Source organism: Nerophis lumbriciformis, linkage group LG17 (genome assembly GCF_033978685.3).
Source record: "Nerophis lumbriciformis linkage group LG17, RoL_Nlum_v2.1, whole genome shotgun sequence".
Taxonomy (NCBI): Eukaryota; Metazoa; Chordata; class Actinopteri; order Syngnathiformes; family Syngnathidae; genus Nerophis; species Nerophis lumbriciformis.
This window is the reverse complement of record NC_084564.2, coordinates 21,131,608-21,265,000: the sequence shown is the minus strand read 5'-3', so window position 1 is coordinate 21,265,000 and position 133,393 is coordinate 21,131,608. Positions and strand designations below refer to the sequence as shown.

The window sequence follows — 133,393 nt, the reverse complement described above, 5'->3', positions numbered from 1 at the left end:
ATGCCCTCCTCCACAGCTATGGTGTTAACATTGGTCATTATGGTGGTACTTGAAAGCCAAGTGTTTTCTGAGGTGGTACTTGGTGAAAAAAGTTAGAGAAGCACTGCACTATATAGCATACACACTTACTCATAGGATCCAAAAGGGGTCCGCTCATAAAAGTGTCTTTAGTTGACAATCAATTGATGTTTTGTGAAAAATATTAGGATGAATCAATTGATGTACAGTTTTTATTAGTTTTATTGGTATGTTTATTTCTGTTTCATGGCCTTTTTGTCAAAAATAACTTCTTTTTTTAACAGCAAAATGCTAAAAAAAATGTATTTTGAAAAACAAGTTGCAGAGTGGAATATTTAAGGTTGGGTAATTACAGCCTTGAATAAATCAATAATTCATGACAACATTGATTTTGATTCAATATACAAGTACCGTATTTTTCGGACTATAAGTCGCAGTTTCTTTCATAGTTTGGCCGGGGGTGCGACTTATACTCAGGAGCGACTTATGTGTGAAATTATTAACACATTGCCGTAAAATATCAAATAATATTATTTAGCTCATTCACGTAACAGACTGAACGTATAAGATTTCATGGGATTTAGCGATTAGGAGTGACAGATTGTTTGGTAAACGTATAGCATGTTCTATATGTTATAGTTATTTGAATGACTCTTACCATAATATGTTACGTTAACATACCAGGCACGTTCTCAGTTGGTTATTTATGCATCATATAACGTACACTTATTCAGCCTGTTGTTCACTATTTATTTATTTTAAATTGCCTTTCAAATGTTTATTCTTGGTGTTGAGTTTTATCAAATAAATTTCCCCCCAAAATGCGACTTATATATGTTTTTTTCCTTCTTTATTATGCATTTTCGGCCGGTGCGACTTATACTCCAGAGCGATTTATAGTCCGAAAAATACGGTAGACAATTTTATATACGTGCTGTCAAACGTACGGCCCGAGGGCCAGATCAGGCCCGCGAACAGGTTTCATCCGGCCCGCGGGATGAGTTTGCTCAGTATAAAAATTAACCCTGAAATTTTTGAATGAAAAAAACAGCTGTTCTAAATGTGTCCACTGGATGTCGCAAAAGCAATTATTTGTATCTTTGTAGATGATGCTACATATGTACAACAGTACATCAGTCGAGGAAAATTATCAAACTACATAAACAACCCCCCCGCGACCCCGAAGGGAATAAGCGGTAGGAAATGGATGGATGGATACATAAATAACATCCCGTAATTTCATTTTGATATAATTTTTTTTATCTTGATAGACACCAATGAGTTGACTGATGAACATTATCACATAATTTATTCAGAAAATATAAATAACTATAATATAAATGATTAACCGCAACATGTAAGTGTAAAAAAAAAAAAAATAACATTATTATTTGTACATTTGTGCTTGTTCTATTTTTAAACAAAGAAAACATTCTGAAGTTGTCTTTATTTTTAAGTTATCGTGCCGTGATCTACTCCCACTTGGGAGTAGATTTTTCTTCATGTGGCCCCCGATTTAGAATGAGTTTGATTGACACCTCAATATAGAATGAGAGAGACAGCAGGCAGGACTTGGTTATTTACGCAAGTCTTTTTTATGCATCTGGCATGTTATGTATATCTGCCCAAGATTATTTTATCTGCATTTTTGCGATTCAATGGCAGTTTAGCTCATCAAAGCTCTGAGGATAATGCTAATTTTCTTCTGGCGCCGTCTGGTGGTAACAAGGCGCAATTACACCAAAGCAATATTTTCTTGTTTTTTATTCGGCAATAATGAGATTTGTTTGGTTTTCATGAAAAAAGCATAGTAATATAGCAGGGTTACAGTCCGTTTAAAAATAGCACTTATAATGGGAGTCAATGGGGCCAAAAGAGTTCTGAAGAGAAAGAGTGTATACTTTATGTTTGTATCCTATTCTAACAATGTTATATTTACCAAAATAATGCCAAAATTTGAAAAAAATAAAAGAACAATCCTATCACAAAAAGAATACTGTATCCCTTTTGGGCCCGAGGGGTGCACAAGGGTTAAGGATTTATATTCTAATCATCCACCCATTTATCCCCTCGACAGGACTCTTTTCGGATACAAAGAACAAAAGCCCCTTGATAGTCACTTTTTGTGTCAAGCCAAAATAAATACTGAGGCCGTCATGTTTGCAGTTTCACATCAAGAGAAGGGAATTTGGTTTGAGTATTGATGTCATTGTTTATTATATAGGCTGGATGATGGCCTCCATTTCGAAAGAGAATGATTTGCTGACATCTTGACCTCTGGCTTAGGCTACTATTAAATCTGAAAATAGCCATCAAATCTAATCCTCTCATGCAATGTGTCATCATCATCCCGCTGCTTTTGCAACGATAGGAGCACGAAAAAAAACAGGTCAGGGCACAGACAGCTCGCTCCGCGCTCTGCTGTCAGACCACCAACAGTCAGATAAAAAGCTCTCAGCTGTTCCGTCACTACACGGTGGTCTGGCCTGACCGAAGAACATTTGGTTCCGTGGCGAAGACGTTCCGCCGTGCGGCTGCAAAGCATCAGCTGTGGTAATTAAAGGAGATACGAACATCCTGTCCGCTTGTTTTTTGTTTTTTTTTATCAGGAATCACAAATATAGACCATGCACTCAAAGGAGAGGTCTGTGATTAAAACTGGGCAAAACTACGTTTTTTTCCGTTCTATTTTCTTTTGCGGAAGCAGACACACTATTTGATGCATTTGTGCAACGTCGGATTAAATTAACATTTATTCCACATGCTGTCTTTAAATTTATGTCTGAGCAAAACAGCTATCAGTCATATAAGTTATACAATTCTTATCAACGTTCTAATATATATATATATATATATATATATATATATATATATATATATATATATATATATATATATATATATATATATATATATATATATATATATATATCCATCCATCCTTCTACCAATTGTCCCTCTTAAATATATACAGTATATATAAATATTTATGTATTAATATGTATATATGTATATATATATATATATGTGTGTATATATATATATATATATATATATATATATATGTGTATGTATATATGTGTATATATGTATATATATATATATATATATATATAAATGTTTATAATATATCCATCCATCCATGTTCTGCCACTTGTCCCTCTTAAATAAATATATATATATATATATATATATATATATATATATATATATATTTATATATATATTTATATATATATTTATATACATATATTTATACATATATATATATATATATATATGTATGTATATATATATATATATGTATATATATATATATATATATATATATATGTGTATGTATATATATATATATATATATATGTATATATATACATATTTGTATATATGTATATATATGAATATATATACATATATGTATATATGTATATGTATATATGTATATATATATATATATATATATATATATATATGTATATATATATATATATATATATATATATATAATCAAACCAAAACTAAGTAATCCTTCCCATAAGAAATAATGTGAACACAATTACTCTGTCCCAAACACTATGAAATATGAACAGAAAACACATTTGATGGATCATTGTTGTAGTTTTACATGCATAAAACAATGCAAATACATTGTCATCCCTCGTATAGCGCTGTTTATTGGTTCAGGATATGACTGCACTAAATGAATTTCCGTGAGATAGGAATTGTTATAGCTGACATATTTTTATAGGTAGAGCATAAAAATGTGTTTGCAACCTTCTAAATACGTTTTTAGATAAGGATTTTATGCTCCAATTCCAAAACCGATCTTCAATGAGTGAAATCGACTGATACCAATGGCAATACCAATCACATGTATTAACTACATGTTTACATATATTTATTGTGAGTGCTAATAACAGTGTAGAAAATGTAACTTAATATTTAAAATGATTCCTCATTGTTTTTACAATTGTTTGATCAAAGAAAAGTAAATTGTACACAAGAACTAAACAAAAGTGTATGCTCTTTACCACATCAAAAACTGTAAGATCATCACTGTGTGAGAACATTTTAACAAGAAATGGGCAAAACTGAAACTTTTACTGGGATTTTATTATAGAAACAAGTCTTGCTTTTCTTTTACTGTGAAACAGAAATTGGTGGAAACAACCTTTTTACCTGTTATTGACTATGGAGATGTGTTGTACATGAATGCTACTGCTGGTTGTCACTACAAGCTGGATAGTGTGTACCACGGGGCACTGAGATTCATCACCAACTGCGCTCCCCTTACTCACCATTGTTTGTTATACTCAATGGTTAACTGGACATCTTTATGTGCTCGACGCCTCAATTATTGGTGTGTTTTCATCTACAAAACCATTCTGGGTATCACTCCATCTTATCTGTCTTGTCTTTTAACAAAGAAACAAGGAAGTCACAATCTTCGTTCAATGAATGTTCTGCAATTTGTTGTCCCCAAAGTAAGAACTGAACTGGGCAAGAAAGCATTTAGGTTTTCAGCACCGAAGGCTTGGAATAACCTACAATCGAACATTAAACTTCAAACCCTAGTTACGCTGAATGAGTTTAAAGCTTATGTGAAAGGACTGCAGTCTACCTTGTCTGTATGCACATGTGTCATGTGAGCAAGTTTTAATGTTGTAAATGTGATGTTTTATGTATTTGTTTACTGTTTTTAATGTAACCTTGCTGCTGCCCTCTTGGCCAGGTCTCCTTTGGAAAATAGATCTTTGATCTCAATGGGATTTTACCTGGTTAAATAAAGGCTAATAATAAATAATAATAAAAGCAAAAACTTTTATCTCCTACTGTACTCCGTTAAATCCTTCGAGTTTTGCCCTCAAAATCCTTCTGCCTGCAGGAAATTATTCCCTAAACTTATAAACATGAAAATACTAATCTCCACTTCTTGAAGCCCTTCCTGTGTTGTTTTGAGTAAGCTTAGTGATTAGCATGTTTCTTACTGTATGTAGCGTGTTTAGCCTCATCCTCCAGTGATCAAATTAAATCAAACTTTATTTATAAAGCGTTTTTCATACATAAAAGAAATGCAACATAAATTGCTGTGCAGACTTGAAAACAATGCCCCGATGACCCACCTCCAAACCATCATCACACACACACACACACACACACACACACACACACACACACACACACACACACACACACACACACACACACAGATACAAGCATGGCTGAGTACAGAGGAGCCAAGTGAAGAAACACTATCACAGCGGCGGCGTGGCCCGGTTGGTACAGCGGTTGTGCCAGCAACTTGAGGGTTGCAGGTTCGATCCCCGCTTCCGCCATCCTAGTCTCTGCCGTTGTGCCCTTGGGCAAGACACTTTACCCGCCTGCTCCCAGTGCCCACCCACACTGGTTTAAATGTAACTTAGATAATGGGTTTCACTATGTAAAGCACTTTGAGTCACTAGAGAAAAGCGCTATATAAATATAATTCACTTCAAAGTGATAATGATACTAAGAAATGTCGTTTATTTGCCACAATGGAGGCGATTATATTAACTAGGCTGGGAAGTGACCAAAAATAAATAAAGTATCAGTCAGAGGTGATCGGCTGTTAAAGGTCTTCAACCCTATACTAACACTAAACTAAAAGTTTCAATCAATCAAAGGCATTAATCAATCACATACTTTTACACAGAAAATCTTTCAATCCAATATAGTACTGCTGCCTCAGGTTAAGCCAATCAGTGACCACGATACTGAACAGTGCACTCTGATTGGTTTGGTCTCCTCTAGTGGCCAATTATATTGCAGTGTTGATATGCTCTGTATATTTAGCCTTTTTTTTTTCTTTTTTTTTGCCATTTTATTTTTATTGACATCCAGCATCAGACCTTCTTATCCATTACATCATATTCACATACATCATATATCTGTTGTCTACCCTAAATGTCAAAATATTTTTTGTTTATATCCCAACCATACCACCCCCCACCCCCCCCCCAAAAAAAACAGCAAAAAAAACAAAGTAATATCTACAAATACATCAATTAAATTAAAAAAAAGAAATAATAATACATTAATAATAATAATAATCAGAAAAAAAAAAATATATATAAACAGATACATATTATATACACACACATACATATATACACATATATATGCATACATACCTCTACACGTATAGGGAGTAATCCTTTTTTTTTTAAGCAGTACAATCACTAATTCGAAAAATTAAAGTCAGGCTTATGGGGCGTGACATAGTTGACCCAGTTTTCCCAGTATGAAGTAATGAACATGTAACATCCCTAACTTCTTGTGGTTGGCGAAGACAGCGATAAGCGAGGAAGAAGGAAGTTAGAAAAGAGCCACACGTGCGTCACCATCGTACTTTGCTACAAGTTATTTCTAGAATTCTATTGTGTTTCTTTCTCACCTTCTTTATCAAAGTGCTGTGAGTTGCGACTTTCTTTTTGCCTCATACCAGCTGTACTCCGTAATAATTAAGAATGTTTTAACAGCCCGCCACTCATAAATACTTTTACCAAAAACACATAAAAAGTGGAATGAATGAGCAAAAAGGTGTTCAGGAGAAAAAAGTTGAAATGTTGGCGCTAAAAACTCTGGATTTTTTTCAAGCTGCAACCAATACGGATAACTTTGTGCTTCTCAAGACCGATTTAAACACTTCCTTGTGGGCTACACAACATGTCATGGTGGTTCTTTGCTCAAAATTTCGCACAGATTATGTTTTACAGACCATCTTCAAGCCAATTTCTGACCGTCTCCTCAGGATGCGTCGTTTTGTGGGCGGTCTTATTTACGTGCCTCCACTTCGACTGTGTCAGCCGTGTTGTAGATTTTAAACTTCTAACAGATATAAGTTGGAACTATACGAAATTTGTATTACAAATGGCAACAGCGGAGAAAAGCCATCACTATTGGTGAAAATTCCAAACGACTCGTTTGGAGGAAGTATGAAGGAAGGCAAGATTGTTTTATAAATATTATGGTTTGGTTTAAAATTTTCGGGACTTATGCAGATCCCAAATACACAAAAACAGGTTGGCTTTGCATATTAGGTCCCCTTTGACCTGCGAATTGACTTAATTCAAAACTACGTTAAGCCTCCAAGGCGACGAAAAATGGACACGCTCAAAAAAGTGTTTTAAGTCACATATTATTATTATTTTTAAACTGTCATCAGTTTAAATTTGTCAGCAGCTTCAGATCTATCATAAATATAAAGTGTTTGTATATTTGTCATGTTTTGTGTGTGTTTTATGCTCTTTTTGTAAAAAAAAAACCAACCAACATTTTTATGACGGGAAAACACAAAATATGCATAATTTCCAAAAATGAGTTGCAACGTGGAATACTTTAAATGAGATAAGTATGGCCTTTAATATGTCAATAATTCATAAACAACACTGATTTTAATGCCTCATTATTACTTTTTAACAATGACAGTCTTTTCTAAAAACTCACACTATCCCTCCTCAACACACTCGAAAAAGTGTTAGAAGTAAATCATATATGATTTTTTTGTTTTAACTTTACACACTTTAAATATTTCAGCAGCTTAAGACCTATCCATTGTACGGAGCCCCTAAAGGGACATGGGGGAAATTATTTTTTAAATAATTTTATTTATTTATTTATTTATTTTAGACATAGTTTCGCGTGCGCATGAGATACATGTCTAAAAAAAATATATATATATATATTGTTTTTATAAAGTTTCTCGTGCGCACGAGATAGTTTCTCGTGCGCACGAGGTACATGTCTAAAAAAAATAAAATAAAAAATAAAATAAAAAATAAAAATGTTCCCCCATGTCCCTTTAGGGGCTCCGTACTATTGACATCAAATTTGTATTATTATTATTATTTTTTTTATGTCTTTTTTGTTTTATTCTTTAGTTCTAAAAAAAACAACCTAAAACAACAAAAAAAACAGTTTTTATTATGGAAATAAACTAAATTATGGAACATTTTCCCCAAAAACGTTTCAAAGTGGAATATTTCAGTTTAAGTTTATTGCATTTAGGTCGTTTGTTGACAGATTTTTCCATTTGAATGACCAACTATTCCAGGGGTGTCAAAGTCCGGCCCGCGAATGAATGATCTATGGCCCCCGGGATTGATGATATTTGATTAGTATTAGAACCAACCCGCAGGCCACAGCCGCCTGCTGCTGATTTGCACGCACCAATATTCCATCAGTGTTGGCGCTCGGAATATTCAAAATGGGGTCCCACAGTAAGTTTTTGGGGTCCCACCTTTTTGTAAGCGTTTTGAAAACAAATGATAAATGTATGCATTATCCTGTTGTATCTAACATTCTGTATTGTGTTTTGGAAAAAGCTTGTCGTAAACATTACTTAATTCATTTTAAAAAATAACACAAAAGAAAACAAATGTTTATGCATATGTACATTTATTCAGTTATAAACATTCATTCGCTTTCTTCTTTCCTTCATGGATCTTCATGGTATTTTTTTCTATATTTTTATTGTAATATTTTTAGAATGTGTTTGTTTTATTTTTAACCAAAGTAAGACAAAGAAAACAATCTGAAGTTGTCTTAATTTTTCTGTTTTAATGCCATGATTTTAATAGTCCGGCCTGCGTTTGCACAGATTTCCCTCCATGCGGCCCCTGAGCTAAAATGAGTTAAAATGTTTGTCTGATCTTGAATTGGATTGTGCTGAAAATTTTAATTTCCCATCGGGGATTAATAAAGTATTTCTGATTCTGATTCTGACACCTAGTGGTTAGAGTGTCCGCCCTGAGATCGGTAGGTTGTGAGTACAAACCCCGGCCGAGTCATACCAAAGACTATAAAAATGGGACCCATTACCTCCCTGCTTGACACTCAGCATCATGGGTTGGAATTGGGGGTTAAATCACCAAAAATGATTCCCGAGCGCGGCACCGCTGCTGCCCACTGCTCCCCTCACCTCCCAAGGGGTGAACAAGGGAATGGGTCAAATGCAGAGGACAAATTTCACCACACCTAGTGTGTGTGTGACAATCATTGGTACTTTAACTTTAACCCCTGAACTATGCTATACTAGTGGTTGAGAAGTGTAATTACACCTTTATTTATTTTATTCCGAAGGGAGATGCTTAGATCCATTCGGTATTTGTGGTGAAAGCATTGTAACATGTCAGCTATTCAGTATCTCGAAAAATATGGGCAATAGAACAAGTCTATCGTAAATGATTATCTTCTATTTGGAATAACTTTACGAAAAGTGCCATTATGCCATTTTAAAGATAAACTCCTTCAAAACTATGTGGCCAAATTGCAGCCCTCTAACATTTAAATGTAACTGATTTGTGACTGAAGATACAAAAAAAACCAAACAAAACAAAACAAAAAAACGCAAACATTTTTTTTGACAAGAGTGACTCAAGGGTTAAATCTAGTTTTTGCACATTTTTCTTTACGGCTGTCTTTGGGGCAGCTTTGTAGGATTTCAAAATACCACCATAGTAAGGTTTGATGTGTTGATGCGTGATGCGTGATGTCTTTTTGTATCCCCTACTTGTGGAATGTTTGCTGAACATTTGGTGCAAATAGCACATGGATAGTATTTCTCTGAAACAGTGTAGAAGTCCCAAAACGATGGATGTTTGTTAACAGCGAGCTCAGGGGAAGATTGACACAAGTAGGAGAAAAAGAGCACTTGATTTGCTCGACATGCAGGAAGTTTTTGCTATTTAAAAAAAAAAAAAATCTGTATATTGTATTGTCGTTGAAAATGAAATTCATCAAGTTGGTATCTGCAGCCTTTGATTTTTCAGTGCTTGGCCCCCGGTGGAAGAAGTTTGGACACTCCTGCTCTAAGCTCAGTAGCCACTTCCTTCCTTCTTCCTGTTTGAAGCTTACTGTTGCTCGCTTGTTATTTGTCATCTCATCTCATGATGATGAAATGTGAGAAGCGTTAAGAAGGGAGTGAAACATGCAGAGATCTTATTGGTCGAATCATGGATCACAGATCTGTTGCTGTTCACCTCCCTGTTATAGAAGTAATGAAACTAGTGATGTGCAGATTGATACTGACATATCAATACCGCTGATACTAAATCTTTATGCACTAATATCGATTTTCAAATGAAAACATTGGTACTTTCGATACTTAGGTTATTTCAGATAATGTATATCATTAACAGGAACACAGTGTAAATTAACTAAATAGATCTTGTCTAAATGAATATATATATATATATATATATATATATATATATATATATATATATATATAGGGGCGGTATAGCTCGGTTGGTAGAGTGGCCGTGCCAGCAACTTGAGGGTTCCAGGTTCGATCCCCGCTTCCGCCATCCTAGTCACTACCGTTGTGTCCTTAGGCTAGACACTTTACCCACCTGCTCCAAGTGCCACCCACACTGGTTTAAATGTATCTTAGATATTGGGTTTCACTATGTAAAGCGCTTTGAGTCACTAGAGAAAAGCGCTATATAAATATAATTCACTTCACTTCACTATATATATATATATATATATATATATATATATATATATATATATATATATATATATATATACATTTTCATTTACATATATAATATGTATATATATATATATATATATATATATATATATATGTATATGCATATATATATATATATATATATATATATATATATATATATATATATATATATATTTTATTTTATTTATTTTTTATTATTAAAAACCCCTGATGAGCTATATATATATAGTCAATGTTTATGTGGTTTATCCGTTATACAGTGCTCAATACCGGGGTGGAGCAGAATATACATTAGGTCAGGAAAAAACACAGAAGCTATTTCATCCCTCCAAGCCTGTTTGTGAAACAGGCTTGTAGGGATGAAATAGCCTCTGTGTTTTTTCCTGACCTAACGCGTGTATCTATCTATCTATCTATCTATCTATCTATCTATATATATATATATATATATATATATATATATATATATATATATATATACATATATACATATACACACAAATACAGTATATGACACCACATTAATCCCACATAGGAAAAACAGCCAAGGTTTATTCAGGTAAGGTTTCCTAAATAATTCATAATCATTTATTTATCATTCAATTTTACATAGCCATTGCAATAAAACGGCCATTGCAAACTTTATTTGTTTATCTAAAAAAAAAGACTGCCAATTAAAATGAGTCACCCGGTATTCTAAAAGAGCAAGTCTATGCATTGTTTTATTGTAAGCTACCTGGAGACACTACAGAGTTGAATACAAATAAGATGACACATTCAGTGCAGTATATCAAGGGTTAAATAAACGATGACGTAATTTATTTAACCATGGATTTCATTTTTTTGTGTGAAGATGATTCCCCAAAAGCAGCAACATTTAGTACGCCAAAAGTACGCCACTTTTTTTTTTTTTTTTTTACATTTTACCAGACTCATTAATAGGTATATTTGTGTGGTTGTCGGATCGGCTCAGTATCGGATTGGAAAGGAAATGAATGGTATCGCACCTCACTAATTGAAACATTAGACAATTAGACACACTTTTTGCCAGTGCAGTAGTATTTCAACCACATTTTTTGTTAAGCTGTCTTTTTTTTTTGTTTTTTTTTGTCATTAGAGTCAAAAAATATGTGTTTGTTTATTTTGTTCCAAACCTGCAGTCTATTAAACCGGATGCATGTTTCGCCAATCAGGGCGCGTTCAGGAGCAGACGGACCCTCTGATTGGTGGTCGTCGCGCATGCGCCTTCCGTGGCTGATGGGACCGCCCCGTGAGCGAGGAGAAGGAGGAGGAGGAGGGCGAGGAGGAGGCTGACGGAGCTTACCCGCTATGTGGCTGCGGCAGGCGGACTCGGCGGCAGTCAGCCCAGCGGTTAGCCAGCCGGTGGCGGCTCCTCTTTTTGGGAATGATTTGAGCCACCGAGTCCCGGAAACGCGACCCGGACAAGAGTCCCTCTCGTCGGATTAATACTATTTTCTTGGTCGGGTGAGTACAGGCTAAAATGTTTCATTTAGCTAGTTATCCAATGTTTCCCCCATTAAAAGTCATTTCTGTCATTAGACATGTTGTACATACAGATGCTATCTGTAAGGGGGAGCCTAATATGTTCCCTGGACGTGTCTTAATTGCAAACAGATGTGTTGACTTGCAGTGATAGTGTTCTGGCTTAAAAGGCAAACCACGTTTTATTTGGTGAACTGTTATTTTTTGTCACTAACCAAAAAGCAAAGGTGAGTTGTCCATGTGCATTGTTTTGATTGTCACATGTTTTAATGTGACATGTGAGAGGATATCTGTCATCAACTGACATGTCCGTCACCGTATTTAAGTAAATAATGACTCCTATACACTCATATTGTGGCCACTTTATAATTTTATATTTATCACAATTTTTAATTTTTTTTAAAAAAATTTTTTAAATCACGTTACCCTGGATTTCCACTGAATGCGGAATGGCAGCTGAACGGCACCGCCACGGAACGGTGACGCCATCCGCACTCCGGCAATCCCCAGCACCGTTCTGTCGTGCATCAAAATAGCGCCAACTTCTTTGAGATCTCGCCAACCGCGTGTAATCATTTAATAAGGGGAGTTGTCATAAAGCGAACCACACACACACACACACACACACACACACACACACACACACACACACACACACACACACACACACACACACACACACACACACACACAACTCCCCTGCTTTCCTGTCTTCCGTATCAGCATTTGACACAGGCTCCCATATCAGAATCAGAATCATAAATACTTTATTAATCTCTGAGGGGAAATTAAGATTTTCAGCACAATCCCATTCAAGATCGGACAAACATCGCTGACGGGTCTGCCAACTTCCGGCGCCCCTTACAAAAAAAGGTGAGAAACAGGTAAACGCTGACTCATCTGACATCACATGGACAAAGATAAGACCTTCTGGAGGAAAGTTCTGTGGTCAGATGAAACAAAAATTGAGCTGTTTGGCCACAATACCCAGCAATATGTTTGGAGGACAAAAGGTGAGGCCTTTAATCACAAGAACACCAACCCTACCGTCAAGCATGGTGGTGGTAGTATTATGATCTGGGCCTGTTTTGCTGACAATGGAACTGGTGCTTTACAGAGTAAATGAGACAATGGAAAAAAAAAAGGATTACCTCCAAATTCTTCAGGACAACCTAAAATCATCAGCCCGGAGGTTGGGTCTTGGGCGCAGTTGGTTGTTCCAACAGGACAATGACCCCAAACACATGTCAAAAGTGGTAAAGGAATGGCTAAATCAGGCTAAAATGAAGGTTTTAGAATGGCCTTCCCAAAGTCCTGACTTAAACGTGTGGACAATGCTGAAGAAACAAGTCAATGTCAAAAAACCAACAAATTTAGCTGAACTGCACCAATTTTGTCAGGAGGAGTGGTCAAAAACTCAACCAGAAGCTTCCCAGAAGCTTGTGGATGGCTACCAAAAGTGCTTTATTGCAGTGAAACTTGCCAAGGGACATGTAACCAAATATTAACATTGCTGTATGTATACTTTTGACCCAGCAGATTTGGTCACATTTTCAGTAGACTCATAATAAATCCATAAAAGAACCAAGCTCACATGAATGTTTTTTGTGACCAACAAGTATGTGCTCCAATCACTCTATCACAAAAAAATAAGAGTTGTAGAAATTATTGGAAACTCAAGACAGCCATGACATTATGTTCTTCACAAGTGTATGTAAACTTTTGACCACAACTCTGTGTGTGTGTGTGTGTGTGTGTGTGTGTGTGTGTGTGTGTGTGTGTGTGTGTATATATATATATATATATATATATACACATATATATATATATATATATATATATATATATATATATATATGATTGGCAACACTAAATTGGCCCTAGTGTGTGAATGTGAGTGTGAATGTTGTCTGTCTATCTGTGTTGGCCCTGCGATGAGGTGGCGACTTGTCCAGGGTGTACCCCGCCTTCCGCCCGATTGTAGCTGAGATAGGCTCCAGCGCCCCCTGCGACCCCAAAGGGAATAAGCGGTAGAAAATGGATGGATGGATATATATATATATATATATATATATATATATATATATTAGGGCTGCAACTAACGATTAATTTGATAATCGATTAATCTGTCGATTATTACTTCGATTAATAATCGGATAAAAGAGACAAACTACATTTCTATCCTTTCCAGTATTTTATTGAAAAAAAACCAGGATACTGGCACCATGTTCTGGACATTGGGGGTGCAGCATACACCAATAATAACACAGAAATGTAACTCATCAGATCAGAACTGAATCAGATATTGTACACGTTTCTGTTGTGAATAATAAAGGCTTAATTTTAGGCTGCCTCTGAATAATAGCATGAAATATTCCAGCATCTTCATAACATATAGTTATACTAAAGCGTCACTCAAATCTAAATATATTGATATAGCTTTATCGGGCCCGGTACTTTGATTCATTATGAAACGAACCTGAGATATTTCTGTCCGTTACGTTTATTTTGAAATTGGTAACTGTGCGTTTTCTCTCTCAAAACGGAGTCAAATGTGCCGGAGACACATTATCAGCCCCGCATTGCAACAAAGGCATAACGTTAACGTCACTCACAAAAAAGCTGAACTCATGAATGCCTGTTGCCACTATGGACTTAAAAAGTTACGTACCGTGAGTTCCCTTCATCCATAGCTCCAACATGTTTCCTTTTCAGGTGCTCCTGAAGCAATGTTGTACTTCCGTGCTATTTTGCAGGAAACAGTCTTCTTTGAACTCTTTAAAGTAAAGTGTTCCCACACTTTTGACGACTTAGGTCGTACACTTTTCTCCATTGAAGCAATAACCTCAAGATGTTTTTGCGCTGAACTATCCGTACTGTTTTCCTGCGCCATTTTTTGAATGTTTCCAGCAAAGCAAACGGCGTCGTCACGTGAGCTGCACATGACACATCATTGGCTAGCTTACGTCACCTCATGAGACTTAGCCTCAGCGCCGCCCTGCGGCTGTTTTGTACTGTTTTTGTACTTATTTTGATTATTGTTTCTTTTTTATCGATTATCGCTTTCCGTCTGTGTTTTGTTTTGTTTATATTTGCCGGGTCAAATTATTAATGATTAATTATTGGTCGACTTCAAAGTAATGCACTTTCTGGTACAAATACTTAAAATTTGATTCGCCTAAAGTTTTATCTATCACAAATACTGCATTTCCGGTATGGCGAGCAATAAACCCAAGAAGCGAAGCTTCAATGAAAAGTGGCTTCAGGAGCCACTTTTCAGCAAATGGCTCACTTATGAAGATGGAAATATGTTTTGCACGCCATGTAAACCGGCTAAGAAAAAGAACACCTTTACGACCGGTTGCACTGATTTTCAAAGATCCAGCCTCACCAGGCACCATTACACCTTTCCTGCTTGTTTGCTCCAAGACCGTGGTCGAGGAGACGTTCCCTCCAGGGCCGATATATTGTCGTGGGTAACACCCTCCATTTTACCCGGCAGTGGGTCCCTACAGTCCCGCTCTTTGGTCGGAATGATGAGGCCGTCGATTTGTTACAACTAAAATGATAAATGATAAATGGGTTGTACTTGTATAGCGCTTTTCTACCTTCAAGGTACTCAAAGCGCTTTGACACTACTTCCACATTTACCCATTCACACACACATTCACACACTGATGGAGGGAGCTACCATGCAAGGCGCTAACCAGCAGCCATCAGGAGCAAGGGTGAAGTGTCTTGCTCAGGACACAACGGACATGACGAGGTTGGTACTGGGTGGGGATTGAACCAGGGACCCTTGGGTTGCGCACGGCCACTCTTCCACTGCGCCACGCCGTCCCAATTCTTCATTTATGTTTTCCACAAAGTCAAGCGGACATCCACCTTGCTATTAACACTCCTGAACATGCTAGCACTCCCTCTCCTAACTTGCCCATTCACTTTACACATGTCACTCACCCCACATACCGCCATTCTTAAAGGGGAACACACAGCTTATGGTCATCACAAAGCCAGAGATGAAATGCTAGAGGCATTGAGTGCCACTGTATTAAGTGACATTGAAACTAACCTGCCAAATTCTAAGTTTGTTGGCATTATTTGCCATGAAAGTGTAGATGTGGCGGTTTTTAAACGACTGATGATCTAGGTGAGAATAATCAATTAAATTTGTCACATGCTTGACCAAAGCAAAAAACATTTTACACTTTTATACAGAAATAAATACACCTACAACTTCCATCCATCCATCTATTTTGTACCGCTTGTCCCTTACAGGGTCACGGGGGTTACTGGAGCCTATCTCAGCTGCATTTGGGCGGCAGGCGGGGTCACCAACAACTAGAGATGACCGATAATATCGGCCTGCCGTTATTATCGGCCGATAAATGCGTTAAAATGTAATATCGTAAATGATCGGTATCGGTTTTTTTTATCGGTATCGGTTTTTTTTTATTTTATTTTTTTTATTAAATCAGCATAAAAAACACAAGATACACTTACAATTAGTGCACCAACCCAAAAAACCTCCCTCATTCACACTCATTCACACAAAAGGGTTGTTTCTTTCTGTTATTAATATTTTGGTTCCTACATTATATATCAATATAGATCAATACAGTCTGCAAGGGATACAGTCCGTAAGCACACATTATTGTGCGTGCTGCTGGTCCACTAGTAGTACTAACATTTTACAGTTAATTTTACTAATTTTCATTAATTACTAGTTTCTATGTAACTGTTTTTATATTGTTTTACTTTCTTTTTTATTCAAGAAAATGTTTTTAATTTATTTATCTTATTTTATTTTATTAATTAAAAAAAAGTACCTTATCTTCACCATACCTGGTTGTCCAAATCAGGCATAATAATGTGTTAATTCCACGACTGTATATATCGGTTGATATCGGTATCGGTAATTAAAGAGTTGGACAATATTGGATATCGGCAAAAAGCCATTATTGGACATCCCTACCAACAACTTATTAAATGAAAATATACTGGCAGCGGTAAAGTTTAGATCCATGAAGGATAGAAGAAAGTGAATGAATGTTTATAACTGAATAAATGCACATATGCATAACATTTGTTTTTCTTTTGTATTCTTTTTTAAATGAATTAAGGTTTATGACAACTTTTTTCCAAAACACAATGTAGAATGTGAGATATAACAGGATAATGCATACATTTATCATTTGTTTTCAAAACGGTTACAAAAAAGTGTGACCCCAAACATTTACTGTGGGACCCCATTTTTATGACTTGATGGGGTCCCTAGGACCTCATTTTGAAAATTTCTTACGCCAACACTGTATATATACTGTATATATGTGCATACATGAAACAGGAAACATTAATGTTTATTTTAATCGCCAATGCATGTTATAAGGGCCAAGGACAAACTTTATCTCCTTTTTCTTCAGCGGCAAGGCAGTGCTGTAATGTCCATCCACGAGTCTAACTGATTGTGAGGCCATATCAAGGAATTGATGGTTGTCCACAGACATGTCCTGTCTGTCATCACGCTTGCACTCTGGGAAGTCGCTCCGAAATTGCTGATTCCAGAGTTCAACTGATATATGATTTACTGGGACTTGTATCCGTCCGTGTGTTGTACTGTGACTGATACCCTCTCTGAGAGGTCCATTGATTGTCCAGCCAAGCTGTGGACTGTCTTTTACACTGGCGATGACCTGCCAGGGTTCAGCAGCCTTGGCTGCAACTACCAACTATAGTCAACTTGTCATAGACTATTCTAACGATTAGTTGCCTAGTCGGATTATAAAGCAAACACATATTCAGTGGCTCTAATTTAGCCATCAACTTTTAAGGAAAATCAGAAGTGTGAGCACTAGAACTGGATGTAGTGTGCACAAATGGGGCCAATTATTTTTAATGTATTTTTAGTTTTGTACTTGCCTTAATCCTTTTGTGTGTGTTTTACACTTTTCTCAACTTAAAAAAAAACAAACCCAAACTAGGGACAAAGGTTGCAACTTAGCCTGTGGCTAGAAGTCTTATGTACTTTGACATCGGTTACCTGTGGGTAGCAATGTTTAATTGTACTGTCTCTGTCAAATAAATACATAACTAAATGAATTAAAAAAAATCAGATTGAGATATTTTTAGGCATGTGCTTACACACAACACTATGTTTAATGTGTTTATAAATATGTATTCTGTAACCAAGCTGCTCAAAATTTAAATAACTATTAAATGTGTGTCCATTTAAAAAAAAAAAAAGACAGGAAAATTAAAAGATAAAACAAGTACATGTTTTAATGTAAAAAAAGAACAGTTAAAATAGCAGCAATAACGAGAAACAATAAAAACAACAAAACTAACTTGCTAAAAAAAAACAAGCATTGATGTGTTTAAAAATCTGCACTCTGGTATATTATTGATCATTGATTAACTCTTGGCATTTTTAGCACTCTAATAGACTCTGAATATAATTGTATCGTTGATTAACATTTTATCAATGTAATATATTTTATGTTTAATCTTATTAGGCATTGGTGCCTAATGTTTATTGTGTGTGTGTGTGTGTGTGTGTGTGAGTGTGTGTGTGCGATTGACGTTTGTTATTATACGTAGCTGATGGACTTTGGCTAAACTGATAGTGAAATCAATTGTTCACACAACTTCTAACAATCTTACCGAGTTGAGACCACGTCCTCCAGGTGTCCGACATTCCATCCATTCATCCATCCATTTTCTACCGCTTAGAACTGGATGTAGTGTGCACAAATGGGGCCAATTATTTTTAATGTATTTTTAGTTTTGTACTTGCCTTAATCCTTTTGTGTGTGTTTTACACTTTTCTCAACTTAAAAAAAAACAAACCCAAACTAGGGACAAAGGTTGCAACTTAGCCTGTGGCTAGAAGTCTTATGTACTTTGACATCGGTTACCTGTGGGTAGCAATGTTTAATTGTACTGTCTCTGTCAAATAAATACATAACTAAATGAATTAAAAAAAATCAGATTGAGATATTTTTAGGCATGTGCTTACACACAACACTATGTTTAATGTGTTTATAAATATGTATTCTGTAACCAAGCTGCTCAAAATTTAAATAACTATTAAATGTGTGTCCATTTAAAAAAAAAAAAAGACAGGAAAATTAAAAGATAAAACAAGTACATGTTTTAATGTAAAAAAAGAACAGTTAAAATAGCAGCAATAACGAGAAACAATAAAAACAACAAAACTAACTTGCTAAAAAAAAACAAGCATTGATGTGTTTAAAAATCTGCACTCTGGTATATTATTGATCATTGATTAACTCTTGGCATTTTTAGCACTCTAATAGACTCTGAATATAATTGTATCGTTGATTAACATTTTATCAATGTAATATATTTTATGTTTAATCTTATTAGGCATTGGTGCCTAATGTTTATTGTGTGTGTGTGTGTGTGTGTGTGTGTGTGTGTGTGTGTGTGTGTGTGTGTGCGATTGACGTTTGTTATTGTACGTAGCTGATGGACTTTGGCTAAACTGATAGTGAAATCAATTGTTCACACAACTTCTAACAATCTTACCGAGTTGAGACCACGTCCTCCAGGTGTCCGACATTCCATCCATTCATCCATCCATTTTCTACCGCTTAGAACTGGATGTAGTGTGCACAAATGGGGCCAATTATTTTTAATGTATTTTTAGTTTTGTACTTGCCTTAATCCTTTTGTGTGTGTTTTACACTTTTCTCAACTTAAAAAAAAACAAACCCAAACTAGGGACAAAGGTTGCAACTTAGCCTGTGGCTAGAAGTCTTATGTACTTTGACATCGGTTACCTGTGGGTAGCAATGTTTAATTGTACTGTCTCTGTCAAATAAATACATAACTAAATGAATTAAAAAAAATCAGATTGAGATATTTTTAGGCATGTGCTTACACACAACACTATGTTTAATGTGTTTATAAATATGTATTCTGTAACCAAGCTGCTCAAAATTTAAATAACTATTAAATGTGTGTCCATTTAAAAAAAAAAAAAGACAGGAAAATTAAAAGATAAAACAAGTACATGTTTTAATGTAAAAAAAGAACAGTTAAAATAGCAGCAATAACGAGAAACAATAAAAACAACAAAACTAACTTGCTAAAAAAAAACAAGCATTGATGTGTTTAAAAATCTGCACTCTGGTATATTATTGATCATTGATTAACTCTTGGCATTTTTAGCACTCTAATAGACTCTGAATATAATTGTATCGTTGATTAACATTTTATCAATGTAATATATTTTATGTTTAATCTTATTAGGCATTGGTGACTAATGTTTATTGTGTGTGTGTGTGTGTGTGTGTGTGTGTGTGTGTGTGTGTGTGTGTGTGTGCGATTGACGTTTGTTATTGTACGTAGCTGATGGACTTTGGCTAAACTGATAGTGAAATCAATTGTTCACACAACTTCTAACAATCTTACCGAGTTGAGACCACGTCCTCCAGGTGTCCGACATTCCATCCATTCATCCATCCATTTTCTACCGCTTATTCCCTTCGGGGGGGGCGCTGGAGCCTATCTCAGCTACAATCGGGCGGAAGGCGGGATACACAGATAGACAGACAACATTCACACTCACATTCACACACTAGGGCCAATTTAGTGTTGCCAATCAACCTATCCCCAGGTGCATGTCTTTGGAGGTGGGAGGAAGCCGGAGTACCCAAAGGGAACCCACGCAGTCACGGGGAGAACATGCAAACTCCACACAGAAAGATCCCGAGGCCGGGATTGAACCCACGACTGCTCAGGACCTTCGTATTGTGAGGCAGACGCACTAACCCCTCTGCCAACGTGCTGCCCTGTGTCCGACATTCCTCCGCTTTAAATGCTACCGTATCACAGATATAGTGTCATAAAAACAAGATCTGCTTTGCAAAATGAGCAAGGTATTCATATTTTTCACAAGAATAGGAAGGAATATTCCCAAACTGTACACGTTTTCACCCGCGATGTTGATGCGAGTGGCGGTGCTGACTCAAGTCCTCCAGAAAAAGACTAGCGATGACGTCACAACTATGTCGACAAATTAATTTGTCGGCGGCAAATGTTGTTGACAATGTTGACGACTCGTTGCACCTCTATTCCCAATGAGCAGCCTGATCTCTGCATGTATACCTTCTGTAGATTCACCTCCTTAAGGTGTGACCACTTGTGAACATCCACCTGTAAAGGAATGTTACTCTTTGTTGCAGGGATAGTCTTTTGGGAGAATGTACCTGGAAGCCAGAGAAAATTGTTGCAATCCATGCTGCTCACTTCTAAGCCAGGCACGATGTGACTGTTAATGCTAACAATCATTTTCCCCCCCATCGTCGTCAATCAAATGTTTGTCTTCCATCCGATGAGGTTGACCTCTTTCATCAGTTCCTCAGTACAGAAGCAGGCTGTACGCCCAGGGTCAAGAAAAGCACAAGTTGCTGTTACCCTTTGGTTCTTGTTGCTTTTTACTTGTACTGGAACTATAGTTTAAATGTGTTCATTGTTCTCAGTCAAGGTCGTAGTACGTGTGCCGACAAACCCATGAACACTCGGTCTTCTTGTCTCTTTTCATGATCATCTGACTCCCCTTTTTTCTGTTCTTGCTTATTTGTTTAATTATGTTTGACCTTCAAGCGGAACAGTTTAGGACAGGGTTCGGCAACCCAAAATGTTGAAAGAGCCATATTGGACCAAAAATACTAAAAACAAATCTGTCTGGAGCCGCAAAAAAATTAAAGCCTTCTATAAGTGATATAATGAGGTCAACACATGATATACGTGTCTTTATTAGCTATATTAGCCTACTATCGAAGTCAAGGAAATTAAATTAGCTCAAATATACCTACAAACGAGGCATAATGATGCAATATGTACATGCAGCTAGCCTAAATAGCATGTTAGCATCGATTAGCTTGCCAAATATGCCTGATTAGCACTCCAAACAAGTCAATAACATCAACAAAGTTCACCTTTGTGCATTCGCACACAGCATGAAAAGTTTGGTGGACAAAATGAGACAAAGAATGAGTGGCATAAAATATGTGGGATTTCTAACAATTAGGGAGGTTTGTGTCATGTTGTCCTCCTACAGAAACCATATTAAAGCAAAAAAATATTTTCCCCCATCTTTTTTTATTTTCATACATTTTTGAAAAAGCTCCAGGGAGCCACTAGGGCGGCGCTAAAGAGCCGCAAGTGGCTCTAGAGCCGCCGGGTTGCAGACCCCTGGTTTAGGACGTGACTGAGCGCTCACTTGGCACGACACTTTCTCCTTACACGATTTACTCAAGTCACCTGGTTTGAACCAAAGGCTAATAATTTCAAGATATTTGCAGTGAAAACCAATTCTTGAACCAATAGAGTTCCGCTATGAATTGTTGAAGCTAATAAATGCATTAAAGAAGTGCAGCCATCGGATAGCATAGCCAATGCAGCATCTCTAAAATTAAAGCGACATTCCAAAGCATCCTCCATGTTTTCTTCACGTTTATCATCTTCTGCTTCATCTACCACCGGAGCAGGAGGGGATAGAAAGAAGACAGAGGGGAGAATTGTGGGGACAGGACAGAGAGAGACAACAACAACAACTAAAAAATACACCAGTAGATACAATATATACAAATATATATCTAATACTTATAAAAAAACAAAATAATAAAGTAGATATTAACACAATGTTGACAAAAAACATTACACTACAATTGAAACAGTAATAACATTGATAATGAATAATAATATTTACCTCTATTATCACATTCTACCATTTCAAATGTAACAATATATACATTTAATTAATAATTGGATTATAAGAGAAAGGAGATAAAAGGAATAAAGACAATGAAATAAAAAAAAGGGACAGAATCTATTATCTTATACATTATGACAAAATGAGCTCAAGCTTAGTGTGCTGTGTTTTTGGGGATATGTATTTGGATGAGTGTAATTAAGTTATCCTGTATGTATAAAAATGTGTGTTTGTAAATGTGTGTACGTTCACAAGGTATGGATGTTTATTTGTCAGCCAGTATGTGTGGAAGCTAAAGTGCGGCTTCCAGCCACCCAGAAAGCCTCACCATCCAACATTCGTGTTCATGGATCCTGCAGTTATTACTGTATCTTGGAATGACGCATATCAGTTGAATCTCTGTGAAATAAGCTTTCCATTGACGTATAACACAAACAAGTAGGGGTGGCATAAAACCCCAGTTTCAACATGAAAATATTTAGTGTGCTTAGGTTTAGGGTTCACATTTTTAAAGTGTTTGCGTTTTTTTTGTTTTTGCCATTTTTGACAAGTTATTGCAAAATCGATTTTGTCTGAGTTATCTTTCCACAAAACAAATACCAGATATTGAATCTGCTGAAGTTGACCTTTGTTTCTACATACAAATAACAAATGACCTCGTATGTCACATTTTTTTTTTTTTTTAATTCAAAGTTTTTCATTGTCATTCTCCATATGATACATACAGTGCATGAAAGTATGTTTCCCATACTCCACACATTTAGTGTAACATTGAGAGTGCAAGTGACAAGTGCAATGACAAAGCAATTGTGATATAATATACATAAGTAATGACAAATGAAATGTATATGAATTATTATATTAATAAACAACATTGGAATAGTTTTTAAATGTTTTAAAAATTAGATTTACGTTTTTCCCCCTACTTTGAATACAAATGAACGACATAATTAAAAACACGTTTTCTTTTTATCGGATCAAAAACTAGTAGTTTTAAATGACACTGCACACATTGCATCTTACTCCTAGAATAATTCTAATTTGAATAATGTTTTTTTTTTTTAGACTAGATGTAAATTGTACTTTTTTTGGAATAATATTCAAATATTCAAATTTAAGAACTTCTCTTGGGAAGCCTGAATAGAAAATACTTCTGTTAACAAAAATGTAGCATTGCACATTGCATGCAAATAAACAATCTCCAACATTGAGATTAATAAAGTGCAAACTTCTGTCTTGAATAACATACTTCTGTAAAGAAAAATGTGGTATTTGACATTGTGTCCAAATAAATATTGAAGTAAAACATTGAGAGGACTATAGTTTGTTTCAGTAAGTAGATAAAGTAAACACAGCCTTTTTCATTCAATCCAATCCAATCCACTTTATTTGTATAGGACATTTAAACAACAGAAATGTTTCCAAAGTGCTGCACAACAATATTAAAAACTAGAGATGTCCGATAATATCAGCCTGCCGATATTATCGACCGATAAATGTGTTAAAATGTAATATCGGAAATTATCGGTATCTGTTTTTTCTTATCAGTATCGTTGTTTTTAAAAAAAATAAAAAATAAATAAAATTAAATCAACATAAACACAAGATACACTTACAATTAGTGCACCAACCCAAAAAACCTTCCTCCCCCATTTACACTCATTCACACTCATTCACACAAAAGGATTGTTTCTTTCTGTTATTGATATTCTGGTTCCTACATTATATGTCAATATACATCAATACAGTCTGCAAGGGATACAATCCGTAACGTAAGCACACATGATAGTTCGTGCTGCTGGTCCACTAATAGTACTAACCTTTAACAGTTAATTTTACTCATTTTCATTAATTACTAGTTTCAATGTAACTGTTTTTATATTGTTTTACTTTCTTTTTTTATTCAAGAAAATGTTTTTAATTTATTTATCTTATTTTATTTTATTAATTTAAAAAAAAAAAACCTTATCTTCACCATACCTGGTTGTCCAAATTAGGCATAATAATGTGTTAATTCCATGACTGTATATATCGGTTGATATCGGTATCTGTAATTAAAGTGTTGGACAATATCGGAATATCGGATATCGGCAAAAAGCCATTATCGGACATCCCTATTAAAAACAATATTCAAATATTATCCTTAGCTCCGCCAATGGCTGAATAAAAACAAAGAATAAATAAATATAAAACCAATATAAAAATAAATATGATTAAAAACGATTTTAAAGGGTAAAACCAATTAAAACAAAAAATATAAATCAACATTTTAAAAACACAGAGGACCACACAACTCACGTAGTGTTAAAAGCCAAAGAATAAAAGTGAGTCATTCACACATCTTGGTGGTGTGCAGAGCAACTGCTGTAGCGATCGCTCTACGCATTGTGCTTCTTTCTCATCATACATGGCATCATCATACATATCTTGTCTAATTGATTCCAACATATTGAGGCAATTTTTAACCCGTAGTTAGTTTTTTTTGTTGCGTCTTGTTTGCTTCATAAAGAGTTGCATTTCCCTCACTTGGCTGGATGCTTCGGTTTCAGATTCTGGAACAAGTTTGTTGTGCGGATGCCTTTTTTGAAACAAACTTTGCACCGTGCAGTCACTTGTTACACGTCTGTTGCCACAAAACTAAAGTACTGACAACACTTTTCTTTTCTGTCTCACTTTTGTTAGCATTAGCCATGTTTTGCTATGTGAGTCGCTATGGAAGTAAGGGGACGGCGCAAGCTACGGAAGCCCCTGAGGGGCAAAAAGTATGCCGAGCAAAAGGAGATAAAAGTATTTTTTTCAATTTTAAAATCGTCTGCAACAAAAAACTAAAATATATCGATGACATTGATATATCGCCCAGGCCTAGAACAAACGAATCAATAGAATGCCGATTACTAAAATGATCGATAGCTGCAGCCCTACACTGAATGAAAGAAACTATCGTACAGTGAGACAAAGTTTGTACAACAAAGCACATTTTTATTCGGTCTGTGGTTTGTAAATCGAAAAGTTGGTCCAATTAAGCGTTCTTTGTAAATCGAGGTCCATTCTCCACTGTATCATTATTTGTTTAACCATGACGTCAGATTTTAATATTTCCAAGATGTTACCGTCTAATGGAGAGTAATAATGCGGCCCACAGAAGAATTGCTGTAGTAATCAACAGTGCCTTTTGACATTCATCACCAATCAGTCCCATGTAATTTATACACCATTTTTCAGTGCATATTTTAGTCCTTACATTGCCCCTACATAATAGACCGATTCAGTATATATAGTTAGAAAAACAAATATGGCGTCTGCTTCGAAACAACGTAGCTCGTGCTACATGTTAAAACTCACTCTTCTAAGTCTTGCAAGGAGAGAGACATTTGAATAGGTTCTTATAGTTCAACGCTAGTTGCACAATGGGTATGCATGGAATCATGGTGTCATCATGGATAACATTGATTTGAAACGTTTTTGAGACAAAATCACTGATGAAGAAGTCAATTGTTGTGTAAGTGATCCCTTTTTGTCGCCATGTTGTGCATATGGTGCAAAGTAGTACACGGCAGAAGATGAAACGGTGCATGTTTGTTGTAAAACTACTCTGCAGGGACTCACCTCGTCGACATGGTTACAACTCCCGTGAGATGATGCGTTTAGGAAGCTGATTAAAGGCACCAGCGAGAGCTTATCCTCACAAAAGAGGTCAAATTGTTACATATTATGTCCCAATTTTGATCTGACTGGATTAAAAAAGAAAGAAAGACAACATGATGTGATTTCAAGGTTATTTGTGGTTGTGAACGCTCAGTTGACCTGATACAGTTCTGTTGAGAGTGTAATATGTTTGTTCTTGTTTCCTTTTTGTTACTAATCAGTTTGAAGCGGGTATGATCATACCATGCGCATTCTGAGGCAAAGGAGAAGCTGGAGAGTTGTGGAGGCTAGGGCCGGCCCCTGGCATAAACACGATGTGGGTGTTTTGAACCACTTCCGCCAGCCTAGACATGGCCATCGTTGTGTCCTTAAGCAAGAGACTTCACCCTTGCTCCTGATGGGTCGTGGTTAGCGCCTTGCATCGCTGCTTTCGCCATCAGTGTGTAATTGTGTGTGTGGATGGGTGAATGTGATGTATAATGCAAAGCGCTTTGGGTATCATTGTAGGTATAGTGCAGCGATATATAAATACATACCATTTACCATTTCTTTTCCCCTTGAACCGATCAACCTATTTTGTTTACGTTTTCATATAAACTTTGGAAATTATCTGGAATAAAAACACATAACTATTGAACATATTGGATTTAATTGAATTGTTGTTGTCATTGTAGTCTTTCTGTCAGTCATAGACAATTTAGAGTGAAAAGCAAAACATTTTTTCACTCGCATACAAAACATTCTAACTTGGATTGTTTTCCTGGCTTTAAGACTCTCCCGAAGGACAGTGCGGCGGAGACACAACAAACCCCCTTCTTGTCTCTCATGGACACACACCTGTTGTTGTTGTTGACTTTGGACTGACTAGCGACTGCACGACAACAAGGCCGTGGAACAGAGACACGCGGCAGGCTTACACACACACACACATGCATCCACAAAAAATATACGGCACAAACACACCCCACCCCCTATCCAACGCCCTTGACGCGAATCCTTTAGGGGTGATGGACGGGTGGGCAGCACCTGAAGAGCTGCAGCCTGCCACCGTGGCCCCTACTCCCTACCCTCTGTTGCAAGTCTCGAGATGTTGAAATATGTATATGTGCTTTGCTATGGAGGTTTTTTCCCACTCCAGACTGGGCCCCCTTAGGAGCCCAGTCTAGATTGTATTTTTTTACTCATCCTACCCCAGCGTTGACCTTTTTCCCATCTTTTACGGGGAGCCTATCAGCGTTTCTGTTCTGTAACCCTGTACACTGTTTGCTTGTCTAATCTTGAACGGGTTTGTGCTGAAAACAAAGTTTTGTTGTACTTGTGCAATGACAGCAAAGACCTATCTACCTACCTGTTGGCATGCGTGTTGCAGACATGGCCAGTGGAAAAAAGATTTTGGAAAGTCTTTGGAAAGACTCGTGATGAAGGTGCCACGTGGTCGGGTTCTGGCTGGGGCCCAGGACCTTGCTGTCTCCGAGGCTTTGCACTGAGTGCTTGTTATGCCCTCTCTTCCCACAGGGGAGGGACAGGGCCCCCCTCACCCCCGGCACGGCTGTCGGTAACATGCCAGGTCGTTCGCGGAGACATCACTTCAGTATGTCAAATGAAAGTTGAAGAAGGAAAGAGTCTGGTTGGAAATTTCTTACAACTTTCAGACATCCTCCCAGTAGTAACTTGGACAAGGCAAATTTTCTCACGACTACTGAAGACTCTTGTTGACAAAGATGGCGATGAGTGGAGAGGGAGAAGGGTGGATGTACATCCTACCTATGTTGTAGTGGAGGGTGCAGGATTTCAGCACATGGTAAAAACACAATTTAATATCCACATGTTTACATTGTTTTTGTTTTGATTTGAACAAAGCAAACTCTAGTGTTAATAAAGATGGTTCACTTTGTTTGTGGTTTATATGTGTATCAATATAGTACAGTTACATTTTTAGTCTACACTAATTTAAGGGTCAGAATTTTAGGGGCAATTTTAAAGTTTTATTATATAATATTTTTGTTAGAACCACAACTGAATAGTAGCGGTGGGTTATCGCGATAAATGGTATTCTGGGTAGGGATGTGGACTAAGCTATTTTGATAGTTGACTGGTCTTATATAGGCATTGGCTTTTAAATTCAGCTTGATGTTTTTCGGCATGTGTTCACCAACAATGAATACAGTAAAGATAACCTCCATCCATTTTCTACCGCTTGTCCCTTTTTGGGGTCGTGGGGGGTGCTGGAGCCTATTTCAGCTGCATTCGGGCGGAAGGCGGGGTACGCCCTGGACAAGTCGCCACCTCATCGCAGGGCCAACACAGATAGACAGACAACATTCACACTCACATTCACACACTAGGGCCAATTTAGTGTTGCCAATCAACCTATCCCCAGGTGCATGTGTTTGGAAAAAATAAAGATAACCTAATTCAGAAATATGAATTAATCTACTGTGCTGCTCATTAAGCTGCCACACAATATGATAAAAGATAATATATATACCGTATTTTTCGGACTATAAGTCACAGTTTTTTTCATAGTTTGGCCGCTGGTGCGACTTATACTCAGGAGCGACTTATGTGTGAAATTATTAACACATTACTGTAAAATATCAAATAATATTATTTTGCTCTTTCACGTAAGAGACTAGACGTATAAGATTTCATCGGATTTAGCGATTAGGAGTAACAGATTGTTTGGTAAACGTATAGCATGTTCTATATGTTATAGTTATTTGAATGACTCTTACCATAATATGTTACGTTAACATTTTTGCGTTGAAAAAATTCGGAGGCACACCGCCAGCAGAAATCATAAAAAAATTAAAATCAGTTGACAGTAAAAAATCGTCGCAATTGTTGGATATAACTTTAAACCATAACCAACCATGCATCACTATAGCTCTTGTCTCAAAGTAGGTGTACAGTCACCACCTGTCACATCACGCCGTGACTTATTTTGAGGTTTTTGCTGTTTTCCCGTGCGTAGTGTTTTAGTTATTGTCTTGCACTCCTATTTTGGTGGCTTTTTCTCTTTTTTTGGTATTTTCCTGTAGCAGTTTCATGTCTTCCTTTGAACGATATTTCCCGCATCTACTTTGTTTTAGCAATCAAGAATATTTCACTTGTTTTTATATGTCTTTGTGGGGACATTGTTGATTGTCATGTCATGTTCGGATGTACATTGTAGACGCCGTCTTTGCTCCACAGTAAGTCTTTGCTGTCGTCCAGCATTCTGTTTTTGTTTACTTTGTAGCCAGTTCAGTTTTAGTTTCGTTCTGCATAGCCTTCCCTAAGCTTCAATGCCTTTTCTTAGGGGCACTCACCTTTTGTTTATTTTTGGTTTAAGTATTAGATACCTTTTTACCTGCACACTGCCTCCAGCTGTTTCCGACATCTACAAAGCAATTAGCTACCGGCTGCCACCTACTGATATGGAAGAGTATTACACGGTTACTCTGCCGAGATCTAGACAGCACCGACACTCCACAACAACACATCATTTGCAGACTGTAATTACTGGTTTGCAAAAAATATTTTTAACCCATATAGGTGAAATTAGACAATCTCCCACGGCACACCAGACTGTATCTCACGGCACAATAGTGTGCCGCGGCACAGTGGTTGAAAAACACTGCTCTAGGCATCTGTGTAGAAGTTGCAAAAAAGCCCCTTCAGTATAAAATAAAATCGATAACGGGATAAAAAATTGTCATTGTTTGACAGCATTTGAAAATATGTAAAGGTTTGCTATGTGCAACAGTAACAGAACAGTTTGAATACATTATTTAATTAGTATTCCCAATTCCCTGAAGTACAGCAGTCATAGTTCCAGTTTGTAGTCCGGTTTTGTTGTGCCAAACAGACTTTAACGACGAAGAGGGTCTTTGAGCCGGGAGATTTCTCAGACCGCCACATGAGCCCTTAAGAACAAAGTTGAACTTTCAAACAAAATGAGTAAATTCCTATGGAATCCATTTACCAGAGTCACTTCCTGGGTAGCTTCCTGAATCATCCTTAATCATTACAGTGTGTGACTACCGTTTGGTGGGAAGGGCAAATCTGATGGCACTTCCCTAATGCTAATTCACCCTCTTGTCTAATAATGGCTGTGTGTCATGTTTAAAGACGTGCTTTTTATTCAGAGCTGCCATTTGAGTGCTTCAAGCCGGGTCGGTTTGCATGTGTCTGACTCTTTTCTTGCTTTCTTTCTTGCCCTGAAGCCCTGACACATCAGTTGTGAACTCCCCAAGAGAGACCGAGACACTGGAAATGACCGAGAGAAAAGGTAAAAACACTCACTCCTGATAGGTTCACTTGATGTATTTGTGCTTGTTTGAAGGGAATAAGCGGTAGAAAATGGATGGATGGATGGATGCATTTAAAAGCTGTAAAACTACAAACTGGCGCTCGCAAACTACCAATAGCTCTCCTATTACAGTGATACCTCAACTTAAGAGTGCCCCAACTGAAGTGTTTTAAGTTAAAGTTTAAGTACCAATGATTGTCACACACACTGGGTGTGGTAAAATTTGTCCTCTGCATTTGACACATCCCCTTGCTCACCGCCTGGGAGGTGAGGGGAGCAGTGAGCAGCAGCGGTGGCCACGCCCGGGAATCATTTTGGCGATTTAACCCCCAATTCCAACCCTTGATGCTGAGTGCCACGCAGGGACGTAATGGGTCCCATTTTTATAGTCTTTGGTATGACTTGGCCGGGGTTTGAACTCACAACCTACCGATCTCAGGGCGGACACTCAATCAATCAATCAATCAATGTTTATTTATATAGCCCTAAATCACAAGTGTCTCAAAGGGCTGCACAAGCCACAAGGACATCCTCGGTACAGAGCCCACATAAGGGCAAGGAAAAACTCACCCCAGTGGGACGTCGATGTGACACTCTAACCACTAGGCCACTGAGGCATATACTTTAAAAGGGAATAGCATTTTTTTTTTTGCCCATCGTTCACAATCCCTAGGTAAGACAAGAACACAAGTTTTTCTTTTTTTTTATGTGTTCTAATTCGTAAAATCGTACGAGGTGGCCAACAATTCAGCTAATGGGAGGACACTATTCGTCCCATAAAGCCCTTTAAAAAAAACCATTGAAAAACCGCCAACAATACTCAATTTACATGTCATGACCTGAATATTAACCAAGTTATGCAGCTATAGTGGTCCTCAGAGGCGTGATGCGCAGGCCCACTTTGTGGACATGCCCTGGCATCACCCTACCAATGCCCCGCTGCCTTGTGGGTTAGTCTGGGAAGACAAAAGGCTAGGGGAGCACACCCTGAGAGAAAAGCAAGTGCTGGTAGGCGCACCATAGGCCGTCCTCCGACAGACCGGAGCTCCGGCAGCCTCCTGCAGCTGTGAGGAGGTACCGGTCGTCCTGGGTTTCCCTTGCCACCGTATACAGCTCCCCACAGTGAAGAAGTGACGTTGGAGTCTGCACGTCTCCCTCGTGGAAAAAGACCTCAACGGCGGAGTGGGCGGATGATGGTTGCATAGAAGCTCCACAACGGTCACAAAGGTGGTCTCCATGCCATTGGACCCTGGCCTTCTCTTTGCCAAGGACAGTGTGGTGGCTGTCTGTGCACCAGTGGCCCCACTTTAAAAGATTCCACGCACAGGCGTTCTCCTGAAGGCAATCCCACCAACAGGAGGACAATCATACTCGTTTCGAGTGATCGCCGACGATTAACCAAGTATTAGCGATATTGTTGTTGTAATCGCTAACGCAAAGGAAACATTTATCAGCGCCGCAGTGATCACAGCTAACTAGCTTATGCCGCTATATTAACATATTGAGCCGGTGAGATGCTGTATCGCCTCTGAGTTGGTAAAAGTTAATTCCAGATTATAAATCATGTCTCTCACCTGGATAGTAGAAGTTTGTGGCCATAAATCGAGAAATTGGTCAACATTGACATCCAATTTATGGCTTGTTTGCGGCACCTTTTTTAAATTAATCCTTCGTGAGGATTATGAATATTTTACTTCATCTTACCGGGAAAGTATAAACATCCTACTAACCGGCAGCCTAGTGAGAGCAGACATTGTACCGTAAGTGATTGTTTTATTATGTTCAGGCTCAAAAATATAAGGCTGTGGATTATCATTTTTCCCAAAGTACCGTATTTTTTCGGACTATAAATCGCTCCGGAGTATAAGTCGCACCCGCCGAAAATGAATAATAAAGAAGGAAAAAAACATGTGTACAGCTCTGGTAATGGGTACATTCGCACCCACCTGCACAAATGTACTTCAAAATGTAACAATCAAAATAAATATGACTTTTTTTTTGTTTACTAGGGCATGCATATATAATATGCATTAGTTTGACCATTTAAAATCAACGATAATAAAAAGGAGATGCCCCAAAAACTTGGAAAAACGCGATTCATAGCGTTACTTTTTGGTGTAACCATCATGAGCGTTCTGTTCAGGTATATTTCTTTTATATTTTAAAAAATCATCATATTTATGTATTACTACATTTAAATAGGTATTGATCTTTAAGCTGTGTGTATTTTATTTCAGTTTGCTTTTGACATCTTATTTAGAATTGTAGTTGAAACTTTTACAACCTTGTGTTGCGCTCATGATGGCGTAACCAAACTAGATTTAATTTAATTATCTTATTTTGAATATTTATTCCCTTTTTTACATTTAGTATATTTAAATATTCATTTATAAACATTGAATACATTTCAAATATCAATCAAATGCAATTGCCTTCATCTTATCGGGTAATGTTTAGTTACACCAAGTCATGAGCGTAACACTAAGCTTCATCACTTTGACTTGTAATATCTCTAATTCTGGTGGTGTTTTATGCTTTTTTCTTTTTGGAACGTGTACTATACATATAATACAATAAAGTCCCATATAAAATTATGTTTCTAGCAATACTTGAATTTTGCCTTTGATAGTAACACTCCAATGTCCATTAGTGGAGCTGTACACATATATAAGTCGCACTGGAGTATAAATCACATTTTTTGGGGAAATTTATTTGATAAAACCCAACACCAAGAATAGACATTTGAAAGGCAATTTAAAATAAATAAAGAATTGTGAACAACAGGCTGAATAAGTGTACTTTATACGACTCATAAATAACCAACTGAGACTGTGCCTGGTATGGTAACGTAACATATTATGGTAAGAGTCATTCAAATAACTATAACATATAGAACATGCTATACGTTTACCAAACAATCTGTCACTCCTAATCGCTAAATCCCATGAAATCTTATACGTCTAGTCTCTTACGTGAATGAGCTAAATAACATTATTTGATATTTTACGGTAATGTGTTAATAATTTCACACATAAGTCGCTCCTGAGTATAAGTCGCACCCCCGGCCAAACTATGAAAAAAAACTGCGACTTATAGTCCGAAAAATACGGTAGTCTTTTTTTGTCTCTCATTTAGTTTGTCATGAGTCGCAGTGTTGTTGTTGTTTTAAGGGAAAAGAGAACGTTGTCATGCGCTTCTGAAATTAATCGGCCGCCGTTTGCTTAAGATGACCAAAATATGCAAATATTACAGGGTTTTATGAATGTGCCTGTTACTACATTACACATATACTTACAGTATTTATATAAAACAATGATGGAGGCTTTTGGATGTTTTAGAACACTTTATAGGCGGAATAAAGCGACTCCCATTGGCTCCATTGTTCGCTGACTTTTGCTAATATTTCTTTAAAGCAGTGGTTCTTAACCTGGGTTCGATCGAAGCATAGGGGTTCGGTGAGTCGTGCTCAGGGGTTCGGCGGAGGTCAAGACACACCCGACTTTATCGTGTAAATAAAAACTTTTCACTATCGGCGTATTACGGATACGGCAACAGCAGAAGTCACACTGATTTGCAGGCGTGTCATTTGTTGTGAGTTTATGCACTGTGTTGGTTTTGTTGTTTGAACAAGGTGATGTTCATGCACGGTTCATTTTGTGCACCAGTAAAAAAACATGGTAACACTTTAGTTTGGGGAACATATTCACCATTAATTAGTTGCTTATTAACATGCAAATTATTAACATATTGGCTCTTAACTAGTCATTATTAAGTACTTATGAATGCCTTATTCGGCATGGCCTTATTATAACCCTAACCCTCTAACCCTGGCCCTAACCCTCTAACCCTAACCTTAACCAAATAACTCTAAATTAAGTCTTTGTTACTTAGAATATGTTCCCCATACTAAAATGTTACCAAAAACATATAACTTTGTCTTGAATTTGAAAAAAAAACATTTTATTTTTCACTAAAGAAGGGTTCGGTGAATGCGCATATGAAACTGGTGAGGTTCGGTACCTCCAACAAGGTTAAGAACCACTGCTTTAAAGGCTAGAATGTCTCACATAAGGATTGTGAATGATAGGCTCAATTCCAAAAAAGTGCAGTTCCTCTTTGTTACAAGCGAAAATTTGAGTTACAAGCCCCTCCATTAGTAAGATCTGCCCAAACCATCCGGTCTTAGTTACTAGCATTAGCTTATAGCTAGAGATCGACATAAACTTGTTTTTCCAACCATGGTAAGTTAAGAAAGTGAGTGTGAAGAACAGTGCTGAGAAGAAGAAGTTGGTGTTGTTCATTGAATTAAATAAATACATCATCAAAAATATGAGTAGCCAACTACGAGCGTATCACTACTAGTCTGCACCATTCGGAAGCCAAATGAGTCTAACTCTAGCCAAGAATGTTAAAATATTATTCAAACAAAGAAAATTTATCAATGGAAGTATTAAGAAGCTGCTGATGGTGTGTTTGACGGAGAAGCAGCTCAAAGGAAATCCTGTAGAATTCCACTTTCCAAGGTAAATTATTTTAATGTAATTATTATTACATTCATTAAACAACTGTAATTGTTTGTAGTCCATTCTATTGTATTGTTTGTAACACAATATTTATTATCTAAACTTGTGGGTTTTTTTTTTTATTTAAAGGCATGTTGTGTGGGGTAGCGCCAATTAAATTGATTTCAATTAATCTTATTGGGCGGCATTGATTTGAGACACAAATATTTGGAGTTCAAAGCTCCGTCACAGAACAAATTAAGCTATTAAGTTGAGGTACTAATTTAGCTTCCAAGTAGTTTGTTTGGGTCGGAACAAGCTATAAAAAAATAAATGTTATAAAAATGAGTAGCTCTCAGGCCATTTTTATTTTGTAAACGTAGCTCTCAGAAGAGCCCTGCCTTAGAGACTACATAGAGTGGTTTTCTTTATTTAAAAACTAATTTCAGGAGTTTTCTGCTTGTCACAGACTTGTTACTGTAGGAACTATCCATCCATCCATTTTCTACCGCTTATTCCCTTCGGGGTCGCGGGCGGCGCTGGAGCCTATCTCAGCTACAATCGGGCTGAGTCGCCACCTAATCGCAGGGCCAACACAGATAGACAGACAACATTCATCTATTAATTTGGCTTTCGACTTAACTGAATATTAGTAGGTTTTACCGTTTTAGAGTATCGGTTTACATCTCGTTCAGGTGTGTTTGCATTAAAATTACACTTTATTGGCAGACGCTAAAACGTGAACAAATCTCCTCTGGAAAAGACTTTGTGTCAGATTTTGGGAGTGCATCTGTTCGAATATTTGTGAGGTGAGACGTCACTGATGGTGGGCCTGAAAAAGGTTCATCCCAAAGGTGTTTGATGGGCTCGAGGTCAGGGTTCATGTGCAAGTTATACCACGCCAAACTCTGTTGCAGCATTCCTGCCTGGGCCTTATTTTGCCCACTGGGCTAGTCATGCTGGGTTTTCCGGAAGCATATTGTTGTCGAGACTTGTCTCTAATTTGGATTTATTTCCAAATCTCTTGTTTTTCTATGACAAACCATCAACGCCTTCATTTTATTCTGGTCAGAAACTGAAACTAGAAACAGTGATGGAGGGGACACATTCTTCCAACCTAACTAAAGTGTTCAGAAGTAGAAAAGACTGAATGCTTTCTGGATTGATGACATGACTCTTTACGAACCAGATGGGATAGGCACTAATGGACGTACGGCGCCAGCAAGGTTGCAGATTGGATTTACTATGACTGAGCCAGTAGCACGTTTTCAGATTGAAGACGGACTTAAAATAAACTCTTAAACTTGCTGTCAGGCACACTGTTTGACAAATACTAACTCCAGCCAAAAGTCAAGAGGGTCTTCCACCAGAATGTTTAGTGCTATAAATCCATCATGTGCTTTCACCCTCATGCTTTTCAGAAGTATACAGTTTCAGTGTTGAACTGATCTTTGACTCTTACCATTATTTTTGTTCACCTCCTGTGTAAAGAATTTGAACAATTTCCCTTGTGGATCAATAAAGTTTGTCCAAGTCTAAAGAAGATCATGAAAGTATGGAAAAATATATTTAAACATATGGGAGTTAAATAGTTCCCAAAGTCCCAGATTTAGCCCAATGAGTACCAAAAGAACAATAGTATGTACTAGAGATGTCCGATAATGGCTTTTTTGCCGATATCCGATATTCCGATTATTGTCCAACTCTTATTTACCGAGGTAGGGGGTAGCGGGGCGTGTATATTGTAGCGTCCCGGAAGACTTAGTGCTGCAAGGGGTTCTGGGTATTTGTTCTGTTGTGTTTATGTTGTGTTACGGTGCGGATGTTCTCCCGAAATGTGTTTGTCATTCTTGTTTGGTGTGGGTTCACAGTGTGGCGCATATTTGTAACAGTGTTAAAGTTGTTTATACGGCCACCCTCAGTGTGACCTATATGGCTGTTGACCAAGTATGAATTGCATTCACTTGTGAGTGTGAAAAGCCGTAGATATTATGTGATTGGGCCGGCACGCAAAGGCAGTGCCTTTAAGGTTTATTGGCGCTCTGTACTTCTCCCTACGTCCGTGTACTACTCCGTACAGCAGTGTTTCAAAAACTCATAAATTTTACTTTTTGTAACCGTTACCGATAATTTCCATTTCCATTTTAAAACATTTATCGGCCGATAATATCGGCAGTCCGATATTATCGGACATCTCTAGTATGTACGGTACATAATAATGTAAGTAGTATAGGATATAAATACAGTATGTTATACATAGCATAGGGTAATAGGAATAGAATATAAACATTAATTGTGATCCTCTTATGCAAATAGAATGTAAAAACAATTACACCAAACCAAATAAAGCCCACTTCAGCAGAGTTGTGCAAGTGAAGTGTTCCCCCTGCGGGGATGGGGAGGCGGTGATGAGGGTGGGGATGTTAGGGGGTGATTGGTATCTATTTCTCTGCATCTTCTGTTAGACTTTGTGTTAGACTACTTTGCTTCCTGGCACATGCCCACACCCATTTCCTCCACCGGCTTCAACTGAGTCAGACATAGACACACTGCGGTGCCATTTGATTCAATTAACCGCCAGGGATCTCCTTTTCTTTGGTTTCTTCTTCTTTGTCACGCCGCTCCGAACACGATATCCTCATGCCCAAACATACCTGAAGCTGTCCCAGATGGAGGATAAATGTAAGATCCCCACACACTTTTTCTGTACTGCAACTTAATAGATGATTATTTGTGTGGGGATAATAGTAACACTAATGGAGTGGCGAGACAGTATTTCTCAACTTTGATTAATTGATTGAAACTTGTATTAGTAGATTGCACAGTACAGTACATATTCCGTATAATTGACCACTAAATGGTAACACCCGAATAAGTTTTTCAACTTGTTTAAGTCGGGGTCCACGTTAATCAATTCATGGTACAAATATAAACTATCAGCATAATACAGTCATCACACAAGTTAATCATCAGAGTATATACATTGAATTATTTACATTATTTACAATCCGGGCGGTGGGATGTGGAGGGGGAAGGGGCGGTGGGGTTAGGTTGGGTTGCTATCAGCATAAACTGTTCATAACTGTGGACAGTTTTATGCAAGCTCTTTAAAGTCATGCTTGCCTTGGGAATGATTAAAACATCTAGTGACCTCTGACCTCACAAATGATCTTCTAAAGAGTTTTTGTCCTAGATGCCACTCTTACTGATCCTTCTTGTCACTTCCGTTTGCTCGTCACCTCGTGGTTGCGAGGCAGGACGCCTTCATGAAGAGTGCCGCTTCCTGCAGTTCGGCAGCGTTGGCGTGTTCATGCCTCAGTAGTTTTTTTTTTTTTCTTCGGGTATAGAGCCACAAGGGTAAAGGCTAAAGCTAACCTGATGAGTTGGGATGATTGCTGTCCTGTTTTATTTCCTCTGATGGTCACAGTCAGCTGTTTGGCCGAGAAAAAAATTGAGGCCAACACATTAAAAGACCTATCTATCTATGCAAAGCAATGAGAGATAGCGGGGCTTCACGATATAGACGATATACTATATAAATTATATAAATTTGGCCAAGGATAGCTTTAATATTATTGTTATATCATGATAATGCATGTTGATGACACATTCTGGCTGTATCCTGAAAATTTGACTTATGATTTCAAAGCAAGTTATTTTCCATCAATTTGTGTGTACAAAATTCAAATAACCAAATGCATATGCAATTGTGTAGTAATATAATGAGATGATTACATTATATTCATACATTCACTGTTACAAGCGATCCTTTGAAGGCAGCCATAACTGCGATGTGGCCCTCGATAAAAACAAGTTTGGCACCCATGGTGAACAGCCAACCGCTAAGCAAGATCCCTTGATCGTAAACATGTTTCAATACAAATATCGACAGTTATGATACTAAGTACTGTACTGTATCAGTATATGATCGATACCACAATGATTAGATTATTTTATTATGTTTGGGTGACTTTGGTATCCATGTTCATTACCCGAGTAAAAACTTTGTATTCATTGATTATGATAAACGGTGTTTGAAGCAGTCTGTTCCCTTATGTACTGTTTATAGACAGTTACCTAAAGCAGTGGTTCTCAAATGGGGGTACGCATACCCCTGGGGGTACTTGAAGGTATGCCAAGGGGTACGTGAGATTTTTTTTTAATATTCTAAAAATAGCAACAATTCAAAAATCCTTTATAAATATATTTATTGAATAATACTTCAACAAAATATGAATTTAAGTTCATAAACTGAACATCAAATCAAGTAGGCTATTCCATTCATTACAATGCAACAATTCAATATTCAGTGTTGACAGCCCGATTTTTTGTGGACATGTTCCATAAATATTGATGTTAAAGATTTCTTTTTTTGTGAAGAAATGTTTAGAATTAAGTTCATGAATCCAGGTGGATCTCTATTACAATCCCCAAAGAGGGCACTTTAAGTTGATGATTACTTCTATGTGTAGAAATCTTTATTTATAATTGAATCACTTGTTTATTTTTCAACAAGTTTTTTAGTTATTTGTATATCTTTTTTCCAAATAGTTCAAGAAAGACCACTACAAATTAGCAATATTTTGCACTGTTATATAATTTAATAAATCAGAAACTGATGACATAGTGCTGTATTTTACTTCTTTATCTCTTTTATTCAACCAAAAATGCTTTGCTCTGATAAGGGGGTACTTGAATTTAAAACATGTTCAAAGGGGGTAGGTACATCACTGAAAAAAAGTTGAGAACCACTGACCTAAAGTACATGTTGTTGTTCACCCTCTTCATGACTTACTTAGCATACTGTTGTCACATGCTTGCAGGTTCATTGAAATGAAAGTGAACGATGGTTTACGGATGTGAACACAATGCTATGAATGAAAGGCAACCTGTCATGTCACTCGTGTGGTCAATTGGATGGTGTTCCAATTTGGATGGAAAGAGGGTTTGTAATCATATGGTAACAGGTTGACTTTCTTTCATAGAGTCATGTTATTTGACCTGCTTGCCTTATCAGCTGGGACCAGAACGGGTTGACCATACTGTACTTACTGTATGTCTCCAGATAATAATAAACACTCCTACTCATGTTGGTACTTTAGGCCATAGTTTTTCTTTTTTCAGCATCAAAAGTTATAAACATTTTTTTTTCTCTCTCCCTTGACTCCAGCATGGTGCCTTAGGCTTTTACCAGTTATCTTCTTCTTCATCTCCTTTGTCGCCTACTACTGTTCCTATGCCATAATTCAGAGGTAAACACACACACTTGTACACACTGTTATTGATGTCACTTAACACCAAAAAACTCTCGAGGTCTATAAAATGCTGATCAATTCCTAAAGGTAATGAAATCCAACACAACGTTCATGAATTAGACAGATTTAACGTTTTTGCACTTTTATTCAAGGCTTTTGTTGACATTTTTTTTTTAAACACAATTTAGCAGCACCAATTGTCACTCTTTTGGTGATTGTGTCTGTTCCAGCTACACAGGCACCAGCAAGTCTGTCTTCAGCAGCAAGTCTCTGTGTGGTGGCTGGTTGACGCAGAAGAAGTGGGAGAGCCTGAACTTCAAGTGCGTCACCTCTTTGTTTTTAACTGGGGAGGAGGGTGTGTATGGTTTATTGGGGCTGGCGGGCATTTTGAATTTGAACAAAAACGTGCTTGTTTTTTTTAAGTAGTTTATTTTAGAACATAGCACATGCTTCCATTTGCGCATGATAAAACTGCATTCTTAGGTTATCACAGCCCAGTTATTTTCTGCTAAATCCACTCCTTTATTTCTTAGTTTACTCAGCTGTACAGTTACAAGCCACTACATTAGGTACTGCATGGTTAAAAACGGCGTTGCCATTGGCAAGTTTTAAGCTGTCACATGAGGGATCAAACATAGGGCGTTCTTGACTTGTAAACACCAGTGCTTCTCAAATATTTGCTGTTACGCACCCCCTAAGAAATATATATATTTTTTGCGCTCCAGCTCTCTGACCGCAACTATATATAGTATGATTTTTTTATAAAAATGTTATAAGTACACCTCTGCATAACACTGTATCCTCATTGACAGTAAGCAAAACAAAAAATAAAGATATTTTCCGAACTGTAGAGCGCACCCGGATGTTAGCCGCACCCACTAAAGTTTGGAGGAAAATAATATTTTTCCATATATTAGCCGCACCGGACTATAAGCCGCAGATCTGTACCTTTTTAAAATGAGTTATTTACACAGAAATATTTTGTAAATGTTTATTTACATACCGTATTTTTTGGACTATAAGTCGCAGTTTTTTTCATAGTTTGGCCGGGGGTGCGACATATACTCTGGAGCGACTTGTGTGAAATTATTAACACATTACCGTAAAATATCAAATAATAATATTTAGCTCATTCACGTAAGAGACTAGACGTATAAGATTTCATGGGATTTAGCGATTAGGAGTGACAGATTGTTTGTTTGGTAAACGTATAGCATGTTCTATATGTTATAGTTATTTTAATGACTCTTACCATAATATGTTACGTTAACATACCAGGCACGTTCTCAGTTGGTTATTTATGCGTCATATAACGTACACTTATTCAGCCTGTTGTTCACTATTCTGTATTTATTTTAAATTGCCTTTCAAATGTCTATTCTTGGTGTTGGGTTTTATCAAATACATTTCCCCCAAAAATGCGACTTATACTCCAGTGCGACTTATATATGTTTTTTTCCTTCTTTATTATGCATTTTCGGCCGGTGCGACTTATACTCCGGAGCGACTTATACTCCGAAAAATACGGTACTTCAATTTTTTCCAAACACTGTCTGTCACACGGCAGTAATATGGATGATCAAACAAAACAGAAGTCATCGTCATGGACCCAAGAGCTGCAGAAGCTAGCTCTCCAATCAGCTAAACAGACTCAATAAGTCAATAGTGATGTTTTGGTGAATTTTTCAAAACTGAAACAATAGAAAAAGAATGCCGTTGAAAGTTAATAATACCAACAAAGACACTCGTAAATGGGTTAGCATATTAGCTGATGCTAATGAGGCTAGCCTCGTTACATTACGATAATACATACACATATGCATGCTCACACATGGGACGGTTTAGTAAGTAAGAATTGTTTTAGTTACACTGTAAAACTTACAAATGTTACTAGGAGTGATGAATGAAAAATTAATACGAGTAGAAACGCTTTGGACGGCTGGAAGACGGATCAGGACTTCTACTTCCTGTTGAAACCTCAGTCTGAACAGAAGAGCAATGCAGCACGTGAGCACCTGCAGTGAGCGAACTTGTCCAAAAGATGGCGCCATAGTACAAACAATAACACACCTATTCAGTGTATTTTCTTTGTTGTTTTTTAAACTAATTGCATTATAACTGTCAGCGAAGAAAAATACATAAATTAGCTGGACCGTTTTATAAGCCGCAGGGCTCAAAGCCTAGGAAAAAAGTAGCGGCTTATCGTCCGGCTTTTACGGTAGATCAACTTACAACAAAGAATAACATTATTAACATAGTTTTTTAAGTCTGTAACAGAACAGCTTTAAAGTGCATCAGATTGCTTCCTCATTTAAACTATATAATTTTTTTGACCGATTTGAACCATTTGATACTGAAAAATACAAATAAAGAAAATGAATAAATAATAATACATTCAAATTAATCTGCAACATTAATTTAGGAGCACAATATATAAAATGCGTGAGCCTACAAACAATAAAACAATATGTGCTAATTATTTTTAAATCAAAATAAAGTCAGAATTAATGGCAACAAAGAGCACGTTTTGTCGTGCACAGCTTTTCGAAGCGGGGCTTGAATCACGATACTGCATGATACTGATACGGCATGTTCCCCGGGGTCACATGCACAGGTCACAATGGGGCTGCTCCGCTGGTGGGCAAGGTGCCATGCCAGGGGAGCCTCCCCACTGTTTGAGAAGCACTGGTATACGCGCATCTCCCGCATATTTTTTTGTGTAATACTGCCAAATATCGAAATCACCAGTCAATGTCAGTTTGATTAGAACAAGTTGAAAATAAATGCGGTCTCACTTGTCATGTTCAGTTAACTCTTCAACTCTTTAACAGTTAATGTTCAGTTTATTCTGCTGTACGGTGAACATGATCTTTTGTGTACTGCTTGAGAGATAAGTCTCAGTTCAATTACATTTGAACTCTAGTTCATTTGAGCTCAAACGTGAACACGGTCCAAGTGCTAAACAACAAATACAAACTGTAGAATGTACAATGTCTGCTTTCAGTGGCTCCTCTCTGAGCTGCCACCTTACCGTGGTAGAGGAGTTTGCGTGTCCCAATGATCCTAGGAGCTATGTTGTCCGGGGGCTTTATGCCCCCTGGTAGGGTCTCCCAAGACAAACTGGTCCTAGGTGAGGGATCAGACAAAGAGCAGCTCGAAGACCTCCATGACGAATAAAAACAAAGGACCCAGATTTCCCTCGCCCGGACGCGGGTCACCGGGGCCCCCCTCTGGAGCCAGGCCCGGAGGTGGGGCACGATGGCGAGCGCCTGGTGGCCGGGCCTGTCCCCATGGGGCCCGGCCGGGCACAGCCCGAAGAGGCAACGTGGGCCCCCCCTCCAATGGGCTCACCACCCATAGCAGGGGCCATAGAGGTCGGGTGCATTGTGAGCTGGGCGGCAGCCGACGGCAGGGCACTTGGCGGTCCGATCCTCGGCTACAGAAGCTAGCTCTTGGGACGTGGAACATCACCTCGCTGGGGGGGAAGGAGCCTGAGCTAGTGCGCGAGGTTGAGAAGTTCCGGCTAGATATAGTCGGACTCACTTCGACGCACAGCAAGGGCTCTGGAACCAGTTCTCTCGAGAGGGGCTGGACTCTCTTCCACTCTGGCGTTGCCGGCAATGAGAGGCGACGGGCTGGGGTGGCAATTCTTGTTGCCCCCCGGCTCAGAGCCTGCACGTTGGAGTTCAACCCGGTGGACGAGAGGGTAGTTTCCCTCCGCCTTCGGGTGGGGGGACGGGTCCTGACTGTGGTTTGCGCTTACGCGCCAAACCGCAGCTCAGAGTACCCACCCTTTTTGGATTCGCTCGAGGGAGTACTTGAGAGTGCGCCCCCGGGTGATTCCCTCGTTCTACTGGGGGACTTCAATGCTCATGTTGGCAGCGACAGTGAAACCTGGAGAGGCGTGATTGGGAAGAATGGCCGCCCGGATCTGAATCCGAGTGGTGTTCTGTTATTGGACTTTTGTGCCCGTCACAGATTGTCCATAATGAACACCATGTTCGAACATAAGGGTGTCCATATGTGCACTTGGCACCAGGACGCCCTAGGCCGCAGTTCCATGATCGACTTTGTAGTTGTGTCATCGGATTTGCGGCCTCATGTTTTGGACACTCGGGTGAAGAGAGGGGCGGAGCTTTCAACCGATCACCACCTGGTGGTGAGTTGGCTGCGATGGTGGGGGAGGATGCCGGACAGACCTGGCAGGCCCAAACGCATTGTGAGGGTTTGCTGGGAACGTCTGTCAGAGTCTCCTGTCAGAGAGAGTTTCAATTCCCACCTCCGGAAGAACTTTGAACATGTCACGAGGGAGGCGCTGGACATTGAGTCCGAGTGGACCATGTTCCGCGCCTCTATTGTCGAGGCAGCTGATTGGAGCTGTGGCCGCAAGGTAGTTGGTGCCTGTCGTGGCGGTAATCCTAGAACCCGTTGGTGGACACCGGCGGTGAGGGATGCCGTCAAGCTGAAGGAGTCCTATCGGGTTCTTTTGGCTCATAGGACTCCTGAGGCAGCGGACAGGTACCGACAGGCCAAGCGGTGTGCGGCTTCATGTCCAAAAACTCGGACATGGGAGGAGTTCGGGGAAGCCATGGAAAACGACTTCCGGACGGCTTCGAAGCGATTCTGGACCACCATCCGCCGCCTCAGGAAGGGGAAGCAGTGCACTATCAACACCGTGTATGGTGAGGATGGTGTTCTGCTGACCTCGACTGCGGATGTTGTGGATCGGTGGAGGGAATACTTCGAAGACCTCCTCAATCCCACCAACACGTCTTCCTATGAGGAAGCAGTGCCTGGGGAATCTGTGGTGGGCTCTTCTATTTCTGGGGCTGAGGTTGCTGAGGTAATTAAAAAGCTCCTCGGTGGCAAGGCCCCGGGGGTGGATGAGATCCGCCCGGAGTTCCTTAAGGCTCTGGATGCTGTGGGGCTGTCTTGGTTGACAAGACTCTGCAGCATCGCGTGGACATCGGGGGCGGTACCTCAGGATTGGCAGACCGGGGTGGTGGTTCCTCTCTTTAAGAAGGGGAACCGGAGGGTATGTTCTAACTATTGTGGGATCACACTCCTCAGCCTTCCCGGTAAGGTCTATTCAGGTGTACTGGAGAGGAGGCTACGCCGGATAGTCGAACCTCGGATTCAGGAGGAACAGTGTGGTTTTCGTCCTGGTCGTGGAACTGTGGACCAGCTCTATACTCTCGGCAGGGTCCTTGAGGGTGCATGGGAGTTTGCCCAACCAGTCTACATGTGTTTTGTGGACTTGGAGAAGGCATTCGACCGTGTCCCTCGTGAAGTCCTGTGGGGAGTGCTCAGAGAGTATGGGGTATCGGACTGTCTGATTTTGGCGGTCCGCTCCCTGTATGATCAGTGTCAGAGCTTGGTCCGCATTGCCGGCAGTAAGTCGGACACGTTTCCAGTGAGGGTTGGACTCCACCAAGGCTGCCCTTTGTCACCGATTCTGTTCATAACTTTTATGGACAAAATTTCTAGGCGCAGTCAAGGCGTTGAGGGGATCTGGTTTGGTGGCTGCAGGATTGGGTCTCTGCTTTTTGCAGATGATGTGGTCCTGATGGCTTCATCTGGCCAGGATCTTCAGCTCTCGCTGGATCGGTTCGCAGCCGAGTGTGAAGCGACTGGGATGAGAATCAGCACCTCCAAGTCCGAGTCCATGGTTCTCGCCGGGAAAAGGGTGGAATGCCATCTTCGGGTTGGGGAGGAGACCCTGACCTAAGTGGAGGAGTTCAAGTACCTCGGAGTCTTGTTCACGAGTGAGGGAAGAGTGGATCGTGAGATCGACAGGCGGATCGGTGCGGCATCTTCAGTAATGCGGACGCTGTATCGATCCGTTGTGGTGAAGAAGGAGCTGAGCCGGAAGGCAAAGCTCTCAATTTACCGGTCGATCTACGTTCCCATCCTCACCTATGGTCATGAACTTTGGGTTATGACCGAAAGGACAAGATCACGGGTACAAGCGGCCGAAATGAGTTTCCTCCGCCGGGTGGCAGGGCTCTCCCTTAGAGATAGGGTGAGAAGCTCTGTCATCCGGGGGGAGCTCAAAGTAAAGCCGCTGCTCCTCCACATCGAGAGGAGCCAGATGAGGTGGTTCGGGCATCTGGTCAGGATGCCACCCGATCGCCTCCCTCGGGAGGTGTTTAGGGCTCGTCCGACCGGTAGGAGGCCACGGGGAAGACCCAGGACACGCTGGGAAGACTATGTCTCCCGGCTGGCCTGGGAACGCCTCGGGATCCCCCGGGAAGAGCTGGACGAAGTGGCTGGGGAGAGGGAAGTCTGGGCTTCCCTGCTTAGGCTGCTGCCCCCGCGACCCGACCTCGGATAAGCGGAAGAAGATGGATGGATGGATGGATGCTTTCAGTGGGATGTCGGCTGATGGGATTTTTATATCTTTCAGCACAAGACTTGATTAATTAATCATATTCATCTCTCCTCAGGTAAAAAAAAAAAAGAAAAGGCGAGAGCAAATTAACGTCTTGTTACGTCTGTGTCAGCTGTGAGGCATGATTTATTATCTAGCACAAACTTTCACCAACTCCGAGGCGATGCAGCAGCTCAGTATGCCATAGCTGCATAAGCTAGTTACTGCTCTGGGACTAAGTCACGGCTGAAAATAGTTCCTTGTGTTAGCACTTGTAATAACAATGTTGCGAATATTTAGTTAATATGCAGGTCACGTCATGTAAATTGAGTATTGTTGGAGGGTTTGGCATGTTTTTTAGAGGACTTTATGGGCAGAATAAATCAGTCCCATTGGCTACATTTCTAGCCGTCTAGCACAAGCTGTATATTATAATTTTAAAAGGCAAAAAAACATTGTCTCACAAAGAGGTTGTGAATGAAAGGCAAAATAAAAAGTGTAGTGTGTTCTCTCCACTTTGCTCTTTACCTCTGTGTGTGACAGCAATGCTCTTTAAAAGAACATTTTAGAAGCTTTTTGTGAAATCTGGGCAGGTGAACATAACAGGATATAACTGCAAAAGCACTCAGAGTGCATATCTACCAATCGTAAAGAATCAATTAAACAAAATATTGACCCTCCATCAGGGGTGTCAAACTCATTTTAACTCAGGGGCCGCAGGGAGGAAAATCTATTCCAACGTGGGTGGACTGGTATAACCATGGCATAATAACTTAAAAATAAAGACAACTTCATATTGTTTTCTTTGTTTTACTTTGGTCAAAAATAGAACAAGCACATTCTTGAAATGTACATATTACAAATAATCCTCTTGGCAAAACACCAAGTAAGTTACATTCGGAGGAAAAAATTGGTGCAGTTTCAAAAACACCATGAAGAACACAATGAACTCAAACTTTGTCTCAGTATATTTACAAAGCCATTAAACCAAAGCAATTCCTGTTTAGCATTGTAATGTTGGCAGTTCACCATTAAAAAACCCGTTTGAAATAGCAATTTAGTGTTTCCTCAAACCGCCGCACCATGTTGTGGCAGTTGTGGATGTCAACACATCCACAACTGCCACAACACATTCATTTATCAACATTCAAATATGCCAAATATAATATAAACAAACCAATTATCAAAAATGACACCATAGCCGAAATCAAGGTAACATAACTACGAACTTAACCAATTTGAACATGGTAGATTTAAGCATAAAATAAAATAGAACAATTAACAAATATGGAAACACATTTTTACAATGGATTTCAGGGTGCGCATCGTGCCGTCAACCAATTGCGAGCGCTGCACGGAACTCTAACTACAAAGATGTTGGTCAGGTTAATTTAAGTCTTTGCATCTTACCGGCTTGTCATTTTATCCGTAGAGTGGATAATTTACAATGTAAAAATGTATTGTGCGTTGTTTGTGCGTCTTCTGCCAGCCATGTCAGGAGCATCTGATTGCTTGCACCTGCGCTGATTGGAGTAGCGGCAGCCAATCCAGAGGGCGCTTAAAGTCAGCTGACAGTGTCATGTGTGACGTGGGTAACACTTGAATTGTTATTGCGACATCTATTGGACACATTTAGAACATCAGTTTTTTTTAATGAAAAAATTGCAGCTCATGTTATACTTATCTTGCGGGCCGTGGGCCGGATTAAACCTGTTCGTACGTTTGACACCCCTGGTCCCCAAAATGTTATCACTTGATTCTTAACCCATTTGTGCCATTTTTCTGAAAGTCTACTTAAAATCTACCAATGACTTTTTGAGCTATGTTGCTAAACAACAGACATTGGAGGTAATTAATCGAAAGACAAATTAAATTGCCATATTCATGCTTGTTACAGTATGTTCGTCTGTCGCTTTGAAACGGAGTGAACCCTCTTGTCACCCCTGACTTCCACAAGACTCGTCACGGCTGCCGTGCGTAATCACCACGGCGGCAGTCTCTTTCTGTTTTTATTTAAGTCAATGTGTCCGTTTCCACTGCATGCGGTACGACACTGACATGGCATTGCCGTTCTGCATCCATGTGCTAAATGTACGCAGTTTACCTTCAAAATACAATAGTCCATCTTCTAGGCGGATAGTATTTTACACTGTGAAACGGCGTTTCAGACCTAATTTCACCATGTTGACCTAAATGCGGATTCTGGAGGTCCAAAATTAATGAATCATATTGGGTTCTGTGTCAAATGCTAGCTGATACGGGGCCCGGGGAAGCAGTGGCGTGGTTCTTGGGAGTTGTGTGTGTCTAAAACGCTCGCGAGTTGGAACTTGGAGGGGCAGAGTGTTCCAGAGCTTAGGGCCGACCACAGAGAGAGGCCCTGTCTACCCTGGTTTTAAGTCTGGTCTTGGGCACCACGAGCTGGAGCTGTCTCTCGGACCTCAGAGCGCGCAGGAGTGTAAATTTGGATGAGGTCCGAGATATAATGAGGTGCCAGTCCATGTAAAGCTTTAAAAGCAAACGGCAAGGTTTTAAAATCAATTCTAAAATGAACAGGGAGCCAGTGCAAACTCTCAAGAATTGGGGTCATGGAATATATGTCAAAAGTACCAGTGTGGCTGCTATGCAAACTTCTATCTTTTAAATTGTTTTAATCCGGCCCTGAATGCACTATTAAAAAAAAAAGAAGTATTATTAATATCAAGATATTTCATCTTACTTAGAGTTTTTGCTGCGTATGAGGACATATTGACCACGTAGTTTGTTGCTAATACATTTTTGGCTTCACTACAAAGGTGAGTGTTGCTCGCCACGCAAAAAAATAAATAAAACAAAGCAGAAAAATTTATTTATTTTTTTATGCTTTACATGCATAATTTTCCATCTGTGGTTTGTCAGAATGTATTAAGGCCACTCTTGTTTTTTTTGTTTTTTTAATTATTCTTCACATATGTCCTTTGAATGTTTAAAACTGCCGGATTCCAAGTTTAAGTTAGAGGATTTTTTTGTTGTTGCATGAAATCCACTAGTTGTTGTTGCCCTTAACAGTCACTGGGATGACCCTCGAGGCAATCAACAGTGGCATTTTGCCTAATTAAACCCCTCCCCTAGAGATCTATATCTACGTACCATGCAGTGCTGGTCACCACGTGAGGATCGTAAATGTCAAAAGACAGTTAGGTCGTAAACAGCTGGAGTCCACCGCCAGTCAGAAAACAACTGTTTCACACCAAAAATACAACATGCCACCTTGGTCTCGCTCTGTGGGCCTCAGTGAACGTTGTTTCATTTTCCCTCTCCTCATGCCAAAAGGAGGATTTTCAATGCACTTAAATGACATCATGTAAATGGCCTCGGTTGGCTTGTAACAGGCCCGTGTTACCTGGCTAATAGATACCAGAAACGCCTTGGTGGGTTAAAGCGTCACCCAAGCACATCGAGATGTTTTCCACATGCGTTGAGCGTTCGCTGGCAGTGTAGTTTGTATTGTCTATTGTGTGCTTTCTGTCCTCATTCTTGTTGACGTGTAATATAATTAGTGCCGTGTGTAATATGATATCTGTTGTTATTTCTCTTGCAGCATTAGCAGACAAACACAGCTTTTTCTCAAACTGGAAGATTTCTTCTGGCGGGAACACGTGTCAAAGTTGGCGCTACCTTACGGCATAAAGGGCAGTGGTACGTTGTTATTCCCTCCCCTCATGCTGTATTTATTCCTGTATAATAATCAAAACAGATCAACTTCTTTTGGTTGCATTTACACTCTTTTTTTCCTTCCAGAGATGCAACTACTGAAGGTTCTTGCAGTAACTAATTATCAGGTCCCAGCCATCATAGACAAGTAAGTGAAAAAAGTGACTCAAAGGGGACATTCCAAAGCTGTCTACTTCTATTTCTAAAACGCTGCTCAGATTTTTCTGACAAATACGCCACATGGTGGTGCGGTTGATAAACCCCAAAGTTATATTTATGTATTTCTATTTATTTAAAAAAAACATTGTACCGTCGTTTTCGGAGTATAAGTCGCTCCGGAGTATAAGTCGCACCAGCCGAAAATGCATAATAAAGAAGAAAAAAAAACATACATAAGTCGCACTGGAGTATAAGTCGTATTTTTTGGAGAAATTCATTTGATAAAACCCAACACCAAGAATAGACATTTGAAAGGCAATTTTAAATAAATAAAGAATAGTGAACAACAGGCTGAATAAGTGTACGTTATATGACGCATAAATAACCAACTGAGAACGTGCCTGGTATGTTAACGTAAAATATTATGGCAAGAGTCATTCAAATAACTATAACTTATAGAACATGCTATACGTTTACCAAACAATCTGTCACTCCTAATCGCTAAATCCGATGAAATCTTATACGTCTAGTCTCTTACGTGAATGAGCTAAATAATATTATTTGATATTTTACGGTAATGTGTTAAAAATTTCACACTTAAGTCACACCCCCGGCCAAACTATGAAAAAAACTGCAACTTATAGTCCGAAAAATACGGTATTCATATTTTTTATTAAATAGCTAGAAAATGAAAACAATTAAATAAATAAGTTGTGTTTGAAATTTCTCACACAGCTCAGTGCCCAAGACAGTGGCTGTACACAAAATTTGTTAACAAAAAACCTGGCCGCCATCGAACAAAACATCATTGCAGAGGCATTGTCAGGACAACTAATTGTAAATAAGTTGTTGACCACTTTTCGAAAGTCTATAAAACAAGGGGGAAATTTTATGTTTTCCTTTTTTTTTTAATTGTGAGAGCGGAATAGAAAAAAAGTGTCTGTTTCTTATTGCCTGTATTATTTTTTTCCCTATTAAATGAAGAAATAAAGATATAGAAAAATGTTATAAAACTGTGATATTTATGTATGCTAGCATGTCTTACAGACCACAACCCATAGGTTGCACAACAAATATGACTGTTTTTTGTTTTTTTAGGTCTCGTAAGTCAGTCCCATTTTACAGTATGTTCGTGTTCTGTCCTTTTTTTTCAGCCTCGAATGCAGAACCTGTGTTGTCATAGGCAATGGCTTCGCCATTAAAAACACTTCCTTAGGAGGCATCATTAACAAATATGATGTGGTCATTCGGTAAGCATCGTTTCTCCTAATAATTCCTGCAATCCACTTGGTAATGCCATCTAGTTATTTGTTCCCTTTTAAATCATGTAGAAAAAAACTGAGTATTGTTTACCAGTGATCTCAATACAATCGTCAAAAATTTGACTTGAAATTTGACGCTTTTAACTTGTCTCTGCAGTTAACAATATTTCACTAAAATATGTATTTTTTCTGAATAGAAAAAGTGAGAGAAAACATTTTTGTGTTGTTGGGCATGAATGTGCAAGTTCGAATCTGCCTTAACGGCCTTTGGAATGGACACATTGAGTTGTTCTAAGCCGCTTTCAAACAGCCAGCCTGTTGGCGTGGCGACAATGCATTTTTGTCCCCCCATCAACGAAACTCGGCCCCTTCCCTCTCTTCTACTCTGTCCTCTGTGAAAAGAAGCATTTCCGGGGCCAAGTAGGCTATTGATGGTCAGGATTTATTGCATGCCTTAGAATTTGGCATCATCTGACTTGTTGTGCCACAAACACAACTTACAACTTTTAAGGCTTCCGTGCAATTAAACATGGTCAAGGGGTTATTAGTTAATTGGTATAAATCATCCTATTATAATAATGAAAATTTTGATTTGTCTCTTAGTAAAGAGAAGGGGGAAAAAATAATACAACAAAATGATCCTGATTTATGTGATGAAAACAGCAGGGGTTTGAAACTGTTTGTTTTAGGGTGTTTTTTGTCCTGTCCAGCTACTCAGGCAAATCATAGTGTTGATGTAGATGCCCATATCGGCTGTACAGATTTACTTTACAAAAGAGAAGTGTGGGATACTTCTATTGCTGCCTTATTTGTATTAAACTTCATTAAATGGATGTGTATTATTTGGCGCAGCCGGGCTGGAGCAGGAGGGGATAGAAAGAGGAAAAAAAGGAAGACAGAGGGGGAAATTGCGGGGACAAGAGAGAGATAAGACAGAGAGAGAACAACAAACACAACAATAATAACCACAAAAACAACAGAACAGCATTAGCAAATACGATATGTACAAATATAACGGTAAAAGTGATAGCAAAGAAGCAGTTAGTGAAGTAAATATTAAAAACACAGAAGTGACAATGAGCATTATTACACTACAAATGGAGCGATACAAATACTAATAGAAATAGCACTATTGATAATGAGTAATAACAATAATTTACCTCTATTATCAACAATACAATTGTTTCAAATGCAACAATGCATATATGTAATGATAACTTGAAATACAAAAGAAAGCAGATAAATGGAGGGGAAGAAAGAGAAGTGAACTGTATTAACCTTGTCGATTGTTATAGTAACAATAGGTTAAGCTTTGTCAGTGTGACGTGTGTTACCCAGTTTCCCCTTGGGGGAACAACGTTAATATATTAGTGGTTTAAAGGGGCCCTATTATGCAAAACCTGATGGCAACTGCTTATGTGTATTTGGGATTGGCAAAAGACCCGAAAATGTCAAATCAATCCGTGGAGGCATTGCACAGATATTTATAATACAATCTTGCCTTCTTTCCGACTCCCTCCAAACGGTCTGTTTGGAATTTTGAGTGTCACGTCAGCAGAGTATCCATACATGGTAGACATTTACCAAAACATCCTTCCGTTAGTCAGCCAATTTAAATGTATGCAAAACCGGCTGTACAACATTATGTCGACGATGAAACCCAATGAATGAAAATTCTCTGTTTGCTTCAACCAGCGCAAGCCACTACACAAACTTCTAGTCTCATCTGAAGTAAAAAGTGCCTTACTTTTAACTTTTCTGATTCGTGGCAATGTGTCGCGCTTGGTGATACTCTCTCAAAGAGGCTAGCGGATTCAAGGATGCAAAAAACATAGGCAGGAGTAAGAACAAAAAATGACTTTATTGCTCAAGACAGGGATAAAGAGCCACACTTAACTAGATAACAAAAAACTACGGTGCATAAAATAAAGGAACAAAAGATTGCTCCGCGAAAAATACTGCAACAGGTAAAATATGATAATCAAGAACAGAGTGGCTACCTGAGCCGGGAGGAAGACTATACTGGGCAGGAAGGCGAAAGGTCGTACAGGGACTGGAATTGAAAAGAGGAATCCAGAGCATGAATCTGAGGTCCTGTGTCACGAAGAATCAGCTGGTGCCTTCCTGCCCGTACAGGTGTGATTAAATAGGCCTGTTTATTACGCACACCTGCAGCACCCCCTGGCAATTATACCCGGCTTAGTGAGTGGTTATGTCTGTAACAGAAAACAAAGGGGAGGTAACAAAGAAAAACACAAGACACAAAGGAAAAAACAATTACCTGATCCAAACACTGAACACCTACATGGTCTTACCGCCCAAACAAAATGTGACAAACAAGTGCATGTAATTGGTGTCACAATAGCGTGTGACACAATGTGCCTTAATCTGTAAAGAAGTCGCTTCGATTGTGTGTAATTAATAGTTCTCCTTCAACCACAAACTTTCACAAAAAGATGGATTTTCTGAAAAACTACATTTAATGGTGCAGTCGGTGGCTATTTATGGCAATAGAGGAGACAATGAAAAGGGAAGTAATAACAGTACGTAAAAAATGTGTGAATGAACGTTAGCATTGTTATCTTGAGGTGTTGTGTAGCTAGCTTAGCCTTCTAATGTAAGACCATACACACCACACCGTCCTGCGACAAAATAAATAAATATAATAATAAATAATAGTTTCCTTAAAAACGACTTTTAAATGGATCAGTGCCTATTGTGTTTGGCAAGGGACCAGTTAGTAATATAATCCATTGTTACATTTGCGATCTTGCTTGTCGCGTGGCTTACTTTGCTGCAGCTGGCTTGAGCCTCCATTGTTTACAAGTGTTCAAAGTAGCAGCAGAGAAAGTTTTTATTGTCAATATACACATGGATATGTCCTGTGGCGTCTGCTTCCTTTCTCTTGTCCGCCCGCATATACTCTCCTTATCACGCCTACAACAAAACACGGTGAGTACGCTGATCTTGTTATTTCATCTGTAATGTTGTGCTGGCGTGAAAGTCACTCAAAACAGATGGCTGGTGGCGGTCATCGATGTCCAAAGTGTACAACAAAAGCTAGAAAGCTAAAAAAAAACACAAAACATTTCTGCCGGGCGGGGGCGAATGCTTACTGAGCTTGAGGGGGCGTGGTGAGGAGGGGTTGATTTGAATCTAACAACTCCGTCTCTCAAAACGAGATGTTTTGAAAGGGAGCAAAAATATGTCTTACAATTTTTTTACTGAAGAACCATCATTACATGTTACGTAGACCAAAATTAAGTGTTTTAAAAATAGAAACAAATTATATGACCCCTTTAAGTTTGTGAGTTTGTTTTGCTGACGGTAAACAGTAGCGTGACTGTCTTAAAATTGTTTAAATCCTTCTCTGCGATGTGCTTCGTTCTTGCTTGAGTGTTGAGGCTGCATAATCCTGTCTCGGCGCAGTTCTACGCGTCAATGAACCGCTTCAGAAACGACAACCTTTTGATGTAGACAGGCGAAAGAAAAAAAGAGCCCAGCAAAATCGAACATCCCGTGCGACGGAAACTTAAAGTAAACAAACGTTTGTCCATCTGCTTTACCTCACTGTGAGGGTTGATGACAGTGACGATGACGTTTTGGTGAATAGTGCCCCCAAGTGACGTGAAGGGTGGATTGTGCTCCCACGTCACAGAATGGGGCAGGCACTATCCACCAGTACTGATAATTAATTATTTGGTGAAAAACAACGCAATTGACTCTTGAGGGAAAAAAAACGGGTGAAAATTGGAGGTCCATGGCAAGACCGCGTTATATAGAACATTGTGTTACATAGAGCATTGCGTTATATCAGACCGTGTTACATCAAACTTTAGGTGTACTGTATGTATTGTTGTACTATTGTATACAATGTGCTACCTGTACATTTTAATATTGGTAAATACAATACCTTGTAAATTATGTTTTTGTCAAAGGAATCTATTAATTTGGGCATGTGATTATCCAATTTGCAAAATTGGTCGTAATGCATTTGCAAAAAGTGAGTAAAAAACATGAAAAGCAAAACATTATGTTCAGAACAACAAATGAGCTTTCTTCTGTTGCTCCTTTTCTTTTTCTTTATTTTTTATTAATAAAACAATCTTGCCTTACTTCATACTTCCTCCAAACGAGCCGTTTGGAATTTGCACAACTTGTAAGGATTTTATAACATGTGACGTCAGGGAATTTGCACGAGCCCGTCATTGTAGTTTGACTGTGGTAAATAAGCTACTTCTTTTTCTCCATTGTGTGGCAGACTTGCTCGTACATGCATATTAATCCTGCGCTGTTGCCATTTCTAATACAAAGTAGTGTATAGTTCAAACTTATATTGTCAGTAGACTACATTTGGAAGCGCTAAAAACTACAACATGGCTGACGGGGAGAAGACGCTGTCAAAGTACAGCCACATAAATAACACTGCCCACAAAACGGCGCATCCTGAAAAGAGGGTCAGAAAGCGGCTTGAAGATTGTCTGTAAAACATAATACATGCAACATTTTGACCAAAGAACCACCATTACATGTGATGGGGACCACATGGTAGTGTTTTAAATGTAGAAAAAAGATATATAAATATGATCCCTTTAAGTAAGCAAACTAATCATTTAGCGTGATAGTCTTTATGAATATGAAGAATATATGCCAATCATCTGAAAGCCCACAATACTGGGAGGAGAAAATGCAAATACAATTATTTAGCACATGCAGTGTGATCTATCAAGACTGAAACTGTTCTGCAGCCGCTGTTTTGTGTCTTTAATTAGTACGTCTAGAAAGGACGTGCAAGTTCTCAACATATTCGGAGTGTCAGAAATACAAATATTAGACATATAGTCTATTCAGTAATATTATTTTATATTTTTTTTAGCTGATGGATGACTTAAGGTGATTAAAACAAATTCCATTGATGCATTTTGGTGTCTGCTGGCGTTTTTTTTAATGATGTTTGTTATTCCATGTAGAAGAGATTTTATCAACATATCTTCTATATGAAAAAACTGTATTGCAATTTCTTGCGCCTTTAACATTTCAGTGGGCGCTCGTAGTAAGTGCCAGCATCTTCCATGAGCGCACCTTCAGTGCGCAAAAAAGATTGTGTGGTACAGTAGATGCACTGCAGGACTGCCTCTAAAATCCCCAGAAAAAAGTGTTGAATAACGGTCTATTAATTGCATGTTTTAAAACATAGCAAAACGCCACAGGTAGGAGCATGGCGACCTGAATGTGCAATAAATGATTGTCCTCATGGTAACTGCCTTATTTAAATAAGGCAGTCTGCAGCAGTTATTAATTGCACACAAAATCTTAGTAGATCACACGCAACGCACCCACCAATAGTACACGCAATTTTAAACACTGCAAAAAATCAGTGTTCAAAAACAAGAAAAAAAAAGAAAAAAATTAGGGGTGTTTTATTTTAACTAAGCAAAATTATCTGTCAATGCAACAAGAAATGTTGGCTTGTCAAGACTTTCCAAAACAAGTAAAATTAGCTAACCTCAATTAACCCAAAAATACCTTAAAATAAGTATATTCTCACTAATAACAATTTTACTACTATAGGAGTACATATTTTCTATTGTTTCATTAAAAATAAAACAGCAAAGTCCATTTGGCTGTCATCTGTTTTAATATGAGACACAATTGTGTCAAAGTCATGATTTTTTTTTTTCATGCTTGAAATAAGAAATGATTACTTTAAAAAAGTAGTTTTATACTTGTGAGTGTTGATGACACAGCTTTGCAACAGTTGATATTCTAGTTTCAAGCATGTTTTACTCAATATAGGTCATAAAATCTCAGCAACAAGCTGTAACATCTTACTGAGATAATTTAGGACCAAAACACTTAAAACAAGTAAAACACTCTAACATAAAATCTGCTTAGTGAGAAGAATTATCTTATCGGACAGAAAATAAGCAAACATCACCCTTATTTGAGATATTCACGTAGTATTTGGACCTTAGTAGAATGTAACCATGTGATTTTACCTCTAAAATCCCTAACCCAGGTTGAACGACTCTCCCGTAAGGGGCTACGAGGAAGACGTAGGCAACAAGACCACCATGAGGTTCTTCTACCCCGAGTCTGCCTCCTACAACCCAGGCTTGAACAACGAGGCCGGCACCCTCATGGTCTTGGTGCCGTTCAAGCAACAGGATCTACGGTGGCTCAAGGAGATCCTCTACAATGAGAAGAGGGTACAGTAATAATCGTTTACTGCTTCCCCTCCTAACCCTTGTTGGCCAAGCATATCAGGACAAGCACTTAAGGGCTCAGTAATGCAAGTGTGTACGTGCATTTTCCATCATGGACCCAGGTCCTGCTAGTAGCTCCCTGCTAGAGCCGCTAAGAGTTGCAGGATCATTACTTGCTTATTATGCGCGTGGAGGCGCCTCCAGCCATAAGGGAGTTACCAGCTTGCTTGCATCTCCGTGCTCCTTCCTATCTTTCCGTCTGTTTACATCCCTAGGTCAGGAAAGGCTTCTGGAAGCCTCCTCCCCAAATCTGGCTTGGTGACGTCAGTCAAATCCGAGTGCTCGACCCGCACTTTTTGCACCAGACGGCGGAGAAGCTGCTCCGGATCCCCCTGAACCCCAAGAAAAACCAGGTGAGGGAGCTCATCTGCTTCTTTTTCGTCGACAGGCTGCAGGCGGGCGAAGTGAAACCATGGTTGCAATTAACTGTAACCGGCCGGAATTTATAAGCACCGTTTCTCCTGCTGGGAATCATTTGTGTTGTTTGTTCCCGTTCTCTCCCCCTTCTGCCCCCTTTCGCCGCCTCCCACTCGAATGCTAACAAGGCTGGCTGGATATCCACCGAGCAGCCATGACTCCTTGACTGATAAACACTCCACTTGGTTAATAGTCTTTTGTGGGAGGGGTTCGGGGTGGGGGACAATTACTGCTGATTATGAGGCAAATACAGCTCTGCTTGTCACCTCATTACAAGATGAAGACTCATGTTTTTAAGGCTACATATCTCTTAGAAAATAATTAGTTTTTGGACGGAAAGCCAATAATTTCAACCATAAGCTCATTTTGTTTTGAAAGAAGGGACAGCTTATTAGTCTTGCACAAGACTGGTTGTTCTTTCAGGAAACAAAAAAATCACTTAGGAAACTCTAAAGCATTGTGACAAGGAGAAAACATGACGCAGTACATTTTTGCAGCGAGCCATTGATCTGTTTTCACTTGAAAACTTGGACCGCTGCTCGCCCTCTCTGGCTTAGAAACACTTTTTTCTCTCGCCTCTTGATGACCTCCAGAATGTCATTGGTGCTTGTGTGCTTGGCAGAGGTGGGTAGAATTGCCACAAATTGTACTCAAGGGTATCGTTACTTTAGAGTAATGTGACTCAAGTAAAAAGTAGTCCTCCAAATAATTGAATATGAGTACCGTATTTTTCGGAGTATAAGTCGCTCCGGAGTATAAGTCGCACCGGCCGAAAATGCATAATAAAGAAGGAAAAAAACATATATACGTCACACTGGAGTATAAGTCGCATTTTTGTGGGAAATTTATTTGATAAAATCCAACACCAAGAATAGACATTTGAAAGGCAATTTAAAATAAATAAAGAATAGTGAACAACAGGCTGAATAAGTGTACGTTATATGACGCATAAATAACCAACTGAGAACGTGCCTGGTATGTTAACGTAACATATTATGGTAAGAGTCATTCAAATAACTATAACATATAGAATATGCTATACGTTTACCAAACAATCTGTCACTCCTAATCGCTAAATCCCATGAAATCTTATACATCTAGTCTCTTACGTCAGTGTTTCTCAAATGGGGATACGCGTACCCCTGGAGGTACTTGAAGGTATGCCAAGGGGTACGTGAGATTTTTTTTTAAATATTCTAAAAATAGCAACAATTCAAAAATCCTATTATAAATATATTTATTGAATAAGACTTCAACAAAATATGAATGTAAGTTCATAAACTGAACATCAAATCAAGTAGGCTATTCTATTCATTACAATGCAATATTCAGTGTTGACAGCTAGATTTTTTGTGGACATGTTCCATAAATATTGATGTTAAAGATTTCTTTTTTTTTGAAGAAATGTTTAGAGTTAAGTTCATCAGATGGATCTCTGTTACAATCCCCAAAGAGGGCACTTTAAGTTGATGATTACTTCTATGTGTAGAAATATTTATTTATAATTGAATCACTTGTTTATTTTTCAACAAGTTTTTAGTTATTTTTATCTTTTTTTTCAAATAGTTCAAGAAAGACCTCTACAAATGAGCAATATTTTGCACTGTTATACAATTTAATAAATCAGAAACTGATGACATAGTGCTGTATTTTACTTCTTTATCTTTTTTTTTCAACCAAAAATGCTTTGCTCTGATTAGGGGGTACTTGAATTAAAAAAATGTTCACAGGGGGTACATCACTGAAAAAAGGTTGAGAACCACTGTCTTACGTGAATGAGCTAAATAATATTATTTGATATTTTACGGTAATGTGTTAATAATTTCACACATAAGTCGCTCCTGAGTACAAGTCGCACCCCCGGCCAAACTATGAAAAAAACTGAGACTTATAGTCCGAAAAATATTAAGTATTCAGTGAAAAAAAACTACTGAAGTACTGAGTAATGCGAAATATCCGAAAATGCGGAAATCCGCGTTTTTCAACATTCTTTTTTGCGTCAAAATATAATTTCCGTGTTGTTTTTTTTAAATGAAATACCAAAAAAATAGAATCGAAACAACATTTGTTGAACGCTTGCCTCTGCCCCAGGTAATCGGTGCTCCTCTTGCTTAAATGCTGTACTGAGTTGCAGGACAGGGAGACGATAAAGTGGGGGCGCTGAAACAAGCTCGCTAGTTAGCATCATCCCGCTAGCTTACATGCCTGCGTTCGTCTCTTCGAGCCACAACGTTGACGACTTTCTACTTTGCTGCTAATCATATTTGAATGATTACAATCCAAATACTGTTAATTCCGCACCAGTTGTAGTTCTCAAGTATTCTCAAGGTATATTTTTGACGTGACGGGTGTAAACAGAGGTCACAACAGAGGAAGCATCTTACCCGAGGGGGCGTGGCCAAAGGATTGAGTTGCCAGATGGGAAACGTTTTTCTGAGTTCTTTACCTGCATGTTATAGAATGTGACATTAAATTTTCAATGATAAAAATTATCTACTAAAAAGAACAAAAAATGATGTGGTAGATTACATGCGACATGTAAGTGTCAAAAAGACAACCAAAAGAGATTAGTCGATGAGAATAAATCTAAAGGTAAAATATATTGTACAAATGCACCCAATTGCAGGAAATGTAATCTTGATCTTCAAAATGTTCTTTCAGGGCTTGCATGGCAGCACTTTGGGCCATACTTGCCAACCTTGAGACCTCCGATTTCGGGAGGTGGGGGGAGGGGGTGGGCGTGGTCTGGGTGGGACGGGGGCGTGGTTGGGGGTTTGGCTAAAAGGGGAGGAGTATATTTACAGCTAGAATTCACCAAGTCAAGTATTTCATATATATATATATATATATATATATATATATATATATATATATATATATATATTTATTTATTTATTTATTTTATTATATATATATATATATATATATATATATATATATATATATATATATATATATATATATATATAGGTAACACATGAGCCAATCACCACGCCCCTACACCAGCCTGTACCCACCCACTCTGTGCCCTATATAATCCATGGTATGTGAATGCTCCCATTAAAATCTCCTGATGATTGAGGGAACCCCCCCTCATGAAACAGGCCTGTAGAGATGAAATAGTCTTGTGATTTTCTTCCCACACATACATATATATATATATATATATTTATTTATTTATTTATTTATTTATTTATTTATTTTATTATATATATATATATATATATATATAAATAAATACTTGAATTTCAGTGTTCATTTATTTACACATATACACACACATAACACTCATCTACTCATTGTTGAGTTAAGGGTTGAATTGTCCATCCTTGTTCTATTCTCTGTCACTATTTTTCGAACCATGCTGAACACCTTCTCTGATGATGCATTGATGTGTGGCACTCACAAAAGTGCTTTCCTCAAATGCACTAGATGGCAGTATTGTCCTGTTTAAGAGTGTCAGAACATTGCTGTTTACGGCAGACGAACTGCTTTACGGTATACAAAAACGTGACTGCTGTTGATGTGTGTTGTTGCCGCGCTGGGAGGACGTTAATGAAACTGCCTAACAATAAACCCACATAAGAAACCAAGAACTCGCCCTCCATCATTCTACAGTTATAACGTGATTGGGCAGGTATGCTGTTTATATTGTGGGTTAGCAGACTTAGGTCCTCATGGACCTGAGTCCGCCTGAATTTCGGGAGATTTTCGGGAGAAAATTTGTCCCGGGAGGTTTTCAGGAGAGGCGCTGAAATTCGGGAGTCTCCCTGAAAATCCGGGAGGGTTGGCAAGTATGCTTTGGGCTGATAGAAATGTCCTTTTTTCTTTCGTCAGTTTTCCTTTTTTTTCATAGGGTGTCCAGTGACTCCTGAATTTATTTTCACTTTTCACAGTCACTTATGATGTGATACCAGAGGTAATGTGAGCATTTACACAACTTACAGCAACTTGTTTCCTCTAGTTGGAAGTGGAATTATTGTAGGCTAAAATGTGAACATTTCTCCTGACACAAATGACAGCGCATGATATAATTGCTATTTTTATTAGTTTGTAAGGTAAACTTTGAAGAGTTGTGCTGTCTCGTCCGACGTTATGTCACTTTTTGCAGTGTGTAGTTCGAGTGCGGTCATGTTTGATTGATTTGATTGGCGGAAAGGAGTCAAACATAGGGCTGGCTGAAAACTGTATCACTATTTGTGTTTTTTATCAGTCAATATCAATAACTATTGACATTTTTAATAACCTATGGAAAATTAGTACAAGGAGAAAAATATATTAAATGTTCCATCCATCCATTTTCTACCATTTGTCCCTTTCGGGTCGCTGGGGGTGCTTGAGCCTATCTCAGCTGCATTCGGGCGGAAGGCGGGGTACATCCTGGACAAGTCGCCACCTCATCGCAGGGCCAACACAGATACACAACATTCATACACTAGGACTAATTTAGTGTTGCCAATCAACCTATCCCCAGGTGCATGTTTTTGGAGGTGGGAGGAAGCCGGAGTACCCATAGGGAACCCACACAGTCACGGGGAAAACATGCAAACTCCACACAGAAAAATCTCGAACCCGGCATTGAACTCAGGACCTTGGTTTTGTGAGGCACACGTACTAACCCCTGTGCCAACGAACATTTGTATTTAAACTTCTTCTGATTAGAATCCCCTCAGCTACCAAGGTGGAAAGGAAATGTCAACACAACCATGGAAAACGCTCTTAACAATATAAACAAATTCTAAAATCACATTGATCACTTAAGAATAACCTCTTAAAATGATGGTGAGAAAATGAAAAATGTTTAATAAAGTGTAACAAAACAGTGAAAATGTAAACATTGAGACACCTGAGAACTATTTCTGCAGGTTTAGTGCCAGCTGTGCTCAATGGTGAACGGGGTTAAGGTGGTGTGGTATTATTGAATACAAACTTCTTGGTCCTCATTTAACAAAATCCAAAAAGCTATCATACTGTCAAGGTGACTTTCCCAGTTTAATCCACAATTTATTTGCTGTCTGCAAGAGTCATTTTTAGTTTCCCTTCTCACTCCATGCAGAGAATCAACCGCAAGACAACAAGATGGGGCAACAAATCAAGACAGTTGATACTGATACCTAATTGGCTGTTAGTGTGTCCCTCACACTTCCTGCTTATTCGGTTCGCCAGTGCCTTTATTCTTGCAACCAACCTTGCTTTGCCATTTCCAGTTTCTTCTGTCAAAGAAAAAAAATAGTTTATAGAACATTTTATTGAACGCATTTTTTTACTGATATCGATTACGTGTCTATTGCAATATGTATCTATATCGTTTTATCGCCCAGCCTTAGTCAAACGTTACTCGTGCTTATATTGGATTGTGACAGCGCCTGCTGGAAGAATTGTCTCTAACACGACCAATGAATAGGTCTTTGCATGAAGTCATCAATAGATTGTACGTTTGTAATACATATAATGATGATATAAATAAATGTAGTGATTGGATTCAAACTAGAGATGTCCGATGATATCGAACTGCCGATATTATCGTCTGATAAATGCTTTAAAATGTAATATCGGAAATTATTGGTGTCGGTTTCAAAAAGTAAAATTTATGACTTTTTAAAAACTCCGCTGTCCGTAGTGGTACACAGACGTAGGGAGAAATACAGAGCGCCAATAAACCTTAAAGGAACTGCCTTTGCGTGCCGACCCAATCACATAATAACTACGGCTTTTCACACACACAAGTGAATGCATACTTGGTCAATTGCCATACAGGTCACACTGAGGGTGGCCGTATAAACAACATTAACACTGTTACAAATATGCGCCACACTGTGAACCCACACCAAACAAGAATGACAAACACATTGCGGGAGAACATCCGCACCGTAACACAACATAAACACAACAGAACAAGTACCCAGAACCCCTTGCAGCACTAACTCAACTCTATGACGCTACAATATACACCCCCCTGCTATCCCCTCCCCCCACACCTCAACACCTCCCCCCCCCAACCCCGCCCACCTCAACCTCCTCATGCTCTCTCACGGAGAGCATGTCCCAAATTCCAAGCTGCTGTTTTGAGGCATGTTAAAAAAAATAATGCACTTTGTGACATCAGTAATAAATATGGCACTACTATGTTGGCATTTTTTTCCATAACTTGAGTTGATTTATTTTGGAAAACCTTGTTACATTGTTTAATGCATCCAGCGGGGCATCACAACAAAATTAGGCATAATAATGTGTTAATTCGGTTGATATCGGAATCGGTAATTAAGAGTTGGACAATATCGGATATCGGCAAAAAAGCCATTATCGTACATCTCTAATTCAAACTCAAAGTAACAGTGTAAAAGTAGCGTTTCTTCTTCACAAAAATACCTAAGTAAAAGTAGAGAGTATGTTGCATTAAAACTACCCTTACAAGTACAATTTTTCCAAAAAGTTACTGAAGTAAATGTAACGTAGTAAATGTAGCGCGTTACTACCCGCCTCTGGTGCTTGGTGGAGCCCTGGTTTGTTTTGGTTCTGCCTTGTTTGCTTTGCCATAGCCCTTTTTTTGTCATAGAAAAATAGGCACTGACTTGAAGCATGGATTTTGCAGACTTTATGGAGAGCGCTAGAGTGGAGAACAGGGAGCAAGACCAAGATGCAGGGCTGCAAAAGGAGACGCGGCTCCTGGCTGCACGCAGTTAACACTAGCTTTAAGCTTCATAAAGTTTAATTGCGTATGCCATGGCAGGTTTTATTTACCTGAATTCCTTCCTTAATTTCTCAGTGAATAATGCATGAATCTCAATAGCAACACTGACAGTCAAAAAATTTGCATGAAAAAACTGTCCACACTTTTGACTATGTGTAACAAGTTACATAACAGAAAGTAAGATAATTAAGTCATAATAGAAAGCAGTACAAGTTTGTTGTTTAAAGAGAAGCAACATCATCTGTGGTGTTTAGCCACAAAGGCTCTATTAATAAAAGCTGGAGCGGTTATTTACCTAAATCGCAATGATGACAGCCATTCATTGGAAGCAGGCAATATTTGGAGTAAAGCTACTTTTAACTCCCTTTTTTCATTGTAATAATGATTTGGAATGCATGAGATAGTGGAAAAGAAAAGTGCTGCTCTCTTTGACCACACTTCTTAACAAGTATATGGCAGCAATGTTGTATTAGTAATAGATGGCAAACAGCACTGATGAGTTAATTGTGAACAACAGTGCGGCAAGTGTAACATTTTAAAGTGCATGCAGTTACTGGATGCTGACCACTTCTGATACTTAAATGCATCTCATATCATGTGGACGTAATTTACCAATAAGATAAAAATATAGATTAAAAAAAGGTGGTTATTTTCTTCATAGACCTTGTTTAAAGCAAACTGTTCTTTCCGGACAACAGTGCTCGTCGTAAATATTTCTTAACATATATCTATCTCCTTTATTTTCTGTTGTTGCTGCTTCTTTTTGTTTGTTATAATGAAAGCACTAAAGTGGCTGCTTCTTCCTTTATGTTCAGTGGAACTTGTTTTGATATTTAAATCTTTATCAAACGATTGTGACTCCACACATTTCTAATCATCTATTCCAAAAATAATATAGTAAATTGTAACTGAAAAAAGTGTGAAAAATAGCACCTTTGAACAAACTTTTTGTTTATTTTGCCATATTGTGCTGAGCAGCCAGGACATAGGTGTGTGTACCAAACGAACCAAGCACCACAAAGCCAAATTGCATAAGCCAACTTGGGGAATCTGTTAGAAATGAGTGGGTACTTTATTATTATAATTTTTATTAATTTTCTATTGTTGACCTAACTTAGACTTAGATGAACTTTATTGATCCCCAAGGGAAATTATTTGTTCACAAAAGTTACGTTTTTTAAACGTGTTTATTCCACTAATTAACATAGAACATAATAGAACATAATAAATAAATAACAGAAGTAAAAAACAACCAAGGAGCCAAATGTGTTTGCCCTTTGTATGCACAAATAAGCGTGTGAGGAATTTAGGATTAAAATAATCACAACACAAATAAGATAAACCCAATGATATGATAAAAGAATAATTTAGAGATGACTAAATAAAGAAAAGGAACAAGAAAAACTGCCACAATTCGGTCAGTTTTGAGAAGAAACGATAAAAAGGACACTCAAAAGCACGAGAAAAGAGGAAAACATATAATAAACAATACAAAAGCAATACAATATAGTAAGAAAATATAGAATAAATATATTTAAAATTACCACATACAGTAGTTAGAAATAGGCAAAGGAGCATAATTACACATACACACTGAATGAATAAGAGTAAAAAGGAAATACAACGTAAATGACCACTATAACCATGTTACACATATAAACACAAAAACAAACACACCTTGCTTCTAACTGGCAATAGGACGAGTTATGTCAAAAATTGTACTAAGCAGCCAGGACGTATGTTACGTAGCTAACATAGCGGTAAGTATGCAAGCGTCTGTCCTGGCTGCTCAGTACAATATGGCGTAGTCAACAATGATACAACATAATGATGATGATAATAATAGTAATATTTAATTATTATTAATACAATAACCATTTGTCTTTGTCTGAACAACGTTAAGGCAACTCGGCTGCTTTGTGTAACTTTGTGTCCTGGCTGCTCAGTACAAGATGGTTCAGTCAACAATAAGAAGTGACGACAATCAAAAAGAACAACGATAGCCACAATTCACCACTCGTTTTTTGACTGATTCGCTTAGCTCTAAGGTTCATTTCATGGTCTATGACAGGGCTATTCAACTGGCAACAAGGGAGCCAAGTCCGGCCCGGGAATGACACCAGGTTCAGTTCAAAACTTGGGAGACAATCATTTTGGACCACTCTAAACTAGAGATGTCCGATAATGGCTTTTTTGCCGATATCCGATATTCCAACTCTTAATTACCGATTCCGATATCAACCGATACCGATATATACAGTCGTGGAATTAACACATTATTATGCCTAATTTTGTTGTGATGCCCCGCTGGATGCATTAAACAATGTAACTTTACCATGAATTGATTAACGTGGACCCCGACTTAAACAAGTTGAAAAACTTATTCGGGTGTTACCATTTTAGTGGTCAACTGTACGGAATTTGTACTGTACTGTGCAATCTACTAATACAAGTTTCAATCAATCAATCAATCAATCAATCAATCAATCAAAAACAAGGTTTTCCAAAATAAAAGAACAACTTCAACTCCAGTTATGGAAAAAAATGGCAACATGGCACTTCCATATTTATTATTTTAGTCACAAAGTGCATTATTTTTTTTAACATGCCTCAAAACAGCAGCTTGGAATTTGGGACATGCTCTCCCTGAGATAATCCTAATCCCCACTACAACTATGGGAAATACTATACTTTGACTTTCACAAAGTGCATTATTATTATTTTTTTTAAACATGCCTCAAAACAACAGCTACAAAAACAATGAAGGCACACAGCTTCATTCCAGAGTATACTAGAGCAGTGTTTTTCAACCTTTTTTGAGCCAAGGCACATTTTTTTCATAAAAAAAATACAGAGGCACACCACCAGCAGAAAAGGTTAAAAAATTAAACTCCACCAGGTTGTCGTGCCTTATTTGGAGTTGTTGTTGTTGTATTGCTTTAGTTCCTGTCTTGCGCTGTTATTATGGTGACCCTTCCTGTTTTGTTGGTGTTCTCCTGTAGCAGCTTCACGCCTTCCTTTGAGTGCTATTGCCCGCCCCTGCTTTGTTTTCGCAATCAAGACTATTTAAGTTGTGCGTACGCTATCCTTCTTTGAGGGGACATTGTTGATTGTCATGTCATGTACGGGATGTGCTTTGTGGACGCCGTCTTTGCTCCACACGCTGTAAGTTTTTGCTGTCGTCCAGCATTCTGTTTTTGTTGACTTTGTAGCCAGTTCAGTTTTACTTTTGTTTTACATAGCCATCCCAATGCTTCAGTGCCTTTTCCTAGCGGGACTTGCCTTTTGTTGATTTGTTGAAGCGTTACATACCTTTTTACCTGCACGCTGTCTCCCGCTGTGCTCTGCCTATTGGGATCAAGACAAACTATCCTCGACGCGTTCCGACTTCTACAAAGCAATGAACTACCTGCTGGTTACCCTGCCAAGCTGTACACAGCACAGGCACTAGACAACGGCACATTATGATTATTGATTTGCAAAAAATATTTTTTGGACCAATTAGGTGAAGTTGCATAATTTCCCACGGCACACCAGGCAATATATCACGGCACACTAGTGTGCCGCGGCACAGTGGTTGAAAATCACTGTACTAGAGCATACTTGCCAACCTTGAGACCTCCGTATTCAGGGTTGAGGTGGGAGGGTTGAGGTGGGCGGGGTTGAGGTGGGGGGGTTTGGTGGTAGCGGGGAGTGTATATTGTAGCGTCCCGCAACGAAGGGTTCTGGGTATTTGTTCTGTTGTGTTTATGTTGTGTTACGTTGTGTTTATGTTGTGTTACGGTGCGGATGTTCTCCCGAAATGTGTTTGTCATTCTTGTTTGGTGTGGGTTCACAGTGTGGCGCATATTTCTAACAGTGTTAAAGTTGTTTATACGGCCACCCTCAGTGTGACCTGTATGGCTGTTGACCAAGTATGGGTTGCATTCACTTGTGTGTGGGTAAAAGCCGCATATAATATGTGACTGGGCCGGCACGCTGTTTGTATGGAGGAAAAGCGGACGTGGCGACAGGTTGTAGAGGACGCTAAAGGCAGTGCCTTTAAGGCACGCCCCCAATAATGTTGTCCGGTTGAAAATCGGGAGTAATTCAGGAGAATGGTTGCCCCAGGAGATTTTAGGGAGGGGCACTGAAATTCGGGAGTCTCCCGGGAAAATTGGGAGGTTGAAACCGATACCGATAATTTCCGATATTACATTTTAAAGCATTTATCGGCCGATAATATCGGCCTGCCTGACATCTCTACTATAAACACATTGGCAGATCTTTTCATTGACTTTGACACCTTGCTAGCAACACTTTGGTTTAAACTTTTAAATTACATAACTGAGGCGTTCCTCAAGGCACTCCTTTTGGTCCTCTCCTTTTTGGCAGTTACACATTTTTTTCATAATGTGATTTATGTAACTGAGGTGTCAGTTTAGCTTGTTTACTTCTTTAGTTATGCTAGTGGTGTTCCTCAAGGCTCCATTGAAGGTCTTCCCTTACTTGTGAGAGACTCACCTTTTTGCAGAAGGGCCTTAAAAAAAACGGAGCGCTCCTGTAACTGACAAAATAAAAAAGACTAAAATCAAATGTCTACGAGAGAGGACGATGGTTCTCCAGAATACACAAACTAAGACTAATAGTGAAGGCAGAAGTTCGGCCCCCCGGTCCGTAGCTTTCAGGAAATGTGGCCCCCTTAACAATTTAGTCGAATATAAATGGATGGATGGATCCCCGTTCTTTGGTCAATGGCACACGTTTCTATGGCAACATCACAGTTTTACACACTTTGATGGCTTTTTGCACAGTACAACATGAACCATACTTTTCTCCAGCATCTTTGGATAGTTTTTCAAATATTTTCGTTACAACTTGGAGCAACTTTTTGTACTTTTTCTTTTTTTAATGGTCTATTTATGTACCCACTCTCCACCCATGCTATAGCATCTTTTTTTTTCACGAGCTTGCGGTTTCATAAGACACTTTCACCATATCCCTTTAGAAAGTGGCGCTGCCACGACTTCCTCATCGAACTTTGAGATCAGATCACTAGTTTGTTCTCTTGCCTTTTGTCAACCTGCATCTTGTGGATTGTTTAATGAGATTTTAACAGTGTGAGTTGTGTGTTTTGACATTGACCAGGCAGTACTATTGATAGAAAAACAGTCTACTTATAAGCCTAACATCAATGACCAGAATGATAAAACACATATATGAGGAACATGATTGTGTTGTTGTGCTGCTTCCACTTATTAAACATTTGTCTCAGGTGGAACGATGATGTCTGAAATTAATGTGTGAGGAAAAGCTGTAATATATTTAGCCTGCTTCTTTTTAACAATATTTTGGTAAGCTTTATTTAGTAGTAATAGTCTTGTTTGCGACCCCGAACGGGACAAGCGGTAGGAAATGGATGGATGGATTTTGATTGCAATACATCCAGCTGTCACAATCTCAAGTGTAAGCAGTTGCAAGTGAGAATAGTAGCACAAGGACTGTTAACCTCTATTACCCTCTAGTGGCCCAATGGCGTTTTGCACCTCTTATACCACAATGACTTCCACACACATTAGCGGATAATTTTGGACACTAATGCAAATTAGAGTAAATACAAATGTGAGAATGTATTTATTGTGGGTTATTGGGTGTCTCTGGCATTTAGAAGCAATTTCTTACCACATTTATTATGGAGTATTGTGCTAATATAGCGTAACCTCATCAGTGTGTGAATGTGTGTGTGAATGGGTAAATGTGGAAATACTGTCAAAGCGCTTTGAGTACCTTGAAGGTAGAAAAGCGCTATACAAGTATAACCCATTTATCATTATTATTTATAACCTCGATTAACAAGCTTAATTGGTTGTTGAACATGGCTTGCAAACTGAAAGGTTTGTATAGTGTACCAGAATGCCCCATAAGAAACAATGTAAACATGAATAATTGGTTTAAGCTTCAACAAAATTCCCTATTTTATATCTATCTATCTATCTATCTATCTATCTATCTATCTATCTATCTATCTATCTATCTATATATATATCAGTGACGTGCGGTGAGGTTCATGGCTTGTGAGGCACTGACTTCATCACAGTCAGATTTACAAACATATGAACCCTCAAGAGTATCTTATTCACCATTTGATTGGCAGCAGTTAACGGGTTATGTTTAAAAGCTCATACCAGCATTCTTCCCTGCTTGGCACTCAGCATCAAGGGTTGGAATTGGCGGTTAAATCACCAAAAATGATTCCCGGGCGCGGCGCCGCTGCTGCTCACTGCTCCCCTCACCTCCCAGGGGGTGAACAAGGGGATGGGTCAAATGCAGAGGACAAATTTCACCACACCTAGTGTGTGTGTGACAATCATTGGTACTTTAACTTAACTTTAACTTTACACATACAAACTGTAGCACACAAAAAAGCACATTTAATAAAAAAACATTATTATGGTCTTACCTTATAAATGAAGTCCATGCGCCGCTGTTGTGCTGGATTAATGAACCCCCTGACGGGAGTGTTATATCAACTAAAGCCCTCACTTCAACTTTCCACGTGCAAGATTGAATCTATTTAAAAAAGTGTAACCGAGGGTTTATAAATGTCGCCTATACTGCATGAAACTACAAAATAACAAACACCGAGGCTCCAGTTTACACGAGGACCACTTTATTTACCTTCTTTCAAAAACCTACGCTCCACTTTCGCTCTTAGCGCCTTCAAAATAAGAGCTCAAGGCATATACTGTATAACAGCGCATAACAGGAACTTAACATCACAAAGAGGAAAGCCCATAAAAATAGGTTACAAAAGTTATTTAATAAGAAGCCAAAAAGTGCAAAAACAATAATGTTTGTGTTGGAGGAGTTGTGAATTAGGTACACCTGCAGCCTGCAGGTGTACCTAATGTTGTGACCCTGCAGTCATTCACAACTCCTCCAACACGAACATTATTGTTTTTGCACTTTTTGGCTTCTTATGAAATACATTTTTTTAAATAGATTCAATCTTGCACGTGGAAAGTTTAAGTGTGGGCTTTAGTTGATATAACACTCCCGTCAGGGGGTGCAAATTCTACGGTGGGGGTGCAGGAGGCGGATTACTGCGAGCCTCACCCAGTGCGTCTTTTGCAGCCGTTTTATGATCGCTCAGCACAAGAAATACGTTACACACATACAGTTGTTGACAAAATACACTGTACATTATATACCTCAGCTAACTAAACTATGGAAATGTATAATATAATTCATATAGCAATACGGTCTCACTGCACAGCAGGCCAGCAGTTAGCCGAGTCCGCAATCCATGTTGAGGCGCTACTGAGTGACGTGCCTCAACTGGCTGCTGTTCACCGCACCGTCTCTTCTCAGTATTTGAACGGCAAATGTGAAAATTCAGCGATTTTGAATAAAAATAATCTAAAACTGGTGAAGTTAAATGGAAAATAACTTTATAGTATAATCACTGGATACATTTAACAATTTAATATATATTTTTTTATTTTTACATTTTTTTTCTTTCCATGTTGGCAGGTGAGGCGGGGCCTCACTTGCCTCTAGTGACTGCACGTCACTGATATATATATATATATATATATCCATCCATCCATCTTTTTCCGCTTATCCGAGGTCGGGTCGCGGGGGCAGCAGCCTAAGCAGGGAAGCTCAGACTTCCCTCTCCCTAGCCACTTCGTCCAGCTCTTCCCGGGGGATCCCGAGGCGTTCGCAGGCCAGCCGGGAGACATAGTCTTCCCAACGTGTCCTGGGTCTTCCCCGTGGCCTCCTACCGGTCGGACGTGCCCTAAACACCTCCCAAGGCAGGCGTTCGGGTGGCATCCTGACCACATGCCCGAACCACCTCATCTGGCTATATATATATATATATATAAAATCAATCAAAGAAAACCTAGTTATGGCTCTGTGGTCTTGAGATAGGCCTATTCCATTAACCATTGCCACTGTTTAAAAAGAAAACTACCATTTTTTTAGAATTAAAAATATATAAATATATATAGGGCTGGGCAGTATGGCTAAAAACTGTATCACGATATAAGTGTTTTATATTGGTCGATATTGATCATTTTTTATATTCTTTATGCCCGAGCAAAAATAGGCACCAAAGGAAGAATATATTAAATGTAAACATTATTTCAAATGTAACGTTTCTCTGATTATAATCCCCTCAGCTGTTAAGGCAGAAAGGAAAGGACATGTCAACACAAGCATGGAAAACAATCAATTTAAACAATATTCAAAAATTACAAACACCTTAACATTAAGGTGCGAAAATAAGGAAAATGTAAGAATTGCTGAATAAATTGTAACAAAATAATGCAAAGTATGACAATGTAAACAGAGAGAAGAACTATTTTCTGCAAGTTTACTGCCAGGAATTTACGGCTGTATATGAAGACGTTGGTGTACCTTTTTAAACACCTCCTCGCAGTTCATCTCGTGAATGTTGTCTGTCTATCTATGTTGGCCCTGCGATGAGGTGGCGACTTGTCCAGAGTGTACGCTGCCTTCTGCTCGTGTGCCGCTGACATAGGCTCCAGCACCCTCCATGACCCCGTAAGGGACACGCGGTAGAAAATGGATGGATGGATGTTGGGAGGAGCGTCACACAGTTATGATCTAAGGGAGGCAGGGAGATGGATTTATATGCATCTTTTACTGTGCCATAACAGATATCTAATGACTTGTTCTGTCTGGTTGGACAAGTTACATATTGATAAAAAACTGCCAGGGATTTCTTTAGGGACCCATGATTAAAATCACCCAGTATAAAATGAGCTGTTTCAGGAGAGAGACTGCAGTGTTTGTACTATGTCCTGTATAGTACTTGTGGCTGTGGTAGGGTTTGCTTTGGGGTGAAAGTACACAGTATAAAAAAATATATACCATAGCGATGGTAATATTGTGTCATGAACTGTGATTACCCGATATGGGCTGCAGAGGGCAGTGGCAGACATGCCTGCAGTATTAAACCTAATCTCAGTGGTAGCGAAGAAGAAGACAAGCTTTTTCAAAGACAATCTTCCTCCTCCATATCGCCACTGCCTTTACAATACACTCAATTTCAATCTGCCAAAAAAGATTTGTCGAGGTAGAAATATCCCAGAATAAAATGTTTTCGTTGTTCTGTTGGTTAGACCGGATGTGAAGCGTAGCACCATTATTGTGAAGCCGCCAACCGTACGTGTGTGATAAAAGTGACTTTAGACTTCCTCTCGTTTTTGTTTCTGCTGAGCGTATATTCCATCTTACTAAAGCAGATTGAGTAACAATCTACATGTTATGTTATTAATGCACTCAACTGTTATCCAAACACGGACGTGAAGCTCCTCCTCTCTATGAGCAGCAATGCGCACCAGCAGCGTTCGCGATTGAAGGTAAAATTGTCTTGTCTTGTCCGGACAACGACTTGCCATGGCTTTGGATCTGAGATTTCCATAAGGTCCCCCTTTCTTTGTGCATTTCTGCTCGCTATTTTCGAGCTTGTGATTCAACAGTACCCGAACGCCATTACATATTTCCCCAAGCTACAGAATGGGCCAGGGTTCAAAAACGTTAATCACGCGTTAAAAAAATGATCGCCGTTAGAGGAACTTATAGTTAACGCGGTATCGCGTGAACTTTGACAGCCCCCGTATAAAACCAACATAACAAGGGGGTAAAGGCTCAACAATCTCTTTTTTACACAAACAACTAGCCTAACTGTCAATGCGTGCACACAAACAGAAGTCCCTTTGCCTTTGGTGCTCTCCAAAACGTTAACAACCATGTTGCTACATCCATCCATCCATTTTAAGGCTTCCGCTTCATCCATTGTCCCTTTTGGAGTCGCGGGGGGTGCTGGAGCCTATCTCAGCTGCATTCGGGCGGAAGGCGGGGTACACCCTGGACAAGTTGCCACCTCATCACAGGGCCAACACAGATAGACAGACAACATTCACACTCACATTCACACACTAGGGCTAATTTAGTGTTGCCAATCAACCTATCCCCAGGTGCATGTCTTTGGAGGTGGGAGGAAGCCTGAGTACCCGGAGGGAACCCACGCAGTCACAGGGAGAACATGCAAACTCCACACAGAAAGATAATAATAATAATACCTGGGATTTATATTGCGCTTTTTTAAGTACCCAAAGTCGCTTTACATGTAGAACCCATCGTTCATTCACACCTGGTGGTTTGAGTTTGAGTTTGAGTTTATTTCGAACATGCAAGTATACAACATGATACATCACAATCTCCAGTTTCTCTTTTCAACATGTTCGAAAAGGAGTAGGAAGAAGCAGAGCTTATTTAATCCTACCCCTTTTCTTTTACATAACAGTTGCTAAAACTTTTGTTCACTTCCTGTTCTCAATTTATTCACAATATACTCCATAAGTAATCACAATAAAATAAGTAAATAAATAATAATTGGTGAAGTAAGTTACATTTCATATGTTGAAATAAGTAAGATTATTTTGTGAGTGAAAGAATGAAAGAATGGATGAGTTAAATAAATTCAGAATGTTTATCATGGTTCTTCTTCTTTGTACTTTGTAAACACTTTAAGTTTGAAGAGTTTCTTGAAGTGGATCATATTAGTACATTGTTTGATTGCTTTGCTTAATCCATTCCATAATTTAATTCCACATACTGATATACTGAAGGTCTTAAGTGTTGTACGTGCATACAAATGTTTTAAATTACATTTCTCCCTAAGATTATATTTCTCCTCTTTTTTTGAGAAGAATTGTTGTATATTCTTGGGTAGCAGGTTATAGTTTGCTTTGTGTATAATTTTAGCTGTTTGCAAATTCACTATGTCGTAGAATTTCAGAATCTTTGATTCAATAAATAAAGGATTTGTGTGTTCTCTATATCCAACATTATGTGTTATTCTAACTGATCTTTTTTGTAACACCGTTAATGAATGAAGTGTACTTTTGTAATTATTTCCCCATATTTCTGCACAATAACTCAGATATGGTAACACTAGTGAGCAGTAGAGAATATGAAGTGATTTTTTGTCTAGAACATGTTTTGCTTTATTCATTATTGACGTGTATCTTGCTACTTTATGTTGTATATTTTTTACGTGAGATTTCCAGTTCAATTTATCATCAATCATTATACCTAGAAATTTGGTTTCATTTACTCTTTCAATTTCTATTCCGTCTATTTGTATTTGTGTTTGACTTTCTCTTCTACTGTTACCAAATAGCATTATTTTAGTTTTACTGAGATTCAACGATAGTCTGTTTTTGTCAAACCATCTTTTTAATTTGTTAATTTCTTCTGTTATTATTTGTAGTATCTTCTGTGTGTTCTCTCCTGAACAAAACGCTGTTGTATCATCCGCAAATAATACTAACTTTAAATCTTTTGTAACTTTACAAATGTCATTTATATATAGATTGAATAATTTAGGTCCTAGTATTGATCCCTGAGGTACACCACAGGATATATTTAACGTTGTAGAGGTGTGTTCGCCTACCTTCACGTATTGTTTCCTGTTCATTAGATAACTTCTTATCCAGTTTAAGACTAACCCTCTGATGCCATATCGTTCTAGTTTTTTGATTAAAATATTATGATTAATTGTGTCAAATGCTTTAGTTAGATCCATAAAAACTGCTGCCGCACATTTTTTATTATCTATAGCATTGGTAATTTCTTCTGTAATTTCAATTAAAGCCATCGAAGTTGAAAGTGGTGGTAAGCTACTTTCATAGCCACAACTGCCCTGGGGTAGACTGACGGAAGCATGGCTGCAATTTGCGCCAACGGCCCCTCCGAGCACCACCTATCATTCATCATTCAATTCACCGGTGTGAGTTGCACCGGGGGCAAAGGGTGAAGTGTCCCGCCCAAGGACACAACGGCATCGATTTTTGGATGGTAAGAGGCGGGGAGCGAACTTGCAACCCTCAGGTTTCTGGCACGGTTGCTCTACCCACTACGCCATGCCGAGCCCGGGATTAAACTCAGGGCTACTCAGGTCCTTCGTATTGTGAGGCACATGCACTAACCCCTGTACCACCGTGCTGCCCCATGTTGCTAAAGTAAAAATCAAACAAAGGAAAATCCATTGTACCTTGTGTCTTTTGTGACGGTGAATATTTGTTGCATTTATTTTTGTAATAGTCTGGGAATTTTGGAGTTGTAAACGGCGATCCTTCATCAGCTTGTGTCCCGGTTGTACCTTCTCCTGTATTATATGTCCACTTAGGGATTTTTTTCTAAAAAATAAAGCCCGGTCTCCATCCATTCATCCATTTTCTACCGCTTGTCCCTTTTTGGGTCGCGGGGGGTGCTGGAGCCTATCTCAGCTGCATTCAGGTGGAAGGCGGCGTACACCCTGGACAAGTCGCCACCTCATCACAGGGCCAACACAGATAGACAGACAACATTCACACTCACATTCACACACTAGGGCCAATTTAGTGTTGCCAATCAACCTATCCCCAGGTGCATGTTTTTGGAGGTGGGTGGAAGCCGGAGTACCCGGAGGGAACCCACGCAGTCACGGGGAGAACATGCAAACTCCACACAGAAAGATCCCGAGCCCGGGATTGAACTCAGGGCTACTCAGGACCTTTTTTATTGTGAGGCACATGCACTAACCCCTTTCGCCCCGTGCTGCCCCAAGCCCGGTCTCATCACAGTTAAAAACCTTTTGCGGTAGAAGTCCCCTTCGCCGATAAAATCCTTTGCCGCAGCATTGTCTGAGCCAGCAGCCTCACCACCTGGTGAATGCCAGATCCTTTTCCTACCACACGGCTCGCCTTAAATTGTTCCTCCGTGCTGGTTTCAGCATGGTCACTTTTGGATATCTAGTCGCCATATAAATGACGAGCCTTTTCGCAAATTATATCCTCGGAAATGCTATTACCTGCTAGTGCTCCTCATTTATCCACACGAGCAACAGGCCACTCTGCAAATATGTAAACAGGATGCAATGTAGGTACCCCGCCTCTTTAAAATGGCTGTGACTGCCATTTAGGTGATGTCACCTAAATGGCAGCCCCTATAGGGTTTTCAGTGGGCACACAAAATGAATGAATGACTAAATAAATGAATGAGGCGTTCGTACGCCAAGACAGAGGCGTATTTGACTCGATCTAAAGGTTCGTAGACTGAAAAGGTCGCAAATAGAGGCGTTCATTCATCGAGGTTCGATTTTGTTAAGATTTTATGTTAAACTGTTGTAATCTTCAGCTTTACAGGTGCCACTCTTTGTTTCCCCTAGAATTCGGCACATCCCACCACGGGCATCCTCGCCATCTTCGTCGCTCTCAACTACTGCGACGTGGTCCACATAGCAGGTTTTGGCTACCCCATCTCCAAAAGCATCAATCACCCCATTCATTACTACGGCTATGACACCATGAAGTCCATGAAGGTAAGGAGAGGCAGCTCTGAAAGGGATACACGCGCCTTTTAATGGCTATTTCATCTTTTTTGTATTTGTAGCACTCTCATCATGACCTCAATAATGAAGCGGAAGCCTTAAAAAGACTGGAGGACTCTGGTGCCATCTTGTACTTGCACCGACATTCATGATCCAGGTTTTCCACACTTCAAATTGAGGTCATGTGATCTTCCGCTGCCTAATGCAGCCAGACAAAAAGAGACTTGAAAAAAAAAAAGACTTTCACAGCAATGTGCTGGACTATTTTTTTTTACACACGATTGAACATGTTTGCATCAATCCATAGACTTATTTGGTCATTCCGACAGCAATGTAGCGATGATTCCACATGATCTCCTATTCATGTTTATATTTGGACATGTATTGTCAGAATTTAATCACTTTCTAACTACTAAAATCACGCAACACAAAATACGTTTCTTGGACTGGAAATACTGACTTGTAAATTACTTTTCTAATTTTTAATTTATTGATTTTTTTGTTTCAAAAGCGATATCAGTGATACTGGTACCACTGGATGTTTGTATTGCACAGAAAGGAGTACTTCTTTTTTTTAAATAAAAAAAAAAATGCAGTTTGTACACAAAGTGAAACTGGTGGAATTTGTCAGTCATACCATGGTGGGCCGCAAGATGGCACTCGACCTAAGTGCAATTTGAAGTTGGCCAATTTATTGTAATATGAAAAACAATGTTGCACAGAATGGAGTAACTTTTAATTTAAAAAAAAAGATAAAACAGTAGTATAAAAACAACTACTAATGATGCAGTCATTCATAGCATTAACATTTAAGAATGATCTTTAATTGGCTCTGTTTTGCAGGTAAACCTAATGTAATATATGATTGTTATTAAATAATTGATAATGCATATAATATACAAAAATATATATTTTAATATTTAAATATTTTTTTAATAAAAAATTATAGTGATATTTTTATTGGATGGATGGATGGAAATTTTACGTAAAATATCTCTATTTTGAAGTTGCGTATATACAGATAAATACCAGTGGTTATTAATATTATTTCTGTTTTATTGTCTATATATAACGTAATACAGTTATTAGTGATGTTGCCATAACCAATGGGCCCTAGGATGGTGCAGTTCTCAACGTTGCCACTGGGTGTCACTATATCCCACACTCGGTGTAGAGGCGTTTGTTCTTTTAATGGACAATAAAACATGACAAAATACTAATATAAAGACATTCACACAAGTTCATATAAAATATTGAGTTTAATAATAATTACCCAAACTGCAAATATGTTTGTGAGCATATTTACCATTTGCTATCCTAATTAAAATTCTAAAACTTAGACTGCTGGTTGACAAATAGTTAATTACAAAACCCCGTTTCCATATGAGTTGGGAAATTGTGTTAGATGTAAATATAAATGGAATACTATGATTTGCAAATCCTTTTCAACCCATATTCAATTGAATGCACTACAAAGACAAGATATTTGATGTTCAAACTCATGAACTTTTTTATTTTCTTTGCAAATAATAATTAACTTAGAATTTCATGGCTGCAACACGTGCCAAAGTAGTTGGGAAAGGGCATGTTCACCACTGTGTTACATGGCTTTTCCTTTTAACAACACTCAGTAAACGTTTGGGAACTGAGGAGACACATTTTTTAAGCTTCTCAGGTGGAATTATTTCCCATTCTTGCTTGATGTACAGCTTAAGTTGTTCAACAGTCCGGGGTCTCCGTTGTGGTATTTTAGGCTTCATAATGCGCCACACATTTTCAATGGGAGACAGGTCTGGACTACAGGCAGGCCAGTCTAGTACCCGCACTCTTTTACTATGAAGCCACGTTGATGTAACACGTGGCTTGGCATTGTCTTGCTGAAATAAGCAGGGGCGTCCATGGGTGGCAACATATGTTGCTCCAAAACCTGTATGTACCTTTTCAGCATGACCTACTCAGTGGCCTAGTGGTTAGAGTGTCCGCCCTGAGATCGGTAGGTTGTGAGTTCAAATCCCGGCCGAGTCATACCAAAGACTATAAAAATGGGACCCATTACCTCCCTGCTTGGCACTCAGCATCAAGGGTTGGAATTGGGGGTTAAATCACCAAAAATGATTCCCGGGCGCGGCCACCGCTGCTGCCCACTGCTCCCCTCACCTCCCAGGGGGTGATCAAGGGTGATGGGTCAAATGCAGAGAATAATCTCGCCACACCTAGTGTGTGTGTGACAATCATTGGTACTTTAACTTTTTTAACTTTTTTATTAATGGCGCCTTCACAGATGTGTAAGTTACCCATGTCTTGGGCACTGATACACCCCCATACCATCACAGATGCTGGCTTTTCAACTCTGCGCCTATAACAATCTGGATGGTTCTTTTCCTCTTTGGTCCGGAGGACACGACGTCCACAGTTTCCAAAAACAATTTGAAATGTGGACTCGTCAGACCACAGAACACTTTTCCACTTTGTATCAGTCCATCTTAGATGAGCTCACGCCCAGCGAAGTCGACGGCGTTTCTGGGTGTTGTTGATAAACGGTTTTCGCCTTGCATAGGAGAGTTTTAACTTGCACTTACAGATGTAGCGACCAACTGTAGTTACTAACAGTGGGTTTCTGAAGTGTTCCTGAGCCCATGTGGTGATATCCTTTACACACTGATGTCGCTTGTTGATGCAGTACAGCCTGAGGGATCGAAGGTCACGGGCTTAGCTGCTTACGTGCAGTGATTTCTCCAGATTCTCTGAACCCTTTGATGATATTACGGACCGTAGATGGTGAAATCCCTAAATTCCTTGCAATAGCTGGTTGAGAAAAGTTTTTCTTGAACTGTTCAACAATTTGCTCACACATTTGTTGACAAAGTGGTGATCCTCGCCCCATCCTTGTTTGTGAATGACTGAGCATTTCATGGAATCTACTTTTATACGCAATCATGGCACCCACCTGTTCCCAATTTGCCTGTTCACCTGTGTGATGTTCCAAATAAGTGTTTGATGAGCATTCCTCAACTTTATCAGTATTTATTGCCACCTTTCCCAACTTCTTTGTCACGTGTTGCTGGCATCAAATTCTAAAGTTAATGATTATTTGCAAAAAAAAAAAGTTTATCAGTTTGAACATCAAATATGTTGTCTTTGTAGCATATTCAACTGAATATGGGTTGAAAATGATTTGCAAATCATTGTATTCCATTTATATTTCCCAACTCATATGGAAACGGGGTTTGTACAATGCAAATCAACTGTTTATATTGATATAGAGCATCTTATCAATTTTAATTCAATATTATATTATTGTTAATATATTTTTGATATTCTTAATACTAAAAAGATGTATACAATATAGTAAAGTATACATAATCCTGATGATAAATACAAATAATACAGTGATATTATTTTACATAAAATATAATGGTAAAACAATGTTTTAATAAATCTAATAAAAACAGTAGTTATTAATATTATCCCACATAAATAATGTCTATTTATTTTGCAGGTGAATTCAATGTAAAAATAGTGTCTATTACTTAATGACTTTATAGGAAAAAACTAAATATATATGGCTACATCTCTAAATATAGGTGAATATAATCCATTCATCCATTTTCTACCGCTTGTCCTGTTTGGGGTCGCTGGGGTGCTGGAGCCTATCTCAGCTGCATTCGGGCGGAAGGCGGCGTACACCCTGGACAAGTCGCCACCTCATCACAGGGCCAACACAGATAGACAGACAACATTCACACTCACATCCACACACTAGGGCCAATTTTAATGTTGCCAATCAACCTATCCCCAGGTGCATGTCTTTGGAATATAATCCAATGCCTTAATAATGTATTGTTTTATCACATATGCACAAGGTAAACATCTCGAACCAGAACGCTGTTACTGTACAAAGCTATGTCAGCCATTGTGCGCTCTAAAGGGGTCATATTATGATTTCTTCCTGTAAAACACGTCCTTGTGGTCTACATAACATGTAATGGTGGTGCTTTGGTCAAAATGTTGCATAGATTATGTTTTACATATCATCTTCAAGCAGCTTTCTAACTGTCTTTTAAGGTTGTGCCATTTTGTGGACGATCTTATTTACGTGCCTCCACTTCGACAGCGTCTTCTCTCCGCCATCTTGGTTTTTGGCACTTGCATAGCGAGTCTACCGATTGTATTAAAATTAGCAACAGTGGCGGATGCATGTGCATGTACGAGCCAGTCTGCCCCACAACAAGAGGATAGAGAAAAAGACAGAGCTTTATGACTACAGCATGGACTACAATGGCCGACTAGCGCAAAGCACTTTGGGTAAATTTCTACCATATATGGATAATCCGCTGACATCACCGGTGTGAAAAACATCGCATGACGGCGCAATTCCAAAAGGCTCGCTTAGAGGATATAAATATCTCCGACATGCCTCCATGGTTCGATTTCACATTTCCGGGACTATAAGGGATCCCAAATAAACAAAAACAGGAACCAACAGGTGGAAAAAGTTGGTTTTGCATAATCAGCAATTTATACAGTAAATTACATAATTACTGACCTCAAGTGGTGGCAATTAAGGTATTTTTGCACTTATGTGTAGCGTTATGAGTAGTGTAGACTGAAAAAAGACGGTAGATTTAACAGTGGGAAAAAAAGGGCTGCTCAGTTGGCAGAATTTTACTGTAGAAATAAAAGTGGTCCCGTCTTCCCATTAAAATTCCTGCGGAGCTGCTAGTTTTTTGTTGTATTTTTATACTTTAAAATCTACTCATTTTTTCCCCCTGTGTACTACTTCTTAAGTTGTTTTTTTTAGTTATTTCTCCCTGTCCATGCCCCACGTTGCCATGGAAACAGCACACAACTGACATGATATGCATCATCTTGGCACTAATTTGAGGCACAGATGTCACGTTTAAGCCCCATGACTTCAATAATCACATATTTGGTAATATGTTTTTTTTTTTTCTAGAATAAATATTATAATGTCATAATACATTGAATCAACCTGTGTCAGCAAATTCCTGAAATCATCAAGTACATGAATACATTTTTTATTTTTTTTACTACAATTAAGACAATATTAATACAAATGGCAGTCAAGGCACAAGGAATTTAAAAACAACACTGGTTAATTCGATGAAACCAAAAATATAAATCATATAAGAATATTAATTGTACTTTTTAGTCGTGTATTGTGGTTGCTCTATTTTTATGTACAGTAAATACGTCTTTCTTTTTTTAGGGTGACTTTTATCATCCGTGCAGGTGAGAAACAGCAGTTTGGCGAACTCTGGTATGTTGACAGAAATGTTTATTAATATGCACTGTAATAGTAATCTAGACATGATTAATAATAAACACTATTGGTTAATTTATTAATAGAGCAATATATTAATGGAATAATTTTGTTTAACAAAGCGTGAGGAATGAATAAGGGAATACTTGACACAAACAGTATGTGAAATGTAACAAATAGTTGTATAAATAATAGAAACACATAAATGGGTCAATCAAGGCATTAGTATGGATTATAAGCAAATCATAAAAAAATGATATGAGTGGAAAAACAAGTGGATCGTATTATGTGGTCCAGGATGTAGCAGGACCACCTAAAGAGAGGACATCTGTCTTGGGTGAGACAGGTGCTCTCACCATCACACCCCCAATGTTGTCAATATGACAAGTTTAAAGGAGGCCAGGCAAAACATGAATATCATTTCTTCCATTTTACTTTCCTTGTTTCCTTAAATTCCCCAAATCGTCGGCAGCGTCATCCTCAACCTTTTTTATGCTGAGTGTGTTGGCTGCAAAGGTCAGCCAAGTCAGCTTGTTTAAAGGCTAGCGTCGCTCGCACTGGGAAACTTATTATTGCTCATGCTTGTTCATAAACACACATTATACCTGCTAGAGTTTGACAAAACATATATTTTGTGTACACAGTATGAATCACATTCTACTCCGAGGGTTCAATTCAGACTGAGACTTGTCTGGTGGCTGATTAGACACCATTTGTTTTACAATATATGTCCAGTATTGTATGAGAAGTACAAACCCCGTTTCCATATGAGTTGGGAAATCGTGTTAGATATAAATATAAACGGAATACAATGATTTGCAAATAATTTTCAACCCATATTCAGTGGAATATGCTACAAAGACAACATATTTGATGTTCAAACTCATAAACTTTTTTTTTTTTTTGCAAATAATAATTAACTTAGAATTTCATGGCTGCAACACGTGCCAAAGTAGTTGGGAAAGGGCATGTTCACCACTGTGTTACATGGCCTTTCCTTTTAACAACACTCAGTAAACGTTTGGGAACTGAGGAGACACATTTTTTAAACTTCTCAGATGGAATTCTTTCCCATTCTTGCTTGATGTACAGCTTAAGTTGTTCAACAGTCCGGGGTCTCTGTTGTGGTATTTTAGGCTTCATAATGCGCCACGCATTTTCAATGGGAGACAGGTCTGGACTACAGGCAGGCCAGTCTAGTACCCGCACTCTTTTACTATGAAGCCACGTTGATGTAACACGTGGCTTGGCATTGTCTTGCTGAAATAAGCAGGGGCGTCCATGGTAACGTTGCTTAGATGGCAACATATGTTGCTCCAAAACCTGTATGTACCTTTCAGCATTAATGGCACCTTCGCAGATGTGTAAGTTACCCATGCCTTGGGCACTAATACACCCCCATACCATCACAGATGCTGGCTTTTCAACTTTGCGCCTATAACAATCCGGATGGTTCTTTTCCTCTTTGGTCCGGAGGACAAGAAGTCCACAGTTACCAAAAACAATTTGAAATGTGGACTCGTCACCCCACAGAACACTTTTCCACTTTGTATCAGTCCATCTTAGATGAGCTCAGGCCCAGCGAAGCCGACGGCATTTCTGGGTGTTGTTGATAAATGGTTTTCGCCTTGCATAGGAGAGTTTTAATTTGATGTAGCGACCAACTGTAGTTACTGACAGTAGGTGTCTGAAGTGTTCCTGAGCCCATGTGGTGATATCCTTTACACACTGATGTCGCTTGTTGATGCAGTACAGCCTGAGGGATCGATGGCTTAGCTGCTTACGTGCAGTGATTTCTCCAGATTCTCTGAACCCTTTGATGATATTACGGACCGTAGATGGTGAAATCCCTAAATTCCTTGCAATAGCTGGTTGAGAAAGGTTTTTCTTAAACTGTTCAACAATTTTCTCACGCATTTGTTGACAAAGTGGTGACCCTCGCCCCATCCCTGTTTGTGAATGACTGAGCATTTCATGGAATCTACTTTTATACCCAATCATGGCACCCACCTGTTCCCAATTTGCCTGTTTACCTGTGGGATGTTCCAAATAAGTGTTTGATGAGCATTCCTCAACTTTATCAGTATTTATTGCCACCTTTTCCAACTTCTTTGTCACGTGTTGCTGGCATCAAATTCTAAAGTTAATGATTATTTGCAACAAAAAAAAAAATGTTTATCAGTTTGAACATCAAATATGTTGTCTTTGTAGCATGTTCAACTGAATATGGGTTGAAAATGATTTGCAAATCTTTGTATTCCGTTTATATTTACATCTAACACAATTTCCCAACTCATATGGAAACAGGGTTTGTACAATAATGTAATATTACAAAACCCAAAACCAGTAAAGTTGGCACGTTGTGTAAATCGTAAATAAAAACAGAATACAATGATTTGCAAATCCTTTTCAATTTATATCAATTGAATAGACTGCAAAGACAAGGTACTTAAAGTTTGAACTAGTAAACTTTGTTTAGTTTTTTTTTTTTCAAATATTACCTCATTTAGAATTTGATGCCTGCAACATGTTTCAAAAAAGCTGGCACAAGTGGCAAAAAAGACTGAGAAAGTTGAGGAATGCTCGTCAAACACTTATTTGGAACATGCCACAGGGGAACAGGCTAATTGGGAACAGGTGGGTGCCATGATTGGGTATAAAAGCAGCTTCCATGAAATGCTCAGTCATTCACAAACAAGGATGGGGCGAGGGTCACCACTTTGTCAACAAATGCATGAGCAAATTGTCGACCAGCTTAAGAACAACATTTCTCAACGAGATATTACAAGGAATTTGGGGATTTCACCATCTACGGTCCATAATATCATCAAAAGGTTCAGAGAATCTGGAGAAATCACTGCACGTGACCCTTGATCCCTCAGATGGTACTGCATCAAAAAGCGACATCAGTGTGTAAAGGATATCACCACATGGGCTCAGGAACACATCAGAAAACCACTGTCAGTAACTACAGGTTGTCGCTACATCTGTAAGTGCAAGTTAAAACTCTACTATGCAAAGCGAAAGCCATTTATCAACAACACCCAGAAACGCCGCCGGCTTCGCTGGGCCCGAGCTCATCTAAGATGGACTGATGCAAAGTGAAAAAGTGTTCTGTGGTCTGACGAGTCCACGTTTCAAATTGTTTTTGGAAACTGTGGACGTCGTGACCTCCGGAACAAAGAGGAAAAGAACCATCCGGACTTTTATAGGCGCAAAGTTGAAAAGCCAGCATCTGTGATGGTATGGGGGTGTATTAGTGCCCAAGACATGGGTAACTTACATATCCGTGAAGGCGCCATTAATGCTGAAAGGTACATTCAGGTTTTGGAGCAACATATGTTGCCATCCAAGCAATGTCTTTTTCATGGACGCCCCTGCTCATTTCAGCAAGACAATGCCAAGCCACGTGTTACATCAACGTGGCTTCATAGTAAAAGAGTGCGGGTACTAGACTGGCCTGCCTGTAGTCCAGACCTGTCTCCCATTGAAAATGTGTGGCATAATATGAAGCCTAAAATACCAAAACAGAGACCCCCGGACTGTTGAACAACTTAAGCTGTACATCAAGCAAGAATGGGAAATAATTCCACCTGAAAAGCTTCAAAAATTGGTCTCCTCAGTTCCCAAACGTTTACTGAGTGTTGTTAAAAGGAAAGGCCATGTAACACAGTGATAAAAATGACCCTGTGCCAACTTTTTTGCAATGTGTTCCTGCCATTAAATTTTAAGTTAATGATTATTTGCAAAAAATAATTACGTTTCTCTGTTCGAACATGAAATATGTTGTCTTTGCAGTCTATTCAATTGAATATAAGTTGAAAAAGATTTGCAAATCATTGTATTCTGTTTTTATTTACGATTTACACAACGTGCCATCTTCACCAGTTTTGGATTTTCTACCATTAAATCCGATGAGTTTTACTTTTGTATTGAACTTCTAAAATGAATACATTCCCACATTATTCACATTTTTATAGATGCACCTGTATAACATTATTAGAAGTGTCATCTAGAATCTCTGATACAAGCAGTCCTGCCGTGTAACGCTGGACAGCCAGTTAACATCTAGCAGCTACACAACAACTAAGCACACAATAGCACACAAGCTAGGCATATGTAATTAGTGTTGTTAACTGAACACTTTTTCAGTCTAAAATATGACTTGTCGATACAAACAAGTATCAAATATTTATCGTTGCATATCACGTACAGATACGAAGTCCCCGAGGCAGAAGCGTATTAGAAAGTATCCAGGAACAAACGTGTTCGCATCGTTCGGATTCCTGCACCATGTGCTTATTAATTCAACAAATGATTTTGACCACTAGGTGTCGCCAAAAACAATTACCACTCCATTTCAAAAGCATAAATCAGTCATAATGTTAGTGTTTTTCATACCTACCTTTGTTCTCCAAGTTATTTCACTCGATCAAACCTTTTCTAACGCTCCACACTGCAATATTATAAAAGCAGCACGAATCATAGCACATACTATCGCATTGGATTAATATCCGTATCGGTCAAAACTCGTATCAGAATGGGGAAAGTTTTATCGCACGCTCCTAATTAATATTCTGTAGAATGTGTTAAATATTACTATCCTATTTGAATTACTTCTTTGATATATTGTAGTTATATTTTTATAAAGATCCCTTTATAAAAATCCCTTCCTTGGTTAATTTTTAACCTACTCAGTGGCCAAGTGGTTAGAGTGTCCGCCCTGAGATCGGTAGGTTGTGAGTTCAAACCCCGGCCGAGTCATACCAAAGACTATAAAAATGGAACCCATTACCTCCCTGCTTGACACTCAGCATCAAGGGTTGGAATTGGGGGTTAAATCACCAAAAACGATTCCCGGGCGTGGCCACCGCTGCTGCCCACTGCTCCCCTCACCTCCCAGGGGGTGAACAAGGGGATGGGTCAAATGCAGAGGACACATTTCACCACATCTAGTGTGTTTGTGACAATCATTGGTACTTTAACTTAACTTTAACTTCAATCAATCAATCAATCAATCAATGTTTATTTATATAGCCCTAAATCACAAGTGTCTCAAAGGGCTGCACAAGCCACAACGACATCCTCGATACAGAGCCCACATAACTTTAACTTTTTGGAATATTTTTCTCTCAGTATTGCTCTCATCATTATAGCATTATGTAATTATTTTTCCAAAAATTAGTAGTAACATGTAAACCTAAATACTATATTTATTTATTAAAAGTATTTTTTAAATATTATACAGCAAGAAAATGATTCATTTTGTGCATTAAATATGCTTAAACCAATTCAATGTACGTCAATGTACGCAAATAGTTGTTTGGGTTACTTTATTAATAATTCATTATTTACATTTTCAGAACATGTTGAGGGCCGATAAAAAATTAGCTGTGGAACAAATTTGGCACCGGGGCCGCACTTTGGACACCACTGTCATACACTGACAACATGAAACATGGCCTCCACCCCTGCTTCATAATCTTTCAAATAAAAAAAAAACATTTTTAAAAAATCATTGAAAAAAAATTATTAAAATATCTTTAAAATTTTGCGTTTAAAAAAAAAAAAAGAGGATTCTGCCAAGTTGAGTCATGATGATGTTTGTCAAAGTCTAGTTCAGATTCAAGAAAGAAGGAACACGCAGAGAAAAATGAGAGAAAAAAAACCTGTTAATTTTCCAAAAATATGCTTGGCGAGTAAAGAGTGTGGGGACATATTGTCTCTCTCAGTCACAGCACAGTTGGCGACGATGATGCCTCCGCCGTCATGTGACCTGTACGACATGTTATCACTTACTGTACGCCTATCATTCTACTACAGTATTACACAGTAGCAAAACTTCAAATAGCACTGGGTTAAAAAATGGAGCAACTCTGACAATATGTTTCATAGTGTGGTTATTTCATAATGAGATCTTTTCCTATTATTTTGACACTCTCTGACATCGTCAATCAAGTTTTATTTTCTAGATGAAGAAATAATTTATGCTGCTGCTGTAAGACAACAGACCACGGGATGGGGCAATCCTTAACTTTGCCACTGGCTGTCACATATACATATATGTATGTATGTATGTATGCATATATATATATATATATATATATATATATATATATATATATATATATACAAACCCCGTTTCCATATGAGTTGGGAAATTGTGTTAGATGTAAATATAAACGGAATACAAAGATTTGCCAATCATTTTCAACCCATATTCAGTTGAATATGCTACAAAGACAACATATTTGATGTTCAAACTGATAAAAAAAATTTTTTTGGCAAATAATCATTAACTTTAGAATTTTATGCCAGCAACACGTGACAAAGAAGTTGGGAAAGGTGGCAATAAATACTGATAAAGTTGAGGAATGCTCATCAAACACTTATTTGGAACATCCCACAGGTGAACAGGCAAATTGGGAACAGGTGGGTGCCATGATTGGGTATAAAAGTAGATTCCATGAAATGCTCAGTCATTCACAAACAAGGATGGGGCGAGGGTCACCACTTTGTCAACAAATGCGTGAGAAAATTGTTGAACAGTTTAAGAAAAACCTTTCTCAACCAGCTATTGCAAGGAATTTAGGGATTTCACCATCTACGGTCCGTAATATCATCAAAGGGTTCAGAGAATCTGGAGAAATCATTGCACGTAAGCAGCTAAGCCCGTGACCTTCGATCCCTCAGGCTGTACTGCATCAACAAGCGACATCAGTGTGTAAAGGATATCACCACATGGGCTCAGGAACACTTCAGAAACCCACTGTCAGTAACTACAGTTGGTCGCTACATCTGTAAGTGCAAGTTAAAACTCTCCTATGCAAGGCGAAAACCGTTTATCAACAACACCCAGAAACGCCGTCGGCTTCGCTGGGCCTGAGCTCATCTAAGATGGACTGATACAAAGTGGAAAAGTGTTCTGTGGTCTGACGAGTCCACATTTCAAATTGTTTTTGGAAACTGTGGACGTCGTGTCCCCCGGTCCAAAGAGGAAAAGAACCATTCGAATTGTTATAGGCGCAAAGTTGAAAAGCCAGCATGTGTGATAGTATGGGGGTGTATTAGTGCCCAAGACATGGGTAACTTATACATCTGTGAAGGCGCCATTAATGCTGAAAGGTACATACAGGTTTTGGAGCAACATATGTTGCCATCCAAGCAACGTTACCATGGACGCCCCTGCTTATTTCAGCAAGACAATGCCAAGCCACGTGTTACATCAACGTGGCTTCATAGAAAAAGAGTGCGGGTACTAGACTGGCCTGCCTGTAGTCCAGACCTGTCTCCCATTGAAAATGTGTTGTGCATTATGAAGCCTAAAATACCACAACGGAGACCCCTGACTGTTGAACAACTTAAGCTGTACATCAAGCAAGAATGGGAAAGAATGCCACCTGAGAAGCTTAAGAAATGTGTCTCCTCAGTTCCCAAACGTTTACTGCGTGTTGTTAAAAGGAAAGGCCATGTAACACAGTGGTGAACATGCCCTTTCCCAACTACTTTGGCACATGTTGCAGCCATGAAATTCTAAGTTAATTATTTGCAAAAAAAAAATAAAGTTTATGAGTTTGAACATCAAATATCTTGTCTTTGTCGTGCATTCAATTGAATTTGGGTTGAAAAGGATTTGCAAATCATTGTATTCCGTTTATATTTACATCTAACACAATTTCCCAACTCATATGGAAACAGGGTTTGTACATAACATACTATATATGCTATTTATATATGAAAAGATTTTTAATTTAATTTAATTATTTTTGGTCCACGTGACTAAAGATAGTGACGGGCAAACAATCCAAGTACAGCACATTGATCCACCATTCTTTTATTTCTAAATGTTGCAATGACTTTGACATTGTTTTTATTTCTTACCTAAATTAGCGGGAACATGCACATATAGACTTGATCAAAATATACAGATATCTCATGTTGACGCTGTGCAAAACGTAAGAAAAATAAATAGATGCAATCGGATTTTGTTACAAAGAAAAAAAAAAAAGCTTGTAGGAATAGATTATTATGAATAAAAAAAAGTCTACACAGTATTTGAAATGTTCCCTATATGTTGGTGGTGATGTGATGGCAACAGAGAACGTCTCTCGTGTTCTCGTGTCTTCTTGAGGCCGATCAGTCCGACTATTTGTTCTTCAGTCCACTTGTTTGTTGCCACACTTGACTCCTCATGCTCTTGTTGACTGTAAACCCCATGCTGATGATAGTCTGTCATCTTACTGTTATTGTTACACACACACACGCACACACACACGTGCTAACATTGTAGACTGACATGCCCGCGTTGACCCCCCGCAACCCCGCACCTTGTTGCCGCTTCCGTCTTTACCTGGAAGTGAACATTTAATAGTCATTTCCTCTCCTGGGAAAATACCTTTTGGGGTTACATAACGCAATGTCATGTTTTGTGTGTGTGTGTGTGTGTGTGTGTGTGTGTGTGTGTGTGTGTGTGTGTGTGTGTGTGCGCAGGCTTTTGTAGCTGTCAACCTGCGCTAATATCCTCCCACGCAGCTCTCTTCCTCCTCGTCTGCTTGGAGCGCTGAGCTTTGAATAATGACTATCCAACACAATACAGGCTGCTTTTATCTGCCTTTCAATGACTCTTTTTCGCAAAAAGAAAACCTCCGCTTGTCAGCGTGTTGACTGGAATCCATCGGTAGATTTTTATGCGTACAGGAAGCATCGACCTCCAGTAACAATTCTCCCCTCGGATTTAACGCAAATAGAATCAGTGAGAGGAAGAGGGGGCGGTCCATTATTTTGCAATGCAGTCTGCTGAAAATGATGGAAAGCGCCACGCTACACAGCAACTGATGCCGTGGTCAAAGTTGGAATTGCCACAAAACACATTTTAAGATATTCAACACTCTAGTGAGTGGTTAAAGTGGATAGTGCACGTGTCATGTGTCAGGTAAACCGCCTCGAATGGGGCCATAAGAATCCCCTTCCTACTGTACTGTACTGTAAGCATGTTGCTTCTTGTAGTCATTTTTGGCCTTGCATTCCAAAATCTCGACTAATGACGAACTAAGCGCATTATGCCAGGATACCTACATTTCAGTAGCACCTGGTCATTTCCACGATTCTTGATGCTTATTTGAAATCACGATAAGGGGGGAAAAACTGACCTCATGTACTTTTAAATTCACTACTTTTTTGAAAGCTGTTATTTTTTCTTCTTTAGAAAATAATATATTTTGTATTAATTTTTTTTAATTAGATGTTTTAAATTTTACATTATGCCAGGATACCTACATTTCCGTAGTCCATACTGATACCTGGTCATTTCCACGATTCTTGATACTTATTTGAAATCACGATAAGGGGGGAAAAAACTGTATATGTTTTATTTAATTCCATTATTTTATTTTTTTAATTAGATGTTTTAAATCTTTATTATGTATTTTTGGAGGGATGAAGGTCGGGTTTCACACTTCTAAGGGTGGGCTTGTGGTGGCGGATCTTTGCTGTCACTTGTATTTGATTACCGAATAAATACACAATACAGCCTTTGTTTCACGTTCAATATGTACTCTAGGGAAGGGATATGGCCCCATTCCTGGGTGGATCTTGCGTGAGAGGAAGAGGGGGCCGTTAATCGTTTTGCAATGCAGTCTGCTGAAAATGATGGATAGTGCCGCGCTACATAGCAACTGGCGCTGTGGTCAAAGTTGGAATTGCCACAAAACACATTTTAAGATATTCAACACTCTAGTGCAGTCTGGCGGTTTAAGTGGATTGTGCACGTGTCTTGTGTCAGGTAAACCGCCTCAAATGGGGCCATAAGTATCCCCTTCCTACTGTATTGTACTGTACTGTAAGCATTTTGCTTCTTGTAGTCATTTTTGGCCTTGCATTCCAAAATCTCGACTAATGAGGAACTAAGCGCTGTTTACATTATGCCAGGATACCTACATTTCCGTAGTCCATACTGATACCTGGTCTTTTCCACGATTTTTGATACTTATTTGAAATCACGATAAGGGGGAAAAAACTGTATATGTTTTATTTAATTCCATTATTTTATTTTTTTAATTAGATGTTTTAAATCTTTATTATGTATTTTTGGAGGGATGAAGGTCGGGTTTCACACTTCTAAGGGTGGGCTTGTGGTGGCGGATCTTTGCTGTCACTTGTATTTGATTACCGAATAAATACACAATACAGCTTTTCTTTCACGTTCAATATGCACTCTAGGGAAGGGATATGGCCCCATTCCTGGGTGGATCTCGCGTGAGAGGAAGAGGGAAGGTTAATCATTTTGCAATGCAGTCTGCTGAAAATGATGGAAAGCGCCACGCTACACAGCAACTGACGCCGTGGTCAAAGTTGGAATTGCCACAAAACACATTTTAAGATATTCAACACTCTAGTGAGTTGTTAAAGTGGATAGTGCACGTGTCATGTGTCAGGTAAACTGCCTCGAATGGGGCCATAAGAATCCCCTTCCTACTGTACTGTACTGTAAGCATGTTGCTTTTTGTAGTCATTTTTGGCCTTGCATTCCAAAATCTCGACTAATGAGGAACTAAGCACTGTTTACATTATGCCAGGATACCTGAATTTCAGTAGTCTATACTGATACCTGATCATTTACACGATTCTTGATACTTATTTGAAATCATGATAAGGGGGAAAAAACTGATCTCATGTACTTTTAAATTCACTACTTTTTTACAAACTGCTATTTTTTCTTCTTTAGGAAATAATATATTTTGTATTAAACATTTTTAATTAGATGTTTTGAATAGTTATTATGTATTTTTGCTCTATTTTTGGAGTGATGAAGGTCAGGTTTCACACTTCTACGGGTGGGCTTGTGGTGGCGGATCTTTGCTGTCACTTGTTTTTGATTACCGAATAAATACACAATACAGCTTTTCTTTCACGTTCAATATGCACTCTAGGGAAGGGATATGGCCCCATTCCTGGGTGGATCTCGCGTGAGAGGAAGAGGGGGCGGTTAATCGTTTTGCAATGCAGTCTGCTGGAAATGATGGAATGCGCCGCGCTACATAGCAACTGGCGCTGTGGTCAAAGTTGGAATCGCCACAAAACACATTTTAAGATATTCAACTTTCTACTGCCATCTGGTGGCTAAAGTGGATAGTGCACCCCCCAATTTGTCACATTTCACGTGTCAGGTAATCCGCGACCATAAGAATCCCCTTCCTACTGTACTGTACTGTAAGCATGTTGCTTCTTGTAGTCATTTTTGGCCTTGCATTCCAAAATCTCGACTAATGAGGAACTAAGCACTGTTGACATTATGCCAGGATACCTACATTACAGTAGTCCATACTGATACCTGGTCATTTCCACGATTCTTGATACTTATTTGAAATCACGATAAGGGGGAAAAAACTGACCTCATGTACTTTTAAATTCACTACTTTTTTGAAAACAGTTATTTTTTCTTCTTTAGAAAATAATATATTCCATCCATCCATTTTCTACCGCTTATCCCATTTGGGGTCATGGGAGCCTATCTCGGCTGCATTCGGGCGGTAGGCGGGGTACACCCTGGACAAGTCGCCACCTAAATAATATATTTTTTATTTAATTCCAGTATTTTATTTTTTTAATTAGATGTTTTAAATCTTTTTTTATATTATGTATTTTAGGAGGGATAAAGGTCGGGTTTCACACTTCTAAGGGTGGGCTTGTGGTGGCAGATCTTTGCTGTCACTTGTATTTGATTACCGAATAAATACACAATACAGCTTTTCTTTCACGTTCAATATGCACTCTAGGGAAGGGATATGGCCCCATTCCTGGGTGGATCTCGCGTGAGAGGAAGAGGGGGTGGTCAATCGTTTTGCAATGCAGTCTGCTGAAAATGATGGAAAGCGCCGCTCTACATAGCAACTGACGCTGTGGTCAAAGTTGGAATTGCCACAAAAGACATTTTAAGATATTCAACACTCTAGTGAGTGGTTAAAGTGGATAGTGCACATGTCATGTGTCAGGTAAACCGCCTCAAATGGGGGCATAAGTATCCCCTTCCTACTGTACTGTACTGTAAGCATTTTGCTTCTTGTAGTCATTTTTGGCCTTGCATTCCAAAATCTCGACTAATGAGGAACTAAGCGCTGTTTACATTATGCCAGGATACCTACATTTCCGTAGTCCATACTGATACCTGGTCATTTCCACGATTCTTGATACTTATTTGAAATCACGATAAGGGGGAAAAAAACTGTATATGTTTTATTTAATTCCATTATTTTATTTTTTTAATTAGATGTTTTAAATCTTTATTATGTATTTTTGGAGGGATGAAGGTCGGGTTTCACACTTCTAAGGGTGGGCTTGTGGTGGCGGATCTTTGCTGTCATTTGTATTTGATTACCGAATAAATACACAATACAGCTTTTCTTTCACGTTCAATATGCACTCTGTAGAAGGGATATGGCCCTATTCCTGGGTGGATCTCGCGTGAGAGGAAGAGGGGCGGTCAATCGTTTTGCAATGCAGTCTGCTGAAAATGATGGAATGCGCCGCGCTACATAGCAACTGGTGCTGTGGTCAAAGTTGGAATTGCCACAAAACACATTTTAAGATATTCAACTTTCTACTGCCATCTGGTGGCTAAAGTGGATAGTGCACCCCCCAATTTGTCACATTTCATGTGTCAGGTAAACCGCGACCATATGAATCTCCTTCCTACTGTACTGCTACTTGCTAAATATAAAATGGAGGTGTGTTGTGAAGCGCAGTAAGGCCACACCTTTAGTTATGCTGTGCTGCCACACTTCCATTATCATTTCTTTACGAGCGTGGGTGAACCAGAAGCGCTAAATCCGCATTGGTGACATGCATCCACGTGTAAATAAGTATATGGAAACACTGGATCATTTTTTTAAAAGCACGTCGAGGATACTGGCATTGATACTGACAAAAGCAAGTATCGATATATTTTTTGTGTGTTGGTATCGAAGTAACGCGACTTTTGACAGGCGTACTTAGAACCCCGGCTGTACCAGGTACTCTAAATAGCTACTCGAAATTATACCTGATTTTGCAAGTAAAAGGCATCAAGAAGTGAACCAAGTGGGTACCGTGCAGTGAGAGAGGCACCAGGAGTTAACTTTCAGTTTCTACAATTATCATCATGCTTTCACTTCTTTCTTATCAGAATCAGAAATACTTAGATAATCCCTGAGGAGAAATTAACATTTTCATCACAATCCCATTCAAGACAAACATTACAGGGAGACAGAACAGGATCAAACATTACAGGGAGACAGAACAGGATCAAACATTACAGGGAGACAGAACAGGGTCAAACATTATAGGGAGACAGAACAGGATCAAACATTACAGGGAGACAGAACAGGATCATACATTACAGGGAGACAGAACAGGATCGCTGACGGGTCTGCCAACTTCCGGCGCCCCTTACAAGAAACAGGTAAAAATTCAGTCCAAGCCTGGGCCCTCAATCATGCAGACTGGACACTGGCCGAAAGTTGGGTGGGTGGCCGAGGGTGGAGTCGGCTCTCTTGGTTGCTTTGTTGGGTCTGCTCCTGTCTCTGTCCATGCTGCCCCCACCCCAGCAGACAATGGCGTGGAACACCGCAGAGGCCACCACAGTTTGTTTTTTTATTTTTATTTTTTTGTTGTTTTACTTTTGTGGCTGTGTGTAGGTACAAGCGGTAGAAAATTGATTGGATGTGTGTAGAAGTGGCTGGTTGCATCAGCTCTGCTCTTTTAATGTCTTTAATGTCCTTTCCGTTCTTTGATGTTTCCCTCTTTCACACATGTTTATGTGTGCTATGGCTATAAGTTTTTTTTCTCCCCTTCCTATGGTCATTTGTATCACATAGGACTGGCTCGGTAGTGCCTGGTAGTAAAGTTAAGTTAAAGTACCAATGATTGTCACACACACACTAGGTGTGGCGAAATTATTCCCTGCATTCGACCCATCACCCTTGATCACCCCCTGGGAGGTGAGGGGAGCAGTGAGCAGCAGCGGTGGCCGCGCCCGGGAATAATTTTTGGTGATTTAACCCCCAGTTCCAACCCTTGATGCTGAGTGCCAAGCAGGGAGATACCTTGTTTTGCCGACATGGGGGGAGGTGACGATAGCATTTTTTTTGGTTCTATGGTTATCATCACATTTATCAATGTTGCTACCTTTCTTTATGCGTCACGAAAATGCTGAAGAAAAAGCAAAAGGCAGTTCTGCGAAGTAGTAGAAGTCTCTCATTCACCTTTTTGAATTCCAAGCACATTTCTTCTTGCTTATTCCGAATAACACAACTTTAAAGGGAATCAAACATTGTTTTTGTTATTTATTGTTAGACACACAGAAGCGAGCCTCTCGCTGTACTGAAGGGAAATCCCGGATCCTTCCAAAATGGCCCGATAATTGGTCCTTCAGCTGGCAAATGGCCGTGATAGATGACGCCGTCTTCAAAAAGCAATGGCGCTCATCACACACACACGACGCTTTTTTTTTTGTTTGGCTCGTGCTCCCCTTAAAGCACACCTGGGCAAATTAAGGCCCGGGGGCCACATGCGGCCCGTTAAGCTTCTCAATCTGGCCCGATGGACATTCCCAAATAGATTTTTTTAGATCTTTAAGATGGAAAGTGTATTATGTGCAGTGATGTTTTCTAATGACCATAAGTCTTGAACTATACTAAGTATTTCAATGGTTGGAATCTGTGCTTATGGATGATATACCAGTTGGTAATCTAATTAGTTACTATGGTCATCTAATTGTTACTATGGTCATCTAAATAGTTACTATGGTCATCTACTTCACAGCAGCTCAGACGAGGCACCAAGCAGTGTGGGCGGGAAGCGTTTCCACTGACGCGGAAAGAGATTTTCACAACAAAGTTCTAAAGCTTAGTGATATATCAGATGTATCAGATTGTCGGTGGGTTTATTGTGTACCCTTTGCGTTCATATTTCACTGTTTGTTGCATTTTTGTTACGTTTCACTTGATTGTAAAATATGTCGATCGAAAGGGGGTGTGACGTTCACATTTTGTCAATATTCAGTGTTTTATCGTTCATAGAAAAAATGCAATTCCATTACGTTTTTTAAGGCGGTCAGTCATAACTTTTTTAGCATTCAATCAGACATTATTGTGAGGTTTTGTATTAGTGTTCCTAAAATATAGATATACCGGCCCCCAGACACGATTTTTTTCTCTAAATGTGGCCCCGGAGTCAAAAATAATTGCCCAGACCTGCCTTAAAGGCACAGACCCTTGAAAGACGCGAGCCATCTTAAATCAATGCAGCTCTGTTTTAAAAATGACGAGCTGGAGGATCACAACCACAGCTCCAAAGGTAAAAAAAATAAAATAAAAAATAAAAAATTGAACAAGTCGTCCATTCTTCTGCGAACATAGGACAAAACCTTGCCTGTGCGCATTTAATCCACGAGCCGGAGAGGGAGAAGGAATATGAATTAATTGAATTTGAAAGCGAACCTTAAAACAACAGCACTTGACAAAGAAAGCCTGTGGGTGTCGCTTTAAATACGTTCCCCACAGGGTCCATAATGTGGTGCGACGGCGGTACATCCTGTAGGTACATGATTAGAAAAGGCAATGTGGTGTATCTATGAAATAATGTTTGCAATATGACATTTCACTTCAAGTACTCAAAGGGACTAAATCTGTGTTGCTATTACTTTTGTCCATTTTGTCTTTTATTAGGCAATCACTCCACAGAAGGGTGCCAGTAATGTTGAGATGATAACACATGATTACTATGCAATAACACTACTTGCATACATTGCAGGTGCCAGTGTGAATAGAATGATGTTGCCCTGTAATATAAGACGACCCAAACTTTCAAGACCCAATTTCTGAAAAAAAAATATTTAGAAGTTTTTTTGAAGTGCTTGACAGATAACGGTATCTTGAAAATCGGCTTCATATCTCTGTGGTCTGCATTTTTCCACATCACTGAGTATGTCGGGGCGGCATGGCGTAGTGGGTAGAGCAACCGTGCCAGAAACCTGAAGGTTGCAGGTTCGCTCCCCGCCTCTTACCATCCAAAAAAAAAAAAAAAAAAAAAAATCGCTGCCGTTGTGTCCTTGGGCGGGACACTTCACCCTTTGCCCCCGGTGCCACTCACACCGGTGAACTGAATGATGAATGATAGGTGGTGGTCGGAGGGGCCGTTGGCGCAAATTGCAGCCACGCTTCCGTCAGTCTACCCCAGGGCAGCTGTGGCTATGAAAGTAGCTTACCACCACCAGGTGTGAATGAATGATGGGTTCTACATGTAAAGCGACTTTGGGTACTTAGAAAAGCGCTATATAAATCCCAGTTATTATTATTATTATTATTATTATGTCTTACGTGTGACGGGAAGATAAGCTCTCAGGGAAGTCACTCGATGGAGGAGTGGTGTGGCGCCGACTGTTTGGTTGGCAAGCATAATCCTCTGGAACAAAAATATAAGGCGAACGTTTAAATGCTTAGTTTGCGTGTACGAATCTCTAGACCTCGAATATAAGACGACCAGAATTTTCGAGCTTTGACTGCTTGGTTTGTATGTATAAATCTCCAGATTGTGATTATAAGACAACCTGTATTTGCAAGACTTAACTGTTTGGTTTACATGTACAAAGCACTAGACCTCATATATAAGACGACCAGCCTTTTCGAGACTTGACTGATTGGTTTGCATGTATATATTTCTAGACAGCGGATATAAGACGACCTGTCTTTTCGAAACTCACTTTAACTGTTTGGTTTACATGCACAAATCTCCGGGACACGAATATAAGACTCCTTGTCTTTTCGAGACTCAACTGTTTGGTTTACATGTACAAATCTCCGGGACCACGAATATAAGACGACCAGACTTTTCGAAACTTGACTGATTGGTTTGCATGTAAATATTTCAAGACAGCGGATATAAGACGACTTGTCTTTTCCAAACTCACTTTAACTGTTTGGTTGGCATGCACAAATCTCTAGGACATGAATATAAGACGGCTTGTCTTTTCGAGACTCAACTGTTTGGTTTGCATGTACAAATCTCTAGACCACAAATATAAGACGACCAGACTTTTCGAAACTTGACTGATTGGTTTGCATGTATATATTTATAAACAGTGGATATAAAACAACCTGTCTTTTCAAAACTCACTTTAATTGTTTTGTTTGCATGCACAAATCTCTAGGACATGAATATAAGATGGCTTGTCTTTTCGAGACTCAACTGTTTGGTTTGCATGCACAAATCTCTGGGACACGAATATAAGACGACCAGACTTTTTTTTAACCTTCACTGATTAGTTTGCATGTAAATATTTCAAGACAGCGGATATAAGATGACCAGACCTTTCGAGACTTAACTGTTTGTTTTGCATGTATATATTTCTAGACAGCGGATATAAGACGACCTGTCTTTTCGAAACTCATTTTAACTGTTTGGTTTGCATGCACAAATTGCTAGTACACTAATATAAGACGACCAGACTTTTCGAAACTCATTTTAACTGTTTGGTTTGCATGCACAAATTGCAAGTACACTAATATAAGACGACCAGACTTTTCGAAACTTGACTGATTGGTTTGCATGCAAATATTTGAAGACAACGGATATAAGACAAACTGTCTTTTCGAGACTTAACTGTTTGGTTTGCATGTATATATTTCTAGACAGCGGATATAAGACGGCCTGTCTTTTCGAAACTCATGTTAACTGTTTGGTTTGCATGCACAACTCTCCAGACCACGAATATAAGCTGACCAGACTTTCTGAAACTTGACTGATTGGTTTGCATATAAATATTTCAAGACAGCAGATATAATACAAACTGTCTTTTCCAAACTCACTGTAACTGTTTGGTTGGCATGCATAACTCTCTAGACCAAAAGTATAAGACAGGCCGTCTTTTCAAGGCTTACCTGTTTGGTTTGTATGCACAAATTTCCAGACCACAAATATAAGACGACCTGACTTTTCGAGACGTAGCTTTTGGGTTTGCATTTAATGCCTATGTTCCTAGACAGCGGGTCTAAGACGACCTGTCTTTTCCAAACTTATTGTAACTGTTTGGTTTGCATTCACAAATCTCAAGACCGCGAGTATAAGATGGCCTGTCTTTTCCAGACTTATCTGTTTGGTTTGCATGTATAAATCTCTAGGACACAAATATAATACGGCTTGTCTTTTCAGGACTCAACTATTTGGTTTGCATGTACAAATCTCTAGATTACAAATATAAGACGACCAAACTTTCAAAACTTGACTGATTGGTTTGCATGTAAATATTTCAAGACAGCGGATATAAGACGAACTGTCTTTTCCAAACTCACTGCAGCTGTTTGCTTGGCATACATAACTCTCTAGACGAAAAGTATAAGACAGCCCGTCTTTTCAAGGCTTACCCGTTTGGTTTGTATGCCCAAATTTCTCGACGACAAACATAAGACTACCAGAGATTTCGAGACTTAACTGTTGGGTTTGCATTTAATGCATATTTAGACAGCGGATATAAGACAACCTGTCTTTTCCAAACGTATTGTAACTGTTTGGTTTGCATGCACAAATCCCAAGACCACAAATATGGTTTGCATGTAAATATTTCAAGACAGCGGATATAAGACGAACTGTCTTTTCCAAACTCACTGTAGCTGTTTGCTTGGCATGCATAACTCTCTAGACCAAAAGTATAAGACAGCCCGTCTTTTCAAGGCTTACCCGTTTGGTTTGTATGCCCAAATTTCTCGACCACAAACATAAGACTACCAGAGTTTTCGAGACCTAACTGTTGGGTTTGCATTTAATGCATATTTAGACAGCGGATATAAGACAACCTGTCTTTTCCAAACGTATTGTAACTGTTTGGTTTGCATGCACAAATCCCAAGACCACAAATATAAGACGGCATGTCTTTTCCAGACTTATCTGTTTGGTTTGCATGTAAAAAAATCTCTAGACCGCAAATATAAGACAACCTGTTTAAGATTTTTTTTTTCCCATCCATCCATCCATTTTCTACCGCTTATTCCCACTGGGGTCAAAAAAATACGTCTTATATTCAAGCCAATAATACACAAGCAAAAATGATGCATGTGATTAAAGGTGTTCACTGCAAGCTGTTTGGTCTAATTATGTGCTTTTATTGTACCGCGGTTAACTTCTTTTTACTCTTGTAAGGCAGCTACTTAAAAATCCTCATAAGAAAGTGAAATGTGCACTAAAAGATGATGCAACTTTGTATTCATCACCAGCACTCCCTCTCACAAACCTGCAGGACTGTTTTCACATGTAGACTGCAAGAGCTGCAAAATGTCACTTTGGACTACACTTCTATTCTTCATCTGTCTTTTTCTCGCTACATTTGACACCCCCACCCTCTCTGTATATATATATATATATATATACATATATATATATATATATATATATATATATATATATATATATATATATATATATATATATATATACATGTGTGTGTGTGTGTGTGTGTGTGTGTGTGTGTGTGCACAACAGTCTCCAAGGAGCGCGTTAACCCTGGGGAACGGAGGCAGGGAGTAGCAGCTGGAGATGGACTCTCCCTCGGTTCCTGTCCCAATTAATTAGCATGGACAAAGATGTTTACATAAACACACGTCTGTCCCTTGCACACGGACTCCGACCAACACGGCGAGGTTTGTCCAACGACGCAATGTTTGCTATTTAACTATTTCGTGATTTGCATGTTTATTTTCCAACTAAATGCCTCCTATGCATTCAGAGCCATGATGGACTGCAAATGTAAAAGGTGACAGGATTTTATTTCACACATCCTGTAATTCTGTGCCTGCCATCTGCCTGCGTATGACTGAAAGCTGTTTTAAAATCTGTATCACTGGATTATTCACAATAGCGTAAGTTTTTTATTTCATTGTAATAAATGCATGTAATTATTACTTACTGTACTGTATTTTATTAGCCTGTATCCAATCCGATTTTAGTCATGGATGTTGCCTGCTGAACATTCAAACATCATTTTGGCAAACAACAGTCAATATGAGGGAGTGAACCATTTTAACCTGCTCTTTGGTTGATACCATCGCTGTTGCACTGCAAAAGTCAGTGTTCAAAAACAAGAAAAAAAAAAAAAAGAGGGGTATTTTACTTGAACTAAGCAAAATTATCTGCCAATAGAATAAGAAAATTTGGCTTGTCAAGACTTTCCAAAACAAGTAAAATTAAGCTAACCTCAATGAACCCAAAAATACCTTAAAATAAGTATATTCTCACTAATAACAAGTGCACTTTTCTTGGTAGAAAAAAAAGTATGAGACCTTTTTTCTCAATATGTTGAAAAATATTTTTAAATTAAGTAAATGCAAGTGCCATTATCTTGACATAATGATATGCGCTCGGCATTACATTTCTTGAAAGCAGCAAACTTATACTAAAAACTAGTTTATTGTTCTTAATGGAAAGGCAACAAGGCAATCGCTTGTTACTCTCGGTGTCTCCTAGTCGCTCAGGCAAATCAAATTGTCTAAAAATGCATTTTTCCATCAACAACATGACATCATCGCGACAAGTGTGTGCTCTTTCAGTCAATTAGTGCCCGAGGAATATATATATATATATATATATATATATATATATATATATATATATATATATATACACAGCCCGGCCCCCAGCCAAATTTTTTTTTATTATAAGAATTTGAAGAATTTATCTGAATGTGCATGAACTATTTCTGTTCAAAATAGTTTGAAATGTCACATGTTAAATGTTTAATTATTAACTGTCCGTTTAGTGTACTGTGCCAACTGTACTACTATATGAGTACCTATGTTCTATTGTTTCATTGAAAATAAAGCAGTAAAGTCCATTTGGCTGTCATCTGTTTTAATTATGAGACACATTTCTGTCAAAGCCATGGTTTTTTATTTCATGCTTGAAATAAGAAATAATTACTTTGAAAAAGTAGTTTTATACTTGTGAGTGTTGATGACACAGCTTTGCAACAGTTGATATTCTAGTTTCAAGCATGTTTTACTCAATATAGGTCATAAAATCTCAGCAACAAGCTGTAACATCTTACTGAGATCATTTAGGACCAAAACACTTAAAACAAGTAAAACACTCTAACATAAAATCTGCCTAGTGAGAAGAATTATCTTATCAGACAGAAAATAAGCAAATATCACCCTTATTTGAGATATTTAATCTTACTTAGATTTCAGTTTTTGCAGTGTACCACGACATTAAAAAGTTACAAATCCACATAAATGTATGAATGGTTACACACATCTTCTAGAGCAGTGGTTCCCAACCTTTTCGGAACCGCGGACCGGTCAACGCTTGAAAATTAGCCCCACGGACCGTTTTTTATTATTTTTTTTTATTTTAAAAAAACAATTTTTTTTTTGTCATAAAAAAATAATACAATCATGTGTGCTTACGGACTGTATCCCTGCAGACTGTATTGATCTATATTGATGTATAATGTAGGTGCACTAATTGTAAGTGTGTCTTATGTTTTTTATGTTGATTTAATAAGAATTTGATTTATTTATTTTTTGTGCGGCCCGATCCACGGACCGTTACCGGGCCGCGGCCCGGTGGTTGGGGACCACTGTTCTAGAGAACAAATTGAGTCTTTTAAAAGACGGGAACATATTCTTAGTTGTGAGATGTTGGTTTGAGAGCCGTTTTCTTATGCACGTGCAAATTTAGCGTCGGCGATTGCCTACTATTGATAAGAAAATAAGTGAATTAAAACTTAGCATTTGAATTAAATAAATAAAAAAATAAAAACATATTTTATATATAAAATATATATGTATATCTGTTATATTTTTTTATTGTGTTTAAAAAATATATAATTTTGTTTTATTATTAATATAAATGGTCATAGTAGTTTAAGCGTACTCTAATTTTAATAATTTTTTTTTGTTTTATTTATACTTTTTAAACCCATTGTGTATTTTTTTTCCGATGTTGTTAAAATGCTACATATTTTTTTGTAGGTGAGGAAAATGTTTAAACTTTATGTCACTGTCAAAGCATGGAATTATGGCACCGCCTTATGGATGTTTACACTGAAAACACAATAAAAAGTAAAATAACGTCATGTGTGTTTCCTGTGATGAGCTGTCAGCGTCCACTTGACGACAGCACGCCAGCTAAAATTGTTTTATATCGATTAATTTAGCTATGTTTAAGCCACAGTGGTCGAAGGTGGACAAATAAGTAGTTAAGTGGTACTTCTAGAAGATTATTATCCGCCATAAATTGGTTATAAAGCGACACAAGAAGAAGTATTTGGCCTCCATCATGGCTGCATGTAAGGACTCAAGTGCTGGAGACAAGGATCATTTTGTATACAAAAATCCCTACTTTTGGTGAGTGAAATATATATTTTATTTTTATTGATTTATTTTTATTCTGGTGTATACATGCATGAGTTGTGTAAACGATTATTGTTTAGCTATGTGCAGGGACTTTGTGTTGCTTGTACACATGTACTGTATGTGATGCAGTGTCCTGTTTATTTTTTTTAATCAAATTTCTATACATCGTGAATTTATAGCGTGGCGTGGTTTAATTTGTGTAGAAAAGCACAGGAGGCCTGACATGTAGGCCGAAATTAACTTTATTGAGTTTGTCAACCTCGGCCAGGGGTGGGCAATTAATTTTTTACCGGGGGCCGCATGAGCATCCCGAGCACTGCTGGAGGGCCACACCAATATTTCAATTACATTTTGCTCAAACTATTTTTGATATACCGTAAGATAAATAATAAGAATATTTTCATTTAACCTAACTTACCTTTATACAAAAGCAGATGGCTTTTGATGGTTTTATTTTTAACACTTTCTTACACAACACTTCCTGATGTATAATACAATGCAAAAATGTCAATTTCTGTCACTTTATCCTGCATCCTCTTTGTTGTGAACGTAGCACACCTGTAAGGTGATTGGCGAAGAAGGAAGAAGCGTTGCGGAAATGAGGAGTGAGGATAGACGTGCGTGTGGAAAGAACGAGATAAGTTGAGCTGTGTTAGTATAGGTTGCTAAATAAAAGTGCACTTCTTCTGGACGCTACAATTGGTGTCAGAAGTGGGATGAAATGCCTCCCAGTTCGCCTTGCCATCAAACCTGGGAGTCTTCATTGAGAGCGGAATTCCCCCATGCCAAGCAGCGTGTGCTGCACCTGTAGACGCTGCCTCTCTCCTTCCTCCCTCTCTCTCTCTCTCTTTGCAGCGAGCTCCTCACGTCCGGGATTCACACAGACATCTGCAGTCGCTGCCGGCACCTTAAGTCCCCACTCAATGTCCTTCCCCTCCCGTTCAATCTTGACAAAGCCGCCAGGAAACATCGTGGCACGTACCTCCCGATGACGTAGCACGTACCTCCCGACGACGTAGCAGGCTGAGCACACAAGCTAGGGATGTCCCGATCCAATATTTGGATCGGATCGGCTGCCGATATTTGCCAAAAATTGCGTATCGGCAAGGCATGGGAAAATGCCGATCCAGATCCAGTTTAAAAAAAAACTCCGGTCCGTGTTTTCCAACGCACTGATTTAAATAATACATTCCACTTTTCTGCTGCTCCGTAATTTCCGTTCCGCATTTTCCAGCACACCTTCAACACATCCACAGGTCTGTGAATTCTCACGCAGTTGCTTTTAGCTGCTGGCATTACACGACAGGCTCTTCTCACTCTTTCCTGTGTCTCCCTCTCACAGACAGCAAGTGCACCTTCTTACACACGTCACATACTGTCACGTCATACGTCACATACATATACGTCCTCCCCGAGCAGAGAGGTAGCAGCATGGCTAACGTTAGCTGTGATGCTAGCGCAGCCGTGCGAGCAACGCTCCCTCTAAGGTGCTCGCCTGTGCAATTGCGCACTGTTTAAGCATCCTCTGCGCATAGCAAATCTATGCCACGCACAAAATCAAATAAAAAAATAAGCGCATAACAATTTTCGACACACGGACACGACAGAGAAAAAAGTTTTCGTCATTGTTCAAATATTGTGACGTCTGTCGAGACGCTTATCTCCATTCGGTGCCACACGCCCACACCATCAAAATGCCGAGGCAAAAAATTTCCACATCAACACCGTATGAAAAAATTAGTGATTTTTTTAGTTGTGATTTCCTTCTCTGCATGAAAGTTTAAAAGTAGCATATATTAATGCAGTATGAAGAAGAATGTTTTAATGTAGACATGCAGGCCTTGAAAGAAAATGTTGAAAATCAAGACTACATTTCCTGCAAATGGATGCATTTCTACCGTATATTTTAACTTTAGATTTATTCTCATATCAAACTCTTTTGGCTGTCTTTTTGACACTTACATCCGGCGCCCCCCCTCCACACCCTGGATTATAAATAATGTAAATAATTCAATGTGATTATCTTGTGTGATGACTGTATTATGATGATAGTATATATCTGATAGTATATATCTGTATCATGAATCAATTTAAGGGGACCCCGACTTAAACAAGTTGAAAAACTTATTCGGGTGTTACCATTTAGTGGTCAATTGTACGGAATATGTACTTCACTGTGCAACCTACTAATAAAAGTCTCAATCAATCAATCAAAACACATAGAATCATCATACTGCTGTGATTATATGCATCAAGTGTTCATTCAAGGCTAAGGCAAAATATCGAGATATATATTGTGTATCGCAATATGGCCTTAAAATATCGCAATATTAAAAAAAGGCCATATCGCCCAGCCCTAGTTCAATGATGCCATTTCTGTTTGTCATGTATAATTTTGTCTATTTTGTGTTTATCCTTGAATAAACAGGTCAGTTTCTTGTTACCATTGACCAACCATTGTGTATTATCCAAACTCCCCTAATTCAGCTGGCTAGTTGTTATCAAGAGTACTAAAACCCTTTTCAACATGATTCTGACAACTAAGTAGGCTAAATAACTTTAAACTTTAATACATGCTCGGATAGGCCAGTATCGGTCAGTATCGGTATCGGTCAGTATCGGTATCGGATCGGAAATGCAAAAACAATATCGGTATCGGATCGGAAGTGTAAAAACCTGGATCGGGACATCCCTAACACAAGCAGCGCAATATGCGCAAAGTTTTACTTCTGACACCAATTGTAGCGTCCAGAAGAAGTGCACACCAAGTCTGACGCTCTTTTTAAACTTTTATTGAGCAACCTATACTAACACAGCTCAACTTATCTCGTTCCTTCCACGCGCACGTCTATCCTCACTCCTCATTTCCGCAACTCAAGAACACAACATCAACTTCAGCAGGTCGTTACACTATATTCTTTAAACACAGCAACCTGTGTACCACAAATAAAGCACACGGCTTTACCTTTAATTTCTGTAAAGAAATACTTGGCAGTCCATGTCTTGTTGAAAACATGGCATTCGTCATCAACTTTTCTTTTTTTAGCGTCTCGGGGATAACCGGGCATCACTTGTCGCTGTGCACCTTCACTCACAGGTTACACACGGACATACGCCCATAAATAACACTTTTCAAAATAAAAGCAGCACAGTTGTATTGCACGCACGACATAGATGTTTTTTTAAATTTATTTTGTAATTTGTGATTGCCGCTGTTCACATTCACTCACAATCGCGCACGAGCATACGTCCACATGGAAGTAATACAAATAACGCTTTTCAAAACAAAAGCAGCACCGTTGTATTGCACACTCGAGATAGATACTTTTTTAAATGTATTTTGTAAATTTATGATTGGCCTCACGCGGGCCGGTCAGGGACGTACAAAGGGCCAGATGTGGGCCGCGGGCCGCAGAATGCCCAGGTCTGACCTAGGCCTAAGTCATTACTCACTAGTATTTAGTAAAACAATATAGGAATTATTCACGAAGCCAGAAAAGTAACAGCTGAAATTGTATTTTTGGTTTAAATAATGGTCTTGAATGAAAATATCCATCCATTTTCTACCGCTTGTCCCTTTTGGAAGTTGCAGAGTATTTTCTGTGTCATACAAATTTTTTGTTTTTGTTTTATACAAAGGAGGTGGACTATCTAGTACAGGGGTCTGCAACCCGCGGCTCTAGAGCCGCATGCGGCTCTTTAGCGCCGCCCTAGTGGCTCTCTGGAGCTTTTCAAAAAATGTATGAAAAATGGAAAAAGATGAGAGGAAAAAAAAAAAATTTTTGTTTTAATATGGTTTCTGTAGGAGGACAAACATGACACAAACCTCCCTAATTGTTATAAAGCACACTGTCAGCTTCACTAATTCGAGTATTTGGCGAGCGCCGTTTTGTCCTACTAATTTTGGCAGTCCTTGAACTCACCTTAGTTTGTTTACATGTATAACTTTCTCCGACGTTCTAGGACGTGTTTTATGCCACTTCTTTTTCTGTCTCATTTTGTCCACCAAACTTTTAAGGTTGTGCATGAATGCACAAAGGTGAGTTTTGTTGATGTTATTGACTTGTGTGGAGTGCTAATCGGACATATTTGGTCACTGCAAGCTAATCGATGCTAACATGCTATTTAGGCTAGCTATATGTACATATTGCATCATTATGCCTCATTTGTAGATATATTTGAGCTCATTTAGTTTCCTTTAAGTCTTCTTAATTCAATTTATATCTCATGACACACTATCTGTATGTAATATGGCTTTTAATTTTTTGCGGCTCCAGACAGATTTGTTTTTGTATTTTTGGTCAAATATGGCTCTTTCAACATTTTGGGTTGCCGACCCCTGATCTAGTACTTACTGTTTTTCTACTGTTTTGAACATTTCAACCAGAGATTCACAATTACAAGATTTTTATAGCTATACTTACCTTTTTATATTTCTAAATGCTATTATGGCATAGGGCTGGGCGATATGGCCGTTTTTTAATATCTCTTTATTTTTAGGCCATATTGCGATACACGATATATATCTCGATATTTTGCCTTAGCCTTGAATGAACACTTGATGCATATAATCACACCAGTATGATGATTTTATGTGTCTACATTAACACATTCTTGTTCATACTGTATTAATATATGCTCATTTTAAACTTTCATGCTGAGAGGGAAATCACAACTACCGTATTTTTCGGAGTATAAGTCGCACCGGAGTATAAGTCGCACCTGCCGAAAATGCATAATAAAGAAGGAAAAAAACTTATATAAGTCGCACTGGAGCCCGGCCAAACTATGAAAAAAACTGTGACTTAAGTACGGTAAGTCAATTGACCAAAACTGTATTTATTAAACAGTTATTAAGCAGTGGCACAAACATTCATGTTATTTCCAAACAGAAAGTGCAAGATTGTCAGAGACATTTTAAAACAAGCTGTTAGTGCACTTTTGTGCATGATGTCACTAAGATGACATATCAAAACAACACTGAATTAAAGTGCACTTTTTGTACAGAACACCACTACAATAGTTAAAAACAGATAAAGTGCACTTTTGTGCATGATGTCACACAAGATATTTCAATAAGTGTCAAATAAAAATGAGCTGCATAATAGGAAATCAAATAGTGTATGTCCTTCGCTATGTGTATGTCCTTCTGTTGTTGACTATTTTTTTCATACGGGGATGATGTGGAAATGGTTGCCTCAGCATTTTGTTGGTGTGGCACCGAACGGAGATGTTGACATGCAGAGTATCAAACATTCTTCAGTCTCTAGTGGGTGACTTTTCAAATGATGCTACATATTAGCAGTAATGCTACTTTTTGTAGCAACGCTTTTGCCACACACTCGGTTGTCTGTTCGACATATTCCCGCTTGAAGCCAAACCACCGCCAGACAATAGACCCCCTGCTGTTTTTCTTGGGAATTAATTCTTCCTTCATTTGTCACCAGATTCGCACCTTCTTTCTCTCGTATTACCACTCGCACCACAGCTAACGTTACCCATGCCGCTACCTCTCTGCTCCGCGAGGGCGTATACGTATGTGACGTATGTAAGATGGTGCGCTTGTTTTACGCCTCTGTGAGAAGCAGATACAACAAAGAGTGATACAAGCCTGTAGTGTAATGCCCGCAGCTAAAAGCAACTGCATGAGAACGTATACTCGAATATCACGATATAGTCATTTTCTATATCGCACAGAGACAAACCCGCGATATATCGAGTATTATGTCGCCCAGCACTATTATGGCATTTATATTAACATTTGACATGAAAACAACACCTTTCTGGTTTTGGCATTTGGCAAATTCCAGACTCAGGCCAAGGGGAAAAAAAACCATAACACACAAACGTGTGTAAGAGGGAAACATCAAAGAACACAAAGGACATTAAAAGAGCAGAGCTGATGCAACCAGCCACTTCTACACACAGCCACAAACGTAAAACAACAAAATAAAAACATATACACTGTGGTGGCCTCTGCGGTGCTCCACGCCATCGTCTGCTGGGGGGGGGGCGTACCATGGCCAGAGTTAGGAGCAGACCCAACAAAGCAACCAAGAGAGCCAACTCCACCCTCGGCCGCCCACCAACTCTCGGCCGGTGTCCAGTCCGCATGGATGAGTGAGGATACGTCTAAGGTGTCCGATACCTGCTCATTCAGCCAAGACACTGTGAAGCTTGTCCGTCCCGGCGCCCAGCGCCAGCTCCGCAGCCCCGTCTCTTCGTCCACATCTCCTCCAGTCCCTTTAACTAGATACAGTTAGTCTTATAACGTCTTGTGCTGGTTGGTATGGAAGCCATTCTATGAAGACACATCTTTTTCATTAGAAAAACTTCAACCAAACACAAAGCTGAGGATATCCTCTCCACAGCACAGCAGTTTATGTTCCTGTTGAGTGTTTTGCATTTGAAATCTCTTACAGATGACAAACATGCATTGCTTGGTTTATATCTGGAACTTGGAGAAAAGGTGTGTTTTCTGTACTGGGCAGCTTCTGCTTTAAATGTGAAATTAAACAAGGGCCTCTTAGCATTTCCGCCCACGGAAAGACGGAGAGAAGCAGCCCACACAGATCACGAACTGCATTTTGTTTACTTGCCGTTGTGTTAAACTTCTCTAAAGTTGAGGTACAAGTAGGCATGCATTTAAATCATTTATAGCTGGAACTCTGTGCAGTCTTGGCTAATATGTGAATTAACTATCTTGTTTTATGGAGAGAGTTGTGTGATAGGGCTTTATCGGCGTCATAAAGTCATTCACATGCTAATCTTAAAGGGGTACTGTGCTTTTTTGGGAATTTTGCCCACCGTCGTCATGTCTTTCATAATGATTGTGAACGATAGGCGAAATTCCTAAAGTTCCCTTTTAACGCTATGAATGGATTTTGCATTGCATAGAGCTGGAAACACCTTCCCCTACCCTTCAGTTATTCCACATTCAAAGTGTTTAAGTCCCCACTCCGATCCCCATACGAGGAGCAATAAGCTCGTCAAATCGCATGACGTTTCCCTGATGGTTCTGTCACTCAGCTGATGGCTGACAGCTCCTTCACATCGGCCCAGTGGGTATGTAAGCACTTAAAAAAAAAAAAAAAGACATGAACAGAATGTATCCGTCGAAGGTTTTTTCCAGACTGCACAAATCATTCTGAACGCTGCCTGAAATGACCAGAGGCTTACGAATGTATCTCCTTGGTGACAAATGTAGGCTCAAGAAAAGCTCGCAGATAACCGATGATAAATAGATTGCATGAAAGTTTGTAAGGCAAAAGTGTGAGTACATTCTAGTCCTTCAATTGGTCCCAAAAGAGGTCATCCATTCCTAATTAAAGACCTTTTTTGCAGCTGAGTCCTTGCAGCAGCACACACAGGATCAGACTTAGCCTTCACTTATTGGTCTACAGCTGGCTGGTCATTTGCTTATATACCCACCTAAAGCTTCATAATTTATATACAAATATATAGAAAGAGTGTAGATATATTTTTAGCTACCAAAAAGAAGCAAGTGGAACCACTTAAGTCCAATGGTCCTAATAAATGTTATTTATTTAGCCTTTATTTAACCAGGTAAAAATCCCATTGAGATCAAAGATCTCTTTTCCAAGGGAGACCTGGCCAAGAGGGCAGCAGCAAGGTTACATTAAAAACAGTAAACACATAAAACATCACATTTACAACATTAAAACTTGCTCACATGACACATGTGCATACAGACAAGGTAGACTGCAGTCCTTTCACAGAAGCTTTAAAGGCCTACTGAAATGCGACTTTCTTATTTAAACGGGGATAGCAGGTCCATTCTATGTGTCATACTTGATCATTTCGCGATATTGCCATATTTTTGCTGAAAGGATTTAGTAGAGAACATCGACGATAAAGTTCGCAACTTTTGGTCGCTGATAAAAAAGCCTTGCCTGTACCGGAAGTAGCAGACGAGTAGCGTGACGTCACAGGTTGTGGAGCTCCTCACATCTGCTCATTGTTTACAATCATGGCCACCAGCAGCGAGAGCGATTCGGACCTAGAAAGTGACGATTTCCCCATTAATTTGAGCGACGATGAAAGATTTGTGGATGAGGAAAGTGAGAGTGAAGAACTAGAGGGTAGTGGGAGCGATTCAGCTGGGAATGACTAAAACAGTAAATAAACACAAGACATATATATACTCTGTTAGCCACAACACAACCAGGCTTATATTTAATATGCCACAAATTAATCTCGCATAACAAACACCTCCCCCCTCCCGTCCATATAACCCGCCAATACAACTCAAACACCTGCACAACACACTCAATCCCACAGCCCAAAGTACCTTTCACCTCCCCAAAGTTCATACAGCACATATATTTCCCCAAAGTTACGTACGTGACATGCACATAGCGGCACGCACGTACGGGCAAGCGATCAAATGTATGGAAGCCGCAGCTGCATGCGTACTCACGGTACCGCGTCTGCGCATCCAACTCAAAGTCCTCCTGGTAAGAGTCTCTGTTGTCCCAGTTCTCCACAGTCCAATGGTAAAGCTTGACTGTCATCTTTAGGGAATGTAAACAATGAAACACCGGCTGTGTTTGTGTTGCTGCAGCCGCCCACAATACGCCGCTTCCCACCTACAGCTTTCTTCTTTGCTGTCTCCATTGTTCATTGAACAAATTGCAAAAGATTCAGCAACACAGATGTCCAGAATACTGTGGAATTTTGCGATGAAAACAGACGACTTAATAGCTGGCCACCATGCTGTCCCAAAATATCCTCTACAATCCGTGACGTCATACTGAGACGTTTTCAGCAGGATATTTCACGCGAAATTTAAAATTGCACTTTAGTAAGCTAACCCCCGGTCGTATTGGCATGTGTTGCAATGTTAAGATTTCATCATTGATGTATAAACTATCAGACTGCGTGGTCGGTAGTAGTGGGTTTCAGTAGACCTTTAAACATCCCATGTACAACTGAAAGAAGGGCATTCTTACTCAACAGCCATACATGTCACACTAAGGTTGGCCGTATAAACAACGCCAACACTGTCATAAATATGTGCCATATTGTGAAACCACACTAAACAACAATGAAAAACACATTTCAAGAGAATATTTGCACTGCAACACAACAGAACAAATACCTTAGCCATGTCTTAAAGCACCTCTTCCGGTGGGCATTTCAGTGTTATAACTTCACCTTTATCTTTAGTTTTTAATCCAAAATGCATCCGTTCTCCCTTTTCTGTCTACACACTGTGTCTGCTTGTAAGTACTCCGTGATTGTGCGCTGCCGAACATGCTCGTCTGCTCGTAAACCAGCAATGACAAACGTGAAGACGACGGGGGCGCGGGGGTGGGGGGGGGGCTGGTTCAGCTGGTGGCGGCTCGGTACTTTTCAGAGGCGGTATAGTACTGAACAGGATTCATTAGTATCGCGGTACTATACTAATACTGGTATACCGTACAACCCTAGTTCCTATTAACTGCTAATATGTAAAATAAATGTTTTGTGGGTTGTGATGGAAGATGTGTCCTAACACTGTAAGTCAGACTGGCCTCATCGGTGCATAAACAGGCAATGAAGGTTATGATGCAAAAAGCTGACCTCACAACCTGTCATGTATTTGAGAGGGACGCTAATTAATGGCATCTCCTTGGAAGAATATTTGCTTGGCCAGTCGAGAAAGAAACTGGAGACAGGAAGCATAAGGGATGAGGATACATTATGTAAACACTTGCACCCGCATGGCTTGTGCGTGTGCATTAATTGGTTTGGAGATGCAAAGAAATGGCTGCTCAATGGGCTAGGGATGTATTTTGGACACATTTAGGCAAAGCACTTTTGATAGTCAATATTGCAAATTTCACGACTAAATTATAGGATTGTACTACAAATAAGTACGATCCTGTGTTATCATTATTTTGCATTTATAGTGGATGGTAAAAGCTACTCAAATATACAATTTTTTTCTCTTTCTTCACTTTCTCTTGGCCTTTTTTTCTTTTCTTTTTTTTTTAATGCAATTTCAAACTTGAACCTGAAGAGCTTTTCCACCTACTCCTCAGACATCTTGCGTTTAACTTGTCAAGTAAAACATTTCATTTACCCAAACAAAATCTGCATATTGTTTAGCCTCTTTTTTGGAGAAATGCAATTCCCACCCCAATAAAGATATGTGTGGAATGATCAGTGTTTATATGTTGGATGCTGACAGATTTACACAAATAGAGTAACACAACTTGTCTAAAAATGTTATACACTGTTGCTCTGTTGTAAAAGCAATTTCACTGTTCAGCAACATATTTTTACCGTTCCTTGACAATTTCAAGGCCATGCATTTATACAACAAATATTATAGTTACATTCCTTTAATATCCACATTGTGCAGTTGAACCTTCAATGTCCAAGAAAACCTGAGACGTTTCAGCAAATTTCCACAATAACATTGCATAGTAAAATTAAACATTATACTGACATTAGACAGCAATACAATTATTACGGTAAATGTCAATTTAAGGCTGTATCTATTGATTATTTTCATAATTGAGTATTATATTGATGAATTTGTTCAGGTGATCAAACCAAACACACTAACTAACCTTAATGCGTCTTTTAAGGAAAATATTTGAAATAAACAAGGATTCATCTAATTACCTTTCTTATAAATGCAGATAATCATTGAAATTGCACAAAAAATAACCCTGTATAGCCAGGTAATAGATAATAAATAATGAACCAAACTAACCATAGACTGTTTAAGTATGATCAATTTAATGACAATGTATTTGACAATTAAACACTTGCTCATTTCAGGGTTTGTTTTGCCCAGCTGTCCAATATACTTGTGGTGAGGAGGGCATGGCGAGGTGGGTGGTCAATATAACTTGCATAATTGTCGCTGATGCATATATATTTAAAAAAAAAAAAAAAAAAGGCTAAACAAATGTTGTACATAGATTTAATTACCAATCTGTGTAATTAGTATTAGTGTACAGTATTATATAGAGCTATAGAGCACACTGGTATTTAAGCCGCACCCACCAAACTTGAGAAGAAATAAATTTTTTACATATTAACCGCACTGGACTATAAATCACAGATATATACCGATACGAAAGATTTTATAAATTATTATTTACTTACCTTATATTGTTTCCAAACTGTGCCTGTAATGTGGCAGTAAAACAGATGATCCAACAAAACAGAAGTCATCGTAATGGAACTACTAGCTGCGGAAGGTAGCTCTCCAATCAGCTAAACCGACTCAATAACGCCACAATGACGTTTTAGTGAATTTGTGAAACTGAAACAATAAAAAAGAATGCCATTGAAATGTAATAATGCTAACACATAATAGCATGTATAAATATGCATGAAAACACTCCTGCAGACATCCATATGTGGGACGGTTAGTAATTATAAATGGTTTTAGTTGTATTGTAAAACTTACAAACGTTGCTTGGAGTGATGAATTAAGAATCCTTTGAAACTGAAACGTTATGGACGGTCATACTTTTGGTTCAAGGCACAAAACAGGAAGGATTCTTAATCAACCCGCAGCACCTGCAGTGAGAAAACTCGTTCAACCGATGACGCCAGAGCACAAACAATAACAAACCTTTTCCGTGTCGGTGTCATGTGAAAGCTATTTGTTTAATACAAAACATTATAGCCGTTAGCAAATAAAAATCCATGAATTAGCCGCACTATTTTAAAGGCCGCAGGGTACAAAGCGTTGGAAAAAAGTAGTGGCTTATAGTCCTGGACATATATAATATTTTTTCTGACATATCGTTTTGCTCTATTTTTGTCATTGTCGCATACCAGTGTCAGTAGCCGGTCTTTTGAATAGGGGAAGCTCATTTTCAGTTCCTCTCTAAAAAGGAATATAGTCTCCAATACCCGATTAAAAGATCTAAAGATGCTAGATTTTCCAAAGAGAACATCACGTTATGAATGGTAAAATTCTCCTTATCAACAGGGAACAATGTAATGAAAGTAGAAAAATGCTCTGGCAGTGGTTTATATTTCAAGATCGCTGGTTCTCTCATTTTTCTGTCACTCAAAAAGGGATTCAGCCGCCGATAGATCATCCAGTCATCATGCGGAAGCCTGACGTCCAGCCGAGGCCGAGCCCACCACTCTTTCACTTCCAAAGCTGAACATTTCTCAAATGACTGTCTAGTTTAGCTGCAGTGGAACAACCCATTTATACTACGCTATTGAAAGCAATGGTCAGTTGGCTTTAACACTGTTTAATGCACTATGACGCGACAACAATGAATGAGAAGAAAGTTACGTCAGCTGTCGCTATAGTAGCTGATTGTAAACAAAAGTTGAACACATTTTAGCGCCTATTTAGTCAATTAAATATGAATACAAAAGTACATATTTGACCACTTTTTTACAAACCCCGTTTCCATATGAGTTGGGAAATTGTGTTAGATGTAAATATAAACGGAATACAATGATTTGCAAATCCTTTTCAACCCATATTCAATTGAATGCACTACAAAGACAAGATATTTGATGTTCAAACTCAGAAACTTTTTTTTTTTTTTTTGCAAATAATAATTAACTTAGAATTTCATGGCTGCAACACGTACCAAAGTAGTTGGGAAAGGGCATGTTCACCACTGTGTTACATCACCTTTTCTTTTAACAACACTCAATAAGCGATTGGGAACTGAGGAAACTAATTGTTGAAGCTTTGAAAGTGGAATTATTTCCTATTCTTGTTTTATGTAGAGCTTCAGTCGTTCAACAGTCTCCGCTGTCGTATTTTACGCTTCATAATGCGCCACACATTTTCGATGGGAGACATGTCTGGACTGCAGGCGGGCCAGGAAAGTACCCGCACTCTTTTTTTTTTACGAAGCCACGCTGTTGTAACACGTGCTGAATGTGGCTTGGCATTGTCTTGCTGAAATAAGCAGGGGCGTCCATGAAAAAGATGGCGCTTAGATGGCAGCATATGTTGTTCCAAAACCTGTATGTACCTTTCAGCATTAATGGTGCCTTCACAGATGTGTAAATTACCCATGCCTTGGGAACTAATGCACCCCCATACCATCACAGATGCTGGCATTTGAACTTAGCGTCGATAACAGTCTGGATGGTTCGCTTCCCCTTTGGTCCGGATGACACGATGTCGAATATTTCCAAAAACAATTTGAAATGTGGACTCGTCAGACCACAGAACACTTTTCCACTTTGCATCAATCCATCTTAGATGATCTCGGGCCCAGAGAAGCCGGCGGATTTTCTGGATGTTGTTGATAAATGGCTTTCACTTTGCATAGTAGAGCTTTAACTTGCACTTACAGATGTAGCGACGAACTGTATTTAGTGACAGTGGTTTTCTGAAGTGTTCCTGAGCCCATGTGGTGATATCCTTTAGAGATTGATGTCGGTTTTTGATACAGTGCCGTCTGAGGGATCAAAGGTCACGGTCATTCAATGTCGGTTTCCGGCCATGCCGCTTACGTGGAGTGATTTCTCCAGATTCTCTGAATCTTTTGATGATATTATGGACCGTAGATGTTGAAATCCTTAAATTTCTTGCAATTGCACTTTGAGAAACGTTTTTCTTAAACTATTTGACTATTTGCTCACGCAGTTGTGGACAAAGGGGTGTACCTCGCCCCATCTTTTCTTGTGAAAGACTGAGCGTTTTTTGGGAAGCTGTTTTTATACCCAATCATGGCACCCACCTGTTCCCAATTAGCCTGCACACCTGTGGGATGTTCCAAATAAGTGTTTGATGAGCATTCCTCAACTTTATCAGTATTTATTGCCACATTTCCCAACTTCTTTGTCACGTGTTGCTGGCATCAAGTTCTAAAGTTAATGATTATTTGCAAAAAAAAAACGTTTATCAGTTTGAACATCAAATATGTTGTCTTTGTAGCATATTCAACTGAATATGGGTTGAAAATGATTTGCAAATCATTGTATTCCGTTTATAATTACATCTAACACAATTTCCCAACTCATATGGAAACGGGGTTTGTATAATTTAAGGGAAGCTCAGCTTCTCTTGCAGTCTTAGAGCAATTGCCACTGCCGTATACCCATGTTTGCAGCAGGTCTCCGAGGTGACTAGCCTGTGGCATGTCAGAATAAGGTGCGTAAGGGGAGTGAGCAAGTCAGAACCATAACTTCGGGACAAGGATTGGCTCTAAGGGCTAGGTCGGTTGGGCTGGAGTGCGAGGCTGTGCGTGTGCCGCGGTTGGAGAACTGTCGCCCCATGGCCCAAGCCGCCAGCAGCGGCCTCCCGTGCAATTTCTCTTGTTGAAAGAGCGTTACTGTTCTATTAATATTTGTACATTTTGTTGATAGCTGTGCCTGTGGGTATATCTCAGATATATTAAAGTCCACATCGCAGACATGCTGCCAAGGCTCCTGACAATTGCATGTGTCTTACTTAGGTCATCACAACATCCTGTTTTGGCAGTGCTGTTTCTGTGATCAAAGTAAATTTTCAGTGCATTGATAGTCGATGGTGCATAAAAAATAGGCTACATATATTAATTCATAAAATATAGCACCTTAATCAGTTTTCACGTAAACACCCTCATTTTTAAGGTGTGGCGGTTTTTATTTTGTTGTGCCGCCGCACCACTAATCAATTACATGTCGGCAAACAAAATGATCACGATTCGTTTTTTAATATCATTTGATCTTGAATAATATCACGATTTTTGATATTTCATTAAAGGCGGATTATCCTGTGCAGGATTACACCGAGTACCATTGCATCCCTACTGTTTACTATAATGTCGTATCTTGTTACAGACATTTTTGCCATGTTTGACTGAGGTAATTTATTCTAACAGCTGACTACTGTCATTTTGTACATATCTATAATTGTGTTTACTAATGTTGCAACGGTACAGGTACCCCACGCTACGGTCCGTACCTCAGTTTTTGGGCCACAGTTTAGCTTTTTTTTGTCGGAATAAATGGAACAACTTTTTTTCCTGAAGTTATTTTGTTTTTTTGCTTGTCATCACAAACTGTATTCTGCAGTAAACAACGTATCAAAGATGTATTGACTACTATAAGACTTTTATTTATTATGTATTTATTTTTGTCCTGTCCAGCTTCTCAGGCAAATCATATAGTTGATGTAGATGCCCATATCGGCAGTTCAGATTTACTTTACAAAAGAGAAGTGTGAGATACTTCTCTTGTTGCCTTATTTGTATTTGACTTATTAAATGTATTTATATTATCATTTGGTGCAGCCAGAGCAGGAGGGGATAGAAAGAGAAAAAAAGGAAGACAGAGGGGGAAATTGTGGGGACAAGAGGGGGATTAGATTGAGAGACAAACACAACAACAACAACAATAGAGCAACATCAGCAAATACGACATGTACAAATATGATGGTAAAAGTGATAGCAAAGAAGCAGTTAGCGAAATAGATAATAATACAGAAATGACAATGACCATTATTACACTACAAATGGAGCAATACAAATACCAATAGAAATAACGCTATTGATAATGAACAATACCAATAATTTACCTCTATTATCAACAATACAGTTGTTCAAATGCAACAATACATATACGTAATGATAACTAGAGATACAAAAGAATGCAGAAAAATGGAGGGGAAGAAAGAGAAGCAACCTATATTAACCTTGTAGATTGTTATAGTAATAATAGTTTAAGTTTTGTCAGTGTGCCATGTGTTACCCAGTTTCTCCGGGCAACAACGTTAATATATGTTTGATGAAACGTGATTATGTGCATGAGTGTATGTATGCATATGTACTTGTATGTGTATATGTACGTATGTTTGTACAGTGAATGTATATGTACAGTATGCCTATATGTAGACTTTTATTTCAAGTTAGCAAATACTAAACATCCCTTTCAAATGATACATTATTTTTTGTATTCATAGATTACTTGTATACATCAGTAGTTTGGCAGACGGCAAGCGGTGACCCAGATTGTGATTTTATTTTATTTTATTTTTTTTACTTAATATCTGTAGCTTATGTTTAAAGGGGAACATTATCACCAGACCTATGTAAGCGTCAATATATACCTTGATGTTGCAGAAAAAAGACCATATATTTTTTTAACCGATTTCCGAACTCTAAATGGGTGAATTTTGACGAATTAAACGCCTTTCTATTATTTGCTCTCGGAGCGATGACGTCACAACGTGACGTCACATCGGGAAGCAATCCGCCATTTTCTCAAACACATTACAAACACCGAGTCAAATCAGCTCTGTTATTTTCCGTTTTTTCGACTGTTTTCCGTACCTTGGAGACATCATGCCTCGTCGGTGTGTTGTCGGAGGGTGTAACAACACGAACAGGGACGGATTCAAGTTGCACCAGTGGCCCAAAGATGCGAAAGTGGCAAGAAATTGGACGTTTGTTCCGCACACTTTACCGACGAAAGCTATGCTACGACAGAGATGGCAAGAATGTGTGGATATCCTGCGACACTCAAAGCAGATGCATTTCCAACTTGACTGGACAGATCAGCTTCCAGGAAAAGAGAGCGGATGAGAATATATTAATTGATGAAAACTGGGCTGTCTGCACTCTCAAAGTGCATGTTGTTGCCAAATGTATTTCATATGCTGTAAACCTAGTTCATAGTTGTTAGTTTCCTTTAATGCCAAACAAACACATACCAATCGTTGGTTAGAAGGCGATCGCCGAATTCGTCCTCGCTTTCTCCCGTGTCGCTGGCTGTCGTGTCGTTTTCGTCGGTTTTGCTTGCATACGGTTTAAACCGATAAGGCTCAATAGCTTCAGTTTCTTCTTCAATTTCGTTTTCGCTACCTGCCTCCACACTACAACCATCCGTTTCAATACATGCGTAATCTGTTCAATCGCTTAATCCGCTGAAATCCGAGTCTGAATCCGAGCTAATGTCGCTATACCTTGCTGTTCTGTGCGCCATGTTTGTTTGTATTGGCATCACTGTGTGACGTCACAGGAAAATGGACGGGTGTATACAACGATGGTTAAAATCAGGCACTTTGAAGCTTTTTTTAGGGATATTGCGTGATGGGTAAAATTTTGAAAAAAACTTCGAAAAATAAAATAAGCCTCTGGGAACTGATTTTTAATGGTTTTAACCCATCTGAAATTGTGATAATGTTCCCCTTTAATGAAAATACATTTAAGTGCAGTTTGAGGTACTGTAAAATAATGTGTACAAACACATTCAACACATTTAATGATTATTTAAGGAAGAAAATGTTTTTATCCACAAACTCAAAAATGATTTGAACACAAAGTGTTTGTCTGCAAAGTTTTTTTAGTACATGTTATATCAGAGCAGACAAAAAGTCTGATTAAAAAATATTTAGGTATAAACATTTTTTTTTTCTGGCACAAATTAGTAGGTGTGTATAATCTCCCAGTCAGGACAAATACTACAGTTCAGTCACAAAGACATTCTGTGCCTGCCTGTGAGTCCACATTCAGTTAGCCTTATTTCTTAATTTTCTTCTTCTGGGCTCCACTTCCAGCTGTGTAAGGGGGAAGAGGAACACCTCTGATTGAACATTAATTATTGATTTTCGCACACATACACAAACACATTCACACACATACACGCACACAAACATTCACAGACAATACAAGATGATTGTTCTGTGCAGGATTATACCATGCACCGTTGCTTCACTACTGTTAACTACTGCGGTATCTTCCAACAGACATTTCTGCCATGTTTCATCGAGGTAATACGGTATATGCTAACAGTTGATCACCGTGATCAAACTGAAATTAATCACAATGATGGATCACGACTAGGGATGTCCGATAATGGCTTTTTGCCGATATCCGATATTCCGATATTGACCAAACCCTTAATTACCGATACCGATATCAACCGATTTATACAGCCGTGGAATTAACACATTAGTATGCCTAATTTGGACAACCAGGTATGGTGAAGATAAGGTCCTTTTTAAAAAAATTAAATAAGATAAATAAAAAAATCTTGAATAAAAAAGAAAGTAAAACAATATAAAAACAGTTACATAGAAACTAGTAATTAATGAAAATTTGTAAAATTAACTGTTAAAGGTTAGTACTATTAGTAGACCAGTAGCACGCACAATCATGTGTGCTTACGGACTGTATCCCTTGCAGACTGTATTGATATATATTGATATATAATGTAGGAACCAGAATATTAATAACAGAAAGAAACAACCCTTTTGTGTGAATGAGTGTGAATAAGTGTGAATGAGTGGAAATGGGGGAGGAAGGTTTTTTGGGTTGGTGTATTAATTGTAAGTGTATCTTGTGTTTTTTATGTTGATTTAATACAAAAAACATAAAAAGAATAAAAAAAAAAAAAAAAAAAAAAAAAACTATACCGATTAATAAAAAAACCGATACAGATAATTTCCGATATTACATTTTAAAGCATTTATCGGCCGATATTATCGGACATCTCTAATCACGACCATATAATCACCCAGACCTAATAGACGCTAAATGCTGAAATATACTTTTGCGTCACTTAGCTTGCGTCCCTCCCCTCTGGCGGCGTCTTGATTCCTTTGTAGCTCTTCCGTCAAGGCTGGCACGTGACATGTAATTCTCCTCCAAGCCACTAAGGAGCAGTGTTTCCGAAGGAGCAACTGCTGCTGTCATTGACGAGATAGGTACCTTTTAGTGAAGAGTGAGCAATGACAACCGCAACATTGACATCATTGTTGGCACTTGAACTAATCATTCAGAAACATTAGTTTACTTTTAATGGACTTTTTACTTATAAACCAGAAGAAAAGATGGACTGTGCAGCCACTGAACGATTCACGGCAGAGGATGGGCGAATTTGGGCAATCATGACATGGGACAAGAGAGAGCTACGTAATTGAATATAAACAAATCTGTTAAATAACTATTGTAACAACTTTCTGGTGTTAATGTGTTACTGATGTTCAGAGTTACCAGGTTCGCAAACATACCAAGCCGAAAAAAATGATTGATGTTTGAGAGAAAAAGACTGTGCACGAGAAAGAAAATGCGTCGTAATTGAACCTGTTAGCACATGATTGGCAATAAAAGTTGAAAAGAGTGTTCTTACTTTGACTTATTCCGGACTGAAAAGCTGAAGCTGAAAAACAACACATTCAGTAAATATTTTTTAGAGCGCACCAAGAAACTTGGTACACAATATCAATTTGCATGCAGATGTTCGATCACTGTTGCTTTATGTTTACCATCTGACGCACAACTTCTGCTCTCCATTGCTCAGGGACCCTCCTCCGCAAAAAAACTGACCAATCACAGCACTGCGGTGTTTCTGTAAGCCATTTCTAGGCACTCTGCTGTTTCTGCCACACAAACACAAAGGCCACGTCACCTGCACCATGAGCTGCTTCACCAATCAGTGCACCGCTCTATTGGAGCAGTATTGCGGGAACAATGTTTGCGTCTTACACTAATTAAACAAATTATCGAAGCAATTCAATAGAAATCAAAGTTTTTTTTGTAATTGAATAAATTGATTTCATCGATCAATCGTCAAATATTTAAACAGATGTTTTATTATTTTGTCCAAGCAAATATTTCAGTAAATAATTAGCAAATTCCTAATGGCAAATATAACAAGAAACATACCTAATGTGTTTTTTAGTTTGTACTTTATTTTAGTTTTAATTTACCGAGGTTAACTAACCTATCTTTATTCTGTACTTGACAGGTAAAAATGCTACTTAAAGGCCTACTGAAATGCGATTTTCTTATTTAAACGGGGATAGCAGGTCCATTCTTTGTGTCATACTTGATCATTTCACGATATTGCCATATTTTTGCTGAAAGGATTTAGTAGAGAACATCGACGATAAAGTTCGCAACTTATGGTCGCTGATAAAAAAGCCTTGCCTGTACCGGAAGTAGCAGACGATATGCGCGTGACGTCACAGGTTGTGGAGCTCCTCACATCTGCACATTGTTTACAATCATGGCCACCAGCAGCGAGAGCGATTCGGACCGAGAAAGCGACGATTTCCCCATTAATTTGAGCGAGGATGAAAGATTTGTGGATGAGGAAAGTGAGAGTGAAGAACTAGAGGGCAGTGGGAGCGATTCAAATAGGGAAGATGCTGTGAGAGGCGGGTGGAACCTGATATTCAGCTGGGAATGACTAAAACAGTAAATAAACACAAGACTACTCTATTAGCCACAACACAACCAGGCTTATATTTAATATGCCACAAATTAATCCCGCATAACAAACACCTCCCCCCTCCCGTCTATATAACCCGCCAATACAACTCAAACACCTGCACAACACACTCAATCCCACAGCTCAAAGTACCGTTCACCTCCCCAAAGTTCATACAGCACATATATTTCCCCAAAGTCCCCAAAGTTACGTACGTGACATGCACATAGCGGCACGCACGTACGGGCAAGCGATCAAATGTTTGGAAGCCGCAGCTGCATGCGTACTCACGGTACCGCGTCTGCGCATCCAACTCAAAGTCCTCCTGGTAAGAGTCTCTGTTGTCCCAGTTCTCCACAGGCCATTGGTAAAGCTTGACTGTCACCTTTCGGGAATGTAAACAATGAAACACCGGCTGTGTTATCCGGCACAACAGTCAGGCACAACACCTGCCGCAATACACCGCTTCCCACCTACAGCTTTCTTCTTTGCTGTCTCCATTGTTCATTGAACAAATTGCAAAAGATTCACCAACACAGGTGTCCAGAATACTGTGGAATTTTGCGATGAAAACAGACGACTTAATAGCTGGCCACCATGCTGTCCCAAAATGTCCTCTACAATCCACGACGTCACGCGCAGGCGTCATCATACCGAGACGTTTTCTGCAGGATATTTTGCGCAAAATTTAAAATTGAACTTCAGTAAGCTAACCCGGCCGTATTGGCATGTGTTGCAATGTTAAGATTTCATCATTGATGTATAAACTATCAGACTGCGTGGTCGGTAGTAGTGGGTTTCAGTAGGCCTTTAATACAATTCCTGTATAATTAAGGAAGTTTTATGCTGGAGGGGGTCAATGAAAAATAAATTAACTTTACATTATATCCTATAGGAGAATTATGGGAAGACAAATTGTGCCTCGCAAAAAAAGACTGACTTCTCCACTATAGTTCTTCCTTTACCACCAAATGTAGGCGTAAAATACTTTATACCTTCCAACACTCCCTTTTCTCAGACTAACCCAGATACTCACAGATAAGCGATTTTCCTGGGGTTTAAAAATAACCTCTATAGATTTCTAGAAATTGACTTCTAATCTGAAACAGCGAGCCCAGTCAGCCAATGTTCCCTGCTTTATATCTAGCAGCTCTTACTGTCAAATGTGTTTTTCTTGCGCTTTCATGTTCTTTTTTTCTTTTCTTACTTTCTTATCCTAAATAACAAAAATCAGCCGCCCTGAAAGTGATATCAGTTAATTTTAGATGAAACGGGCGGACTTGGCTTGTCCTCATCACGACAGGAAGCCAAGCGGGAAGAAACTTAACAGCCTGATATAGATGAGTTATATTAAAAAACGCTGCAGATTGACACCAAATAGTTCTTATCGTCATCAAGGAAAGTACTTGTGTAATCTTTCCCCCCCCCCTAATCAACGTGAGAACTCCCCTCGCCCTGTACACCCATCTCCACGTCATGCAACCCTGTAAGCATTTCAACAATCAGTGCAAGCTCGGAAAAAAAATAGAAAGACAGAGAATTTGGGGTAAAGATTATGGACTTGGCAGAGTGTGTGTTCGAAGCTGTCAGATATGCCTTCCAGGAGCTCATTAGCATACTTCTTTCGTCTAAATATAGCCCTGATCCCAAGCTGAAGGGCAAACAAATGTATCCATGCAAACGGGCGTTGTTGATGAGCGACCCTTTGAACGTTTTCATTATGACAACAAGGCACACTGTTGTAAAAGTCATAAAAGGTGCGAGGCCAATGCCCGACATGCAGTTTACGGCCCCATTTGGAGGCGTTTACTATGCTGCTTGTGACCGAGCAAACTGCAAATGACTGCAGGCTGCAGCGATGCCAGGGGAATCTGCTGAAAGGTCACAGGCAAAACAAGCTCGGCTGGAGGGAGGACATGCAGTGACAAGGAAGCACGGGTGTCCAAGACGCGTCAATCCGCTCGAGGGACGTAGAAAAAGAGTCTCGAACGGGGGACTCGAGTCGTCTGCACACGAAGCAAGAAGCAAGTCAGACGCAGAGCGCTGTTCCCGGAGACCGTCTCCCATTGGCCCGCCGTGTATGTGCACGTGAAACGGCGTGCGCTGTGCTGTACGCTTGATGTGATTATATATGAATCATAAAGGCTCGCTGCCTTATGCATGAAGTGTTGTAGCACAAAGCAGGTCACAGATGCATGTAAATGCCACAGCCCAAAGGAGACCTCTGCCCTGGATGAAATTATGTCAACTCAGCAGAACGAGTCGATACTGTAATATCTCTAATTACAACCAGCTTGTTTATTTACCTAAAACACAAAAAACTTACTTAACTCAAATGTTTATCTTTAAATGGGAACATTATCACCAGACCTATGTAAGCGTCAATATATACCTTGATGTTGCAGAAAAAAGACCATATATTTTTTTAACCGATTTCCGAACTCTAAATGGGTGAATTTTGGCGATTTAAACGCCTTTCTATTATTCGCTCTTGGAGCGATGACGTCAACACGAACCGGGACGGATTCAAGTTGCACCAGTGGCCCAAAGATGCGAAAGTGGCAAGAAATTGGACATTTGTTCCGCACACTTTACCGACGAAAGCTATGCTACGACAGAGATGGCAAGAATGTGTGGATATCCTGCGACACTCAAAGCAGATGCATTTCCAACTGGACTGGACAGATCAGCTTTCAGGAAAAGAGAGCGGATGAGGGTATGTCTACAGAATATATTAATTGATGAAAACTGGGCTGTCTGCACTCTCAAAGTGCATGTTGTTGCCAAATGTATTTCATATGCTGTAAACCTAGTTCATAGTTGTTAGTTTCCTTTAATGCCAAACAAACACATACCAATCGTTGGTTAGAAGGCGATCGCCGAATTCGTCCTCGCTTTCTCCCGTGTCGCTGGCTGTCGTGTCGTTTTCGTCGGTTTCGCTTGCATACGGTTCAAACCGATATGGCTCAATAGCTTCAGTTTCTTCTTCAATTTCGTTTTCGCTACCTGCCTCCACACTACAACCATCCGTTTCAATACATGCGTAATCTGTTGAATCGCTTAAGCCGCTGAAATCCGAGTCTGAATCCGAGCTAATGTCGCTATACCTTGCTGTTCTGTGCGCCATGTTAGTTTGTATTGGCATCACTGTGTGACGTCACAGGAAAATGGACGGGTGTATATAACGATGGTTAAAATCAGGCACTTTGAAGCTTTTCTTAGGGATATTGCGTGATGGGTAAAATTTTGAAAAAAACTTCGAAAAATAAAATAAGCCACTGGGAACTGATTTTTAATGGTTTTAACCCTTTTGAAATTGTGATAATGTTCCCCTTTAAATAATGATTTGGAGTGAATAAGAACATGTAAAGTGGTACTACTTTTCATACACCCTGGTTTTAATATGAACTGTTTTTTTCCGCTTTTACCAAAAAAAATTTTTCATTCGATTTTAGTCCCCCAAAAATGTTTTGTTCAGCTGTAAATTAACTACAGTCGTCAAAATTAACAAATTAACTCATGTGATTAATCACAAAAATATTGCATTAATCATAAACACACTTAGATTATCGGTAATCATGCAATTTATTTTGGCAGTGCAAGCTCTTTTTACCTTTAGCCGCATATTGGCAGTGATCAGATCAATGCATAAGTAAAAAATAAAATAAAATAAATATATAAGAAGACTGACTGGTGTGCTCGCTGACAAATTTCACTCCTAAATACAGCCTGAAAGAAGTTGAGATAACACTCTTACCAGGTTTTGTGCAAATAAATGACATGAATTCAAGTAAAACGTTTAAAAATGTTCCTGGATGAAAGTCTGATAATAAAATTGCATTTGTGTACAAATATTGGGGTCTTTTCTGAAACAAATTTAAAAAAAAATCACGCACCCTCTTTATTTACCAGTAGAATTGTCGTTTTTTTGCCATTTTTCCTCTTCAAGATGTTATTGCTTGTATGCACTTTGTGTGTGCGTTTTGACACACTCAACATCATGCGCCTCGGCTCTGTATTTGTACATTTTGTAGATCAGTGTCCACGGGTATATCTGGTTACGTCCACATTATTATTATTAGCCTTTATTTAACCAGGTAAAATCCCATTGAGATCAAAGATCTCGTTTCCAAGGGAGACCTGGCCAAGAGGGCAGCAGCAAGGTTACATTAAAAACAGTAAACAAATACATAAAACATCACATTTACAACATTAAACTTGCTCACATGACACATGTGCATACAGACAAGGTAGACTGCAGTCCTTTCACAGAAGTTTTAAACTCATTCAACGTAACTAGGGTTTGAAGTTTAATATTCGATTGTAGGTTATTCCATGCCTTCGGTGCTGAAAACCTAAATGCTTTCTTGCCACATCGCAGACATGCTGAGGACACTTCAGACAATGCCGTGCGTCTTGTTTACATCCGGGTTCGGCAGCACTGTCTTCAGTAAACAAAGTCTTTTTTCGGTGGTCGAGTTTTCGGTACATCACTTGTCAATAGTGCACAAACAATAGGCTACGTATACACTGAACAAAAATCTAAACGCAAAACTTTGTTTTTGCTCCCATTTTTCACGAGTTGAACTTAAAGATCTAAAACTTTTACTATATACACAAAAAACCTATTCTCAAATATTGTTAATGTTAGTGTTAGTGAGCATTTCTTCTTTGCCAAGATACTTTAATTAATCCCACCTCACAGGTGTGGTATATCAAGATGGTGATTAAACAGCATGATTATTGCACAGGTGTGCCTTAGGCTGCCCACAATAAAAGTCCACTTTGAAAGTGCAGTTTTATCACACAACACAATGCCACTGATGTTGCACATTTTGAGGGAGCGTGCAGTTGGCATGCTGACTGCAGGAATGTCTACCAGAGGTGTTGCCCTGAATTGAAAGGTCATTTCTTTACCATAAGCTGTCTCCAAAAGCAATTCAGAGAATTTGGCAGTACATCCAACCGGCCTCACAACCGCAGACCACGTGTCACCACACCAGCCCAGGACCTCCACATCCAGCAGGTGCACCTACGTGATCATTTGAGACCAGCCACTCGGATATCCGCTGTAGCAGTTGGTTTGCATAATCAAATAATTTCTGCACAAACTGTGACAAATCGTCTCAGGGAAGCTCATCTGCATGCTCGTCGTCCTCATGGTGTGGGCAGGCATATGTTATGGACAAGGAACGCATGTGTATTTTATTGATGGCATTTTGAATGCACAGAGATACCGGGACCATCCTCTCATGTTGCAACGAGACAATGAAATGCCTCATGTTGCAAGGATCTATACACAATTCCTGGAAGCTGAATACATCCCAGTTCTTCCATGGCCAACATACTCACCGGACATGTCACCCATTGAGCATGTTTAGGATGTTGTGGATCGGCGTATACGACAGCATCTTCCAGTTCCTGCCAATATCCAGCAACTTGGCACATCCATTGAAGAGGAGTGGACCAACATTCCACAACCAGATCAACTCTATGCGAAGACGTGTTTCACTGTGTGAGGCAAATGGTGGTCACACCAGATACTGACTGCTTTTCTGACCCCTCCACACCTCCAATTAAGCAAAACTGTATATTTCAGAGTGGCCTTTTTATTGTGGGCAGCCTAAGGCACGCCTGTACTATTATCATGCTGTTTAATCATTATCTTGATATGTTACCTCTGAGGTGGGATGGATTATTTTGGCAAAAAAGAAAGGCTCACTAAGACAGATTTGTACAGCTTTTTGGACAATATTTGAGAAGAATAGGTGTATAGAAAAAGTTTTAGATCTTTGTGTTCAACTCATAAAAATGAGAGCATAAACAATATTATTTTGTACATATAGAAGATGTATAAGAGTTTTTTTCTTTCTTTTTTTCCTGTTATTCGAACCTAACTACGAAAATGGTGTGATAAATGGGATTTCTTTAGGAAACAATTTTTGCATTTTGAAGTTGTTCCATATTAAATATGTGATACTTACCACGCCTCATACATATATAGTACCGTATTTTTCGGACTATAAATCGCAGTTTTTTTCATAGTTTGGCCGGGCTCCAGTGCAACTTATATATGTTTTTTTCCTTCTTTATTATGCATTTTCGGCAGGTGCGACTTATACTCCGGTGCGACTTATGCTCTGAAAAATACGGTATATATATATATTTTTGTTAATATTACTTCTTTAGTTTTTTACTTTTGCGATCGGATATTTAGAAGCTCTTGGGGGGAGCTTTTTGTTTTTTGTTTTTCCATGTTTATTTTATTGCCTACAGTGTGTGAGTGTATGTTTCTGTGTGTGTGGATGAGAGATTTTGTGTTTGCTTGAGTGGTCCAGTTGTTGTGTGCATGTTTGTGTTGTGTGTCTGAGGCCCACAGTCCTTGACCATATGCCCTCTTCTTTTCATGTTTCTGAAATAACTCTATATGCATAGTTTTGATAGTGAATTCTCCTCTGAAATAGAGGAGAATGAAGATTTGATAAACTCCCACAATTTGGAATCGATCAGTTTCTCAGACCACATCAACTACAAATCACAAAGATTTATGAGCGAAACGGATCCAGATACAAATGCTCCTCAAAACACCATTGTTTATTTTATACTGACGTCACATTTGATAAAACATTTATGCCAAATAATAACATATCTCTAATACATTTTATACTCTCATTTTGATGATATCCAGGACTATTTGAATGAATTCAAATCTCCATTTAATATTAAAGGTATTTCAGAGACATGGATGAATGAGAATACAAGTAATGAGTTTGAATTAAATGGGTATGAAATGTTTTGCACCAACCGTAAAAATAAGAGAGGAGGAGGTGTGGCTCTGTATGTGGACAAAAATATCAGCT

The 133,393-nt window shown here is 38.9% G+C and overlaps 1 protein-coding gene and 1 long non-coding RNA gene across 2 annotated transcripts in view; both read left to right on the top strand.

Moving 5' to 3' along the window:
* Positions 1 to 11,825: 11,825 nt before the first annotated feature.
* st3gal4 (ST3 beta-galactoside alpha-2,3-sialyltransferase 4) lies at positions 11,826 to 79,333 on the top strand. The gene is made up of 11 exons (XM_061972717.2): positions 11,826 to 12,022; positions 30,635 to 30,699; positions 40,393 to 40,474; positions 40,708 to 40,797; positions 50,425 to 50,522; positions 50,625 to 50,685; positions 51,851 to 51,946; positions 57,978 to 58,167; positions 58,440 to 58,577; positions 78,558 to 78,710; positions 78,782 to 79,333. Exons 2-11 carry the CDS (start codon positions 30,684 to 30,686, stop codon positions 78,869 to 78,871), a joined length of 1,014 nt encoding a protein of 337 aa, XP_061828701.1. The 5' UTR covers positions 11,826 to 12,022; positions 30,635 to 30,683; the 3' UTR covers positions 78,872 to 79,333.
* Positions 79,334 to 106,123: 26,790 nt separating this feature from the next.
* The window catches only part of LOC133614604 (uncharacterized), a 230,264-nt gene continuing 202,994 nt past the window's right edge, over positions 106,124 to 133,393 (top strand). The window contains exon 1 of the long non-coding RNA XR_009816600.1: positions 106,124 to 106,373. This is a non-coding gene — a long non-coding RNA (uncharacterized lncRNA). The remainder of the gene's footprint in view (positions 106,374 to 133,393) is intronic.

Excerpts from the sequence above, each read along its gene's own strand:
- st3gal4 (XM_061972717.2), top strand. Across the intron at positions 50,523-50,624 it reads TTACGGCATAAAGGGCAGTG|AGATGCAACTACTGAAGGTT; the intron begins GTACGTTGTTAT and ends TTTTCCTTCCAG. Across the intron at positions 78,711-78,781 it reads ACACCATGAAGTCCATGAAG|CACTCTCATCATGACCTCAA; the intron begins GTAAGGAGAGGC and ends TTGTATTTGTAG.